General features: G+C 38.2%; 1 protein-coding gene and 1 pseudogene across 1 annotated transcript; one reads left to right on the top strand and one right to left on the bottom strand.

Moving 5' to 3' along the window:
* The first annotated feature begins 48,001 nt into the window (after positions 1-48,001).
* On the top strand, positions 48,002-139,145 carry Ca8 (carbonic anhydrase 8). The gene is made up of 9 exons (XM_071602312.1): positions 48,002-48,357; positions 49,444-49,635; positions 63,733-63,857; positions 98,575-98,670; positions 102,013-102,075; positions 104,224-104,272; positions 106,009-106,121; positions 117,669-117,836; positions 138,707-139,145. Exons 1-8 carry the CDS (start codon positions 48,258-48,260, stop codon positions 117,801-117,803), a joined length of 873 nt encoding a protein of 290 aa, XP_071458413.1. The 5' UTR covers positions 48,002-48,257; the 3' UTR covers positions 117,804-117,836; positions 138,707-139,145.
* On the bottom strand, positions 58,206-60,605 carry LOC114090588 (mitochondrial inner membrane protease subunit 1 pseudogene; annotated as a pseudogene).
* Positions 139,146-144,179: the final 5,034 nt, after the last annotated feature.

Below are 144,179 nucleotides of genomic sequence, written 5' to 3'. Positions count from 1 at the left end.
GGTTGTTGAGAAAATCATATATAATCTGCCATATATAATCAAAGTGACATTGGAGAAAGTTAATCTTTTCTCTTTGATTCTCAGCATTTTTTCAAAAAAGTCAAAATTATTTTGCCAATGTTCTATGGACTTTTGACTTCTTAGGGAATCTCAGGGTTACCTTCCAGTTTTTTTCTGTAGGTCACGATTCCCATATGAAGGGGGGAGACTGTATATTCATTAACTTAACCGAAGGTAAATGTTTCAGCTGGTACAATTAATAAGCAACATTGATATTTATTTATTAGAGGTTCATAGATCTGATTATGGTATTAACTCTTGACCTTTGGTGATTTATTTTGTTTCTTGAAGTTTCATTTTCAAAATGGAGATAATTACACCTACTTGACGATGCTATTGTACGAATAGATGAACTAGTATCTGGAAAGAACCTAAGACAGTTCCAGATGAATACTAATGACTAATAAATGGCAATATTATTCCCATTACTGTTATTACACATTAAAAGAGCTGAAGAATTGCTGAGTTATTACGTGGAAGAAAATGAGCAGTCTGATGAATGTAAATGATAAAAAGAAATCACATAAGCTCCCTACATGCATAGGTCAGAAACACTCATTGAACAATTTCCAAATCCAGGCTAAGGGTCCACCTACTGGAAGCAATTTTGGGGGATTCAGAATTTTGAGTAAAAAAAAGAACCTCATAGAACTCTTTAGATTTTATCATAGCATTTGGATCTTTAGCATCAAAAAAGAAGAGGCATTTTTTTTTTTTTTTGCTTAGTATTTCAACAACAGATTCTATCTTCTACGGAGTCACTAATTTGGGAAAAATTCCTTATCAGCTCAGGGCCTGAATTTTTCTTTTCTGTAGTATTTACTATAAAGATGGGCTCTCTCCTCCATCTTGTTAAGCACATTTTCTCCTTTTATTCCATCCTTCATCTCATTGGATCATTAGTACCAATTGTGTCAGTTCCCCTGAAATATCTCTTTATTTCCCTCCTCATTTTCATTCAGGTTCTACCTTCATTAAATCTATTCAATAGAAAATCTGCCAAGTGAACAAGGGAACCAGTACAGGGGTCAGGGAGTGGTGATTTCACCTGGATATTTGCTGGATAACTGAAATGGGCACTATTATTAGTAGTACCCAAGAAAACAATTATATTCTTTTACCTCGAAGTTACTTTTTTGTTAAATAAGCAACACATATTTATGAGAAGTCAAGATCTGGCTGTGGCTATGATAAATGGTATTTGATTGAAGAACACAAATTCCTGAGTTCTTTGCTTTGACCCATTGACCTCCTTCCCTTCTGAGGTTACTAAAAGAAAATTTATCTTAGGGACTAAAAGCCTTATCAGGTTGGAAAGAAATGCCTTTTCTTTAGTTGAAGCTGTTTCAAGTACTAATGCAGAGAGTGGGAAGCTGGGCTGGACTTGGTGGGCACTGCCTCCCTCGGGTGGTTACTCTGATCCGCCTGGACACAGGCACACTGTTTGACTTGTGCCACTGCATGTGCAGAAGTCTGAGAAGTTGTACTTCAGTGGGACAAACACACATCTTTCTAACCAGAGAAAAAGGAATAGGGAGAATATTGTTCTTTTTGAGCTTATTTAAGCTCTTCTGACTCCATCTTTAGAATCTGAGCAATCTTCCTTCTTAGGACAGAATAAAGTTGGGAAGAAAAACCACTTGTAGGACAGGGGCCTCAACCCAGCCTACTCATTGGAGGAACTTTAAAAATATCGACATCGGAGCCCTTCCCACAGACTAACCAGAATCCCAGGGGTTGGGGCCTAGGTAGTTTTAAGAAAGCTTCCAATGTTCACATGTATGAGGCACTGGGTTCAATTCTCAGCACCACATATAAATAAATGAATCAAATAAAGGTTCATCAACAACTCAAAAAATATATAAAAATAAAACTTAAAAAAACAGAGTGTGGGTATTATTTTGCAGTTCCCTTAAAGAAAGGGGCTGCCTGATTGCAGCCAGGATTGAATGTAACTGTCCTAAAAGTTAATATTATTGTTATGAAAAACTACAGACAGAAATAAACACAAAGTGATCCCACTACTCAAAAATAATGACATTGCCACTATAGTCTTCTACATAATTGTATCTTCATTTCTAAATCTAAGAGATATTTTAAAACAATCTGAGGAATTAATTTCTGTAACCTAATAAAAGGTACATTTTAAAAGTTTCCCTTTTTATAATTTGTTCTATTTCTGAACATGAATATTTCCTGAAGCCATTAGCCCAAAATGGAAAAACACCTCTCAAACATGTTGTTCCCTCTTTAAATCCTTTCTCCCTCTTGCCCTTTGCTGTAGTCTGTGTTGTTTCCCAGGTACCCTTCAGCTTCAGGTCTTCCATGCGCACAGGACCACCCTTGCTTGAGTTCTCCAGCCACTTGACAGTTCCCTCCTGGAGTGGAGACAGTCTTCTTACCACATTGTGAACTTATCTCTGAACCCTTTCTGCAGTAAAGGCTGAAGTTTGGTAACTGTGATATTTTTAAATATTCTCCTCCTATAGGTAAATGAAATCCCTTTTAAAAGGGTGTGGGTATTGGGCTGGGGTTGTGGCTCAGTGGTAGAGTGCTTGCCTCACATGTGTGAGGCACTGGGTTCAATTCTCAGCACTACATATAAATAAATGAATCAAATAAAGGTTCGTCAACAACTCAAAAAATATTTTAAAAAGACTTAAAAAAAAAAGAGTGTGGGTATTATTTTGCAGTTCCCTTAAAGAAAGGGGCTGCCAGAAGAAAACAAGGACTGGAAGGTGATTCTTCAGGGAAAGACCCACTCTTTTCTCTCCCAAGAATACTCTCGGGATATATTTGGAATCCCTCCACTTCGTGTTTCATTCATTTTGAATGTTTCAGTTCCCATGTTCCTTCCACAATGCAGGCAAAAATCTTCATTCATTCATCTCATTGAAGAACTAAAATACCTATATTACGAATTATGCTGCTATAAAAAACATTGATGTGGCTGTGTCCCTGTAGTATGCTGTTTTTAAATCCTTTGGGTATACACCGAGGACAATAGCTAAACTGTGGAACCAATCTAGATGCCCTTCAATAGATGAATGGATTAAAAAATGTGGCATATATACACAATGGAATATTACTCAGCAATAAAAGAGAATAAAATCATGGCATTTGCAGGTAAATGGATGGCGTTGGAGAAGATAATACTAAGTGAAGTAAGCCAATCTCAAAAAACTAAATGCCAATGTATTCTTTGATATAAGGAGGCTGATTCATAGTGGGTTAGGGAGAGGGAGCATGGGAGAAGTAGATGAACTCTAGATAGGGCAGAGGGGTTGGAGGGGAAGGGAGGAGGCATGGGGTAATTAATGATGGTGGAATGTGATGATCATTATCATCCAAAGTACTTTTATGAAGACACGAATTGGTGTGAATATACTATGTATACAACCAGAGATATGAAAAATTGTGCTCTATATGTGTAATAAGAATTGTAGTGCATTCTGCTGTCATACATAAATTAAAAATAAAAATTAAAAAAAGAAAAAAGTACCTAAGTACCTATACTACAACAAAGTGAGGGTATGGAGCATGGTTCTGAGTGTGCCTAGTGACCTTGGGAAGAAAGCTTACTGTGGGAACCTGATGTTCAAAAGGCATGGGGAGGAAGTGACATCAAAGTCGGGTCTGAAATGAACGATAACAGAGGAGCACCCAAGAGTTAGTGAAAAGGAAAATGTAGGCAGAAGAAATGTAGCAGAAGAGGAATAAGGTCAGCATTTCAACCAAGAGGTTGTTCTGGCATGGTCTAGGTTGTGTGGAAGGCAATTGTGAGAGATGTAGGTATAAAGGAAGGTAGTAGAAGGGCCCTGGAAGGGTCTCACAGTCAAGCAGAGGAGAGGTAGCACTTCCTTCTGTGCTCACTGGGGAACACTGAAGAATCTTGAGCAGGAGTGTGATAATAGAATTGACCTCTATAAAAATGAGTAGGAATAATTTGGAGGAGGATATGAGGAAGAAATGGTTGCAAAGCTAGTGCCTTGACAGAGTTGATAGGAATTGAGGACCTCAAATGGGATAAGGGTAATGGATATAATGAACACTGAAAATGTATTCATTCTAATTATTCATTAGGATAAAGTAATTAGATAAGTTTTCCATATAGCATTTAAGGGGAAAGAAGGAAAATGTGAATCCAGGGTTATAAGTCTGGACAACTGTAAGAATGATTTCCTATAATGGAAACCAGCAATGTAGGAAGAGTCAGTTGGGGAGTTGAGACAATTAAGAAGATATGATAGATACTACAGAGAGTATTTCGGAGCCAGGCGTGGTGGTGCATGCCTATAATCCCAGCAGTTCTGGAGGCTGAGACAGGAGGATTGTGAGTTCAAAGCCAGCCTCAGCAATTTAGTGAGGTCCTAAGCAACTCAGCAAGACCCTGTCTCTAAATAAAATACAAAAAAGGCCTGGGATGTGGCTTAGTGGTGAAGTGTCCTGGGTTCAATCCCTAGTACCAAAAAAAAAAAAAAAAATACCCCAGTACAAAATTTAGCCTCACTAAATTGCCAAGGCTGGCTTTGAAGCTTGCAATTCTCCTGCTTCAGCCTCCCAAGTTGCTAGAACTATAGGTGGGCACCACTGCGCCTGGCATATTTCCCTAACTCTTGGGTGCTCCTATGGCATATTTTAGATAGCTTCAATACATATATAAATGCATAAATGGCCAACAAAGTTTTGAATTTCAAACCCTAAAGGAAAAAAATTTTCAAATGTTGTAAAAGACTGTAAAAAATGAATTAGAAAAAAAAAATGACCTCCTCTCCTTTGTAAGGAAGTTTAGATTTTAAATTATCTCAATCCATTTGGGTCAGGCAGGTAAACTTCTTCCTAGAAAATCTCTCCGGAAATTGTGTTTATAGCTCCTTACATAATCATCAAATATTTACCTTCTACCAAGGAGATTCTAGTACAAATAAAGAGGATCCCTTGTGTGTAGTATTACAACAAAGTAAAAATAAAAGCCAAACAAGGTGGTTGAGTAAAAAAATAAAAATAAAAACTACACGGAAAGATCCTTTACTGAGTCCTATTAAGATTTTATAGAGGAAACAGCACTAATTACTTCTGAGTAGGGGTTAATTGTCTCTGTTGAGGATTAGAGGATGAGGGGGCAGTTTCCTAGCAAAACAATTAATGTTTCTCCTCCCCGACCTCCTTCCAGCCCTCCCAGAGGTCTTAATTTTAACTCAACTAACCTGCTATAGAAAACATATTAAGTTGCTTCATTTTTAAGCCTATATGAAAGTTCAATTGAAAAAAAAAAGTCATGAGAGAAAATCACACGTGTTTATCAAGTAATTTTATTATTAGGCTGCTTTGTAGTCCTCTTTCTATATTGCAATTTACAGTGTATAGGAATGTGCACAGTTATGTACTTCATACTTAAATAGGTCTGCAGATATTTTGCAAAAACAATGACTTGTGCAGCACCTACAAACCAAATTCCACGTGAATGACTTCATTTATCCCCATAATGACTTGCTAAGGTAGATTCCATTATTATAGTCAGTCTTTGTCATGTCTTCTGCATTTGCAAATGCACCTATTTCCTAAAATCTGTTTGTAAATTGGTGGCACTTTGCAGTCATGTGTGGATGTGCACAAGGCAGGGAAAGAATTTGAGGTGCCTGACTTGCATGTTCCCAGCTAGGGTGGCATAAAAGGATGGTCACTCTCTGCCTTCTTGTTTCATCTCTTGTACTGTAAACAAGTGTCTGATTTGCAATCTATTTATTGCCATGTTTTCCTGCTTTATGTAAGTGAGTTTGCAGTTTAAAATGGCCCCACAAGTAGAGCTGAAGTACTGTCTAGTGTTCTTAACTGGAAAAGACTGTGATGTGTCTTGGGGAGGAAATAAGAGTGTGAGGTTAGCTCTGTGCAGGCATGAGTTACAATGCCAGTGGTGGTGAGGTCAATGTTAATGAAATTTAAACAGAAACACACATAGAACAAGGCTATGCATTGATTGGTAACTAAAAGGTGCAATCAAAGGCTCACAGGAACCAAGCCCCAGGTTTCCCCTAGGAGCAATGTCTCAGTCTTCACTAATCCAGTTTGCCACAACTTTGGAACAAGATCCAACTGGTATCTCCATTTTGTGGATGAGAAAGCTGAGACCCAGGATCAGATGCCCCAAAGCTTCCTGTATCTAAAGTGGGATCCACTTTATTCAGATGACTGACCTCAATGCTCAGCTGCCTCTAAAATCCTAGTCTAAAATTGTCCTTCTGCTCCTTTCCATAGTCGCTCTGGTTGTTTATATTGGCTATGTCACCCTTTTGAATTCTGAGAAACATTTCTTCCACTTAGAGTTTGGAATGTGTCCTTTCCTGGATGCCACTGGAGCATAGCAATTGGGGCTATCCTTTGAGGACAGACTAGGGCTGGGCATTTGCACTTCTCTGATGTCTGTCCCCTACTCGCTCCAGCTGACAGGGCACGAGTAGCTGTAGAGTGGCTATTTCACATGGAGGAGGCATGAGAGTGTGATGGAGGGGACAGAGGAAATGTCAGTCCTTACACAGGGTCAAAGGAATTGGCAACCGTTTTTCTTATTCCTAAGAATTCTGAACATAGCACTCCATGAAACCTGGCATCATTGCCTACATTTTATTCCTCAGTCAACAACTGATTGCTTAGCTCTTCGTTTCAACCCACCAGCAATATTAAATATTCATCCAGAACTTACTGAAAAATCTTACCTGTTTTCAGTCACTTAAAGAAACCAGAGCATTTACAGATTGCTAGCAGTACAACCATGTTACAAACAGCACGTGCTTCTGCTTAACACAAAGTGCACACACACCCACCTTAATTGGCAAGCCTTTGTTTTCCCAGAACTCTGTGCTTCCAGAGACTAACACTTGGACTTCATGTTTAAGAAATCATTTTTTTTCCTGAATACAAAATTAGTATGCATTAACTGTGGACTATTTGAGAAATTGAGAAAAACAAAGAGAAGACTGTAAAAGGTATTTGTTATTCTATCACTCATATGTAAATCTTCTTAGTATGTTGCTATGCCCCTTCAGTATTTTTCTCATCTGTGGTTGATACAGTAATATTGCATTCTAAACTTTTAAACTTAATGCTACACATTTCCCCTTATTTTTTAAAAGATACAGTTAATACTCTTTAAATCACAGCAAAATATTTTAGGATATGTGTTCATCAAAAATTATTTATGAATTTCAGGTAGATTTACACTCAGGTAGTTTGCTTGTTTTGATATTATACAACAACTCTAAAAGAATCCTTGGAGTAAAAACTTGGACACATTTCTGATTATTTTGTTTGGAAAAAACATTCAAAATGAAATTGGTACATCAACAGTATGCACATTTTTGAGATTTTTGAAGGACTTACACCCAGTTGCAGTGTAAATATGTGTTAGCATCCCAACATCTTTTGCTTTCTAACTGAATTTCCTGTATGTCAGCAAATATATTAGTGATGTGGTGGATAGGCAAGGTAAGGCCTAGAGAAATGTATTCAAGAAGAGAAATTTCTACCTCTTAAATCTCAGAAGTGTTGGTAATAGACAAGGGAAAGTTAGAACCTGATTTGGGGTGAAGAAGTTCTGTGCATTTGGCTAGCTGTACTAAGGGACCCATTTTTTTCCCCCCACAGAAAGTTCCAGATCATCTTGGGACAGGACGTATACTTGAACTTGCCTGGAATAACTGCTGTAATGGCACAGTGAGTATTGAATGCCCTAGACTGATTCTCTACTCAAAACCAGCCATTTCTCCTGTATCTGGCCAAATTCCCAAACAATATTCAATCTGGAGCTCAGAACACTCATAAAAATCAGCAATTTTTGCAGGTGTGGTGCTTCAGGGTAGAGTTCCATTGGGTAAATTCCTTTTAGTGATGAAATAGAATCATTCAGTGCAATGAGTCTGTATCTGCAGCTGCAAGTATCTATTTTCATCTCCTGAAAGATTACAATTTTTTCATCAGTGACCAATGTCATTGATTTAGTTGTGACTATTATGCCTAGAGAAAAACAACTACTACCAGGACATCAATTTTCCTGCTTATGGAGAAATTAATGATCAATTCTTAGCAGGAAATATGTACTGCTTACACCTAGCAATAAAGAAACAGCCAGGCCTATTCACTTGCCCCTTCCAAAGTATGAGAGTGAAATGAATCAGATCCAATAAAGTATTACACATGATTTATATGACAGATCAAACATTCTTTTTGGGATCTGAACAAATCAGATGACACAGAGTGATAGTATTCCTCCTCTTCACCAAGCAAATTTGTATTGGGCTCATTTTTACTTTATGCATGCCCAAATTCGTCAAAAGGATAAAAAAATTTGATCCTTCTTTGGTTTTTCTGAGTAGTAGTGGTGGCAACAAATGATATTTACTCTGGGAACTGTGCTTGTGTTAAAACTCACTTATTCATTAACAAGCAATTTCAATGCTGGTTGTCACGGCTGGCAAAAATTGTTCAGCAGACTGTTTGTCTTTGAGGCCAATACTTCCTCTTCTTGTACACTTTCTTCATTTTCTGTTGCTCCCACTTCCTGTCTTGCAACCTGATCAGAGAAGAATCTGATAAATTTTCAGTAAGAAGATAATAATGCATTTGATCCCTCCTAGAAATATTTTAATTTAAAAGTAGGACCCCAAGAAAGGAGACACTCTTTTAACAAAAAAGTAATTAATTTCTAGTGTGGGCTTCTATGCCATTGTGTATGTATGTTTAAAAAGATGCATGTTTATTTTGGTGGTAAGAGGCATGTGGGAAATATTGAAATCCAGACTAGAAGAATATTTCCCTGTAATTCAGTTATTTTTATTTGGCCAAAGGGATTGTTGATTAAACTGACAAATTGTCAATGTAAACAGCCAGGTGGTTGGTGAAACCCTCATTCCTTTTTCATTTAGAGTTTTGTAGACTTTATTCACGTTCCTGCTATTGCATGAGCAGAATTTAGAAGATGTAAAGATTTGATTACTATTAAAATCACTGACTATGTTCTTCTATTGTTAAAAACTTCTTCATGGGTCATTTAAGCAAATTTATTCTTGATGGGATTAGAAATGTTTCCATAGCTCGTTGTTATTTTATTTTTTGAACTAGGAAAAAAATATATGTGCTTAAATTTAACTTATTACAATTCCTAGTCAGTAGTGAAACATAGGATTTTAGAAGTGATAAGCAAGATAAATTTGTCTGGTCCTTGGTGTACTCTCCAGCAGTTATTATTCTTTTAGAATTCAGATTTATTATTATTTTTTTAGATAAAAATATCCACTCTACATGGCAAGGAAAGAATGAAGAGTCTGTGTACAAGTGGATGGGAGATTTTCTGGTGTGATTTCATGGTACATACCTTTTAAATTATTTTACATGTTTTTTATTAAGAGGAAAATTGTGATTTATCCTTTTGATCATAAGCCGCATACATCTGAGTCTACCAGGAAGCATTTTAAATATTTTTGTTTTTAATTTCGGTTAGATGAGTAAACTCTCAGAAACAGTTTGAAATCATTTCTTCATTCTTTTAGGAGAGTTGCCAGTACATAGTGTTAAGAAAAGGCTCCATCTATGTTTTGGTTTTATTACTCATATTTAATAATTATATGTCGATGTACCAGGAGCTTCTTGGATCAAGCTACCCAGGTTCTTTATCAAAATAAAGCAAAAGCCCAAAGCCACATAGAATGTGCCTTGTAGATTTTGTTATTGACCTTGCACAGTTCAGAAGCTGAAAGTCAGGTAAGATGATACACATTATACAATAAAACTTTGACTCTGGTCAGAAAAATCTTAGGTTCTTAGGTTGTTTTGAAGAATTCTGCAGAAGGAATTTGATCAAATGTTGCTCTAATGTTTTAATTTCATGATTCGTTCTCTTCAAATATCACTCACTGGTTTTCACCTTAGAAAGTTCCATTGACTTGCTAGCATTTTGGTGTTTTCTAAAATGGATCATAGCATTTAGAAAGAGCATTCACCACGACCACTGCCACCACCAACAATGACAACTTGATTCTCACTTGGTTGAAATCAATTTATCTTGGTGGGATTTCACAGTGTAAAAGTGACAGGTGGAGTGTAGATATACCATCCAATTATGCTGTGGTTTATTTAAGGCAGTATCCACAGAGGACTGAACTTAGCAGAACTCAAAAATGGGGGTGGGGAACAGGTTAAGCAAATGACTGATTAGCAAAAGAAATTGATTATTGAAACGGACAGGAAACTCATAGGAAATTGTTCTTAGATATCCAGGTTAAAAGTCAGGCTGTATTTACGGGGGGAAAAAAAGACTTCAAGTGCTGATCAAATGCCAATCCTTGAGGGATTAAGGCCTTATCTTACACCTCCATAAAGGAATTAAGGAAAGTATATGATGAGATTTCTGAAGAAATACATACACTGTTCATTTAGTGAGAAATGAAAGGAATGAATGTTGCTATAAAACTTTTTATAATGCAGACCTGAACCAATTCACAGGATTTTTCAGGCAAATGTCACTAGAATTCATGCACCTGTCAATCCAACAAGTTATGGTGAGTGCCTACCAAGTTCTTGGCATTAGAATAACTGCTGAAGATTAAAAAAAAAAAAAAAAAAAGAAAGAAAGAAAGAAAAAGAAAATCCCTGTACCAAAGAAGTTTACAGCCTTGTGGGGAAACAAGTCTTTACATAAATAACTATGGAAATTAAAGAGGCATGAAAATCATTATGGAATCACAATGGACTGATGCTAGCCCAGGAGAAGCTTTGCATAAGAGGCTTCATTTGTTGGAGCTGAGTCTTGAAGCCTGAGCAGTAGTTGATCAGGTGGGAAGAGGGGAAAGCATTCAGGCATAATGAACATAGGCATAGGTAAAAAGAAGGGCTTCTTGAAGTTCATCAGAAGCAATAGGGTGCCTTCTCAAAACACAAATTTCTGGGCCTAATCAGATACTTGGAATCAGAATCTCTATGGGCAGGGTCTTAGAATTTACATTTCTACAAACATTCAAATGTATTCTTATGTATCAGTTTGAAAACCATTGGTATGAAGGAAATATAAGAATTTTTGGATTTTCTCCCAAAGAAGTTAATCTTGCAATGGAATCTAGAGATCTGCAGGCACTTTGGGGACATGGTAGATGGAGCAGTTGACAGATTTGTAAATTATTTAGGGGTCCAAATGTTCAGGGATGTGACCTCATGACCCTTCCAAAGTACTGTATTCTTCCTTTTCTACCACAAAGAAGGAATCACAAGCTCTGTTTGGCCTCTTTGGGCTGTAAAAGCATACTCCAGAGCTGCCCTGCCCCAACACTGAGAGGTACAACAGGCTACCTTCTGACTTTGAATGTGGCCAGAGTAGCAGGTTCTAGAAGTATTGGTGATGGGAAAAGAGACGTGGATTTGTGGCAAGCCCCAATGGGAGAATCACAAAGCAGGCCCTGGATTTCTGAAGAAATGCCATTTTATAATTAGTGTAAAATTATATGTCTTTTGAAAATCAACTTGTGGGGTTCTACTGGCCCCTGGTAGAGACACAGTGACTGATCACGGAATACCTAGTGACTACACAGTGGATCTGTTCAAAATGAGTTGGGCAGATCCAATAAGTCATGAGATCAGGCTGGTCTAGCAATGATCTACTGTATGATGAAGTGGGTGCACACAGAATTGAACATGAGCAGCACTTGTAGGCGCAATCAAATAGAATGAGCTGGCAGTCCATCCAGAGCCCAAGGCATTTACAGCTATTATGTAGTTCTCATGATGACAGCTATGGAGTTCAATAGGGGGAAGAAAAAGGCCTGTGGCAAGGTAGCACACTGTGGTGGAGAACATGTGGCCAAGCAAAGCTGTTCATTTTATGGTTTTGAAGTAAAAAAGGAGAAGAGGAAAGGGCTGGGGTTCCATCATCTCCTTCAAGGGTATGACCCCAGTGATCTGAAGACCTCCTGCTAGGTCCCGCTTTCCAATAGTACCACACCGGGGAACAAGCCTTTTAAGACGTGGGCCATTGGGGGACATATCCAAACTATAGCAAGGAATGGGCCTGAATGTGAAGATCTTTGTACCACATGTTTACTGTCATGGGAGAGTGCCCCTGGAAGAGGCATTAGGCAACTGTGCAGACAGAATGACATAGCCAGTTGACATTGGCCAGTTTCTATCATTAACCACATGGTACTAGTAACCACATGAACTAGTCCATTTTGTATTTCTATAACATAATACTTGAGGTATTTTATAAAGGAAACAGTTTTATTTAGCTCATGGTTCTGGAGGTCCAAGAACACAGTGCTGGCATCTGCTCAGCTTCCGGTGAGGGTCATGTGGTGCTCCATACATGGTGGAAAAGCAAAAGGACAAGTGGGCACAAGTGGAAGAGATCACAACACAGGAGAGAAGCAAGAGAAAAGGCTGGGTAAGTTGAACACACTTATACTACAACCCACTTTTGAGATAACAAACCCACTTCCATGGGAACTGCATTAATCCTTTCATGAGAGTGGAGCCTCCATGATTGAATTACTTCATAAGGCCCCATCAATTCTCAATACTGTTACATTGGGAATCAAATTTCAACATGAATTTTGGTGGGAACAAACCATATCCAAACTGTAGCATTATTCTAGTGCTGACAAGATGAGCCCATGAATATAGGGGCCATGGTGGCTATAAGTGCCCCAGGAGCATAGACTCCCACTTTCAAAGGCTATTTAGCTATTGCTACTATCTGAACTGTTGTCTTCAGAGAACACTATGAGAGCTCCCATCATCTATAGGATATGACCTACTGCACTCCATTTCTCATTCTCTAGCTCCCATACCTGCTTCACTGTTGGCTTCTGTGTACTGCACTGTGGAGTGAATTGCAAAATTTAAAAACTTTATATTTTCATGATGCCTCAATATGCCGCACACCAGGTGCACATCCCACCCTGGTGATCTGGTGTAGCAGTGTGATAAAGTTGGTCTCTACCACAAATTCCCTTGACTATGAACTAGTGACTAGTGACTACCAGTAAAATCCCCTCAAGACTTCTGCTTATGTCATCTACCAGGATCCCCAAGAAAGGCATTTGCACGTGGCTCTCAACTCTCTCAGCTCCCAGTGTGCTCAATCGAGCTGTGGGCTTGTTGCTTCTCCCATATGGGCCCCTGTGTGGTATGTCCTGCACCCCTCTCTAGGACCTGTGAATGTAACAAACTCTTAATTTCACATGCTCTTCAAGTATAATTTTCAATGTTATGTTAGACAGATCCTTAAAGACCCTGAATAAGAATCTTGATCCTTCATTTACAACACAGGGTCTCAGATTCACTCTTAGAATAGATTCTTGAAAAATGTGAGATTATTTATTCACTTTGCAAATATTATAACAATGCTTAGAGTTCTAAAATAAAACTTTTCACTTGCTGAGCTGCACAAACTCAGTTGTAATCTTAGTAGAAATATGGCTTGACTTAGAATTGTTTTGGTTGTCTTTAGACAGCTCACAAGCTGACATTTAATGGAGAGGCCAAGTTTTCATGGCACTAAAAAAGCATCACAGAAGTCTCACCTTAGCAAAACAGAGGGTGGAAAATGCTATAGGTGAGAAGTTGATGTTTGCCGCAGTCCGGCTGCAGCAAAATAACCGGGGGGTGACAAAGAACTTGTGTAGATTGATACAGCAGGAGTAGGAGCCGTTTATTGCAGGACAGGAGCAGTATTTATACATTCCACACAGCTTATCTAATTAACATAAACTAGATACAGCAGTCAACCAATCAGGAATCTCCACACTTAATGGCTCGTTTTTGTTACTTCTCAAACCACTCCCTCTGGCATTTTGCCAGGCACCATCCAGACTTGTTTACAGAGTAACATTTTCCAGGCGCCATCCTGACTTGTTTACAGACTCTAACATTTCCCCCTTTTGTTTAATTTAAATAACGACCATAGTGGTTTTTACACAAACACCATAAATAATCTGCTACAAGCAGAAGGGGAGGATACAAAATGTCACAATACCAAGCCAATTGATGGCTCCATGGAAGAAGCCCTTGGAAAAATTATACCAGCAATGACACCCTTAGCAAAGATACCGAGTTACAATTTGTTGTAGATTACAGTTTGTTGTCTCAGTCCAGGTAAAGCAGTGTCTCAATAGATTAACTCACAGTCCAGGTAAATCACAGTCCAGGTAAGTTCTGCAGGCAGTTAGCTTAAATCACAGTCCAGGTAAGTTCGGCAGGCAGCTAGCTTGATCTGAAGTCTCGTCTGGTTCTCAGCAACATTGGAAATTCTTCCACCTTCCTCTTCACCGGCACTGGGACGAAGGCAGGAACTCCGGATGGCTAAAGAAAATCCTGTAGCATTCAACTAAGAAAACAACCTTCTGAACAATTTAATACATTATCTCAAGGTTTTTTTGCATTTGAAATAAGCATTAATAGTGCTCATTACTCATCAGCTTCCAGGTGTGGGAGAACTATTGTAGCTTAGTTATTGGCATTGAAAATGACCAAACATCAGGGACACCGGTATTGTCTTCTGCTGGCTGTAGCGCCTGGGCAGCCCCAGATGGCCCTTGGGAGTGTCCCGGACTCAAACTGCTTCCGGGCACAGGGAGCAAGAGCCTGCAAGACTGTGCCTCCAGGTCAGGTCTAGATTTGGGCTTGTGGCAGTGGAAGAGCCAGCTGTCGCCACTTGGAAAATTCTTTTTTTTTTTTTTTATTGTTGGTTGTTCAAAACATTACATAGTTCTTGATATATCATCTTTCACACTTTGCTTCAAGTGGGTTATGAACTCCCATTTTTAGCCCATATACAGATTGCAGAATCACATCAATTACACATCCATTGATTTACATATTGCCATACTAGTGACTGTCATGTTCTGCAAAATTCTTGCTGCGCCATGACCAGCTTGCACAATCGGCAGCCGCCTCTCCGCTTCACGCACCCTCCAGTAACGAAAAGTATTTAGTAGTAGCCTTTTACTGCAACTTTTTTCCTGATAATCTTTCTTCTTCTGAACTTTCTTTTTCTTTCTGACTAGAGTTCCTGGGCTCTTATCAACACATGCCCTAACTATTCTTGGTTCCACTAGGGTGCCTTCTTCCCTTTTCAATTTACTTAATACCCCTTCCATATTTTCATCACAAAGACAATACAACATTTCAAGACAAAACAAGACACAAACATACTGTATCAATCTTCTCCATTTTCTTGAAATGGTCATTTTTCCTCTCGCCCTATCTGCCTAGGGACGAGCAGATTGCTCCCGTCCTATCTATGGACAGGCAGCTTTTTTTTTTTTTCATCACTTACCCCCCAGTGTCCCGGGGCTCCCGGTACAGGCCACCATCTGCCGCAGTCCCGCTGCAGCAAAATAACTGGGGGGGTGACAAAGAACTTGTGTAGATTGATACAGCAGGAGTAGGAGCCATTTATTGCAGGACAGGAGCAGTATTTATACATTCCACACAGCTTATCTAATTAGCATAAACTAGATACAGCAGTCAACCAATCAGGAATCTCCACACTTAATGGCTCGCTTTTGTTACTTCTCAAACCACTCCTTCTGGCATTTTGCCAGGCACCATCCAGACTTGTTTACGAACTCTAACATTTTCCAGGTGCCATCCTGACTTGTTTACAGACTCTAACAGATGTTCTTTAAACTTTCATATGCCCCATCTCCTAAATCAGATGCAACTCAAATATTGTAGGAAAACTCAAAAAGCATTAATATGGCCTTTTATCAATTCACAGTATATCAAGAAAATAGGTTAAAGTTTTAAGGATGTACTTTTATTTTTTAGTTTTTGGTGGACACAACATCTTTATTTTATTTTTATGTGGTGCTGAGGATCGAACCCAGCGCCTCACGCATGCCAGGCAAGCGCGTTACCGCTTGAGTCACATCCCCAGCCCTGGGGTGTACTTTTTAAAGACCAATGTATTTGAGAGGAGAATATAAAATGACCTTACACAGAAGCTATTGGTCATACAAAAAAGTATAGCGAGGAAAGTGTAAGAACATACATTTGTAAAGTATGCAACCTGTCAAATGATAAATATATAAAAGTCTAGCCTTGGACAAATCTGTTCTTTGCAGCAAAGTAATTTCAACTGGGAAAAGCAATCTTTGAACCAGTTAAGGGATTAGCTGGAGTCTCAGCATCCAGATAAAGCCTGCTTACTCGGGATAAACCTGCTCTGGGGTTTTAAGATTTGTAAAACTTCACCCTGTCTTGGACTTTAAACTTTATTAAAGTGACCTGCAACCAAAAAAGTCCCTGTAGGTTTGCCCCAGAACAGTATCTTCTATAGCCCCCTTGAGTGTCGTGTGGCTACAACACATATATCAAAGGCTTCTCTGTTTCCTATGTTGGAAAAGGCTTGTCTTGTAACATTGCAGGTAATGAAGAGCAGTCTACATTCCTTTACCCCAGGCAACTAGAATAGAACTACTGAACTTGCCGAATGCCTAATTTATCATCTAGTGGCAAATGGAACACGAAAGAGAACAGGAATAGCTTCTGGCATTTTCCAGATACTAACTGTGCCTTTGGGAGATTTCAGATGTTAGAGATGTTGGAAGCAAAATAATCAATTTTTCTCATTTTGAAGTAATGCTTTAAAATTGAGCTAAGTCATATTAGGAGCTAAATTATATCAGGAACATCTTGCTTGAGGGAGAATTCAGCTTTGTATATCCTGCAGTTCCATCTGGTATCCTTCTGAATATCGTGCCTTGGTGGCCTGATTTCTAGCTTCCTCTCTGCCCTTGAACCATACCTTCTGTGCCCTAAATACTTCCTCCTGGCAGTCCATCCAGACCCCAAGGCATCCACAGCTATTATACAGTTCTCATGATAACAGCTATGGGGTACAGCAGGAGGAAGAAAGTCTCATCTCTGCTGGAGATCTTCCATTGTCATCTCTGTCTCCTGAAATCCTGCCCATTCCTTAAGGTCTAGTTCAAATGCCACTTCTCTGACCCCCCACAACTGTGGTCCTTAGTAAGCTCTCCTATAACATTGAATCTCACATCTGGTTGTGTTAACAGGACCTGTTTGGTACCTATGCATCTCCTTCTCCAGGTCACAAGCTAGGACAGGGACTGCCTCCCCAGATCTCTGGATCCCCCATATGGGAGTTCCCTTTTCCTCCACTACACAGAGCCTGTGTGTGTGGGGTAACAGCTCTTGCTCCTTCTCTTTCCTACAAACTTCATTTAAAAGATTTTGCTTTGATAAATAAAAATGATTATATATTTAAGTGGTAAAACATGTGAAGTGATTATCACAAATAAGCTAATTAACATGTCCCTAATTTTACCTTTCTGTGTGGGCCTTAAGATCTACTTTCACAGCAAATGTCACGTATATGGTGTGTTATTATTGGTGTCAGTCAGCATGTTGTACCTTAGGCCTCCAGAACCTATTTGTCTTTTGTATGGTTGGTATCTTGATTGTCCCCCAGAAGCCCATGTAATGAAGACTTGATCCCCAGCTTGGGGCACTATTGGGAGATGGTGGGACCTTTAGGATGTGGGACCTACTGGAAGGAAGTTAGGGAATTTGGAGTGGGCCCTTGAAGGGGATCCCTTGGACCTCCTCTTTCTCTCTGCTTTCTTTGTCTTCCCTCTTTGCCACCATGAGGTGAATAGGCCTCTTCTGCCACACACTCCTTCCATGAAGTTCTGTGTCTCCACAGGCCCAAAGCAACAGGGAAAAGTGAGCACAAAGTAAAACTTCTAAAACTATGAGTCTAAAGAAAGCCTTACTCCTTAAAAGTTGATTTATCTCAGTTACTTTGTCACAGTGACGAAAAGCTGACTAATCCAATCTTATAACTGAAACTTTGTACCCTTTGACCAACAGCTTACCATTTTCCTACCCTCAGTCTCTGGTAACCACCATTCTACTCTCTGCTTCCATGAGTTCCACAAGTAAGTGAAATCATGCAGTATTTGTGTTTCTGTGGCTGGCTTATTGTAGTTAGCATAAAGTCCTTCAGATTCTAGACTGACAATACTTAACACAGAGCTTAACCACCGAGGGCTTAGTTGTCCTTCTCCTCACCTTGGTCATCTGCATTATAAACTGGGAGAGGTGATTGTTCTAGGAATATTTTGAAAGCCACTATATCTAGTAAACAAATAATTCAAAGTGTGTCTTATACACAGAATGAATCTAACAAAATGTATTTGTTGCTTTTTTCTTCTTCTATAGTTTGTATGCTAAAATAAAAAGTATATTTTCCATTAAGGTCAAACTATATATATATGTGTATATATATATTTTCAATCTGTCAAGGGCTCTTAGAAATAATATAATATTGTCATCTAAGCCCTGTTTTGTTCCCCTAAAGCATAGTCCAGTTACTGTTATTTTAAGAAATGCTCTGGAAGATTACTCGATGGCTTAGGTAGCAGAGATTAAACTTTGTAGACAAGTGGCCTCTCTTCATTAGGCAAGGCCAAACATGTGATTAAAGGAAGATACACAGGACACATTTGCAGTATTGTAACTTCCACTTAAAAGGGATCCCTGCAAAGTACCTTGTAACCCAACACATATTTCTACTTGTCAACATGTAACAATAAGGGACTGTTGCAAACTGAAAATGATTGAATGCTAAACTAAATAAATTAGAAATGTGTCAAGTCTACACCTGTGGTTTTCTAATTTTCTAATTTGTTAAAACTGTCAAGATTTGGTATAAATGCTGGCAAATGTTTTAGTCCAAACACTGCTGCACAAACTAAATAGCTGTTCTGCAGAGAAAACTGGGACTCCAGAATGTTTCAAACATGTGGTGAGTTCTGCATTCCTGGGTACAGTGAGCCCCTGTTACCCAAGTTTAGAAACTGCTTGCATGAAATGACACTAAATCTTAGAACTTCTCAGATGTGCAAACCCAAGATTAAACAACCTCACAAATGACAGATGGTGGGAAAGACTCTTATCCTTTTCTAAAACAGGCCTTTCTACTTAAATAAAATGGCCGATGTATTTCCTAAGTTAATATTTGACTCATTCTAATTTAAAGCTGATACTTGTTCCTAATATTTGTTCACCGTTTTCCTAGCTACCCCATGTCTTCAGAACTTTCTTAGAAACTATCAGGACTCCTTCACTCTAGTGAGAAGACAGAAACCCACATTGAGGATTTTCCATGCCCAAGTGCATATTTTGAATTCTAGAAGGAGAGCCCCACGGACTTCTCTTTTCCAATTTCTTCTTAATTACATCTTGAATTTTCCAAGACCAGAGCAATGAGGATGATGAAGAGCATAGAAAGCTGGTTATATGGATTTATTTAGGATGACTGACTTGCCTGGAATTAGGACCATATGGGGAAATATAAATTTCACTCTAGGCTACCTCTGATAATGAAAGAACACAGAGTATTGTACTTGCTTGTTTCTCTTCTAAACTCTCTGACAATATCATTCTTTTTTGTGAAGGCTTTTCTGCTTTCATATCTTAGGCCAAAAAATGGAGACAGACATCTTTCCAACTCTGAAGCCATTAGAACTGCTGGGTCTTTAATGGTCTTGTGCCTATGATAAGCCCTGAAGCATATCATGCTTCATAAGTGTCTTTTTAATCTTAGTACAAAATAGCAATTAAAAGTGCAGGTTCTGGGCTCAGACTGCAGAGTGTCAAAACCTGATTCTACTGTTTATCAGCTGTGTGACCTGTGGTGAATTACTTCACCTCTCCAAACTTCCATCTCACCATTTCTAACATGGAGATAATAATTGAGGGTGCAGGAGATCATGTTTGTACATAGCTTAGCCCAGTGTTTGCCAGACAGCTAGCGTTCAACAAATGTTAGCTATTATTTATATGTGGGTTACCATTACTACACAGTCTTCTGATTTTAAGAATTCTGTGGGGAACATCACTATTCAGCTCTTCATTATAATCATAACTGGGTCATCCTAAGTTAACTCTGCCACAGAGGTGCTTCAGGCCTCACCTCACAGCGCACTGATATCAATTCATTTCTTTTTAATTTATCAAGGGACTTCCACTAGCTACTAATTTAGCCAAGCTCTGAGTCTCCCTGTATGTCCTTGAGCTGAGATGTATAAGATCAAGTACAAAGAGGGGGAAAAAAATACTAATTGCGTTCCAGCTGTTCATTTTCTTGTTTTTCAAAATGGCTCTCAGCCACAAGCAGGAGACAGGAACAAGGTGGTTCTAAACTGGAGCTTGATTTAACATGTTCTGGATATTCAACTTTCACTTTCTGTCCTCTTCAAGCCCGTGATACATGAAATGCAGCCTGCAAGGTGTTTAGTAAGTGGTGAGGGGCCTGGGTGGTCCAAGACAGTGTGGCATTAGGGGAAGATTCTGATCTTGTTCAGAAGCTGGTTTTGTGGGCTGGCTTTTGACTGGATGGGCTTAATGGTCCCCTCAGTGCTGGGGAGGCAGTGTAAGATGGACATAGGCCCCTTGGGAACAGAGAGGGGACAGCTTTTCCACATTCCTTTTTCATCTCTTTACTTTGAGCAGGTAGAAGTGGCCGTAGCTGGGGTAGGTTTCCCATTGAGTTCACAGAGGGAGATGATTACAGTGCAGCCTGATGGTTGAGGTCCTCTCTCTGGGCAACACAGGATGCCCCGACATTCATCCTGGGACGGGGCATGGTCCTAGGTCACTGCAGTGTACAGGCCCTGTTTGCAGAAAAGGGCAGCTTTTGTCTTGGTGCAAAGATTTTCTCTTTCAAATCATTGACTTTTATTTTCTTTAAGACTCACCACGGGGTAAAGTCTATAAAATCTTAAAAGATATTAATTACAGAAAAGAAATTTTGGGGGTAAATACTCTTTCTTCTACACCCTAGCTTTATTCAGCAAAAAAAAAAAAAAAAAAAAAAAAAATGGTATGACATGTATAAGTTGAAGCAGGAAATTTTAAGTGAACTCATAACTCTGATACTAAATAATTGTTGTATTTTGGTCCCTTAATATTTCTGGATGTCTGCTTCCTCACATCAAAAACAAGGGGCTTGGAATAAATGAGGCTTTATAGCTCCTGTCAGATTTTAAAAACTTTATGGCTTTCCTAGAGGCTTAATTTATAAAGAAATATATCCCCCTCCCCAGGCAGTTCTAGATAATGTGCTATTTTTCACAAACATAGCTGATATAGCATCTATTTTCAGTTTCCCACGAAATGGAGAACAATGTGACCCATTTAAAAGCTGGCTCGTAAGGGAGTATTAGCCACTGGTTATCAATCCTTCTATTTAATTTTCTTGATAAGAACCATATGATAGAAACATTTCTTTGCTGCAAAACTAATAGCAGTCTAGACTGTATTTGATAATACTGTACATGTACTCTGTAATAGCGCTGAAAAATGGATTTCATATTTGTTGCCAATTCAATTTGGATGAGTTGAGAAAATTCACTTCTGTGCTCATCTGTCCCGAATGACTAAACAGTTAAAAAGACATATGGTTCCTTCAGATCATTAGAAAACTCTAGCTACTGCCTTCCATGTGGATGGCTCCCATGTTTAGGATCAGAAATGACTGCTGTTAAGATAACGAGAAATTTCCTTTTCAGTTTTAGGGAAATATGCTTCTGTTCATAGACCACGCTTTCTGAGGATGAGCTAAAGTATAGTTACTAAAAAAGATGGGAGAATAACAGTAAATGGAAAGCAGTGTTATTATAATAAGGGAGCAGCATTATTTTAGGGAATAAGTCAGTTGATAGACGTAGTTTCCTTCATTACACTGATCTAAAAGCAGTATGGATAATGTTTGTCTATGGTAGTTGAAAGAGATTATAAATATCAGTTTCTCCGGAGACAGATTAGACTTGGATATCCTGGGTAAGTGATGTCAATTGTTCCTCATCTTGATATTCAATTTAAAACAAAGGTTTTACTCCTAAGTTGGGGAAAAGCACCAGAGGATATAACATTTTTTGTGATGTGTTTTAAATTTCTAAATTCACAATTTATAAAATATCACAATATGATGGCCATCGAACAGAACATATTCTGTATACAAGAGATGCTTAAGAATTGCTTAATTCTTAATTCCCTCAATTCTGACACTACGATTCTGAATCCTTTCCAGTTCTCTATACCCTGGGACTGGGATTGTTCCATAAGACACAGACACAGAGACATAGACACACATATCGTGCAGAGACGCATACGCACATGTGCATACAGTCATATACACATGTCATCAGATATACACACACATGCATACACCACAGACAGGAATGCACACATTACACACTCATGCAGATATACAAACACACACGTACATAGCACATTCAGAAATACACAGAGACGTATATACACACACATATACAAGTCACACATAGACACAGGCACATACCACTTACACATACACACACAGAGCACAAAGACATATACACAGGTGTGCACATATAAACACCATACAAGAGGCACACACACAGGTGCACACATTGCACACTTGCACACACACAGACTCATGGAATGGGTGATGTGGGGAGGAGGACACAGTGGCAGAACCGCCCGGTAAACAGGAGGAGAGCAGCACAGGGCACAAATCAGAGAAGCATTGTCATCAGGCTGCTGTGTCTTTGGCTCACTTCTGCAAAGGGTGGTGTGGAGAGAGAGGGGAGAGCAAATGAAGGAAGAAGAGCACAGAAGTGGGGCGGAGGGTGGAGGGGAGAGAAAGATGGAGGGCGGGGAGAAGGGGCATCCTTGAAGATGGACTCGGCCTTGGAGGAAGATGACTTTACATCCTGGTTTGCTTATTGTCTGGGCATAATTGAAAATATACCCCATTTACTCTAAAAGCATCCCAATAATGATTATGGTCACCCTCTATCCACAGTGTCTGAAAAGGACTCAATGACAGGACACCAGTTTGGGGATTCTGAAGGGTTGGAATTATACAACCAGGAAGGAAAATGACAAGGATTTGTGGAACACTTAGGCAAGAAGTGGTATCTATAGGAAGAAAATGTGACAGCACTCTCTTGCGTATTTGTGTAATTTGACTTTATACTTCTTAGGACTTAGATTTATCTAGAGAAGGGATTTTATATCCAGAACCATAATCTTAAGGTTGGATGAGATTTTTTCCTTGTTGGATTTCTGCCACTTCCCATCTTCTCTTTCCTCTGAGAGGCCCCAACAGTATCCATATCCTGTGTCATCTCTTCCCTGAATCTAGGCTGGCTTTTGTGACTTCCTCCTGGCCCGTGGAATGCAGCAGAGATGAGGGGATACCTCTTCCAAGATTAAGTCATGGAAGACTCACGAGCATCTTGATGCTCACAACCCCTCCCTTTCCCTAGAGAAGCTAGTGCCATTTTGTAAGCTGCCTTATGGGGGACCCACATGCAAAGAAGCTGATGTCTCTGGCCAAAGTCACTAAGGACTGAGGCTGCCAATAGCCAGGTGAACAAACTTGAAAGCAGATCCCCTCCTAGTCAAGCCTAGAGATGATGCAACCCTAGCCCACACCTTTTATGCAGCCTCTGAAGAGACCATGAGACAGAGATATGCATCCCAGCCATGCCCAGACTTCTGAACTAGAAAACCTGTGAGATGATCAATGTTTTGATGCTCCTACATTTCGGAGTAATTTATTATGCAGAAATAGATAGTGAAGACAAGAGTCTTTTTTTTTTTTTTTTTTTTTTGTCTTCTTGTGCTGCTCATATACTGGTTTTCCTACCTCCCACTGACCAAACCTGGCTAAAGCAAAATCTTACAAATAGCTGTCTCTGAACAATTAATTGAATGTTTACTGTTTACCAGCATGGCGTGATTTCAAAAGATTTTATAAGGGAAAAGGAAATATTGAAAGTGAGGATTTATATGCAGAGGAGGCTTAATCTTGTCAAATTTACCCAGGGCAGAGCTTGCCTTATTCATTGTCTAAATTCTCTACCGTAGTTTGGTTCTGGTATATTCTCCAAAGTCCCATGCATTGGAGGCTTGATCTCCAGGGTGGCCCTATTGGAAAAAGGTGTAAGCTTAAAGAGGTGGGACCTAGTGGAAGGAAGTTAGATCACTGGCAGGTACCCTACTGGAACATCAGATCCTGGCTCTTCTATCTCTCTGTTTCTTTGCTGCCATGAGATGAGGTAAGCAGTTTTGCTCTAGCATACGCTTCCTGCCATGATGTTCTGCCTCACCAAAAAATAATGGAGCCAATCAACCATGGACTAAAGTCTCTGGAATCATAAGCCAAAATAAATCTTTCCTTCTTATAAAACTGTCACAGCAATAGAAAATGATTAACATGCTCTCCAACTTACAGTCTTAAAAACTGAAACTCTATTAGACTATCAAAAGTATCCACTTCCATTTCTCATGGAACTGTTCCAAAGACACCTTAACCAGTTTTCCACTTGAGAACACAGGACATAGGCTAAGGACAGGGATGTGCTGCATTTGTTGAAAACAAAACAAAAAACACTGACTGCATTTTCTGCAGCAGACCAGTAAAACTTTTGGCTGACTCATTAAACATTGTACTTTTGTTGGTTTTAAAGCATAGCTTACCTCTTAATGAGTCCATCATTTATTTTTGATAAAGGCACTTTTAGTTTCATGGCACTTTTTAGCTCACTTTTTTAAAAAGAAAATTTATACCTTTATTTTATTTTATTTTATTTTTAATGTGATGCTGAGGATCGAACCCAGTGTCTTCCTTGTACTAGGCAAGTGTGTTAACACTGAGCCACAACCCCAACCCCATAATTCACTTTTGAAAGGCAATAAAGCCTGGTAGTCTAGTCGAGAGATTGGTTCAGCATCCCTACTTCTTGCCTCAGGCTCTTGCTCTCAAGTTTACCAACTGTGTGACCCTGGTCAATTTGCTCCAGCTCTCGGTGGCTCCATTTACACTTCCAACTTGGATGACAATAGTTGTAGTTGAATCAAGAAACATGTGTTTTTATTTAGAAGGACTAGAAGCTGAACAACTATTTTAGGATGCCCAACAATCAGGGTCTGTGGATCACATTCCTATAGGTACTTGGGCACAAGGAAGTTAATAGATGCAAAGTGACAGACTCTAAATCTTAGCTACTATTACCACATTAATTGTTTGATACAAAAAATTTCTTGAGCTGTGACTATGTATTTATTTAAAATTGGGGGAGTTGCCATGAATTGAGAAACAATTCACCAGCATAGAATGGATTCTTAGATCCATACACTCAGATTCCTCAAAAAAAAAAAAAAAAAAAAAAAAAAAAAAAAAAAAAAGACTTTTCTCTGCAAAGCCTTTAGGACTCTTTTGAATTTGTTGAGTGGAGGTAAGTCTTGCATTACTCCAGGAAAAGAGAAACTGCCTAGGTGAGATGAGGACACTATACAATCGTTTATCCAACTTGCAAAGAACTGCAATTTGTAAAGTAAATGAGGCATTGTGGAAAAGCCATTCTGTTAGTCAAAGAAGGATGCAATTTAAGTTTCATTATTTCACAAAAGGGAGATGAATATATGCCCAGTGATGATGCATAGATATTCACATCCTCCTCATAAATGTTATTAATAACAGTAGTTTTCAGTAGACCAAAAAAAATGTGTACCTATGTAATGTTTTATTTATAAAGACTGGAAATTAATATCTGTTTTGGAATCAAAATTCAACACACACACACACACACACACACACACACACACACGACTTTCCTTGGGGGTATCTGCTCCCAGACTTTCTTTCTTCCTGTTCCCTGGTTCTGTCTCCATTCCTTTGAATCTTTGCTTAGTGCATTTGCTGACCCTAACCAAAGCCAGTCAACCTCCTTGTTCACTGACATGGCAGACACACAGATTTGCAGGTATTAGAGGTTATTGGTTGGAGCCATAAGTACCCATGGTGGTCATGAGAGTATGTCATCTGCTTCCACTTTCCCACAAAGGAGCAGAAGATATGGAGAAATAAAATCTATGAATAAGCATATTATATTTTTTAAAAAGTGAAAATATATAGTTGATCCTAGATTCCTGAAACTTAGAGTACTGTCCTTGAACCACCAGCACTGGTATCACATGGGAGTTTGTTAGAAATGCAGAATCGCAGATCTAAAACCAAACTACTGAACCTGAATCTGTGTGCACATTAATGTTCTAGAATTATTTCTCTAGAACCATGTTTGATTAAAACTCCAGTGCTTATGACAGCGTGAGACAGAAGTGAAAGCTAGAACACCTTAGTTCGCATCCTGTCTTTACTACCTACCCATCATCTGAGCTATTCTTTCTTAACATAACCTCCTAGAGACTCAGTGTTCTTGTCTATAAAATGGGAATGGAAACAATACTATTCCAATAGACTGTTAATTGAATAAATGCAGTTTTCAGCTCTGCAATGCAAAACCTAGGGCCTCATGCTTACTAGGCAAATACTCTACCACTGAACTATATCCCCAGCCCTTGCTAATCAAAATAATAATTATAGAATGCTGAGAACAGTGGCTGGTATGCAGCAGTAAAGTGCCATAGAAGTGTTGGTTAAATAAATGTTTATAAAACTTAGCATAACATAATAAAAAAGTTTTAGATTTTTTTATGGAGTAAATTTGTGGAAAACATTTCTATGGTTCATTTGACCAATTTCTCCACATTCTCACTCGCCACTTTCCTACACCCACTCTGGCCTGCCTCTGAGCCTTGCATATTTCTTCACTTTGTGCTTCACCATGTAATGTGATTATTTGTTTATCGCTCTGCCTTCTACACTAGACCTTGACCTTCAGGGATGAGGATGAAAGCTTAGTATTTTGGTTCCCTTCCAATCTGGCCACAAGAAAATGATCAACAAATGCTTATAATCCCTGGAAACACCCCTGCCCCCTCCAATAAAATAATAATGAGCAGACCTGGCATGGTGGTGTAAACCCAGCACCCCAGAAGACTGAGCCAGGAGGATCTCAAGTTCAAAGTAAGGGCAGACATTTGGTTTATCACTGTTTCCTCATCTTTCTTAAGGCCCAGACATTTCTTTGTTTTTCTTATGCATTCTTCACTTTATATTGTTAGAGACCAGAATATGTCATGTGACTGTAAAGGAATTTAAGACACACCATCCCAAACCATAGCACTTGGTATGTTGATCATTTTAAGCAGAAGACACTTGAGAAATAGCAAATGCACCGAGAAGCTTTCTCTGAACTCCCATCTGCTTAAAGACACTGTCCCAAATAAAATCAATTGTCTATAAGCAACCCTGGGGAGTTTTGTGAACCAGGGATCAACTCCGTTCACAGGAGAGGACACCAGAGGTCAACACCTCACTAAAAAAAAGGTTAGTCACAAACTATTCTATCTCCTATCTTCAAAAGGTCCACTCATTCTTTCCTAAAAATCATATGCTTCTTCTAAGTGGGTTACATCCCCTCTCCTTTCCTCTATTAATATAGCACATAAGCTCTCAAATCTCATTTTTTTTGAGGGGGGGGTATTCACTTTTTTTTTCCACCTGGAATCTCCCATGCATGTAATGTCAAAAATTAAGTGGGTGTGCCTTTTCTCTCATTAAACCTGCCCATTGCCAGTCTGTCTCATAGACCTAGCTCTCAAACTTAGGAGGGCAGAGGGAAAACTTTTCTTCCCATATGATATCATTTCATCATCATCGATCAATATTTATGAAGAGCCCACATATGTTTCTGTATATATTTCTTGGTTTACCAAATATGTCTTTATATTATTTATATCATGTTTGAAAGTAGTACTTAGTAGTCTTCAGAATAAAAACACAGCAGATTTCTACAAGATAATAAGTCCAGGGAGGACTCTTTGCTATAAGTTAGTTTGGCTTCTGCATGCTTCACTGAGAGCAGGATGTGAATTCCCTCAGCTGTAGCCTCTTCGACATATATTACAGCCTGTGTTAGATCCTGGGTATTTGGACCTAATTAAGGCATACAATCTTGTCTTTAAATTATCAACAAACTATTAATAAACTAGCTGTAGGAAAAGATTGGTTTAATATCAGAAAATCAATTAATATATAACATATTACATTAAAAAGAAAAACTATATGTTCATCTAATAGATACAGAAATTTTTAAAATAAAATCTACTACCCTTTCATGATAAAAAAAAAAACCCACTAAAAACACTAGGAATAGAAGGGAACTTCTTCAAATTGATAAAGAGGATCTATGAAAAAGCATCAGCCAAGATCACATTGAATGTTAAAAGACCGAGAAAAATGTTCTAAAATTAGCAGGGCACAGTGGCACAAGCCCATAACCCCAGCAACTGGGGAGGCTGAGGCAGGAGGATTGCTGAGTTCAAGGCCAGCCTCAGCAACTTAGTGAGGCCCTAAACAACTTTGTAAGACCCTGTATCAAAATAAAAAATAAAAAGGGCTGGAGATGTAGCTCAGTAGTAAAGCACACCTAGGTTCAATCCCCAGTACAAAAAACAAAAATCCAAAATTAAATTATAGTGATGATTGCAAAACTCTGTAAATATAGAAAATCATTGAATTGTACACATTCAAACATGTAAAATTTTGTGTTAAATAAATTATACTTCAATGTTACTATTAAAAAGGCATTGTAATTTTTAAAAAATGACATGTTATAAATGGTAGCTAACCTTCTTCTGAGCACTGAGGGTATGCTGGGTAGTGTACTAAACTTTTTAAATATGTTATTTCCATAATCACACATAAGGTAATGCAACGTTGTTCCTATCCTTATCTTATCGATGAGAAAAATGTGTGCTTAGAAAGCTTAAGTAATCACCAAGGTTACATAGCTAGCAAGTGCTAAAGCTGGGATTTGGTCTTAAATATCATCTGACTACAAGCTACAGTGGGAGCAAAGGGGAGAGATTTTCCAAATTACTGCTATTGAACACGTGTTCATATTATTAAGTGTTTATGACATTAAATTCTGTGAACTTTTATAGGATTGCTTCCCTTGTCATTGGGTGGGGGGAGTTGAACTTGTAAGAAAATGCTTACCTGAGTCATAAAATGTTCCAGAAATAGGCTGAGCTGAAAAATGGACTCAGGCATGGGGAGGTCGCAGACTTGTTCACTCACCTTGCAGCAACGATAACAATATTCTATCAAGTCATCATCAACACACATATCCTAAGCAGGGAGGGTGAATCAGTAGATTGACAATTACTAAAAGGAAACATGAGTGACAAAGGGAGATTTTGACTAAACTGTCTTTTCAGGATTCTTGTTGAACACAGGCCAGGGTGATCACCTGGTGGTCAGGGGAGGATGAGGAAACCAATCCGCTATCAAAGATAGGAAATTCTTGCTGAATCATCTTATCAGATTTTTCACTAAAACTGAATTTTATAAGGAAATACATAGATAGCCTAGGAGAAGTTTTAGAAGCCTGGTCAAAAAAAAGAATCTTCATCACTATCTATGAGACATTTCAAAGGGAAAATAGAATAAGCTCAGAATAATTTTAAAGTGATTCTAAAAAAAAATTAGGTGCATGGGAAGTACATTTTTATTTGAGTCAACAGTTTTTGTAAACTTTATTTTTGTTAGAATCGTGATTGTTAAATTCTCCAAATGACTTCTAAAATGATATAGTAAGTCACAGACTGTTTCACAACAACAATAATAGGTGCTTATAAAAAGGATATGGAGCCTTGTACATATCTTTTGTAAAAATGTAGGGGGTCACAGAAATGAATTACATCAAGTTTTGAGATGTGCACGAAATCAGCACTAGTAGGTACTGAGGATCTTCTCTGTCCTTCAGGACAGACTTAGAAGGAAGCTAAAGAAACCCGGGCTCAGGGCCCATCGTTTTCAATGTGTCCTTTGCAAGAAATTTGAAGGGGCTCTGGTAATATTATGTTATTAATTTTATATTCTTCTTTTTTGAAGAGAGTAATTTTATTGAAATATAACATTACATTTTTAAAAGTCGATAATTTTGCATTATTCTTCTCCACCTCCCTAATTGTTTCAAACTGCACAGTATGTACATTGCCTTCTCTCCACCTGCCTCCCACTTGTGATCCAGTCCCTCCCATCTCAACTGTGGAGGCAGATGCAGTTTACTGAACATCTCCTTGAGGCCTGAGTGGTTTGAGCATCTTGTTTGCACTTTGATAAAGACATAAATGTGAACTCCCTCACTGTAGCCCCTTTGGACATGTGTTTCAGCCTGTGTTAGGTCCTGGGTGTTTGGACCTTATTAAGGCATACAGTCTTGTCTTTAAATTATCAACAAACTATTAATAAACTAGCTGTAGGAAAAGATTGGTTTATATCAGAAAATCAATTAATATAATATGACATATTACATTAAATGACATGATTAGGGCTTCTTCAGGCTGACATAATGAGCTCAAATTCTCAACACTAAATTTAAAAGGCAGATAGATATAAAGCCATTATTTGTACTTTTAATAAAAAGGTACATGATGGAGATGTTGACACAAAACAACAACTCTGCTTTAAAAGAAAATAGTTTATTCTGAGCCAAATATGAATTATGAATGACCCATTCCACCATGGAAGAAGTTATATGTACTTTTATAGGCATAGGGAAACAAAGGAAGTCATAAATCAAAATACAAATGGTGGAGACATTAGGTAAGTGGGTTACAGCAAAGGGTGGAAACATTTTCCATAATTTTCAGATATAATAGGATTCTTAGGCTTAGGGTTGGTGGAAGCTAGAAGTCTGCTAAGGTTAGTGATACTTTCCACAAGTTTTACGTAATAGTCATGGAGATGCTAGGGCCGATACAGAGGTTGAAAGTAAATGATTATTCAAGGAACTAAGACAGCTCAAGATAATTTTGGTTCTTGATCTTCAACATTCCATCTCTCCACAATCACCAAGGTCTGGTTGTCCAAGTTCAGTCTGCGGAATCTTTAATATAGATGTGGCTTCTTCAGAGAACCTCAGTTCACAGGGGAAACTGGGCTACAGTATCATCTATGAAGAAAGGAGCTAAGTCTTTGGTTTCACCACAGACTCAAAATATCAGTAGTGCTCATGTGGTTATTCAAAAGCTGTAGAGTTAGGGTGTGTGCAGTCAACGGGCAGCATGGAGGGTTTACAGAGCTTAAACTATATCTTGTGCATTAAACTGTATTCTGGGAACACTGTTTTGTTAGTGGTAGAGCATCATTTTCAAAAAGGTAAAATTACAAAAATAAGTTGGACTTGTGTCCAATATTTGATTTGATTCACTATTTTAAATCCACTTAAAATGAGACTTTTGACTTACTGAGGTTTTATTCTCTGCCACATAAAATTCATTTGAATTGTCACCAATAGAAATCCTTTTACATAGCTACAGGCAGAAAACATTTGCACTCTTTTCCATTTTCTATAACTTAAACCCTATTTCTATAGTTTTAGCATTGCCTAGTCTGTCAAAAGCAATCTAGAAAGTCATACCCTATAGAATTAGATAACCCCCAGAGGGGCTGCTAACAATGTCCTGAAATTCCCTGAAAGGGAAACAGGAATTACTTTGGCCCACTTCCAAATGTTAGACCAATTTTTCTTTAGGAAGGATGTTACTGAAGAAGACAAGGTTCAGCAGAGGGTAACTAGGTCAGCAGAAGCTCTTGAAATCATGTGTGATATAGGCACATTATAGGACTGGTGGGGTTATTTTCAGTCTGGCAAAGACAAAACACATTGATGACATTGGTTCAAAAGTTATAAAATATCAAAGAATTATCATGAAGCAAAGAGCTATCCTTATTCTGGGTATTTCTAAATGTTAGAACCAGGTTAAAGGTAGGTAGGGTGGGGTCCGGTGGGAGTGGGGGGGGGTGAAAGTTAACCAAAACAGATTTTAACAAGTGAAAGTCTTGTTCAGAAATGAAAGTGCTGATTTGTGGGTCCCCTCTCACACACACACAAAAAAAAAAAATCCGAGAAAAAATTATGAAATTTTCTGTAGAAATGTTGAGGAGGTGATTTTTATATTTTTATGAAGTTTGGAGTAGGGAAACATTGTCCTATAGAAATATAATGTAACTTACAACTTTATAAGCTGATCATAACGTGTAACTTTACTGTTGTAACTTTAAATGTTCTTGTAGACAGATTAATAAAGTAAAAAGAAACCAATTAAATTGATGTTAATAATATACATTGTTTAGCCTCATTTATCCAAATCACCATTTCAACATGTAATCAATAAAAAAATGAACTTTTCTATATTCTTTTTGTTTGTACTGCTAAACAAAAATTGCAGGACACTGTTATTTTGGACTAAGCCTCTGTGTAGGACCCAAACAGACCAGACTAAAAATCAAAATGGAGTTAACCATGCTAAAGTGCTAAAATTCTGCATTGTCATCTGACCTCCTTAGAATCTAGGGAGAGAAGGAGAGAGAAAGAGAGAAGAGGCGGGGTGGGGGAAGAGAGAAAGGAGAAAATAGTCAAATTTCCCAGACAGGTCAGTTTTAACTGGCATAATAATAAAGTTCCCTCTGCTTTATTGCTTTCAAAAACCAAAACCAAAACCAAACAAACAAAAACCAACCAACCAACCAACAAACAAAAAACAAACCTGAAATAACCTGATGTTAAGGAACCAATGATTTTGCTATTCCTTTGTTTCTCTGACCCCACCTTAAATGGAAACAATCTGATTTTTCTTTCTTTATTTCTTCCTTCTGTAGTTCTTTTCTTTCTATAATACCAACTTTTTCTGCTCACTCTATTGTAGCACTTACAATAGAGTCAAGTGTTGAGCAATTCTAGAATCAAATCACACCAATGGAGATCTTTAAACTAAATTTGTTGTAATTTTGTCTTTGACAATACTAAGTTTCTGAGATCCACTGTATATCTTATACTTGCCAGCATGGCTCAATTTGGACTGGCCACATTGCAAATGCCTCGTATGACATGTGGCCACTGGTGGCTCAGTACTGGACAGCACAGGTCTAGATCACTTGTTCTCAAATTGAGATTGCTAAACTGCTGGATTCAGAAGCTGATTTCCTGAGTCTGGGATGGTGCCCAAGAATTTGCATTTCTAACAATTTTTTTTTTTTTAGCTGATGTTGACTCTGCTGGTCTAGGCACCATAATTTAAAAACCATTGGTTTAGACAAACCTAAAGTACTTACCCATGAGGGGAGAACTGCTTCTTTGTAAAATGGATGTATAATTTTGGCTTTTGTCACTCAGTTGTTTTGCTTTTTTTTAAACCAGGGATTGAATTCATGGGCACTAAGCCACATCCCCAGCCCTATTTTTTGTATTTTTATTTAGAGACAGAGTCTCACTGACTTGTTTAGTGCCTCACTGTTGCTGAGGCTGGCTATGAACTCGCAATCCTCTGCCTCAGCCTCTAGAGCCGCTGGGATTGCTGGCATATGCCACGGAGCCCAGCTTGTCACTCAGTTTGTGAGATAATAGTCCTCACACAGTGAATTGAGACTTCTGGGGTTGTCTCCAAAGGATCCTGCCCTTCTCAGTCTTTAATGAATGTTTCCTCCATATCATGATCTTATTCCTGATCTCCCATATTTTATTTGCATTTGACTTTCAACAGAGGCAGGCCTATATGTTTCACTGAGCATATATGAAAATTAATGTAAGAATAAATCAAAGGAGGTATTTAAGATCTTGTGTTCTTATAAAGAGCATTTGGTGGTGGCACACACACTTTCTCCTGTGTTAAACACAGAGGTATAAATAGTCCCATGTTTTCCTTTTGTAACATTTCCGTCAGCTACTGAACTCATGAATTTATTTACACTGTTCCTTATAAATTTGTCAACCTGTGTCATAATCTCTTTAAAGTTTACTAATTGCATAAAATACTTTTCATTTTTCTTAAAACTATACCTTTTAATCTCCAAGAGGAGCTTTCATAAATTTGTTATTTCAGGACTTGGCAAGCCTGATTAATATCCAATGTACCGACACCACATTATTTTCCAAATAGAAATGTGAACACATATCTCCTTGTATTATATTAGGACCTTAAGTGCCCCACAAACATCCATGTATTAAAAACCTTGGCACTGTGGCACTATTGAGAGGTTTCTAATGAAAGTCGGTTAGGTCATTGGAGGTGTGCCCTTGAAGAGGATACTGGGACCTCAGCCCTATCTGGTCTCTGTTTTACTTCTTGATTGTCCTGAGATGAACAGTTTTCCTTTGCCACAGTTCCTGTGATGATATATGGTGCCACCCTGGTCCTAAAGCAACTGTGCCAACTGACCATGAATTGAAACTTCTGAAATTGTGAGACAAAATCAACCTTTTCTCCTTTTAAATTGATTTAGCTCAGGTATTTATTATGCTAGTAGAAAGCTGACACATGTCTGCAGCTGGCAAGGATGTAGGAGTGGGGCTGCCCAATTCCTTTGAGGCCAAAATTCCATCAGCTTGTGTCCTGTATGCCAGACATGAAGTTACAGTGTCATGTTTGCTCTGCTGGGTTTTGATCTTGCCTGGATCTGATTCCTTCTTGCTATTTTTCAATTCCTCCCTTTTGGCACTGGGATACTCACCCTGAATTTTTCTTGGAAGTATATAACATATTGACTGATTTTTAAAGTGGTTTACAGCTAAGAATCTGTATTGCATCTCAGAGGAGACTTCAGGCTTGGACAAAATTGTTCAGCAATGCTGGGACAATTCAGCCTTTGGGGACTCTCAGAGATGGACTGAATGCATTTGCACTGTGAGATGGATGTGTGCCTTTGGGGGACAGTGGCAGAATGTTATAGTTTGAATCTGGAGTGTTCCCCAAAGTTGCACATGTTAAAGGCTCGGTCCTCAGCCCGTGGCACTATTGGGAAGTGGTGGAAATGTGAGGAAGTGGAGTCTAAGGGGAGGAAGTGAGGTCACTGAGGGTGTACCCTTGAAGGGGATATTAGAACCCTGGCCCCTCCCTCACTCTTTCTTTGTGCTTTCTGGCCACCACAAAGTGGACATCTTTGCTTCACCACACACTCCCCACCATGATGTTCTGCCTCACTGGAGATCCAATGCAATGCGACCAAGAGACAGTGAACCTCTGAAACTATGAGCCAAAATAAGTTCTTTTCTCCTTTTAAGGTCGATTATCTCAGGGATTTTGTTGAAGCAACAGAAAGCTAACTAACACTGATTAGTTCACCTTGGGAATTTTAGTTAGGGTTTTGCATGTTGGTGTTTATCTATAGGATACACTACCAAAACCTACTTTCTTTGCACAAGTTATTTTGGTTTAGTTCCATAAAAAAATCATCTGTTAGTACCAAAGCAGTTACGGGGATATATATGTATATGTGTAGATATATAAAGAGATAGAAAGAGAGGGAATGGGTGGGAGAGGGAAGGAAGGGAGGGAAAGAAGGAGAGAGATTGGGGAGGGGGGAAGGGAGGGAAGGAAGGGAGGGGGAGGGAGGGGAGACAGTTGGAGAGAAAGATGGGGGTGGGGTGGGTGGAAGTGCATTTCAGTCTACGGGAAAAGGAGACAGGCCTGTATATTCTTCATAGCCAAGAGGACAAAAGGTTCTTTTCAGTTGATGCAAAGAAAGACAGATCTTTATTTTCATGTAACCAAGAAACAAAAGTTTCTTCTTTGCAGCACGTTCTGGAACACAGCAGGGGCCATTTCCCACAGTTATCAAAGGCACAAGGTTTCCATCAACTCCAAATATGGATGGGCTTGGATTCACATGTGAGCCAGGAGCACAAGGTCCTCATCAGGCTTCTGTTACAGGGAGGAAGGTGATTCAAGTTGGACAAATTCCCAAGTAAGACAAGAGTTAATGGTTTAAAAATAGAAAATATAGAAAGTTTCAAAATGTTAATTAAAAATTTCTTATGATTATACTTGCCATTAAAAAAAGGATGAATTCATATCCATCGTGAGCTAGAAACGCCATGTAAGAATGGGACTGTGTATTCTAAAATATATTGCATGCAAAACAATGTATTTCAGTTATTTTTGTTCAAATGCTATCTAAACAATTCTTAGGAAACCCAGAATTTTCATTCTAGAGAGTCAGATTATAGAGTTTCCAAAAGTTTTGTTACAGGGTCATTTTTTTAAGATTAAGATCTGGTTATGCAAATTCGTTGATAAACATTTATTGGGGGGTTGGGGACATAGCTCAATGGTAGAGTGCTTGCTTCACACATGCAAAGCCCTGAGTTCAGTTCCCAGCATCGCCAAAAACAAAACAAAACAAAACAAAAAACATTTATTGAATGTCAACAATGGGGATTTAAGGATGAATAAAATGTAATCATTTTCTTTAGGGAATTTATACTCAAGTGCTACAGAAAGTCATGTAAGCAATGATTATGATGGAACTTCTTCAAGTATAGCAAGCCACCTGCAGACTGTGGGAGTTTGGGAAGGCTTTGCAAGGAGAAATAATTTGAATTATTTTGTAGGCCGTGAGTGGCCAAGGTAGGCTGTGGAGGGGAAGAGGAGGATTAGAGTGACAAGAGTTCTGTCCATGGGCTCAAGGAACACTGTGTGCAATACACATAGCTGGAAATAATATGGTATGGGACCAACAAGCATTTGGTTTTGGAGTTATAGAGGAGGCAGGTTCAAGCCAATTGAGATCAATCGTGTGTGTGGAACATGGGAATTTTGAGAGTATGGGACTTTCAAAATGGAGAGAACTGAAGAGAGGGATATAAGTTAGTAGGTAATCATAGTAGTCAGAGCAAGAAATGATGAATTCTAATTTCTAGCATCCTGATTCTCTCTGTGTATCAAGAGGAACTTAATACATTTTGAATGTCAAATTTCTTTTTGAAAAACAGATTTTAGTTTGTTAATCATTGATAAGCAACAATTTATTTTTCAAGTTTCCTTTCTCCTCCTCCTCCTCCTCCTCCTCTTCCTCCTCCTCCTCCTCCTCCTCCTCCTTTTCTTTCTTTCTTTCTTTCTTTCTTTCTTTCTTTCTTTCTTCTTCTTCTTTTTTTTCTTCTTCTTCTTCTCCTTCTCCTTCTCCTTCTCCTTCTCTCTCTCTCTTTTCAGGGCTACAGATCAAACCAATGACCTTATATGTGCTAGGCATGTGCTCTATCACTGAACAACAAATACCCCTGCCATGCAGCTCTTTATGGATTGTCCATCATGCTCTGGAGTCACAGAACTCTATCACTGGAATAAAGGAAGTCCTGTGATCTTCCAAGCTAGCACACTTGTTTCTGTCATGTTGGGTAACTCACACACACTCTCTCGGAGCTTCATTTTTCTCATCTTTAAAATGGAGATAACACATCATCGAGTTGTGAGGATTTTGTAAATTAACCCAACAGTGCCTGAAACGTTTTCATCACTGCTTGGTCCATAACCCCTGCCTGGGTACGATGTGTGTTTTTTCCACTCAGTACATCTGAAATTCTTAAGTGGTGGACAATTCTTGTTTTGTACACTTTGAGCAATCTCACAAATGCACAAATAATGAAGACATTCCTGAATATGAGACAGTAATAACAACAACCCAGGAAGTATTCAAACTAATAATAATAAAGTTAACTCAAACATAATCATTTGAGAAAATACACAGGCCATATGTACAGTTAGTTTCTCATAATAATTACATTATATGCATGTTTATTAAATGCCAGATAGAGTCAGTTTTGCTATAACGTTACATATATACTTCTAAAAACCATTATGGTATGCAAAATTGGCAATAACTACTATCGGGTTTATGGGGAAAATAGATTTAGTGGTTCAGTAACTCAAAATTTTATCAGTAACACCCCCCGACACACAAACATACAGAGGAATCTAATAAAATTCCATCAGTATGGTACAGAATAGAGGACACAGAGACAAACCCACATAAATATGGTTGGGTTATATTAGACAAAAGTGACAAAAATATTCACTGGAGAAAAGAAGTGGTGCTGGTAAAACCAGAAATCCATATGTAGCAAAATGAATAAACCTCTTTCTCTCACCCTGTACAAAAATCAACTCAAAGTGGACCAAAGACTTAGGTACTATTTTTTCTTCTATTAGGCACAGAGACAGGCCCAAATCTTCACCATGTCAGCCTAGGATCTGACTTCCTTAACTAGACTTCTAAAGAACAAGAAGTAAATCAAGAATTAATAAATGGGATGGATTCAAATTAAAAAGCTCCTTCTCAGCAAAGGAAACAATTAATAAAATGAGGAGCAAGCCTACAGATTGGGAGAAAATCTTTACCACATGCACCTCCGACAAAGCATTAATCTCTAAGATACATAAAGAACTCAAAAAACTTAACACCAAAAAAAAAAAAAACCAACCTAAATAACCCAATAAATTAGCCCATCAATAAATGGACTAAGGAACTGAACACTTCACAGAAGAAGTACAATTGATCAACAAATATATGAAAAAGTGTTCAACATCTCTAGCAATTAGAGAAATGCAAATCAAAACTACTCTAAGATTTCATCTCACTCTTGTCAGAATGGCAAACATCAAGAATACAGGCATTAATATTGGCAAGGATGTGGTAAAAAAGGTACACTCATACATTGCTGGTGGAACTGCAAATTGGTGTAACCACTATGGAAAGCAGTATGGAGATTCCTCAGAAAATTGGGAATGGAACTACCATTTGATCCAGCTATCCCACTCCTTGGTTTATACCCAAAGGATTTAAAATCAGTGTACTATAGTGATGCAGCCACATTAATGTTTATAGTAGCTCAATTCACAATAGCTAGGCACAATAGCTAGACTCAATAGACAAATGGATAAAGAAAATGTGGTATATATACTCAGTGGAATAATACTCAGCTTTAAAGAAGAGTAAAATTATGGCATTTCCCAGTAAATGGTTGGAGTTGGAGAATATCATGCTAAGAGAAATAAGCCAATCCCACAAAACCAAAGGCTGAAATGTTTTCTCTAATATGTGGATGCTAATTCACAATAAGGCAGGGGCACTAGGGAAGAATAGCGTTACCTTAGATTAGGTAGAGGGAAGTGATGGGAGGGGAGGGGAGGGGAAATGGGGATAGGAAAGATAGTAGAACAAAACAGACATTATTACTGTATGTATATATGTGACTGCATGACCAATATGACTCTGCAACATGTACACTCAGAAAAAAGAGAAATTATTTCCCATCCATGTATGACATATCAAAGTGTGTAAATGTGTTCTACTGTCATGTATAACTAATTAAAACAAATTAAAAAAAAATAAAAAGGGGTGGGGATGTAGCTCAGTGGTAGAATACTGCTGTGTTCAATCCTGTACCAACATTTAAAAATGTTATTAGTAATAACTTAGTAGTAAAATTATTAAAATTTGCTATTCTGTATTATAAAAAATGCCATCAGTTTTTTTTACACACATTCAATGGTTAAAAGAATCATAAATGATCAGATAAATATGGCATTTTAACTTGGTGCTCACTTGTGAAAGAGGAGAGGTCCACAGCTTAGGCGTTGTGAAGGGATGGCAGGAGGGTTGCCTGCAACCTGATGGGAAGTGTAACACCAGGTGCGGACAGAGGGGACTTGCAGTACCTGAACTGAGGTAGTTGTGGCTATTTGAACTGGGCTCAGTTCAATTGGATGTGGTTTTCTATTTGTTTCCTTTGTATTTTTACATGTGAAAGTGGCATAAATAAACACAGAAGCCCTAATGTGCTCAAATTGTTCTCTAATATGTTAATTTCATGGGAACTAATTTGCATTTTCAAAACAAGCATTCTAATGAATCTGACTGTACTATTCCAGTTGCTTTATCTATTAATTTATTTAATCCTCCCAATAGTTTTTTGATTTGGTGCAATTACTGTCCTCATTTTATTAATGAGAAAAATGAGGAAAAAAAAGTTTTGATAAAGATCAGAACTTACTAAGCAACAAAGCTATTATACTCTTTCTAATGTATTATATTATGCTAATGATGATAATACATTTAATAAATGTTTCCACCAGATTTTAAAGTTGGATATATTTTGGAAAGTTCCACTTTAAATAATTCTTAATATGTGATAATCATTGTATTTTATTTAAAGTTTTCATGTTGTAGTTACAGTTTATTTTTCTGACATCTTCTCTAGCAAGGTGGGGAATATAAAGTTATTGTATTGTTTCTTACTGCTTCTTAAATAGAGGTCCAGTTGAAAATAGCATAGTTAGTTTTGCTTAGTGCTTAATATATTTAGCATCAAGCTCACCCTTCTCTTCCATCAGGGATAATGATGCTAAAAATAATGACCAGCAAAGTCTAATCAGGGGGTTCCAATCATTCTGTAAACATGCTGTGCTCCAGTAGCATTTAAAATGTTTATTGCTTTGTGTATTCCATTAGTATTCCTGGTTCCTTCTCATTACACAAACTCTTTATGGAATAGAAATATTTAACCTAAAACATCTTGAATGCTTTTCGTTTTTTAAGGAGTAGCCTTTTACGTTGCTAAATAGGTACTTTGCAATTCACATCCCACGGAGATTTGGTAACAAATGTGAGGAATGAATGAATAACCACTGACACCTTGAATGGACTTTTTGGTACAATGGAGACTAACACCTGCCTCTCAGGTGCAAGGTTTTTGGGGGGCCATGGAATGAGATCTGACTTTGGAGCTGGTCAGAGATACATTCAGGACTTACCTCCTCCCTTTATTAGCTGTGTGACCTTGGTCCATTAATTCTCTAAGTTTCAGTTTCTTTAGCCATAAAAATTTACCTTTACTCATGTTTTATGAATTAATGAGTTAAATCATGCTGCACACATAATATATAATAGTGATTTAATAAATTACTTGCCAATGTTAAAACACCTCAGCCTATTGTTATTGTTTGGATGTGACGTGTTCACCAAAAGCTCATGAGTGAGAAAGTACAAAAAGTTTCAGGGGAGAAATGATTGTGTTGTGAGAGTCTTAACCCAATTAGTAAATTAATTTCCTGATAAGGATTAACTGAATGGTAACTAAAGTGTTAGGGTGTGGCTGGAGGAGGTGGGACATTGGGGGGCATGGCTTTGGGGTATGTATTAGTATCTGGCTAGTGGAGTCTCTCTTTCTGCTTCTGGATAACCCTTCGAGCTGCTTCCCTCTGCCACACTTTGAGCCCCGGGGAATGGAGTTGGCCTTCTCTAGACCACTGAAACCGTGAATCCTCAAACTTTTCCTCCTTTAAAATTGTTCTGGTCAGATCCTTTAGTCGCAGCAGCAAAATAACTGACTAAAATATCTAACAAGAGATCAAATCCTGGGTTGCTGGTCTGAGCAGGACAAGCCTGAGACTGTAGATAAGGTGTGGACAAGTAACCTTGTGATGCTCAAATAAGCAGGGTCTGAAGGACTGAGGGGCAGAGGTCAGGCCATAGCATGCAGGGAGGGACTAGGGCATGCTTGCAGAGGAGGGTTGGTTTGGGAGCAAATCTCTTCAAAAGGGGCTTCTATTCCTAAGCAGAGACTTAAAGTTATACAACGGACAGTGACCCCTAATGTAAGCTATGGACTTTAGTTAACAATAATGTACCAATATTGGCTCATTAATTGTAACAAATGCATCACATTAATATTAATAACTGGGAAAACTGGAATGAGGAGAGAAGGTGTAGGAGAGCTCTCAGTGCTTTCTGCTTATTTTTTTCTGTAACAACAAATTGCTTTAAAAAATAGAAAAAAGAGAAAGTCTATTTTTTTTTAAAGTTTTGGTTGTGTTTTTTTCCCAACTTAGCCTCCTTTACTCTTTCTTTTTAGACCTCTCTGACTGCAGCTTTCAAAACTGGTCCAAAGAGGGTGGAATGAGATGGACACCATTACCCTAAGTAGAATGTATGAAGCCTCGAATGGTGTGAATATACTTTGTATTTAACCAGAGATATGAAAAATTGTGCTGTATATGTGTAATATGAAGTGTAATACATTTTTCTGTCATAGATAACAAATTAGAATAAAAAAACTGGCCCAATCTATCCCTGGGTTTGCTTGGAGGAAGGGTGCTGTAGGGCTGCAGTGTGCTTTTGGATTGATGGTTGGTTCCCCGCAGTGTTTCCATAAGCCACCCTCTCCTGGTGATAGAGTCCAGCACATTGGCTCATTTCACCCACCTGAGCTCAGAGCTCAGGGTTTGGTGGCTCAGAGCACAGACTACAGAGTCAGAACAACCTCAGATCACCCACTGCTTCTCTCTAAGGCAGTAGATAAGTCTGAGCCTTCATTTTCTCCTCTGAATATGGGATGCTATTACTGAGCCTCTTGTGAGAATTAAAGGAAATCATCTGTGGGAAGTATTTGTCATGGTATCTGGTACATAGTAAATAATTGTGCTGCATAACAAAACAAATTGGCTTAAAACACTGATTTGTTATTTCTCATGATTTTGTGGACTAGGAATTCAGGGATGACCCAGATGGGCATCTTTTTTCTCTTTCACAGAATGGTAGCTGGGCTCACTTGGCTGCATTCTGCTGGTGGTTAGACTGCTGGAAGGTCTTACATGGCTGTGTCTCCATGCCTCTCCATCGCCTTCTCTCTCCCTGTGGTTGGCCTGGGCTTTCTCACAGCATGGTGGTCTTGGGGTGGAAGGATTTCTTACATGATGACTGGTTTCTGAGGGAAAAGAAGTGACCAGCCCTCTCAAAGGCTCAGTCTGAAACTGGCATATGGTCACTCTTCTATATATGGTCTATTGGACAAAACATGTCATAAAACCAGCCCTGATTCAAGAAGAACAGCACATGCCTATTTGAAGAATTATGGCAGCCATCTTTGGAAGTGATCACAGTGCTCAAGTTATTATTTCCCTGGGATTTGGATTGTCATTTTGCACAACAGGACAGAGTGAAGAGTTCCAGTTCCTGTGGGAAATGAAGAATGGATGTGGCTAAAGGGCCATTCTAACTTGGCCATGGCATCTTCTCTTAAAGTCAAAAAAGCCTCTGCACATTTATTAGAGTATTGCTGTTTTGCCAACGATGTATATTCACTTAAGCAGATCATCTACTTTGTAATTTATTTCATGTCCTGAGATTATTTAGAGATGTTTTAAAAAATATTACTTAAACAAACTACAGATACTACTTACATCATTTCCCCCTTTTATTAACACCATAGGAAAAAAGAAAAGGAATTTGATTTCAAAAGTGAACCTACACTGGCTGCTGTATCCAAGTTTTTGTTGTTTGCTTTTCCTTGGGAGTGGAAGGTCCACTTCCTTACCTTCCTTCCTTTCCCCTCTGTGGGCAAAGGAGTACTTGCTTATCTTTTAAGATGGCTCACGTGTCACTTCCTTTATGAAGATCCTATTGACACGCCAGCCACCAGGTAAACTTGACCACTCCCTTTCTGAGGCCCCACTGCACCCTGAAAGCTTCCACCTAGTAACGATAACTTTCATTGCACTCATATTTTTAAAGGCTGATCAGGTCACTGAATGGCTGGTGACATAAGCAAACTAATTCCTAAGTGCCTACCTTGTGTTGCATGAAGGATACAAAGAGAAAAAAGATGAACCCCTTGCTCTTGGGGAGTTCATTGTCTATTAGATAAGATGGTAATCAGGAAATTTGTTTTTAAAATATAATCTGAATTTCAGGGCTAGAGATCTGTGTATTATGCAAGCATTAAGAAGAGGCACTTTAACCAGCAGGGTGGGGGTTTTGTTTAGCAAAAGGCTCCCAGAGAAAGTTTTGTTTGCGATAATCATATGTTTATCAGTCACTGGTGTTATGATCTCAAACATTCCAACTTCAGTACCAGTCATTTTGGCACTGAAGTGGGTGAGTACAGGCCTCAGGCATAACTTTTACTTCTCAGAGAAGTAGTGAGAACTGTGATCAATTTTCCCTTAGAGGTGACAGGGATTTTTTTATGGGTGAGGGCTTTCCCATTCTTTTAGGAAGCTATGATAATCCTAGTCACGATAAGGATTTCTAAGAAATTTTCAAGGTGAATATAAGGGCATTGTTTTAGACTGTTTAGTTTTAAAAAAGATAGACACACAAAAAAATCTGAGCAAATATAAATTACCTTCCAACTCATCTTTACCTGATGGGCTACTGTAATAGTCAGCTTTTACTAGGTTTTGCTGCTGTAACAAATGGCCCCCAAGTCTCAGTGGTTTACAAAAAAGGTTTATATCTCACTGACATTACACATCAACTTCTAGTTGGCTATGGCTTTTATCTATGATCATGTTCATTCCAGGGATTTAGATGAAAGAATAGTGCTTTTCTTGGACTGGGTATTTTAAGGGAGCACACAAAATGCTGAAAACACAATAATTCCTAAAGCTTTCTGCTAAAGAAAATGACATATGCTACTTCTACTCATATTTAGTTGGTCAAAGAAGGTCACATGACCAAGCAGCAAAGGGGCAGCAAATGTGAGGAATAACACCATAGCAATACAGCCCTAAGATTATAAGCTGATGTTTCTGAAGACAAAGAAAGACTAAGAAGTCGTCAAACAAAAGAAGGTTTATAACCGACTAAAGAAATTATCAGAATCAACACTTCTTTTCTTATGAACAAAGTTTGAAATCTTCAGGAATGGAAAGTATACCAAGGAAAATTTTGATGTCTTTCCTTACAAAACCAAACCAAACAAACAACAATAACAAAAAGAAAACCAGATGAATGAACAATGAGGGGAGTGTTTTGCATCGGGTGTAAACCTATAGAGGGACACATTTTTACTGTGTCTGAATTGGTTTTGGCAGATCACAGAAGGCATTTAATGGAGAACATGGATTCACATTGAGCACTTTCATGATCTAGCATCATTGTTCATGCCTGGAGTGTTCTGTACTCATTTATTGCCAACTCAAATTCTACTCATCTTTTTACATTTGCCTAAATGTCATCTTTTCTAGGAAACCCTTCTGGATCTTTCCCATCTTTCTTAGATTTAGTCGTACTTGCATCTCTATTTAACACATTTCATATATCTTATGTTGTAGTTAATTATTTACACCCACTTCCCACTCATCCAGAGAACTGAATTCTTCGAGGGTAGAAACAGTGTTTTATTCAGTTTGGGGTCTCTGCAGTGTCTAGTGCAGAGCAGTGCACAGGAAGGAATACAGCCATCCATTTATGGCTGAAGTTTGTGAATTACAATCTGGACAGAACGCATTTGATATGCACAGATTAGCTCTGCCCTCTAGGTGTTCCCAGAACATAAGGTGCAGACAGAGAGAGGAAGGTAATCATTGTTTATGATTATTTGAGGGCCAAACTTACCACTAGGAGAAGAAAGCCTTGGTAAGGTAGGATATGGTGAGAAAAGATTGGGAGGAGAGGGCCATGTAGGTTATCAGGTGCTGTGAATCACTCTTAGTACCTCTGTTCCTCTGATATCTAGATTAGTTTGTCCTTTTAGATATTTCTATTTATATTCTCTTAGTATAATGCTAATTAGTTATATAGGACTTAGTTCTAAGAAATTGTTCTACTGATGCAGTTTGACCTTAGTATATAAACACTAAAAGTGAGTCATACGAGAATAATTTAAAGGATCAAATATGATATTACATTGTAAGGGATTAAATATCATACAAGGGGATATGTAGAACACTTACATTCATAATATAGAGCATGAATATTTTTAGATTCTCTGATATTGGATTTAGATGTGCTTGTTCTATTTTGTAAATCCAAGAATTGGCCTATATCTTTGATCTGTGTGTTTAGGTTTTTATGGTGACAGACATTTTATAATAACTAGAAATAGAAATTCCATCTTTGGTGGTAATATAGTACAGGGACCTAAGGAGAGAAGGTCTTAAGGTGCTGTTAATTAGCAGAAATCTGAAGCACACAGTCTCAAAGCAATTAAGATTGTTAATTGAATATTTGGATGCAGAGTAGAGTGGCTCATATGTGGCTGGACAGGGTATCCTGTGCTTGCTTGTAGGAGCAACATTATGCAAACGATGCTAAAAAGTCCAGAAAGAACAAATATGTGCCAACAAATATTTGTCCAGTAGGCAACTGCAGTTTTGAATGGCAATGCATTGCCAGCTATATGCAAAATTGTCTATTAGCTGCAAAATTCAATATTAACAATTCAATCTTTCAGCCTATTCTTTGTAAATATGCACACAGACCCTTTACTTGAGGAAAACTCAGTTGTTTGATTAGGTGATTTTTCTGTCTCCTGGTTTGGTAAGCATCTTTATGTTTATGTGATACTTTCTTTAAATGTAATTGGTGGTTACACAATGGTTACAATATCACATTTATGTACACCTGAGGAAAAAAAGGAAATAATTATTGCTGTATAAGCTCAGATTGGTAAAGTAATTTTATTTCTGAAGTCCTCCTTTATATGGGGTTCATTAGCTGTAGGGTTTGATTAATGGGTGAACATATTTCTAAAAAGAAACTCGAAACAAGTTCAACATTGCAAAAAATGTTTCCAAGTAAAGAAAAATGAGTGAAATCTTTTAGAAGAACTTCCATGGAAAGTGGTTAATAGTTTTGGTAGTACTCACTAGTTTTAATAGCTATGTCTTTAGGGTAGACTTCGGCTAATCTCAGGCTTACTGACTTGCAAAAAAGAGAGAGAGTGTCCAATGAAGAAGCCCCAGAAGACAGTGAATGAAGATTGGATTTAGTCTCAGACTGGTTTGATCCTGTGAATGAGAACAGCTTTAGTGTTTGCAGTAAGGGGAAAGAGAAATTACACAAATGTTTGAAATCTTAAAATTAAGTTGGCAAGCAGTTTTCACTTACTTTACTGAACTTTCCAGAAAGTGGTAGAATTGATTGATTTGAGTTCTTCTCAGTTTCAGACCCAACCCACTTTCTGGAGAGGTTTGAAATAGGCTTGTGATGTGACTTTTTTTTTTTTTGTTTGTTTGACACTTAGGATTAAACCCAGGGGCACTCAACCTATGAGCCATATATATTCCCAGCCCCCCAGCTTTAAAAAAAAATTATTTAGACTTTTTTTTTTTTTTAAGTGAAGGTGCTGAGCAGGCATTGAAGGACAGGAGCACAGAATCCAAACATTCCCCAAATCAATCATCTCTATCCTTTTGAAAAATTAAGCATTCATAAGGATAGCATGATTTAGAACAAAGACTATTCAAATTACTAATAGACATTTTGGCGTGTGCATGGGGGCATATGAAAAACAAATTGTACTTAAGGCTAGAATCTGAGCTTACTAGGCATATAAATCTAAAAATGTGGAGTCAACTAGTTTAGGGTTTACCACCGAATAGGGCACTGGAAAAGGGGGCTGAAATCATTAAGCATGTTCAAAAGGTAACAATGTGACCGCTTTGGATCAGGAAAGTTCCTGTTATGCAATGTGTGCATTTCATTATTTACACGGTTTCACTAAGTGATTGGGAGCTGTGTACACAGCAAGGTGAGCCTGTAGCAGCCGAGACTCCGAAGCTACAAGCACTTCACTAGTTTTGCCTTTGAAATAATACTTTTACATGCACAATTTCCCTCCAAGAATATCTTCGTTTCGACATTAAAACTATCTTTTTTTTTTTCCCTGAAATGTTTTTAGGAATCCCAACTATCTCAGAAAAATTTCCACGTTCGTTTTCACTGTGTTCTAAGGATGAATTAAAAAGTAAATGCTGAGTAATAAAAAGATTCTGGGGGAGAAATCCTTTTTAAAAATTTTGTTAAGGGGTCTTTCAGTTGTCATTTCTTCCCTCCATCTTTCTCCTCTCCAAATCTCTTTTGGTATTTCCTGGAGTAAAGATGAAATAAATAAATGAAGAGAGCGTGTGTTCCAGCCCGGGGTATGGGGTCCCCGAGGGCTGACTTTAGGAGATTCGCGGGGGGCTTTGAAAAGAAGACTCGGGGGTGGTGGGGACCACCTCGCGGAGAGGACGTGGGGTGCCCATATTGCTTCTGTGCTTTCGTCCATAGTCCCAAAGCCCTGTTTCCTGCAGTTCGCTCTGTGGGTCCCCAGGCCGTTGAGCGAAGGGGGCGGATCCTCGCGTGCAGACACGCCTCAGCCGGGTTTATAAATCGCCGGTCGCTTGCTCCCAGTCCTGCCGCGGTTCCCCGTCTGCACCCAGAGTCCAGGCGCGCTGCGCGGCAGGTTGCTGCAAAGCTCCGGGCCGGCTGTACTACCGCCCGCCCCGCGCCCGCGGACACTCTCTCGCACGCGCTCCCACGCCCACGGCAGCGCGCACACACTCACACCACGCTGCGCCCCCGCGCGCGCACACACACACTCCCACGCGCACCTCGGGGCGCTGGTCCTGCCCAGGCGCAGTCACCTGTGGAGAGAGAGAGCTGAGACACCAGGGACTTTCTTATGGCTGACCTGAGCTTCATCGAAGATACCGTCGCCTTCCCAGAGAAGGAGGAGGATGAAGAGGAAGAGGAGGAGGGCGTGGAGTGGGGCTACGAGGAAGGTAACCCATTACGCGTCTGGGTGTCGGGCACTGGTCGGCGCGTTAGTGTCCCGCGGAGCGCGTGGCTCTGCGCCCTGCGGTTGTCGCGAGCGTCCACACTTTCTCACGGGGGCACTGCCGTCTTTCAAGGCTAGAGGCGCTTCAGGGAGGCGTGCCCGCCGCCTGCGTTCTCCCGCCGCCCGCCCAGGTTCGTGACCTGGGAGGGTGTAGGTGTTTGGCCTTCTTGCCCCGTGATGGTTCGCACCTGCTGCTGCGAGGCAGCGGGGACTTAAAAGAGTAGCCAAGAAGAGTCGCGGTACATATTAATATTTTGAGATGGCAGTGAAACTATTTATTGCTTTGTAGTCTTTTCATGACGGATAGTAACAACGCTCAAGTCTTTAGAAAACTTGTCCTAAGTTTCAAACTGGATCTGTGGGCTTGGGAGAAGGGGTTGACTTTTTATCAAAGAGAAATTTAGTTTCCCAAATTTATCCCCGAAGACGTAGGGTTCTCAATAGCTCACCTTTAGCGCTGATGTTTACTACATACACTGAAATATAGAATGCACAGTTTTAATTGTAAAATATTTGGAAGGAGTACATTTATGTATATCTAGTTATCCTTATGCACACTTCACTGAGTTTGCATTTCTGATAAGACAGTGGTAGTTCTTGGCTCTCACTAAGCATGTTGAAAGTTCCAGGTTATTTCCTAAGTCCTGAACATAATTGAACTAAAGAGTCCAGGAATTTTTTTTTGTGTGTGGTATTTTTTTGTATAGTCACTTAGAGATGACTTTAATTTTCTAGAGCCATTAATTATTATATCTATGTAGACATAATACAGATTGTCTTAACAAATTCATTAGTTAAGGATTTTGTATGTGTATTTGATAATATCAGCTCATTTATATAATGAGTGCAAAAATTCACATACACCATATTTCATTTGTAGAGCTGTGGTAGTCAAAACCCTCTTCATAACATCAAAAGTGATGAGACTTTAAACTCATTTTCACATGTTAAATTTTACTTTAACTTACTTTTTTTTTTTTCTTAACCTGTTCCTGATTTTTTTTTCTTTTTCTTTTCATTGTGTTCTTAGGTGTTGAGTGGGGCTTGGTGTTTCCTGATGCTAACGGGGAATACCAGTCTCCTATTAACCTAAATTCAAGAGAAGCTAGGTATGACCCCTCCCTGCTGGATGTCCGCCTCTCTCCAAATTATGTGGTCTGCCGGGACTGTGAAGTCACCAATGATGGACATACTATTCAGGTTATTCTGAAGTCCAAATCAGGTATTTTAGAAAACATGTTCTTGCCCTCTTGAAACTAGAAGTCATTAGGAAGCTGTAGACTCTGATTTAACTGTATGTTAAAGGTACAGCCAACAAAGCTCTATTTTCAGGAGATCTTTTTATATCATAAAATACATTTTTTTGGGGGGGTATTCTGAAATAATTCTGAAAGGCTAAAAGGGTGAAATTATGAAGATTTCACTTGTTAGTATTTTTCAATGTAATATAACTGGAACTTAGTTTTGTGAACTTTGTGAAATATAAGGGAAAGTGTACCAATTATATTTTGTTTTAAATTGTTAATTAGCTGAAATCATTTAGATAATTATAATTCTGTTTTGCAACTTTGTGAAACTGAAGATAGAACTCATTGACATAATCTGGCACTGGAGATAGACTTTGCAAATTAGTTGTCTCTATTAAACTAACATTAATTAATAGCACTAAAAATCCTCAAAAAACTAAAAACATTTAAATGGCAAATGAAGCTCTTGCTTTTATTTATTTTTTAAATTCCCTCTATACCTGAACCTCTTTGAGATGGATCTGAAATATTTTGTGGAAAAAGAGTAATTTTCAAGGAAATCAGTTTTGAGTATAAACAGATTTATTTAAAAATTAGCATTAATATCATGTTTTTTTGTAGTGAAAAAATAACTATCTTTCCCTCTTGGAAAGAATGTAAAATTAGAGTATTTTGAAATATTAGGATATGCGTGATAAACAGAAATTGTGTTTAAATTAGTTTCAAATCAACAAATTTGATACTTTAAGCCATAAAATGTTTAGATTTATTATTAGGTATGGCAGGTATTGATTTCCAACTATGGATTTTTTATTGATTATGAATGTCTCCGAGGTTTAAGTTAGAACCCATGAGAGAGCTGTAGATCCATGTAGTCTTCCCTGTTGTTTTGATAGTCAACATGGGGGCATCACCCTAAGAGATCCTTCGTTTTGTATATATTTCGTCATGAGACATAGAAAACTTAAGTCAGAATTTTTTTGGGGAAGGTTTATCTATGATGGGACAGTAGATATTATTTTTAAGTATATGGTAAAGTTATTGAATGCTGACTGTTCTGGCATATAAAAACACTTTAAGGTAGTACATGTGTATGATATGATGTGTTGACTGCCTACAGTCTGAATGGGATATCCATTTGTACTTCTGGAAATAAATGTTTATAGATTCATACAACAAAAAGTCATTTCATGTTAGGCACCATGATGAGTTTGGTTGTATACAAATGTATAAGAGCGTTCTTGAGGAATCATGGTGAAAACACATTGTTAACAGTTCTAGTGTAAACATGATATGAATCTTTTATAAAGTATTGAAGCATAGAAAATGATAATGTACAAATACCACATTGAATGAGTGTGAAAATCAAAAATCAAATTTACTCATCAAATTGGACTTATCTTTCTTTTTTTTTTTTTGTAATTGGGGATTGAACACAGAGGTGCTTCACCACTGAGCTATATTCCCACCCTGCTTTAAAAAAAATATTTATTTTTTAGTTGTAGTTGGACACAATACCTTTATTTTATTTATTTTTCTTTGTGGTACTGAGGATCGAACCCAGGGCCTCCCTTGCATGTGCTAGGCGAGTGCTCTACTGCTGAGCCACAACCCCAGCCCTTCTCCACCCCTTTTTAATGTTTTATTTTGAGACAGGGGACAGGGTTTTGCTAAGTTGCTGAGGCTGCCCTCAAACGTGGGTTTCTCTTAGCTTCCTGAGTTGCTAAGATCATAGATGTGCACCCCTACAACTGGCAGGACTTGCCATTTTCTTTCTTTTTTTTTTTTCCCAAAAAATATTTATATTTTAGTTGTAGTTGAATGCAATACCTTTATTTTATTTATTTTTATGTGGTGCTGAGGATCGAACCCAGGGCCTCCTATGTGCTAATCAGGTGCTTTGCCACTCAGTGCTCTACCACTGAGTGCTCTACCACTGAGTCCCAGCCTGTACTTGCCATTTTCTTAAGGTGCCTTCACGATCTTACTTCTTTACTTCATTCCCATGTAGAGACGTCAGGCTATGTCTCCACCATCTAGCCATGAGATGTTTCTTCCTCACCTACCTATTTTCCTTTCCTCCTTCCCGCGTCCTCTACCCTGTCCACTGAGGAAGAACTCTGTATTTCTGTCTAGGCTGATGTGGCTGCACTTATTCTCTTCCTCCTTGGAGACCTTCTTCCTTTCGATGCTCTGCCACCTTCCTGCTACTTTAATGATTTCTTCCTCATGGTTTCTTCCCTTTCAATATTTCTGCAAACTCAAAAAAAAATTAACTAAAAATATATTTCTTGACCAGTAGATTATTTTTTTTGCTAGAGTATTTATACTTCTTAAAGAAAACGTCTGTAAGCCCTTTCTCTTTACCTGTCATTCATTCATTTAATTTTTTTAATCAAAATGGAATACAGACATATTTAAATAGCCAAATATTATTATAGTTCTGTCTGCCTCTGCTAGTGCTCTAACCCTCCCCACTGCAATTTCTTTTCTCTAGTGACAACTGCTTTGAACCTTTTTAGCTGTTTCTCATGTAGTTACCTTTGTATTTCCTAATAATGTGGTTATCCTGTTGTGCTCTGGTGCTTAGGATATTTTCGAATGTCCTGCCATGGAAGATGAAACCAGTTCTCTTATTGTTCTTTCCTCTTGTAATTTCACTACCCCTATTGTCCTCATATACTTCAATTGTATTTATATTTAAATCAGTTCTCAGTGGTTTTATTATTATTTACAGCTAAGACTATATTCTGTTTCCTTTATCAAACAATGTATATTTTTTTTCGTGGAGTTAATGTGGTTTTGTTCCTTTATTTATTTAATTATTTATCATAAATTCATTTTCAAACTCTGACAGATCACAGATCTTCTCTCAGTACCTACAGAAGCATACAAGTCTGTCCTCCATCCACCTTGTCCTTTCTTCTGTTCCTTGTTGTTCTTCCTGTTTGAACTGCTGGCTTCTCAGGCTCCTTTAAGGCCATCACTTGCACTACTAGGACCTCGTACCTTTGAAGTCCCTTTCTTTCCTTTGTTGGATCCCATGTTTCCTGAAGGCTGTATCATCTGTCATCCTCTTTTGGGGTTGCTCTGTCATTTTAGGGGTTTCTTGGTCTGTTCCCGCCTATGTTCATCTTCCAGGAACTTCCTGAGAAAAAGGGCACATCAAGGGCAAATGATTGGATGCTTTGTGTATTTGCAAAGGTGTCATTATTATACCTCACACTCCATTGCATTTGCCTGGGATGGTGCTGGTTTGGGAAATATTTTTTGGTGTCATTTGATGTTGGACATCATCACTCCATTGCCTTCTAGCTTCCAGTCTTGCAGTGGAAAGATCTCGTGCCATCTGTTTTTCGACTTAAGTCATATGGTGTTTTTTTTTTTTTTTTTTTTAGTGTTTAGTGTGGTGTGGTTTTTTGATCCCCTCCCCCTGACTCTCTGCTGGGTTCCTTTTGAGTCCTTTCAACCAGAATAATTGTGTCTTTTATTTCTCAGAAATTTTCTTATATTTCTTGTATCATTTCATGAATATGTTTTAACTTTTTTCTTTTTCCATTTGTTTATTCCTGCCTTTCTCTTTACCTTTTTTGTCTGCTTTCTGCTAGATTTTCCCAATTTATACCTTTCAGTTTTTCTGTTAACTTTTATTTTTTTTTTTTTGGTTCTCATTTTTAATTTCTAAAAATAGGTGCTGATTTTAGGGAAAAAATATTTCGATTTTTTTTAAAATCCAGAATCCAGTATTTCATGAATGTGAGTTCTTTCTTCATCCTTTTCTGTATTGCTCCTTTCCTGAGTCCCAAGTATGTCTGTTTATTGTGGGTTCCTTCTTCTGTTTGTTTTTGGCCCTCTCTTTTATTTTGGAGGTGTTTATCAAACATCTAGTGATTTTGGTTCTTTGTTCCTATTTAAGAATGAGTTTAAAAAGTAATCTATAAGGGCTGGGGTTGTGGCTCAGTGGTAGAGCGCTCACTTCGCATATGCGGGGCCCTGAGTTTGATCTTCAGCACCATATAAAAATAAATACACAAAATAAAGGTATTGTGTCCAAATACAACTAAAAAATAAATATTAAAAAAAAGTGGTCTGTAAACTCTGCATATAAGCAGGGATTGAGGTGTGCGTTGACTTCTTGGTAATGCCATCAAGCAAGGACCTGCCCATGTGATGAAGGTTTTGTAGGTTCTGACACTTTCTAGGAATTTATCTGCCTTTTGGTAGTGTTTTGGGTTGGGGGATGACTCATACCTGACTGCCCACATTCTGACTGTTGGCCCAGACAGGAGAGTGGCACTGTTTGGCATGTTCACATTTGTTTCATCCTTTGTCAGGGAAGGTGAATGGTAGCTGCCTGGCCCTGGGGAATGAGATCTGGAGGCCTGACTGTTCTTTTTAAATAATTTAAATCTACCTTCTGTTTTTTTCTTTCCCATTCTGTACCTCCACATCCTGCAATCTCTAATGCCTGTACTTCTTAATTCTTTCCTGGTGTCTTACTCCATTTGGCTGCTATAACAAAAGACCTCAGACTTGTCTGGGAAGTTCAAGATCAAGGTGCAGATGAATTCGGTGTCTGGAGAGGGCCCACTCTTTGCTCCATAGATGACACTTCTTGGCTGTGTCTTCATGTGGCAGACAGACAAAAAGGGATGAATGGGCTCCCTGGAACCCCAGTAAGGCACTAATCCCATTCATGAGCACAGAACCCTCATGACCTGATTACCTCCTGATCACTTCTAGCTTTAATGCTGTTGTGTTCGGGAGAGGGCACAAGCATCTAACCATAGCAACCAGATTCTGTGATAGACTTGTCCACCTCTTGTGGGATTCCCCTTCTTATAGCTTTTGTTTTGCTCAATCATTTATCTTTTAGGACACTTAACAGCTCCCTGAAGTTTTTGTTTGTTTGTTTGTTCAGTTTTTGTTTTCTGCATTTGTGTGCTGTTCTCTCTACTCTTGTTCATTTTACTACTGCAAATTTTCACTCTTTTAGTTTAGTGAGGATGGAGAAGGGAGGGAAGATAAATGTTGGAGTACAGCCCTCCTTGTCTAACTGGAGGTGCCCCCTTCAAATGCAGTGCACTGTCTTTTTAAATTAAAAAAATGCATTTTGTATGCACAGTTTTTTTTTTTTTTTTAAATTAAGGCCAAATTTGTATACACCACTGTGCTGAAACCTGAGACTGTCAGTGGCCTGGGATCCTTAGATTTTCCTTTTCCTTCCTCCCTCTCACCTTAGCTCTTTTCCTCCTCTCTTCCCTCCCTCTTTCTCCTTCCATCCTCCTTTGGTCTTTGTGTTCATCTGAAAAAAATCATAGAGAATTACCCAAAAGGGTTACAACAATTGTAGCATATTTTAAATGCGTATACTTGCCAAAGTAAAGCTTGGTTTGGAGATATGGTCTTACTTTAAATTTGAGGCATTTCATGAGCATGTGCTTGCTGCTCCATCCAACTACCCATAGTTCTGCTGGAACTTCTCACACTAAGGTCACCAGTGATCTTAATGTCCCCTAAATCCAATGGACACCTCAATATTCTTCAGTGCATTCATTACCTCTGCTGCCTTTGAAATTTTTGGAACTCCTCTCATGTTGGTAGCTGTGAAACACACTGTTCTGACCTTTCTTAGTTTTGATTGCCTCTTTTCTGCCAGGTCTTCATCCTCTATGATCCTTAAATAATGGGGTTCCTCAGGATTTGCTCCTTGACCTTCTTCTCTTCTTATGTTGCATGCACTCCATAAGCAGCACTCCCATACAGAGTGTGTGCTACTTTATTCAGACAGCCAATGCATTTAGGAAAGGGTCTGCAGTCACAGATTCTCCATGTGAAACAGGTCCCAGGAGGGCAGTCAATCAGTCTCCCTTCTCAAACCATCTGGCAAGGTTTGGGAGCATCAGCTTGAACAGCTTAGGGACGGAAATTCATTTTGCATTTGAGCAATTCCAAAACTCAGAAAATTCTGTCATCTTTCCTGTTGCTTTCTATTTTAGGACTCTGGACCTACATAGAATAAATATAATTGTACTTCCACACAAAATTCATTAAAGTACTGACCATTGTCATGGTACCACACAGTTGCCACCTTTTCCCCTTGAAGACATGTATTTTGATCATTCAACTGATATGATGGTCCTTCATCCCTCAAAAATCATTAATAGTAGTTAAAAATGGACTTGTCTCTAAGAGCTAGACAGACACTATAAATGTCAGCAGCCAGGCAGGAGAAGATTGAAAATAGCTACTGACTTTCTGCTTCATCTGTGATGTTGGGAGTCAGTATGGCCAGGAGGAGACCGTGGGAAAAAGACAAGCTGCGGAGAGCATGCCTGGTTTTCCAGGTGTTTGATTGCCAGGAGAAGCTGGAGATGTGTACCTGTCTTGCATGTTTCTTGGTTTCCTATGGCCCTGAAGGTTGGAGCTTGCAATCTTTGTTTCACCATATGCAAGGAGTTATATTACTTTGGGTAAGGTAAACCTAAATCATACCCCATACCTATCCTCTGGGAGGTTACACTGGAAGGTCATGGAAGATAGGTATACAGGGAAAGATGATTTTGAGTGGGAAGGATCAGGGAATGGTTTGTGGAGAAGGTAATATTTTGAAATGATCCCAAATGGGTGAAGAGCATATGGACATGGTGGGAGGAAGAGACAGCATGCAGAAGAGACATGAACGTGGGAAGGGTCCAGATCTGGACCGTGTAAGGAAAGGAAGATCCTTTAGTACAGCTAGGAGGGAAGATTCATGGTAAAAGGAAATGGTAAAGGTAATGGGAAATGTAATAGAGAGGGTGTGTTGAAGCACATTTATGAGGGGCCCTGAACAGACTCTAAAGAGTACAATATATTTTTTTTTCCTGTAGAATAAACTCACAATTAACATGTTGTTTTAGGAAAATTAATGTGACAGTATGGAATGAAATGGTATCTGAGAGAGATTTGGGAGCTAGTTTCAAGTTCAGTGCAAGAGACTGAATTACCCAAGACCGAAACCATCACAGGATCAGTGGAAAAGGAGGGGTGACAGAGATTTCTGAGGTGCAATTCATAGAACTCCAGGAATTAGCCATGTGGAAAAGGGAGAGGGAAGAATCGTTAGAGGTGTCCGCCTGTTGGATCTTGCCACCTTGCCTTTACCTCCACACTGGGCATATTTTAAGGCAGCTGAGTTCCTCTCAATGTGGAGTTGAACCAAGCATTGTGTTCTGGGGGTGACCTGACCACACCATTGGTCCTGTTATCTCCTGGAATTTTATTAAGGTTTATTAAAGTTTATTAAGGCTGCCCTATGTGTCATTTTATTTCTCAGTAGGACAGGTGAATCATTGTATGTAGGAATCTTAACACTTAAGGTTCATAGACAAATTAAAATTGAACATATTTATGGTATGAACAGTAGCATAAATACAAAAATAGAGTTGTAAAAATATAAAAAATATAGTAATCCTTACTTATTGATGAGTGATATGTTCCAAGACCCTCAGTAGATGCCTGAAATGGATTATACCAAATTCTACGTATATTATTTATTTCTATCTTATATACCTGTGATAAAGTTTAATTGATAAATTAGGTATAGTAAGAAATTAACAGCTTTAAATTATAATAAAATAGGACTATTGCAAAAATATACTGTAATAATAGGTATGTGAATGTATCTCTCTTTCTAGAATTTTCCGTTCAGTATTTTCAAGTTGTGTTTGACCATGGGTAACTGATACCACAGAAAATGAAGCAGTTGATGATTGTTACTGGTATATATATTTCTAACCTGAGTGATTAGATACTTAGGTAGTGAGAAGGTGGGGGACTGCCCAGGCCTGTGCGGTAGCATGTGATTCCATCTGACTATTAGGAGTATGTTAAAGTAATGACATTTTTAATGGGCCATCAGTATGGGAGAATTTGCTGTTCAGGATAGGTCATTTGTTCCCTTTGTGGAAACTTATTATAGAAACTTTAATTAGGAAATTTTACTTCTGGGTCTTTTACAATTCTCAATACTAATTTTAGGCCAGATGATAATTATTAATCACACCCTTCCCCCAAAATGTGACACCTTTTTATGGTGTTTCTTAGCAACCTTGCTGATGCAAAGATGAAGTTGTCAAAGATATTTTGACATTGTTTTTGCTGAAGAGGTTCTAAATTTTTTATTTATATGAGAGGTCAGGGTTAAATTTCTTTGTGACTATCTTATTTATTTGGAGAACTTGAATTACCTGGACAGTTGCTTTAATCTGCTTCACTTTTCCCAGTGTGACCAACTGACCTACTATCCATGCTATTGCTATGATTTCTATTTTTTTTTTAATGCTGGGGAACAAATGGAAGGTCTCATGAATGCGACCTTATGAATGCAAGGAAAATACTCTTAACACTGAGCCACACCTTTAGCCCTGATCTCTGCCTTTAAGAGCTTGAATATATGTGTATGTATATATATACATGTATGTGTGTATGTGTGGATACACATACATAATTGCACAGCAAGTAGTTTGTTGGTAAGTACACGTTTTCAATAGCTGTCATCAATTTACTTGAATAGGTAAGTCATAAAAATAAATGCTTTCCAGTCATCAGAAAATCTGTGGCCACTTAGGCTGTCACATGGAAATCCAGAATTGCTCAGAGTTCAAATCTTAAAGAAGTTTCCTTCTCTTGTTCATCCAGGTAGAGTAGATTTGTAGAACCTGGATTTTTAGAATTCTGTAGATTATCACCTTCTAATTAAATATTGCCCGTTGGTGCATAATTATGGCTTTTAAAGAAATCTGATGGACTAGTAGTGAGGATTTTGTCTTCTTTCAAACAGATCATTCTTTTACCAATGTTTGATTTTGAGTCACTTGGGCTTTTTGCAATCACAGTAGCATCTCTTTGGATACCATAACAATGTTGGCTAAGATTTTCTGCAGGACAGTTTTTGGATTTTGAATTGAAAGCCCCACTGATGGTCTGGAGCACATTACAATACCACCAGCATATCCAATTATCATGGGCTCATAAAGCCATGTTAAATAGTACAGCCAACAAGTTGAAAGGTGTTGCCCACAATACTATGATGCACAGTTCTATGTCAGTTCTGCCATCATTTGGCAATAGGTCAGTTTTTAGGGTAGTTGCAGGGTTTACAGAAAAACAATCTAAAGCATGTTTCAAGCCTGTGTGGGTGATCCATGGTTTCTGGACTCCTCTGACCCCAAAGACTCCTGGGAGATCCTTACACAAGATTCAGACAGGCCTTTCTCTGAGAGCTGAAGATATTTATTCTTTATATGAAATAGAACTATATACTAAAAAATGAGAAGAGTAAAAAATATTGATCTTTGCTTTAAAGACTTAAAATGCTAAAAACAAATATTTCTTTTGGAATGTTTAAGAGCTTGAATATATGTGTGTGTATACATATACGTGTATGTGTGTGTGTGTGGATACACATACATATATTTTATCTGAGGTTATAAAATCTTTAGACCTATAAAGAATAAAGTGTTTGAGCCTTTGGGTCCTTCAGGGGGATGTGTCAGGGACCGGCTGGCGTTTCTCCTCTGGTTGGCGTCTGGCTCTAGCAGACTTTGTCTCCTGCCCTGCCGTCTTCACCTGGGCCAAGCAGCAGCTTTCTCACGGTGAGGCTTGCCCTTTGGTATTCTGATGTGTGTGCAGACCCTGGAGTCGTATTTCACCATGCAAAGACAGTCGTGTTAGTTCCCTGCACAGAAGCCCTCGATGGTTCCCTGCAGGATAAATTCTAGCTCCTAGGCTGCAAATCTCCTTCTGGGGCCCATGTTATGAACCTGCCTCTGACTGTTGGTTACCTCTCTTTTTATTTATTCTTGGAATAAAGTTATGCTGTTTCACAACCCTAAGCCTTTCTAAGCTTCTTCTCTTTGCTTTAGTTGCACTTTTTCACTTAGCATAGCTATTGTCGTCTTCAGAAAGTCTCCCCAACTTCCTGATCCCCATTTGTTTTTGACTTGGCTGGGCTCCCTCTTACTATCTGTCCACATTCCTTTCCTGTCCCTGATGCCTCCTACTTGGACTACTAAGTGTGATTTCTTTAGCAGTTTGAATGCTTGGCTAGTACTAAGACTGGATCCCTTTACTTTGTATATTAAGTGGTCAGCACAGGACCAGGATGGAGTTATCTTGTGTCAAATTCAAGTGAAATGAGCATCAGCCTTCAAATTATCTGGTAAATTTGTTTTTCACAAAAGATCATAGAAGCTTAGATTTAGGTAAATGTACATACACCAAGTCTCTTTGTGATTCTCAAATTTTGCAGGAGATTCTTCTGGGAAACTTCTCTTTTTAAGTCTCATAAGCTTAATAGCGATGCTATTAAAGAGCATTTAAGAAAATGAGGTAGTAGCAAAGACATCAATTTATTATGTAATTCTTTTCACAAATTTGTTATTTTAAGGATATTTAGCATGTTGTTTCATCGTACTTTTATTGAGTCTAATGTTAACATAACTAATAAGTAGCCATATAATAACCAAATATCATTCAGCAAAATTTGATATTCATTCATGTAGGAAAAGAGCACCCCTTTTGGGATGATTGGTTTCTTTATAAAAAAGATGTAAGCTATAAAGAGGGAGAATAATACTTTAAGAGTATGTTGCCAAATGGATAAAAGTGAGCTGCAATTTACTTTTAGTCTATAAACAATCACTCTTGGGGAATGAACAGGTAGTGCTTTTACCTGGCACCTCATAAAACTCTAAATTCCATATTTGTCCTTTTTTTAATGGCTTTGTACAGCCACATGATTTTAGTGTGGTTTAACTTTGGATTATTCATCTGTAGCAAATGAAAGATACCCAGAGCCTGATTCCGGGCTGAAAGCCACCTCATTGTCCCCTCTCTCTGGAGGACCAGGTCTGGGCAAAGAGCTTCCCTTCTCTTCAACCTCATAGAATGTAAGATCCATAAGGATCTGTTGTTTCGTTGAAATTTTATTGAACATAATAACTTTGCAACTAATAAACTTGTCATGTAGAGACCGAATAGTATGCAGGAAAATTTGATCTTCATAAATCGTTGAGTTTACATTTCAATAGAATGTAAGAACCATGAGGTCAGGGATTTTGTATGTGTATCATTGTATCATGTATCAGTGTGTGATTCATGCAGTGCTTGGCACAGGATAGTAGTTGATCAGAAAACATTTATAAATGACCCCTCTTGGGGCTTTGAATTTCTCCCTATCAAAACATGGATCTGTGTAGCCTGAATTTCTAGATATTTCAAATAAAAGGCTTATCTCCCTGCTTTAAACACCTTATGGCTTTCAAATAATTATTGGGCATTGGGAAGTCAGATGGGAAATATATTTTTGTAAGGTGGATCTCTTTTGGGTTCCCTGAAATCACTGTTAGGATTAGCTATAACTTCCATTTCCATAAGAAAGTACTGGGATAACGCTCTCTAACAGTTAGTTTCAGAGAGAGATTGAGAGCTAGAGAGAGAGCATGTGTTTGAGTGTATGGGGTGAAGATTTTTTTTAATCCTCTTTCCCATTTCATATGTGCATCATTTGATGCCACTTTTTTCTTTCTGTGCAACATGGAGCTGGACCTCCTCTAAGAGAGTTTTATTGCTGCCTTTTAAGAGTAGAGGGTTGCAGAACTCACTGGCTGAAGCCCCAGGTCGGGTCATTGCTGTCTGTGATGAAGGGTGTACTTGCTCCTTTTGCTGATGTGGGCTGGGATGCCTTGTGAGGCAGGAAAATCCTCTCCCTCTTTGTTTTTTTCTTTCTGGGTTGGGTTGTAATGTGTGGAGGGTAGACTTATGGTCTCCTTCCTGATTTTTCTTAAGACCAAGTTTGGACAGCTCTGGCAAAGGAGGAAGTGAGAAAATTGTTCAGAAACTGTGGCATTTATTTGAAGTAAAAACATTTCACACATTTTTAAGTCCCCATCATGTGATGTTTATTGAAGAGGAAGATGGAGTGAGCCTGCACCGTAGCTATGAATGTGTAAACCTTTTTGATCCATGTATTTAGATATTTTTGGGGTTGTCTTGGAAAATAAGATGAAATGTAGTTCTCAAAGTAGGAGCTGCAGTTCAGAAATCTAGGCTTCCAGGATTCATTTATAGTTCACACTTCCAGATACTGTCTCTATGTCACCCCAGGACGCAGGCCAGGGGATTCCAGCTTGGGTCTTGGTCCTGGGCTTGCTAGCTGGATGAATATGACAGGTCACACTTTGCCCCTCTTAGCCAATCTTTCTCTTTTGTCCATGGGGATGATAACACTGACCCCTATGGCTTGTCATGTGACCTAAAGCAGGTAAAACATGAGCAAGAACATTGAAATCCTGTGAGGTGATCTGATGCTAATGGCCATACACCTTGCCTTTGTCTACTTGAAAAATCAAAATCAATTTTTCTTATAGATACTGTTTTCATTTCTTGTTCCAGCTGCTAGAAAGCTAAGAACCAGAAAGGGTCTTGTTAATAAGGAGTTCATGTCCTTCATTTTCTTTCTTTCTTTTTCTTTTTTGTGGTGGTGGGGGTACCGGGCGTTGGATCAAGGGCATTTGACTACTGAGCCACATCTGTAGCCCTATTTTGTATTTTATTCAGAGACAGGGTCTCACTGAGTTGCTTAGCACCTCACTTTTGCTGAGGCTGGTTTTGAACCTGCCATCTTCCTGTGTCCACCTCCTGAGCCACTGGGATTACAGGTGCATGCGGCATGCCTGGCATGTTCTTCATTTTCTATGATAGATTTCTCCATCTATTCTCAGTTTGCCTTGTTGTTTCCCTCTGTTTTTTTCTATATAACTTACACTCTGGCTCTGTTTTATGTATATGGATATAATCAGCCTTAAATCCTATTTAGAATAAGTCATAAACTAAGAACCAACCAAACAAATAAATATCTCTTCATCAGTTTGCTTTCTCATCCATTGAATTTGGGGATGAACAGCTGTTCCTCAAGGTCAAGGCTCTTTTTTTTTCCTTCTCAGAGGCAACTCAAGTGTCAATAATAATCTGTTTCAAAGATCCTACTTCTAGGGTGGTGGTGGTGAAGTTTGTCAGCTCTTTGACCAAAAATAACCTAAAATTCTTAGCTATGACTGTTTAGAATTGGGACTAGCTAGAGGAAACTTGCCCGGAATTAAACCACCTTTATTTGTGTTGAAATTTTGTGTTTGTAATAAACTTTATTTCAAGATTTTACATATGATATTAGGGAGTGTTTAGCTAAAATATGTTTTCAAAACATGTTGTCATGCAAATGTGCTTTTCATTATCATTTGATGTGCCTTTTTTGGGATAAAATTCTGAAACATATCCAGAAATGAGAAATAGGGACAGGGCCCCATAGAACTGTTGTTAATATTTTGCATATTTTTTTATGGTTTATCAAGATTTAATTTGCATTTGTTGTCTATATGATAATGAATGGTTATCTGTTTTATAAATATGATTTCATTATCAATTGACTTAATGCTTATTCTCTTCATGAATCTTTTTTTTTTATTTGTGTGTGGTGCTGAGGATCGAACCTAGTGCATGCCAGGCGAGCATGCTACTGCTTGAGCCACATCCCCAGCCCTCTTCATGAATCATTTTGTTAACCTATACCTATTCTCTAAATAAACGCCTGCCAGTGCTGATCAGTGATGTGCAAGTGTGGTTTAATTTATTGATAGGTCTATAGCAAATTACTGGAGACTCAGACCATCTTCTTGTCTCCTGACCAGAGCTAAGCTTAAGTTTCGGGAGGTTTGGCTTTCCTTCTCTGCACCTGGACTGAAAACAGATGAGAAGTTAAAATGTTACATATTATTACCAAGTTTTTTAGGAATTCTGTATTTCTACTATATCTGAATGAGCATTGCGAGAATTTTGGACCAACCCAAATATGGTAAATGTGCTTCAGAGTTGTGATGTATTTCTCATTTTTGCTTTGTAAATTTAATCTGTAGAGCTCATAAGAGCTTTTTGGCCAAACAAACACTGACAACACAACCTGAAAAACCTCTAGTGATTATAATGCCGTGCTAAAAAATTTGTGGTGTAATTCAATAAAATTTATTTTTCAGTTCTCTCAGGAGGACCTTTGCCTCAAGGGCATGAATTTGAACTGTATGAAGTTAGATTTCACTGGGGGAGAGAAAACCAGCGTGGTTCCGAGCACACGGTTAATTTCAAGGCTTTTCCCATGGAGGTAAGAACGATGATCATTGTGTAAAAGTCTTGTTCAGAAAAGTATTCAGTGATCGGCTGAGAATGGTTAAGTATAAATGTAGATGCATAGCTCTTGAATTTTGTCAGTTTATATTAAGAAAAAAAACACTTAACAAGATATAAGCTTGGGGCAGCAATTGAAGCTTCTTATCTGCTTTACTGGGCTTGGAGTGTGCAGGTGAGCAGCTGGCCATAACAGTGATCTGTGCTAGAATTCTTACTGTTGTAGACATTCTGTGGTCTCCGCAAATTCATTTGGTCACTTTTGTAGCTCTGGGAAGGTAATGAGCTAGAAACAAGTAACTGTTGGAAGAAACTCAAGAATAATTAAAACTCTAGTTTAGCTTATTTAAAATTGCTCCCCAAGCTTTTGGGGACAGGGAGATGTAAAGAGAGTGATTCTTTTGTCTAGTCTTCCCTCCCCCACATAATCTTCTTAGTTGACTCTTGCGCTGTCTTAGTACCCAGTATCATGTTCCTTCTTCCCTAGGCAGAATTTACCTCCCACTCTTGTGTACTAGATAGATCATGGTAGGTCAGTGCCATGTGCTGATCCCGTGGACTGGCACCTGTCATGTCCTCTGTGTCTTTCTTGTTGACTGAGGACTTCTGAGGAGGATCATTTCCTTCTCATTCCCCTGTTGACTCTGTCATTTAGGCCACTGTAGGCATATCATAAATAAGTAGTCCGTGTTGGTAAGGTTGAGAGGATGTCCCTGTTGGTCCAAGCCTCATTGATGTTTCTTCTTATAAGGAACCTCAGTTTCTCCCAGGAAATTGCCCTTCAGTGGTATGCACAAGTGTGTTTTCCTTTCTTCCCATCTACCTGCCTTCCTTACCTTCCTTACTCCTCTCTTTCCTCTTCCCTCCCTTTTTCCCTCCTCTTTTGCTCTTTCCTGTGTGATCTATTCTATTTCTAAGGCTTTGATTCTCAACTATATCAGCTCCAGATTTTATCTTGATCCAGAGTCCTATAGACAACCATCTAGTGGGTTTTCTGACTTGGGTGCCTAGTAGAGATGATAGATTAAAAACGATATAACTCTTAATAATAATAAAAAAGAGTATATTGTGGGGGCTGCGGGAATGCCAGTCTTCTGTTATTCCCATCTGTACATATGCTTAATATTAAATATGGAAGTGCTCACGACCAGATAGCAGGTGCAGTATTACCTCTGTGACCGGAAATCACTAATGTACAATTTTGTATAAATGATATGTGTATATTAAAGGATTAGATTGGAGTGTTTCTGAGCATTAGTGTAATGATAATTTTTCCAAATCCTTTTGAAGCTTAGGATATCCATTTTATTAAAGAGGCCCAAGTCTTAAAAGTGAAATGTGAGATGTTTTAAGGATGGAGGGGAAGAAAACTGCATTGACATCTGTTGAAGATGAAGACAGAGTGAGGACCCTGAGAGGGGACAGCTCCTTGGGGGCCTGAGTGCTGAAGGTATTGATGGTCTTGTAGGGAGCTGCCCTCTTGGTTGCCAAGAAATGTTCTCTCATTTCTGCTGTCTTAAAACAACTCTTGTGTCACCTCTTCCTACTGCCCTGTCCTCAGCCAACCTCAGAAGGAAATGCTTACACCAGAACACATCAGAGGAAAGGGTTCATTTGAACCTCCTGGGTGGTGGAGGGCCAGGGGGCTGGCCAGACAAGCCCTGTCCTCTTCTTTGGGTTTCAAAGGACATTTCATGATTTTGTACCAGTCAGTCCTCAAATAATCCATGAGTTTAGGGAGAGATGGGCATGATGGGGTAGGTAGGAACTTCTGGATGAGGATTCAGTGCCTTTGCTTGTGACACAGTTTCCAGCCTTGAGAAAGTTTAATTAGATTAGGGGAGTCAGTGACCTGTGCTCTTGGCTGTGTTGTGAGAGAGAATTTCCGGACCAAATGTTCAGACTGGTCTGGCTACTGGGTGGCATTTTAACTGCTCCAGACCATTAAGCACAGGTAATGGATTGTTTTGAGTGAAGATTAAATTCTGGTAGTGAGGCTTTGTGTAGAAATATTTATATTTAGGATAATGGAATTCTGACTGTAATTTTTCCCAAATAGGTAATGAGTAATATTTATATTCTTTGTTATCCCAGATAATCCTTGATATAATCCCAGAATATTTTTTTCAGTCATCTGACATTTGTTTTAGGGTCGTAACTGATTGAATACATAAATGTTGTGAGGGTGCAGAATTAGAGGGAGATTCCTGCAAACCAGCTTTTTTTTTTTTTTGAGGCTATGAATACTGAGCTGGGTTTTAAGGCAAATAGAGCTCTCATGTTGTAATGACAGAGAAGGGGACTCCAGGTGCAAGAACATTCCAGGATTGATAATGAATTAGCAAATACAAAGTTGTTTAGATAGCTGACTGCTGGTCACCTGGTCCTGAACAGCCACCCAGGGTCACCTTAAACACAAGAATGTGGTCAACAGAATCGTGAAGAGTGAGATTTGGACTGGGTATCTTTTTGAACTCATGAGATTTTTCAGTTTTTTTTTTTTGAAATACTTTTTAGTTGTTAATGGAACTTTATTTTATTTATTTATATATGGTGCTGAGAATCCAACCCAGTGCCTCACACATGCTAGGCAAGTGCTCTACCACTGAGCCATAACCCCAGCCCAGGTTTTTTTTTTTAGTAGAGTGTCCATATTTTATTTACATTTTTTTTAAAGAGAGAGAGAAGAGAGAGAGAGAATTTTTTAATATTTATTTTTCAGTTTTCAGTGGACACAACATCTTTATTTTATTTTTATGTGGTGCTGAGGATCGAACCCAGAGCCCCGCGCATGCCAGGCAAGCAAGTTACCGCTTGAGCCACATCCCCAGCCTTTTTTTTTTTTTTTTAATTTTTTATTGTTGGTTGTTCAAAACATTACATAGTTCTTGATATATCATATTTCACACTTTGATTCAAGTGGGTTATGAGCTCCCATTTTTACCCCATATACAGATTGCAGAATCACATCAGTTACACATCCATTGATTTACATATTGCCATACTAGTGTCTGTTGTGTTCTGCTGCCTTTCCTATCCTCTACTATCCCCCCTCCCCTCCCCTCCCCTCCCCTCTTCTCTCTCTGCCCGCTCTACTGTCATTCATTTGTCCCCCTTGTATTATTTTTCCCTTTCCCCTCATTTCCTCTTGTATGTACTTTTGTATAACCCTGAGGGTCTCCTTCCATTTCCATGCAATTTCCCTTCTCTCTCCCTTTCCCTCCCACCTCTCATCCCTGTTTAATGTTAATCTTCTTCTCATGCTCTTCGACCCTACTCTGTTCTTAGTTACTCTCCTTATATCAAAGAAGACATTTGGCATTTGTTTTTTAGGGATTGGCTAGCTTCACTTAGCATAATCTGTTCTAATGCCATCCATTTCCCTGCAAATTCTATGATTTTGTCATTTTTTAATGCAGAGTAATACTCCATTGTGTATAAATGCCACATTTTTTTTTTATCCATTCGTCTATTGAAGGGCATCTAGGTTGGTTCCACAGTCTAGCTATTGTGAATTGTGCTGCTATGAACATCGATGTAGCAGTGTCCCTGTAGCATGCTCTTTTTAGGTCTTTAGGGAATAGACCGAGAAGGGGAATAGCTGGGTCAAATGGTGGCTCCATTCCCAGCTTTCCAAGAAATCTCCATACTGCTTTCCAAATTGGCTGCACCAATTTGCAGTCCCACCAGCAATGTACAAGTGTACCCTTTTCCCCACATCCTCGCCAGCACTTGTTGTTGTTTGACTTCATAATGGCTGCCAATCTTACTGGAGTGAGATGGTATCTTAGGGTGGTTTTGATTTGCATTTCTCTGACTGCTAGAGATGGTGAGCATTTTTTCATGTACTTGTTGATTGATTGTATGTCCTCCTCTGAGAAGTGTCTGTTCAGGTCCTTGGCCCATTTGTTGACCCAGCCTTTTAATTTACATTTTAAAACCAACTTTAATGCCAGAACCACATACACATTTGCTTATTTCCCTTTTTGTTGATTTCACTTATAATTGAATGGCTGTTTTGTAAAACAAATAGTATAAACAAATAATTTATCATGCCTGTGACCTGTAACATATAGAACAGCTTTTAACAGAAATCTATCAACCTCTTTCCCCTTGACTTTTTAAAATTACTAGCTGAATGTATAATAACAACTCTGAATGCATTTTCCGCTACCTGGAGTCAGCACCAACATTGCTTCAAAAGTTAGCGCAGTTTGTGACTTCTGACCCTTTCAGTGCAGCTCTTCCAAGAACAAGATGGACAAAGCCCACGTGTGTGCTTCACTTTCTAGAGATTTATGGTTTTCAGCAACACACATGCTTCTACAGCCCTCTGACACTTCTCATTAGGCTCTCATCTTAAGCCTGAATTCTGTTATGGATTCCTTAGGTTTATGCCTAACTGACAGTCCCTTAACAAGAGAAAAAAAAAAAAACATACCATGTTTTCTATCCTGGTACCTGAAAACATGGTGGACATACACATGTTAAATATTTTCTTACAAATGTCTGGGTTGTATTTACCAGCTGGAATTTTTTTTCCTTAATGTGTGTGTATTTTGCCTTTTGCTTGTTGATTTAAGACAAGTTTGAGAGCAACTAAAACTGATTCTTGTCTGTTTTGCTGGCCATGGGTAATTATTTTTTTTGGACATCATTAGATATCTTAGCTTGTGAGGTTCGACTTCAGTATTATGAATTTGGCCATTTCCCCTCACTGGTGTGCTCTGTGCATCTACTTTTCCACTGGAGTTATTTATTCCATTCACATAAATTTTTATTCTACATCTGGACCTTCAGGGTATTCACATCCTGCATTCAGACCGTATTTCTGTACTTTGTGGACACTGTCATTTCTTTGCTGCTTCAAAGTAGCCCAGCTCTGTGGTTTGCATAATTCTTCATAAATGATGACCCGTCTTTTTTTTCAATTAAACTATTTAATATAGAAACATATTGCATTTAGTTTGCATTAACATTATTTTCCTTCACATGTTTATTTCATATATGCATGTGGGAAAATAAAGTTCATCTTTAATGAACAAACCAAAAAAATAAAAACCTCCTCTATTCAAAAAAAATCAGGCTGCAAAACTGATTTGGTTGAGGTGATGTAGTTTGTCAATCATGATGACCATTCTGTATACTTAAAGAGCAACTCTCATAACTTTAGGGGAGAGTGCATTCCACATATTTTGATTTTATAATGGGTCAATACATTTTTTTTAAACTTGGGGAAAGACCAGTGGTATGGCTAGATTTTAATTTTTCTCAATAAGAATATTGCTTACCCTCTGCTGTTCCCATTATTTGATAAAAGGAGGATCTTTAATAGCCAAATGTAGGAAGGGCATGGTCTCAGAATAAATCATCAACTGGATATTGGATAAGTTAAGCTTTTGAAAAAGTCATGATATTTCTGTTTTGCTCCTTTTACTACAATGCATAATGGTTTATTAGGGACAGAAAAGTAATCCTGGCCACACTAGATCATGTGTGGGAAGTGACTTTCTTGCTCTATGGGCCCAAAAGTCTGGGTTTAAGAGTGACTCACCCAGCAAGAGATTCAGCTCTGTTGCAGGATACTGGCTTATCTTTATTTATATTGTATTGAGAGAGTTGCTATTGCTCTTTGTCCTCTGAAAGCCCTCAGAGATAAACAAGCCACATACCAGCTGTTTGTGGGAGATTGAGTGCATTAGGTAAATAGAAAAAAAAAAGAAGAAGAAGAAGGTCTCCTTGTGCAGAGCAGGGTCTTTTGATTGTGAAGAGTCCAAGCCTTGGTTGCAAATTAGGTAAAAAAAATGATGAAGACCATATTTCATATGAGAGTTCATCATAAACATTCCATTGCCTCTCCCCACTCTGCACTCTCCCCTAAGTGTGCCAGCTTCCCACATGTTCTACATTTCTTTTCTTCTTCTCAGGCAAGTGGGAGTGTCTACCTTAAAAGTGTTCTTTTGGTACAAATGACCTGGTCTTTAGGGTTGCTGCCTCACAGGTCATTTGCATATTCACCAGAAAGAGACACATTTTTTTTTCTTTTTTGCTTATTTTACTGCCCTGAGGAGATTCCAGAAATAGTTTACCTGGTTAATACTAAAATTCGGACCTTTTCAAAGTTATTCTACTTCTAGTAACGTCTCAAGTAGAACTTCTGGTTTATGAATCTTTTCTAAAAGAGATCCTTCCATTGACTTTCCAAGGAAATGTCATAGGAAAACTTTATGAGATAGAATATGATGAGAATGAGACATATAAGATAACATGATATAAGCATTTTAGATTTAAAAGGAACTTTCCAGATCGCCTTGTACAAGTACCTATTTAGCACAGGAGAAAACTGAGGATAAAAACTTCAGGCCTCCTAGAACAACTTGTAGAAAACCAGGATGTATGGTCTGATTGAAGAGGAGTGCAGGATGGTTAATTATGTATTCCATTTAAGGAAGAAGTATCTCTACTAGTGCTCTTTTTTGCTAATGGATCAGATGAACACAAACAACACAACAGGCTCCATCCCCAGCCCACTGCCCCTGTGAGGGGCTATTATGTCTGCAGGTACCCCAGATGCAGAGGGGGCTTAACCTTGCACAGAAGGGCAATAGTGACACGGACTTTGTGGAGGAACCCCAGGGTATGATGTCACTAAGGTGGGCGCCCTGCTGCTCCCTGAGAACTGGTTGTCTAGTCTCGCCTGCTTTACCCAAGTACTTACCCAGGTCTGGAGAGGGAGGCTATTAGCTCGGAGTCACACCCCTCAGAAATAGAGGTCCATGAACTGACTTCTGTTCCAAGAACATTTTCTTTTTAAATTTTCTAGTGCCAATTTTTACTGGGAAACTCGATTCTAGTTTGAGTTTTTATTTGTACCTGTAGTTATTATTTTGGAATACTTTAGGAGCAAAAAGTGATTGCCATTCAGAGGAAGTAAGATTGATGCTAAAGGAAACAATTTGCAATTTGAACATTCAACTTCTCTGGGCAGTTTTATTATTTTCACCCAAAAGAGGAACATCAGTTTTTAAATATAATAATAATTATGATTATTTTTGTTGGTACCCTGGAATATCCTACTAGGCTGTGGGATTGAACCTCGTGGCTAAGCAGAGGAAGGAATTAGAACCTTGGGCTGTGACCTCTCCAGTGGCCATAGTTGCGGAAACTCTCTCTCTCCTCTTGGCAGGAAAAAGAAAATGAAGAACAAAAAACAAATTTTATGTTTCCTGAATTCTAATGAACACTTGCATTTTTACTACATAAAAATCATGGTTCCTGCTTTGATTCAGCATGTTTACTTTTTAATTTATTAAAATGAATTTTGTGCAGAAACCTAACAGTTTACTGAATAGAAAATAAATTATGATGTTAAACAAACAAAAATGTTCTTTTAGCTATACCACGTGACAGGGCAGTCTGCCATCCCTACTCAGAGAGACATGGGGATGAGGCCTGTTTGACCTTTGCACAAAGGTCACTTTGCAGTCACCTTTGATTTTTAAAAATAATTTTTTTGTAGTTGTAGATGGACAGAATGCCTTTATTTTGTTTATTTTTATGTGGTGCTGAGGATCGAACCCAGTGCCTCATGCATTAGGCAAGTGCTCTGTCTCTGAGCTTCAGCCCCAGTCCCTCACCTTTGAGTTTTGCATTTGTTGGTATTTCCTGGGTAGATCATTCTTTGTCATCACTTAAAGATACACAAAAGGTTATTTTGACAAACTAAATTTGAAAGAAGTGTTTTTATTACAATTGGTTTTATAACATAAGGCAAAATCGTACTAAAATTAAAAATTAGGTACTACAGGTGAATATGATATTAATTAATGCATGGGTAATTATATACTTGGGTTCTAACAGATCTAAATTCTACCATAAAATATCTAATCTCCCAATATACTTTCAGGTCATAAGCATACACTGATTGGAATATACAGTCTGTACCTTGTGGCTGTCTCCGAACTCAAACCCATCTGTTCATCCTTTTGTCTGTCTATCCAATCTGTTCATCCCTCCTTCCCTCCTTCTCTTCCTCCCTTCATCCCTCCATTCATCCAGTAGACAGTATGTCATTACAGCCTACTGTTCAGGCCCTTGACTAGGGAGACGGTGATGTGATTTGTCCCCTCTTCCCCTTTTTCCTAAATAGGTGTCTTGAGAAGATGTATTTGAGTGATTCTGTGTTCTAACCTGTCGATGGAATATGCAAATTGTGGTCACCAGAAGTTAATAACAGGGAGATTTGAAGAGATTTATTAGAACATAAATGTGTCATTAGAGATGCAAATGATTGTCAACCACATGAAATATTTGTCAGCTGGGATGTCAAAGGCGCTGTGCAAGGTGTAACCCACTCCTGGGTCCTTGTTGGCTAGATTAACTTCAAGTAACCTAATGGTCAGAACCAGTGAGACAGAGGATAGGAACAGCATGATAACAGGGAAGTATTAAGAAAGATGCAGTTCTGGAATGCCCCTAGGAAATGCCAGATCAGTGTAAGTATCTCAGTGAGAACAGCATGGTAGCGAGTTAGAAAACCTGGATTTGATCCAGGCTCTGCAGTCTTGGGCAATCTAATAACTCTCTCTGATTTCTACATTCCTTCCTAAATAAAGGGCTAGAATTTAGCTAAGGTGGGTGGAGTCAACCCTTCTGTTTCTTATGACGAGGAAGAGATGGGGAGCATCAAAGGGGAGATTATGGTTGGGATGATTAAAAAAAACATGGGAAGACGTTCTGAATGGGGATACAAAAGCTTTTTTTTTTTTTTTTTGCTACAAATAAGAAATGTGGAGAATTTGAATGGAGAAAACAGTGTGAAGTTTTTTTTTTCTTTTCCTCCCCCTTTAGTTAAATATATTATCTTTTAAAAACTGATATATGGTATTTCCTGATTATGTTTCCTGACATCTTTTCATTATAATTATTATGTATGCATATGCAATAGAAGTTTTATTACCAGCTTATTACATAGTGAAAGTAAAGTATATGCTGCTTTGAGAAAGATAATTGAATAACTGTATAAAACTTCTAATGGAATCAAATGATGTTGGGATATTTTTAACTCTGTAAGATCTTAGCCACTATAACAGCCATGTGAGTTTTGTGTTTTTGTTCTTAGTGTTTAAGAAGGACATCTTACACCTGTGACTTACGGCAGGGTGACGCAGTGGTAGAGTGCCTGCCCAGCCTGCACAAGGCCCTGGGTTTTGACCTTAGCCCTATGGGATGGGAGTTGGTTCAGGGATGTAGGTGTTCCTTCTTGTTAGTGCTTTGATGTTCTCGAATACACCTTTTCTTTGAGCTTTGTAGGGCTCCACACAACAAAACTGCATTGGAGAATTCTAGAGCAACATACCATACGTTCTCAGGGGAGATGCTGGACTTTGCTGGGACCCATAGGCATCAGCCTGGGCTGGGAGATAAATTGTTAGATCTGCCTCCTGATTCCCCTTGTCTATGATATTTGCCATCTGACTTATCTTCAGATCTTAGTGGCTTAACTTCAATTTCTTCATTGATACATAAGGATAATAAAATTGTTCCTATCCTTATGAAACCTAGGGAGAGGCTATAAAATTAATAATGTAACATTGGGAATACCATATACCACATTTCTCATATGGTGGTGGAAAATGTTGTTTTAAACAAAATCCAGTATGCACTAAACAGTGCTTTCTAAAAGCATTTTATGGGCATATTTAGGTATATTGGGTATGTTATACAAAATTACATATAAGAGGTTGTGAGGGGAATGGGAAAAAAACAAGGAGAGAAATGAATTACAGTAGATGGGGTAGAGAGAGAAGATGGGAGGGGAGGGGGGGTAGTAGAGGATAGGAAAGGTAGCAGAATACAACAGTTACTAGTATGGCATTATGTAAAAATGTGGATGTGTAACCGATGTGATTCTACAATCTGTATTTGGGGTAAAAATGGGAGTTCATAACCAACTTGAATCTAATGTATGAAATATGATGTCAAGAGCTTTGTAATGTTTTGAACAACCAATAAAAAAATGTATAACAGGGTAATAGGGTTATTTTATTTTATTTTTTTAGAAGCCTTGAAAGAAATAGAAAAAAAGAAATTGGGATTTTTAAATTGTTAAATATAAAGACATTATTAAGCATAGAAGGAAGACATTTATTCTAAGACTTGACAAACGAAGGGCAGGCCTCTTTTATCCATTAATGCCTGTTCTTGAGGACCCAAAGGCAAATAAATTCTCTGAACCCAGCTTAACGAATCACTTGCCCTCTGGATGAATGAACTTATTCAGTGGAACTGATTTATTTGGCTCCAGCATAATGTATTGCCCGTGGATATTCCTTGGGAACTGTACGTTGGTGAGTTCTCTGAGGAGACTCAATAAAGAAACCCCTTCTCCTTAGCCCGCATTCTGAACAAATTGGGAAATAAGCCATAACTAGAGTCCTCAGATGGAGAACAGAACACCACCTTTGTTGTGGGTAGGACTGTGTGGGAGACAGCTCTGTGCGAGAGAGGACAGGGTCTCCCCAGCACCCGATGGTTGCGCCCATAGTCATAGTCCATGGGGTGGGTGGTATCCCAAGTAGGATTTATGAGTCTTCTCCCTAGGAGTAGCTTGGATTTCACAAGAGTTAGAAATAAAAGGAAAAGAGGGAGGGGTTGTTTGAAGGAGGGGAGAGAAAGGGCTACTTTGTTTAGGGGAAATCCCTCTTTATAGAAACCTGGAATGGGGAAGAGGCATTTCCTGTTAATGACACTCTTTTTTAAAAATTTCCCCCTTACCCTTTTGTTTTGGGTACTAGGGATTGAACCCAGGAGTGCTTTCCCACTGAGCTACATCCCCAGCCCTTTTTACTTTTTTATTTTGAGACAGGGTCTCTCTAAATTGCTTAGGGCCTCACTAAGTTGCTGAGGCCAGTTAGAACTGCCATCCTCCTGTCTCAGTCTTCTGAGTTTCAGGGCTCACAGGCATGCACCACTGTGCACAAGACACTAGCAAGAGGACAATGAATCAGGAAATGAAATACCATTTCTTTTTATTATAGTTGGGGTCATCTCAATTACTGAGACCATGCACATCCCTTCTTACTTTGCACTGTTGTACCTAAGAGTCACACGGTTTTCCACTTTCCAAAAAGATTTGGGGGTGGGAAGATTGAGCAGGGATTTTGAATCATGAAAAGTGTTTAGATCCTTTATTTCTCATTTCTTAAGTGGGATTTTTGCTCAATTTGTCACCTCAGCTGGGGCCAATCCCTGTTTGAACCAGGGACATACCTAAGGGTAGTTTATAGACGACTTACTTTTCAACTGCTGTAACTCTACTTCAGCACTTAAATCACTAATCCTCTTCTAAATTTGGGTTGCACAGCACTGGAAATATTCAGCAATGATTTCAAAAAACAAATATCAGCTTGTCCACCTTGTTATGGAGAACAAATATTACAGATTTTAATCAGTGGTCATTGTTCCTAATTAACTTCATCAGCCCTGACGTGCCTTGTTTAATGGTGTTCCTGCCCCTGCTTTTTTTCTCGCTAATCTAGGGCTCTCTGCATTAAAGGGTCCTGTGAATAGCGACAGCATGGGGCATAGTGGAGTAAGGGCCACACCACTGACAATGGTGCCTTGCCTTCCTCAGCTGAGCTCTATCCAGCGGCTGCTTCCCTCATAGCTCTTTCTTTCCAGAGACTGTTTGCCCCACGATCAAGTGAGAAGAAAAATATTGCTGAATTTTTAGTCTATTAGAGAAGGCAGATGGTGGAGGGGAACACACCATTCAGTTACAAATGTTTAGGTTTCTTTGTTTAAAGCCACACCTTAGGAGAAACATGAAGTGTAAGAAAACAGCATTTGTTTTTGATGACTCCAAAGTCTGTTTGGAGAGATGGAAGTAAGAAACATGTGGAAAAACCTGGACTGAGTGGTTAAATGAAAGTGTGAATCAGTTCAACGCCTGTTTAGCAGACAGCTACTGTGTATTTGCCATCATGCCTCATGGTGAGGGTGGGTGTGACATGGAATGAGAAGTTCATACTCCCTACAGGGAGACAGACCTATGAACAGACCTGAAAAAGGCCTCAGGGGATAGGATTATCAAGGGGAACAGAGATTATGGAATGGAGGATTACTGTCAGGTTCAGAAAGCAATAGAGTTGGGGGCTGAGCATTGATTCTGGAGCAGGAGTTCGCTGGATAAACTAGGCTGGGGAGGCCATTCCACAATGAGAGAGAAGCATGAGCCAGGGCAGAAATTCTGCACTCCTCACAGTGTGTGGGAAGGGGCACTGGGGTCTTGTGGAGCTTGGCTGGGGAGATCTTACTCCTGCCTGAGGGTTAGACTTCATCTTCTGAAGGCAACACCAGGAAGTGCTAGCACTTTTTTTTTTTTTCAGTACTAGTGATTGAACCCAGGGTGCTTAACCACTGAGCCACATCTCCAGCTGCTAGCACTTTTAAGCAAGTAGATTGTCAAGGGCTAAAATCCAGTGTGGTAGAATTGGAATGGGGGGAAAAAAGCATACAAAAAAGAAGAGGTAGATATGAGAGACATGGTAGAGGATAGATGCATAGGGCTGGATAAGGGAGAAGTGGAACTTGTATAATAGAATATCACCAGAATGGAATTTTTAGAATAATGATGGAATTACAAGCGAGTATCCCTTATCCAGAGTGCTTGGGACCAGAAGTATTTCAGGTTTTTTAAAAAACACAATAATATTTGTATATGCATAGAGTGATATGTTGGAGATGGTACCCAAGTTTAAACACGAAATTCATTTATGTTTCATAAACACCTTATGCGTATAACCCGAAGGTGTTTTGTATAATAATTTAAATAATGTGCATGAAACAAAGGCTCATGGTGTGGAATTTTCCACTTGAGTCATGCTGTTGCTCACAAAGTTTTGGATTTTGGAGTATATTTTGATTTCACAGTTTTTAATTAGGGATATTCAACTTATAGTAGGAAAAAAACGAAAAGGAATCAGAATGCATATAGGTGCCATGATGTCCACAGAGTGGACAGGGGTGTCATTTCACCCTGTTACAGTCCACATTTTGCTTCCCCACACTTTCATATTACATAAAGAACAATTATAGTTGGGTAAATTTGTAAAGCTGCCCTCAGCTGAAAGTCAGGTGGAGAGATAAGAATGTGTGAAGCTATATTGAGCCTTAAATAATTTGAGTCTTAATCAGAACAGTGCTAATCTCTCTCCATCCCACAGAAGAGTGAATTAAACTAATGATTACTAGATTCCAGCTTTTATTTATTGTTAATTGGAGTTGATTTGAATTCTTAGGGGGAAAAAAATTCAGCTTTGGAATTACCATTCCCTTTTTAGTCCAGTGGTCTTAATTTTACTGATTTTCACAGGGTAATATGTATTTCTGCTCAGGTTTCCTAGGCAACATGCAGCAGAAACTCTCTTATCTGGTGGTGTTTTCTGAAGACCTTTGTGTTGAGATCCACGCTCCCTGAAATTGCCTCAGCTTGCCATTGTCAGTTGCTGTTCCTACAATCTCTTTTTTTTGTCATCCTCTCCCGTTGCCTATGATATTTTTCAACATATACGTTCCTATCCTGTCAGTATGCCCTGTGCTCTCATAGCTTTCTGTATTTTTATAAATTAAAAAAAGATTTTAGATAATAGGTCTCAAGTATATTGACTCTGAAAGCAACAAATGAAGATGTATCCGATTGCATGGATAATCTGCATTTACATATATCTAAATTTTTATAAAGACTTAATTTTGAATTTGATGTGAAAACCAGTTTTGTGTCAAATAATACAGATTTTTTTTTTAAGATTATTAGAATTTGGGCTGGGGTTGTGGCTCAGTGGTAGAGTGCTCACTTGGCACGTGTGAGACTCTGGATTTGATCCTCAGACTCACATAAAAATAAATGAATAAAGGTATTGTGTTCAACTACAACTAAAAAATAAATATTAAAAAAAGATTATTAGAATTTGTTTTACTGGCATTATTGATGTGGGGTGAGCTGAAAGCTTTTGGAGTACTAAACTTTTGCTTCTTGATTTCAGTTAAATTTGAATTCTCCTTACAGGAATAATTATACTTGTGGAGTCTAGTTTCTGAAGCATCTAGATTGTGTCTGTTATTGAATGAACATTGTCTTCTGCGAGGCAAAGATTTGAGAGAATTTCAGATGAATACTCTTCCAACTTTCTTTTCTTGGAGGATCTGGGAGAAGACAATGGGTGTAAAATTGGGATGACCAAATACTCTACGCTGTTTTCAGAATGGATTTCAGTGAGCATGTGTGTAGTGTTAGGCGTTAGTTGAGATTTTCGAGTGTGAAGCTTGGGAGCATTGTGTGTTGTTGAATGACATGGATATTCTAGGAGGTAGAGGGAATTGGAGGAAAGTTAGTCAAACACAGTCATGCTGAAGTTGAGATTGATAGCGATTTTATGAAATTAACCTCAGATGTAAATTCTAGTGATTTTTAAATTCAGGAGTTTGCTTTGACTTCTATTAGAATTTTAGTTCCTGGCATGTCGTGAGCTCTAATGAAATACAAGCAAGTGGGTAAAAGAAAGGATGAGAACACTTTTTACATAGTGCCGGGTACTGAGGATGCAAAGAAGACAGAAGTGTCCTTCTCTCAACTAAAGGATTTTTTGCTTGTTATCTTCTGTATCTGGAATGTTTTCTCCCCAGTAGTCACAGGGTTTGCTCCTTCAGCATCATTAGTTCTCTGTTCAAAAGTTGCATAATCAGTGAGGCAAACCTTAATTTCCCTAAACCTTCTTGGAGTCTGTATCCTCTCTCTCTGTTGTATTTTTCTCCATAATCTTTTATAGTAATTTAATGGTACATAAATAGAGATATAACCACAGATAAGTATATACAGTTACATAGTTGCTTATATGTATGCTACGTAGTATAAACCTAACAGCTGTTTTATAGTAGTCTATTGTAACTGGAGTTTAGGGCATCTGGAAACTAAGTAGCTGGAGATAAAATGGAAGAATAGCAGGTTGAGGACAAATAGTGGAAGCTTCTGAATGTCAGGTTTTCATTGAGAAGCTGTGCTGTGGTCAGATGTAGGTTATGTAGGTGGGGTTTGACCAAGAGCTGTGGGGTATTGCTGCTCAGCATTTCACAGGATAGACTTTCTCATACATTAAATATTTATTGAGTCCCTATATTCTAGGGAATTTAGGAACTGGGAACACATCAATAAAAAAAGAGGTAAAAAATGCTTCTCTTGTATCACTTTCTTCTGGTAAATTGCAGTGAATTTCTGTGATCAGAAGAGGTGATGCCCTTTAGGAAATCGTTGCTAAAGGCCAGGTGTGATGGTTCATATGGCCTCGGTTGGGATGATGGCTTTGACAAGGAAGAGAAGGGAGCATGAGAAGCAATGTGAAGAGAGAAGCTGTGTAGCTTTCAGAGGGTCTTGGTAGTTCAGAGATCAGGTAAAGAGGAGCTCTTCTAAGATGAGATCCTTGGGAGATAGAAGAATCTTGGTGCTCTTAAGGAATGCCAGAAGGGGGTCTATTTTGATGGGAAATGATTGTAGCATATAATTTGAGATGTTTTGGATTTGATGGTTGCCATTCATCCCGTGGAAATGCCCAGGAACAGACTGGAATTGTAGATTTGTAACTCAGAAGAGAGGTCAGAGACTGGGATTTATTGTAGCAACTAATATTTACTCATTTATCTATTTAAATATGGCTCTAGGTAATACACAACATCTTTTCTTCATCCAGTGTCATGAGGTAACAGTTGAAACTTTAATTTGGTGTCATATCATCAGTGCTTATCAGTCTCAAAGGAATATGTACTGTTCCCATGGTAGGTTAATCATGTGGTCAATACTTTATCAAAGGGAAATTATATTTCTGATCCTGCATAATGTCTATTTTATGTCCTTAGTTTCCATATTATGATTGTGGCTGTAATAGTAGCATATGTTGTCCTTATCCATATCAACAATCAATCCATTTTTGAAACTTATGAAGCTACTCCCAATAATAAACTACTGCTAATAAAATTTACTGCTTGATTATTAGGAAATGTTGATACAAGTGAAAGAAGTTTGTATTAGATTTACACTCTTAAAAATATCCTTAGTTGATGATATATTTTATGGTTTTCAATAACTGACTTAACATTCCTGATGTCTTTTCTTTAAATATTTTGAAGTAATGGTAGAAAATGGTAGTAAAGTAGAAAAATGCCTTTATATCTTTGAGAAAAGCTCTAAATCAGAGCAAAACGAGCTGGATCTCCTTGTCTATTCTTAGATACCACTTTGTTTTCAATAGATCCTACCTTTTGTCTATCAGAAGACCTTGTTTAGATTGTAATGAAATTTTTTCTTTTATTTATGAAGTTATTAATGCTATGGATGCATATAAGATTTGGTATAAGTAATTTAGACATGGAGTGCTTTTGCTCATCATTTTATATCTCTTGCAGGAGTATGTTATTCTCAGGTAAGTAAGAACTAACTGGAAAATAATTAGGACTACTTCTCTCTACATCAGAACTCCTGAAGGGCAGTTCAAGGTTGGTTAATTCAAGTTGCTCAGTCATATTTCCAAAAGCCCAGTTTTTTTTTTTTTTTTTTTTCTGTTTTTCTGCTAAGCCACTTCTGCGCTTTGGCTTTTCCCATTTGATTTGTTTACTTGTGGTTGCAAGATGGCTCCATCACCTGTAAGCATCAAATCCTGACAAATTAGTGATTAAAGATTATGAGAGGAAGGACTTTCTTCTCTTGCATTTTTGTAGTAGGTAGCTTTGTTGAGATATCATTTATACGCTATGGTTTTAGTGTATTTCCAGCATTTTGCTTCCATTACCATACTTTCATTACCCCCAAAAGAAATAGCCCATTTCCATTCCCTCTCTTTCAGCCCGAGGTAATTACTAACCTGCTTTCTGTCTCTCTGGATTTGCCTGTTCTAGACACTTCCTATAAATGGAATCATGTGTTATATGGTCTTTTATGACCGCATCCTTTCACTTAGTGTAAAGCTTTCAAGGATCTTTCCTCCATGTTGGGACCTGTATTAGCACTCGGTTCCTTTGTATTCTTGGAGAGCATTGTGTCACATGAGTACATCATGTTTTACTGATTCATCCATCAATTTTTGGATATTTGATTTATTTCTGCCTTTTGACTTTGATGAATAATGTAGCTGTGAACATTGAGCACACGTTTTTGGGTGGATGGATGCTTTCATTTCTCCTAGATGTGCACTCTCAGAAATGAAATTTCTGGGTCATATGATAATGTATATTTAATATTTTAGAAATTGTTAATCTGTTTTCCATGGTGACTGTGCCAGTTTTCAATCCCAGCAGCAGTGTATGAAGGCTCCAGTTTTTCCAAGTCTTAATTGCTTGTCTTTTTTGGTTGTAGCCATTCTAGTAGCTCTGCAGTGATATCTCATGTTGGTTTTGACTTGCATTTCTCTAATAAGTAACTATGTTGAGCATCTTTTCATGTGTTTATTGGCCATTTATATATATTTCTATTAAAAAACTTTGCTTATTTTGAAAAAACAGTTGGGATGGTAATGTAGCTCAGTGGAAGAGTGCTTAAATGAGGCCCTGGATTCAATCTCCAGCACCCCATACATAAATAAATAGAAATAAAAAATTGAGTTATTTGTCTTATGATTGAGTTATAAGAATTCTTTATTCTGGATACAAGTCTTTTATCAGACATACAGTGTGCAAACATTTTATCTTATTCTGTCCACTACCTTTTCACTTTCTTGATGGTATTAACTTAAAATGTGAAAGTTTTTATTTTGATAACTTCCAAATTACTCAATTTTGGAACCATCTTTATTTAATTCTTTTAAATAGACACAACATTTTTTATACCTTTATTTTATTCATTTTTATGTGGTGCTAAGGATCAAAACCAGTGCCTCGCACATGCTAGGCAAATGTTCTACCACTCAGCCACAACCACAGCCCCATCTTTATTTTTTAAAGTTAAATTTTTATAAATTTTAAATTTGAGTTAAATTTTTGATTATAAATAAATTTGGGCACAGAAAATTCCCTAAATTAAAAACATTCAATTCCTTGAAATTTTACAAAGTAAATATACTTCTGAAACCACTATTCAGCCTGAACACAGTCTATATCCCAGCCACTCCCTCCCAGCTCCTTCAAGGTCAATTACAATCTTGAGTTCTAGTATCATTGATAAGTTTTGCTTCTTTGAAGGTTTTATGTGAATTGAATCACACAGTACACATTATTTTGTGTCTGGCCTTTTGTCATTTAGTATTGTGTTTATAGATTCATTTATGTTGTGATATGTGCTTTTCATTTGTTAATTTTCATGTGTAATTATTTTTAGTATGTGAATTTTACACAGTATATTTTTTCTTTAGTTGATAACATTTAGACTGCCTTCAGGTCCTATCTACTAGAATAGAGTTTCTCTGAATATTCAGGTCTTTTAATGAATATATATCTCAAACTGGAGCCTAGGTTATGAAATATTTCAGTGCAAATAGTTAACCCAAGAGTTTGCACTGAAACACATTACTAATAGTGTTACGAACCTTCTTAAGAATTAAGAATCATTTCCCCCAAAGTCCTTATTACTCCATTTCCCACAGAATTTCCCTTATATGTCATTAGCCAGAATTTCTGTACTTGCAGATTCTTTACACAGTCATTTCAAGGAAAATGATGAGGCTGTAATAGTGTGGCTTCATCAGGACCCACCCTACAGGGCTGAGAAGGGGTCTAGCATTCTGTACACACTTTGCTTCTAGTTGTATCAAATGCAGTTGGGGTTCTGGTAGCATGAAGGTCAGAGGAGAGGAGGAGACAGTGGGTAGAAGAGTGTGCTGGAAGAAGGAATATCCAGATTAGATATTTATCTGCAAATTAGATGCATTTCTGCAAAAGTGACTTTACCAGATAGAGCTTCTGGAATTATTTTGAAAACTACCTGAACTTTTGGTTTCAGGTTAGTAAACAAGAGTAAGTGCTCAATCAATATTTTCTATAATAATTACTTTTATTTATTTATTTATTTTTTGGTATTAAAGATTGAAACCGGGGTGGTTAACCACTGAACCACTTCCCCAGCCCTTTTTATTTTTTATTTTGAATCAGGGTCTCACTAAGTTGCTAGGGCTTCATTAATTTGCTGAGGCTGACTTTGAACTTGTGATCCTCTGGCTTCAGCCTCCAGAGCCACTGGGATTACAGGTGTGCACCACCATGCCTGGCTACGTTTTTCTTATTTTAATTTTTCTAACATTCTATTTCTTTTGAAGCCTGCCATTATAAGTTGGATATCTGCCTATGTACAGTAGAGTAGTCCTCATTTTTATCTTCTTAACTTATGAAAATGTACCATGTAGTGGTTGACATACAGTGGTTATCATTTTCCTCTAGAAATAATGCTTTTTAAAAGACTTTCATTCTTGGAGCTGAGGTTGTGGCTCAGTGGTAGAGCACTCGCCTAGCACGTGTGAGGCCCTGGGTTTGATCCTCAGCACCACATAAAAATAAGTAAATAAAATAAAGGCATTGTGTTCAACTACACCTAAAAATAAATAAATAAATAAATAAATAAAAGACTTTCATTCTTTTAAAAATCTTAACCACATATTTATATACAGAGTTATGAAAAATTGTGCATTCCACTATTGTCATGTATTTACAAAAATAATAAATAATAAAAAGTGAGAAAAAATCTTAACCACATATTAGTTAAAAATTTCTAATACTACATTACATAAAAGCAAAGATAAAGTCACTCAGAATTATCTTCTGAGTTACGTTACTGTAAAGCAAGGATGGTCTTTGCTTTTCTAAGGGCTCATCTCTATGACTATATATGTCAAGATATTGCATTGCTCATTGATATATTTCATTTGTCTAAAGCCAAGGTGCAATATATAATAAAAACTTTTGGAAAACAATACATTCATGCACTGCTTAATGATGGGAACACATTCTGAGAAATACATGGGCATGTGGGCCATTTTGTTATTATGTGAGCTTGATAGCGTGTGCTTGCACATACCCAAGTGGAAGGTCTAGGCCAGTCACTAGACATGGCCTCTCCCTGCAGTCAGGAGACACAGCAGACGTGGGATGTGTGAAGCTGTTGCTGGTGTAACACAGCATATACTTTTATGGTGAACTTTGTCTTTTAAATATACGTAGGTGGAATGCGCGGTAACACAATGAGAACTATAGCATAGAAAATGCATGCATTCGTAACAGTTGTTTGTTGTCATCATCAAGTATTATGGGCTGCACACAACTGTATGTGCCACACCTTTATGTCTGGCTGGTGGGTTTGTTTACACCAGCACCACCACAAAGGTGTGAGCAGTGCATCGTGCTGTAATATTATGAGGGCCATGACATCACTAAACAATAGGAACTTTCAGTGCTGCAGTCACACATGCTGTCCATTGTTGATGAAAATGTCATTCTGGGGTGCACAACCGTAATTTTGTTATTTAAATTTATGTAGGGTTTATGAGAATGGTTTGGATGGCTAAGATAACAAAGGGATCCACTAGGGCAGCATATGTACTAGGTAGGCAGCCAGGACTGCAAAGACCAGGGCAATGGAGAAGTGCAGTGAAGACCCAGCCCAACCGGAGGAAGCAGGCCTGGGGCAGGCAGGATCGGGTGTGCGTGCAGAACGCTTCCTGACCCCTGTTCCCATATCTGCCCTCTGAACATTTAAAGCACTTGTGTTGATGATGATGACGATTCATTTTGGATTATGTACAAGATGCAGTCATCTTGTTTTAGAAGTGTTCCTGTCCAGCCCTCCACATCAGTATGAACTGTACAAAATTGAAAGGTACCACCACATAAACGTAGGTAAAATTTCCTATCTGAATTGTGCCTTTTCTGGTTCACGCCCATTGATGCCTTTCCTGTTCCTAGTTGACCTCGATTTTACCCGAGCTGTTTGGGTACAGGTTCCTGCTCAATCAAGGAAAGTGCTGCTTTGGCTAGTCATTACATTGAACAGGAACTGGGCTGTGTTTTAGGTCAGTAGTATGTTAAAGTACAGTTTCTTAGAATGTCCATTAAATAACTTGATTAGTTTGGGGTTGCCTAAAGCACTGTAGGAGCAGGAGAGTCTTAGCAAATCTCAGGGAAGCACAGTCCCCTTTAATTAACACTGGGAGTACCCGTAAGTGTGGTTTATGGTGAGTTTACTTGAAGAATGATTCTTTGTGCAACTCTTGAGCAACAAGTAAGGTGGATTAGTTTGTTGTGATTTTAAAGTAGTTACCAAACTTACATAAATAAGGAAGTACTTTGTGGGAAACGCATAGGTATAGATTTCTACAGAGCTTTTTGTCTTTAAGATCAGGGTAGCCCTCCTCAGTTTCATGTAGTTGTAGGGAGAGAGAAAAAAAATCCCTATTCCAGGGGAAATTTTTTTTTTTTTTGGTAAAATTCAACTACATATGTTGCTTTATACACCTTTATTTGTTCAGCCGGTCAGAGTTCACTCTTCTTACAATATTTTTGAAGATAAAAGGGTTTATATTATTGGAAAGTTTCATATTCCTTGTATTCTCTCATGGCCATGGGGTTAGTGCAAGATGAATTCCCCAGGGAACAGTGGGAACAGCATTAATGCTTATGTGCCAGGCACATGCCACATCTTATTTAATCTCTTCTCGGTAGATATTTTAATGTCTGTTTTTCAGTTGGATAACCAGGTCAAGAGGCATTAAATAAGTTGCCCAAGGTTACTTAGGTAATGGCTGAGACCTGGACCAAGTATTATTCTATTTCCTCTACACTCTTCTCATATTTCTGATAAAATGGTTCTGAGCTTTGCTTTAGATAATTGCAGTTCAAAAAGTGAAAGCCCCTGAGTATGCTATGTTAATGGACAAATACCTTTCCAGGTACAATGAGAACTAAATTAAAATGAAATGTTTTCTGTTTTTCAACATTTTTGAGATAAGTGCACTTTATTGTAAGTTGTAATATTTTGACTGTTGCAATTTGGTTTTGAAAATACTGCTTCAGTATTTAAAAATACCTGAAAATCAGGTTATTAGGAATTGTATGAGGTCTAAAACCTTACTTTTTGGAGTGTAAAAACTGATGATGGTATTTCATAAAGAAATGGAGTATTGTTGGATTTTAAATTCCAATTAAAATTGCTTTATATGTATTCTTATTACTAAAAAGAGCTTATTACTGTAATTATGGTCCACATACCTGAAACAGTATAAAATAAACCATATTTGACCCACCTAAAGACCACAGAGAGACATTGTTTGGTGTATAGCATGTTGAGGGATTAGACTGTACCATGCAGGCAGGAATCTGAGGAGCAGATTTGCACTGTGTAACTGCAAGGTAGAGAATGAATATAAGAAACAACTTTGGAAGAAGGAGACTAGCTAAGAGACTTAGGCAGCAAGTCTAGTTATAGATTGTGGATATCTAAGCTAGTGGGTGAATTTGGGACTAAGCCAAGTGGGTGAATTTGGGAGATTTTATGGAGGTAGACACAGCTCTTGGTTGATTGTAAGGGAGGATGATGAAAAAGATTTCTGATTTGGGTTCCATCACTGAACCAAGCAAAGGAGGAGACAGGCTGGGAGGGGTAATGGAGAGAATTCAGCTGTGGAATGCCAAATATAAAATATCTCTCTGGAGATATATATCTGTCTGTATCTATCTATCTATCTATCTATCTATCTATCTATCTATCTATCTATCTGTTTGTTTAGATATAGATATATTTGGGTGGAGTACCAGGGAATTGAACTCAGGGGCACTCAACCACTGAGCCACATCCCCAGCCCTATTTTGTATTTTATTTAGAGACAGGATCTCACTGAGTTGCCTAGCTCCTCGCTTTTGCTGAGGTTGGCTTTGAACCTGCGATCCTCCTATCTCAGCCTCCCCAGTTGCTGGGATTATAGGTGTGCACCTATAATATTTTATTAAGGAGATATTTTATTAAGCAGTTTAATTAAGGGAGTTAGATCAAAGCAGGGATTTTGGTAAAAGGTGTTGATTTTGGAATCATGGGCATCTTGGTGACAATTGAAGACACGCAAAGAGAGAAGATCACACAACAAGAATATGCTCAGTGAGAAGGGAAGAGAAGCACAACTGAGGGTGGGGGAAGGGAGCCATGGAGGAGTCCAAGACTGGAGAGGGAAACCAGGGGGTGGACACCTTGGAGCCCAGAGGAAGGGTAGTGTGAGATGGACACCAGGGAGTGTAGATACTACAAAGGAGGCAAGTGTGCTGGGCTGGCACTGTGACTTTGCAGGAAGAAGGCCCTGGTGAACATGGTGAGTGGCAATGAGAGAGCAATTGCAGTGGATCCAGTCTGTCCAATTTCCAGGAGGAAATGGACATGGAGGAGGTGGGTGATGGGGAATACAAGAAGTTCTTGATGTCTGCTGTGCAGAGAAGTTAGTAGGAGGGTATATGAGGTCAAGGCAGTATTTTTTTTTTAAGGGTAAGAAACATCTATTCATGTTTAAATGGTGATCAGAAGACACTTTCAGAGAGAGCGACATCAGGCCGAAGACTCAGGAGAGAAAAGAACTGATGGACCAAAGACTCTGAAGTGTGCAGCAGCAGAATGGAGCAGAGAGCAGAGGCAGGTGTTGGGAGGAAAGGATGGCAGGAGGTTCTGGTGGGAAGCAGAGATATATCATTTTGGTGGCTTAGTTTTCTCTGAGCTATAAGTGGCCTAGGCATTAGAGTATTAGTGATGAACATGAGCCTACCTGGTGGTAGGTTTGGGGTGCTAGGTTTTAAGATGGCTTCAGCTGGCACTGGGTTTTATGATTGTTGGAAATCCACACCTGAGGGCAGGGCTCCATCCTTGAAGTTTTTAAAGCTCTCCCCATCACCGCTTCCTGGAGGCATTTGAAGTTTTGATTCTGAGGAAGGTGGCAAGCATCGTTAGTTATCTCCACATTTTAAGAAAGTAAGTTAGTTGACACAGCCTCATGAGAAAATACCTGAGGAAGATAAGTGAGTGCACCTCTGTCTTCAAGGACCAAGCTCTGGATGATACGACCCTGCCTGCCCGTTATGGTTTGAATCTGGAATTCCCCAAGAGCTCATGTATTGGACGCATGGTCCCCCATGTAGCAATGTTCAGAGGTGAAAAGATTTAATGAATAGCTGTTACCTCATCAGTGGATTAATCCATTTGATGAATTAATAATTTGCACGAACCACTGTGTGCTACCTGTAGACAGGTGGGCATGGCTGGAGGGTGTGCTCTTGAACTATATCTGTCCTTGGTTCCCCCTCCTCCTCCTCCTCCTCTTCCTCTTCTTCTTTCTCCCTCCCCACCCCTCCTTCCTGGCTGCCGTGAGCTGAGCAGTTTTCCTATGTCACTCCTTCTGCAATGATATTCTGCCACATCTTGGCCCAGAGCAATGAAGTCAGCTGTCTGAACCTCTGAAACCCTGAGCCAAAATAAACTTTACCTCCCCCTAGTTGTTCTTGCCAGGTATTTTAGTCACTGTGGCGAAAAACGGATTAACACACTAACCTTTCTGCTGTCATTTCCTGCTTTCTCCACTCCAATTAAGTTCTGTCCAGCACACATTCTGTATAACCCACTATATCCTCTGTATTTCCAGAGAATATTCCTTGCCCTTGCAATGCCTTACGTGATACTCTGGTCTGTCTTTTGTGGCTGAGTCTCAAAGAGATCCCACGTAGATTTCCTAGGAACTGGTAACCAGAGTGTCTGCTCACCCTGGGCATGCCCTTGGCGTCTGGCACAGTCTTTCTGGATTTCTGGTCTTCCTTTTGTTGCACAATCTCCAGTCCTTCTCCTAGTTTATCTTGTCTCTACAGAGAACTTTGTTTGTCATTCAGCTATGCTTTGAGTAAACATTCATTCTGTGAATTCCACTCTGCTCACTTTTCCTTGATGCTCTTTGTTGGGGATGAAGTAGCATAGAGGAAGTGTTCAAATCCCAACTCTTGTCACTTCATAGCTTTTTGACCCTGAGAAGGTTATTTTATCTTTTGTGCCTTTATTACCTTCTGTCTTGTTAAAGAAATGACTGTCTTAGGTTATTTTCTGTTGCTGTAACAGAATGCCTGAGACTGAGTAATTTATAAAGAAAAGAGTTTATGTAGCTCACATTTCTGGATGCTGGAAAGTCTAAGAACATGGCATTGGCATCTGCTCAGCTTTCTGTAAGTCCTTTGTGACAGGTTACAACATAACAGGGGTCAAAAGGCCAAGTGGATATTTGTGAAGAGGCAAAGTACAAGGTGTGCCCTGCCTTTGTAACAACCTGCTCTTGCAGTAGCTCACCCAATCTTAGCAGAAGGAGAGCTCACTACTGAAAGAGTTAACCTAATCCACGAGCAAGTCATTAATCCCTCTTGTAGACCTGGTCATCTTTTATCGGCCCCACCTCCTAACCACCTCCACTGTAGCGATCAGATTTCAAAATGCATTTCAGAGCAGACAAACCATGAGAGTGATATTCATAGATGCTACCATTAGAGAGATGTTAATGAGGATTGAATGAAGTCATAATTGTAAAGAACGGTGCCTGGCAGAGAATGCAGTATCAGTGCTCATTAAATCAGTACAAATACCCACAGCATCCTCCCTCATTTTTACTGCATACTCACCCTTTTGCTCATCTTTTTCTTCCACTGTGCTATAATACTTATCTTTGCTTACGCATACCCTGGATCCTTTTTCAAAAATTATTTGAGGTCTCTGAATTTCTGATGTTGAAAGGAATAATCATTAAAATCCTAGATACCGTTGGTGCTCAATAAATGCATAGAGGAATGCTGCCGTTATTTCAGAACTCTTGTCAAATGTGATTCTCATTTGGAGTGGGAAGAGAGGAATCGCAGCCATTATTCACTGATTCACTACACAAAACAAGCAGGTCCAATCCTATAAATGGCTTACTATCTACAACCCCAAGACCCTAAAGTTACCACCCAGTTAGTCCATTCAAGCAAGGGTAAATGGATTAGGTTACAGCTCTCACGATCGAATCATTTCACCTTTGAACATTCCCACATTAACACAGGAGCTTTAGGGGGATACCTCATAGCCAAACCATAACACTGATCTTATATTAAATATAAAATATTTGAAAATGATGCAGTTTTACCTTTATTTGACTCATACCACTCCTCCAACAAGGCTTTCTGAATCTTTCATAGTGAATTTCCTAAAGGAAGATTCATTTTCGGGAGAAGAGCCTTCTAGTTAATGATGCCCTCAGAAGGCACAATATTAAAGTAAACAAAAGGAAATTAATCAGCATACAGAGAGGACATGATTCTGCTTTGAAAGAAAATTTTTCATTATCTAGAACTAGTGCCTATTTAATTGAAAAGTCTACACCCTAAGAATACTACAGATACCCTTTTTTAAACTAATATATTAATGGATGAAGTTGTTCTGAAACACTCTAACACATTCTCCCATTTCTCTTTTGCCTAGGTAAGATGATACATAATTAAGTTTAGGCAAACATAACAAGTAGGTGACAGCTAGAGATAGAATTTCAAATAATTCATTTTCCATTCCATGCTTTAGAGCACTTTGTCACTGTTCTATCTGTCTACACCTTGAATGTCCTTCTCTGAATAATAGCTGCATAATATATTGACAATGACATCTTAAAGTGCAGCAGCACCTGGAGATAATATGCACTAAATCTCGATTTATCTCCAGATGAATGGGCTGCTTCACATAATTAAGAGTGAATTGGAGAAAAATGTCACTTTCTTTGTTAACTATTTTCCAGTTATTTAATGCTCCAATTTGTTATTCAAACATTTCACTTCCAATTTCCTTTTCTTTTTTATTTCAATGCTTAATATCTTCTTTCTTTCTCTCTCCAGTATCAGAGGGATGAGATGTAATATTTTTTTTCTTTGTAAAAAAAGCTTCTATAGCTCTCCATGCCTAGCAGGTGTGCAGCCCTGGGTTTGATCCACCCTCCAAACTAATTGTACATATCTTCCTGAGTGCACTAAGATTGCATGTTTTGGATGTGGTAGAGCATGGGTGAGTGAGATGACTTGGCTTCTGAAACTCACGATCTGTTGGACACCAGCTACCACTCTCCATAGTTGAATTTCTTTGACTCTGAGGAAGGCAGGCAAATCAGGACACAGAAATCATAACCTAGCTTTGATGGCTCCTTTTCCTCTTTGAATTTCTTCTGCATAGTGGCCTAGCTCAGAGGAAAGTTTTTAATGACTGCAGATTGTGAGTAAAAGTGGCATTTCCGGTTTAATTATTTCAGAGTTCATAGGTTGCCTCGAATGCTTATGATTTATCTAAATTTACAGCAGCATGTGATTCGGGGTTTAATTTTGGTCCATTTAAAGAATAGATGAAAACAATAGTAAAAGTCAAAAGTGCACTTGGCTTAAGCTTAGGCATTTTGATTTTTCTTATTTTTGAAAAAGTCAATTAGCGCTCATTCAACTGCCTTCTGGTTTCTGATAATCTGGTCCACCTTCTAGGATGAGTGGCCTTGCCCCACTTTTATGCGGATGCCCTTGCGTTCTGCCCCTGTGCTTTCCATTGCATTGAAACTGTCTTCTCAGTAGTCTTAAAAATAATACTTGCAAAGTCTTTTTCTGTCCTTGGTTTCCTCTGCCGCTTTGCAGCTATTGTAGCTTTATTCTAGAAAGTCTCTTCTTGGTTGTCCCTTTAGCACTCTGGAATTTGAGTTTCCTCTTGTGCATTTGTTATTTCCCTTTCCTTCATCTCACCATGTTCCATGTTCAGACGTTCATGGCTCATGGCACGTCTCACAAAGGGGCCCACAGGTGGACTGATGCTATAAGCTGCATCTCTCTGGGGACATTTGCAACCTGCACCTTTAGCCTCTCCTTCTAGTTCTAGTTCTGTCCCTCTCTTGAGTGGGTGTTTTAGTCAGCCTTTTTGCTGCTGTGACTAAAGGACCTGGTCAGAACGACTGTAGAGGAGGAAAAGTTTATTTGGGGGCTCACAGTTCAGAAGTCTCAGTCCACAGACAGAGAGGCTCCATTTCCCAGGGTTTGAGGTGAGGCAGGACATCATGGTGGAAGAGTGTGGGGGAGGAAGCCAGCTCATATGATGATCAGAAGGGAGAGAGAGAGAGACAGACAGACAGACACTGACTCCACTCTTCAGATGCAAAAACCTCACAGCAATGCCCCCACTGAACCACTTCCTCTAGCCACACCCCACCTGCCTCTAGTTACCACCCAGTTAATCCCATCAGGTATTAATTCACTCAAATCATTTCTCCTCCAAACCTTGCTTTGTCTCACCTATGAGATTTTTGGGGTACAACACATCTAAACCTTAACAGTGGGGGCTGCAGGTTTAAACTCTTATCTAAAACTGAACTCGCCTTACTTTTGATGTGATTTTGGTAGAAATTCAAGTTATCCCATTTTTCCTCTTCTGTTTCCCTCATGGATATCTATTCTGTATCTCCCATCACCCTCCGTCCCCCACTCCTCATAGCTAATGTCCACTTTGCAACCTTTCTGTCCCCTGTGAAGGCCTAGGGGGCATTTGCACAGGTGTTAGGACAGGGTGGGGAATGGTATTCCCAACTGAATGGGGGAAGTTGTGGTGAGCATTTGGGACCAACTCAGGAAGGGAAGGATGGGGTTAGAGACAGTCAAGCCTGTATGGTAGGAAATAAAGGGAAGTAGAGATTTTTGAACAGAGGAAATGTGGTGAAAGCTGGGTTCAAGAGAGATTAGTTGGGCTTTATAATGCAAATGACCAGAGGGCCTGGGAAGGCCTTGGTGAGTGGGAGATAAAGGGTGGGGGAGGTCTCAAGCCTGGGAGGTCTTCTAAGAGTCAGGGAGAGGGCACCTTTGAAGGGAATTGATGTCAGTTCTAGAAATATTTAGCTTGAGGTGACAAGAAGACATCTGAAAGGAAATGTCATTAAGCATTTGCAGATAGGCGATTTCACCAAACTTGTATGAGTGCATAGTGCTGGGGAAAGAAATTCGTGAGTCATAATTGCCTTTTCAGTTTTTACTACTTTTTCCATTCCTCATGATTCATTCTTTTGTACTTTAATGCTGTCATGTTATTTATGTTAATAATAAACCTCATTTATCTTGAAGATAGCTTTCTGTTAAGCTGCCACAAAATCTTCAAACTTATTTTTCTCAGTGACAAATAAATGATTATAAGGCTATGGCTTGTCACAGTTTCATAACTTTGGACAAATTTATCTATTGCTGTGAGTTAAGTATATTAAGATGAACGTTTCCCAGGTACTAATGGTAAAGCCACATAATCAATGGCAGGAAATTTGAATTTGTGAGCCTCACAGCAAAAGCTCAGCCAAAGATTTTCTTGAAAACTGTCAAGAGGCACTTTGCAATAGTTATTCTGTGGTATTATTGTTGTTGTTATTATTATTATAGTAGTAGTAGTACTATGGATTGAACCCAGGGGCTTACATGCTAAGCAAGTGCTCTACCACTGAACTATATTCCCAGCCTTTTTTATTTCTGAGGCTGGAACTTGTGATCCTCCTGCCTCAGTCTCCCAAGTCCCTGGAATTACAAGAGTGCACATCGCGCCTGTCTGGTCTGATTTTTAATAGAAAGGCACTGTGACTGGTTATCCCAGTCAATGCTAGCAACATCATTGCTTCTTTGTAACGCGTTCCTCATGGTGAAGCTGGGGTTAGATGAGGAGGGTGGGGAGAGAGGTGGTAAGGAGTGAGGAAAGGCGTGGCTAATTTAGAGAAAACCCCCTTTTTCTTTGACAGGCCCATTTTGGAAGGAAGCCAAAATGTCTGCCTTTTGAGAGAGAGTCACTGGGGAGTATGGGCCCTGCTGATGGTTCAGTTGTAGAAATCTCACCCCGCATTTCTCAACCACTGCTATTGCAGGACTCAGCAGCCCTTCGGTACCTGCTATACTCTGTTCACAGGGCAAAGATGGTCCAGGCTCCTGATGGCCTTGGTGAAGCTGAGTCCTGTCTGGGGGTATCTTTGGTTCTGTGGCCCCTCAAGCAGTTAGGTGGCCCTGCACAGTGGGCTGTGTCTGGAGACAGTGATAACACCATCCAACCCTTGGACTCCTTAGCAACAGCAAGCAGCGTGGGCATGCTTGGCTAGCCCCTCTCCCTCCTCACGTTGCATTCCCCAGCTTGCATTTCTTGGCTGGCTACAGACAGCTAATGCTATTGTGAGCAAAATGTGATAGGAATATAGGGATAAAGAGAGTACCAGAGGAAGACAAGCAGGGCGTGAACAGTCTGAGCTTATGAGATGCTGCTCTCCTTGTGCTCCAGAGATGGATGTTCAAAGGAGGTAGTGACTCTGAAGTTCACAGAGCTAAAGAGTTGTGGAAGTGAAATGAGAATCAGGGACCCGTGACTCCTAGCTTGGAGGTCTTCTGTGAGCACGCAGTGCCTCTGAGAATCATCAGTGGATCTGCGAAGGTGTGCAGTGTGGCCGCCTCTGCACTCAGCTTGCCCTAGCTCAGCCACGCCCCAGAGCCAGTCTGCACTGTTGGGCTTTGAAGCCGGTCCTCTGAGGCCCCTTGGCTGGTAATAGCCATCTGCTTGGAGACGGCTGGGAAGACTGCTTCCCTCCCTTGGACTTTGCTTCATTGTTTTCTGAACCATATCCTTAGTATCATATGCTTTTCCGTTCCCATGAATTTGTCTCCATGTGTCCTTGTTTAACCATTTCCATTAGAATAAACTTTGGAGCAGATATCCTTACTATGACTATATTTCAAAATAATATGTCCCTGCATTAATATGTATAGAGCAATCCCCTATTTCAAAAGGGGATATTTTTCATGACTTCCAGTAAATGTCTGAAGCTACAGATGGTACCAAACCCTGTCTGTATTATGTTTTTTTCTATACATGCATACCTGTGATAAAGTTTAATTTATGAATTAGGCAGAGTTAGAGATTAATAAAAGCTAATAAAAGAACAACTATAATAATATACTATTTATTTAAAACTCTTATGAGTTTTTTTCCTTTGACTTATCCATTGAATATTTTGACTGCAGGTATCTAACTGAGGGAAGTGACAATATTGGTGGCGGGAGGTGGGGGGGCCACTCTTATACATATTATGTGTTTTGTGAAGCAAAGGAAAATTGAAATAAAAGGCATCTCATAGAAATAAAGTAGAAGGTCTGACATGTTCCTTCTGATCATTTGAGGGATTTTTGTCCCCTGATTCTTCAGTCTAGTCTTAGGGAAATAATGACCAAATGTTCACTTTAATTGTTAGGGGCCTTTGTCTCCCTTCCTGTATATTTAGCCTTCTTCAGGATTGGACCTGCATTTGCCACCAAATTCAGGGTCTGAAGCAGCCCCAAAGAGGGGACCTCTGCTCAGGATGGCCAGGCCCTTGACATAGATTATAGAAGATAATTTCAGGTGGAGGCACAAACAGATTTATTATGAAAGAAAGGAGGATGCATCCACAGGAGAACATGGGCCATCTCTAGAGAGCAGTGCTGTGGGGTCTTGGGCTCTTCTTTGAAAGGAATCTTGGGGAGGCGTGTGCATGGGAAGTATCCAGGATGAGCTGCATCAAAGACCTGCCATCCTGAGATAAGAATGTCATCAGTCTGGTGATCATAGATGGTTTATAGTGACCTGGAAATTCTCAGGATCCTTAGGTTGACATCCTCTCCATTATCTGATCAATAGATGCATTGGGTAAGAACCCTGGGTTTGTATCTGTTCGTTCAGTCTATCCTAAAAACACATGTATTCATGGGCTTATTACAGTGCACAGGAAAGTGACGATATTGGTGGCGGGAGGTGGGGGGCGGCCAGTCTCTTGTCAGGGACAGGCTTAGACATGTGCTCAGAGTTCTTTGTATGCCCTTGTGATTTTCCTATCTCAGTGGCTCTACTTTATGGAACAGAACCAATACTAACAAAAGGCAAAATGGGATAAGATTATAGGAACAAGGAAGGGGCAACAGGAGAACAGAAGTAGATTTGGATAATCCAAGGTTTTGTAAGTGGGTCAATTACTAGTAACTTTAAGATTGTGAGTGAAGATTTGTGGACTTCCCAGCAATTTGGAAGTGACAGGTCTGGGGAAAAACTAGGTTTGGCAGTGAAGATATGAAGAACTTCAGCACAAGGCTTTCAGATTAAAGTTATAGTCTCCTCCTCATTCCTTTTTCCTTCTTTCTACCTATATTTATTTTCTTTTATCCTACTTCACATGGGTCTTCATACATTTTTATTTACACAAGCTTTATTAGTCAGGGTGCTTCAGCGAAACAGGAGGGTTGGGGGAGGAATAAAAAAGATTGGGATTTAAATTAAGGAGCTGGTCCATTTGATTTTATGGCTGAGGCTGGAAATCCATGCAAAAGTTGTTGCAGTTTGAAGGCTGGAGAGTCTGGGGGGAATTTTGATCTTGTATTCTGGAGACAGAATTCTCTCTTCTTTGAGGGACCTCAGTCTTTGCTGCTAAGGCCTTCAACTGGATGAGGTTTACCCATAAAATGGATTACAGTCAACTTTACTCAGTCTGTTGACTTACATGCTAATCATATCTAAAAACGAACTTCGCAGCAACATCTAGACTGGTGTTCTATAGCCTAGCCAAGTTAACACATAACATTTATCATCCCATATCCCTATCTTAGTTTTTCAACTGATACTCTCTGGCAGCTTCCTAGCTTATATTCTGACCTCTAATCCATCCCCCATTCTCCAAAAAGAAACTGTGAAAGGAAGGAGGTTATCATGGGGAAGCTTGACTAATACTAAGCAGCATAAGTAATAATACTCACTGCAATCGTATATTGCTTTAGTGTTTTCCAAAATCGAATGATGACAGAATTAAAGCTTTGAGCACTCTGACCTTTCTACTTTTGAAGCGTCATCTCTTGTCAGGGACAGGCTTAGACATGTGCTCAGAGTTCTTTGTATGCCCTTGTGATTTTCCTACCTCAGTGGCTCTACTTTATGGAACAGAACCAATACTAACAAAAGGCAAAACGGGATAAGATTATAGGAACAAGGAAGGGGCAACAGGAGAACAGAAGTAGATTTGGATAATCCAAGGTTTTGAGATTTGAGGAATGGTGTGTGTGGGGGAAAACACGCTTGCTCTATTTATTTATTTATTTGGTTTGTTAATGTGTTGTTTTAGAAAAAGAAAAAAAAAAAAAACCCATAATATTGCTATGAGAAGGAAGAAAAATGTCAGTTTGAATTTTGTCATCTGTTGGGGAAAAAACAAAACAAAACACAACAACTCAACCTTGGGCCTAGACCTTCTTTGTTGATTTAATGAAAGCAGTCAGTTCTTATCTGTACCACAAGGACTTCTGTGCTATTGTTGCTGCCAGAGAAGGAAATAATAAAGTTAGTCTTTTATTATTAATTGAGAAGTCATAGGACATTGTTATCTTGAAGGCGGTGCCTTGACAGTTAGCATTTACTGGCTGCTTCCAGACCCTGTGAGCTTTCCAGGCAGCCTGGTCTTGGTGTGTTCTTTTCCTGGGTTGCTGTTTCTATGCTGGACTTTCTTACCTCCCTCTAGTGGTCAGTTTTATAATCTCAGATTCTATTTGGACAAATTCAGCAGTGAAAAAAAAAATCAAAGTTTTGACAGTCTGTGTGTTAATTTTAAAAAAATTAGATTCTAAATACATAAATATTGAGTTTTATCTATGTCTTTTTAAATTAAGAACTAGTTTTTAAATGTGGGACAAAGTTTTAAGGTGGTAAGGAATTAGTTTGATGAAAAGGTATACTACTGAAGATGGTATTCTAGGCACAAGGTTTTTTTTTTTAAATTTTTTATTGTTGGTTGTTCAAAACATTACAAATTTCTTGATATATCATATTTCACACTTTGATTCAAGTGGGTGGGCACAAGGTTTTAGCTAGCTGCTGTCATACCAAGAATCTCTGTGGCCATTTGATTTTTTTAGTGTGGGAACTAGATGTGGCTTCTTGCAAGTATTTATCGCTGCTGTAGGAACAAGTGCATATTCTAGATCAGCTTGAAAGCTGCAAAGCTGTATGAGGTTAGGAGGAAGGGACCTTGAGCATTGATTGTCCTTTCTTCATAGATAAAATTTTATCCCAATTGTAGGAAATGAACTTCTGTTGGAGATTTACATCAGTATTATTTTACTATGGAATACTTGAACAGAGGGCAGTACTTAAATTTTTTTCTATCTTATGTTATCTTTGGATAGTCCTAGAGTTGAAATAATTTACCAGAACTTGAGAGTGGCTTTGCACATTTCCTGATGGAAGTACTGTGGGTTGGTGATGCTGTGTTTGATTATGTGGGTACCCATCCTTCGAGTGAGTAGTGTTTGTGTCCAGACCTGGAGTTTTGTTTCTTTGAGCTCCAGAGGGAATGTCATTTAAGGAAAGACACTAACTCTATGTGAAATCGGTGAGTCTCCCTCACTGAGCTTCTCCTAAGTTAGGACTAAAACTGAGAACTCAAGAGGCGGTGACCTGTTGCTTCTGTTCAGAGAGGTAAAGGAGGGAATTCCTCCAGAGACCTCCTATGGAGTCAGTAGCCTGTGTATATTGGTGACCCCCTTGTTGTATAGAAGACCATGTAGATGTAGTGAAGTCGGTGATGTGGCTTTATTTTTCTGAAGAGAAGGACATTAGAAGTAACCTGTGCATTGTTGCCCACCAGCTCCATCTGATCCACTGGAACTCCACTCTGTTTGGCAGCATTGACGAGGCTGTGGGGAAGCCGCACGGAATCGCCATCATCGCCTTGTTCGTTCAGGTAAATGGTCTGCAGTGGTTATTGTGCTGTTCAGAGCTGCTGCTTTCTAAGTCATTTTGCAAGATGGTTTTCCATTCTCTCCCAGTTTTATTACTTCGAGGTGAAATTAAACACCTTTACAGAGAACACCAATAATGTAAAAATAGAAAACTTGATCTTTGGAGTTCATGAGAGTTCAGCCATATTCCTTGATAGAAAAGAGTTCATTTATTTATTAGAAATTTTCTACAGGGTGGCATTCAGCATCTTTGGAGAAATGATTTTGAAAATGTCTCCTGAAGGCAGAATTCATTTTATTTATGAAAAAGCATTTCAGAAAATGTTTTTAGACTCCAGCTTACTGCAAACTCTAAGAAAAATCAATAATATAATCATGTAGTGGATTACTTTATCTCTTCATTATTAATAATTTTCACTTGAAGATGATTTGAAATTCTTTATAGAAAACACTGATAAAATAAGACTGCAAATGATGGAAGATTTAGCTAACATAAATTTTAGATTTGAGCTGTGTGGTGGGCAAAGAATTGTGTATAAATTTAGCCAAACATACAAAAATGGACCATATGTTCACATAGATAAAATTTTAATCCAGTTTTTACCGAGGTGAATCTTTTTAATTTTCTCTTATCATCTATGATAAAAGATTTAGAGGTAAAAGACATCATGGAAATTTTAGACATCCCTTGACCACCAGTCTTAAGAGACATCAAGGCTCAGAGAGGTCAAATAATTATTTAGTCACACAACAATGTATTCTGCCAATCTGCACCAAAACTCAGAGAGCCAACTCTGCATGGTTGTAGGTTGCCTCTTGTATAAACTGGATTACAGTCGTAATATTAATGCTATGGTTTTAGTTACTTAATTTTCCAAAAAGAGTTGAGCATCGAGTCCTTTCAAATATGCTTTCTTGTAGCATATATACCATCAGAAGAGGACAGTCCACTCAGAGAAGGACAGCCTTGTGCATGCAGGTCAGAGATACTAAACTGAAGGGCACTGACCATAGTCTCCATCCTGGGAGGCTGCCCAGTTTTTACTGGAAAGGCCTGAGAGCTGCACCTTGGACACACCCAAGGGGTTCTCATAGACCAGGAGGTGGTAGGAGAGCTTGTCAAAGACAGCCATCCTGAGTCCAGGGAGCACAGTGAGAAATAAGGCAAGAGTGAGGCAGAAATGGAAAAAAAAAAAAAAAAAAAAAAGATGAAACAGGGCTTCAATTCCAGGAGAAGAGGCTCACGAGAGTGGTTTGTATTTTTGGTGGTGGTGAAAGATGGCAAAGGGGAGAGGTAAGAAAGTGACAGATCTCACGGTCCTGGAGGACTCACCGGATTGTGTTGGCACAGGAGCTGCTGCAGGATTTTAGCAGTTGGGTGTGGAGACTGTCATGTGTACTTGGATTTTGGTGGTTATGACTTTTTCACATATGAATTTATTTGGTAAAGAAGAAAGGTGATTGAGCAACAGCTGGAGTTTGTTGCAGGATATAAAGTTTTGCTTGTAAAGTGAAGAATCTTCATGAATAGAAAGAGCCACGAATAGTTATGAAGTGCCACTATATGTAAAATCTATTTGATGCTCTACAACACCATGCAGGTTAAACAGGATAATGAGTGACATTAACTGAATGATAGTGCACTAAGCACTGTTCCAAGTTGTTTGATTTGATCTGACCTTCAACCCTATCACTTTATCCTCCCCACTTATGAGTGACAAAGGATATACAAGTTAAGTACATGTACACACACGTTTCTTTCTTTTTTGTTTTGGTACTGGGGATTGAACCCAGTGGTACTTAACCACTGAACCACATGTGCCCCAACCCATTTTTTTTTTTTTTTTTTTTTTTTTTATTTAGAGAGAGGGTCTCACTGAGTTGCTTTGGGCCTCGCTAAGTTGCTCAGGTTGGCTTTTAACTCATGATCCTCCTGTCTCCGCCTCCCCAGCTGCTGGGATTACAGGCATGCACCACTGTGCCTGGTGAGGCTAAGCACATTTGCCCAAAGTCACATAGCCAAAAAGTGGCAGGGTCGTGATAAGAATCCAGGTAGTCCGACACAAGGGAGCTCACTCCTGACAAACTGTTATGTGGCCTTACAGTACTCAGATTGGAATCTTCTCAAAGAGTTCATGGTCTGGCAGGAGCTGCATGAAATGAAAATAGACCACGGCCAGAGGTGCAGGCATCCAAATGTTGCCTACGAGTTAAACCAGTTAGACGAGGAGGGTCCATTTCTTCTGAAGACGGGGTGAAGGCTTTTGCCTAAGATCCAGCCTCCTACACTCATGGGGACATTTTTCTTTTCTTTTTCTTCTTCTTTTGTTAACTTCATGAAATTTATTTTCTGTTTTTAGAACCTATTTCAGGAATTGCAAACACTTCAAAAATAATGGGAATCTGATTACACTGAACAGATTGACCTATCTTATGTTAGGCTTTTCTTGTCTTTTTTTTTTCCCCCCTAGCATATTTTACAGTCGGTTGATATTGAGAAAAATAGAAAATGTGTGCATGTTGAAAGTTAGTCCAGCTTCTCATAGGTCATTCTTCAAAAATGTATGTGGAAGAGAAGAAGCTGAGGGATAGCAGTGATTGTTTCCTGAGGTGATAAGTGATCTCTGCTCTTACTTTCTCCATTGTCATGGACCACTGAAAGCTTTGGAAGTGTGAATCAGCTGGCACTTCAGATTTGCAAAGTTAGCATCAAGGACACTAAATATCAAAAAAAAAAATAGTTCAAATCTCAAATTTCTTTGGAGTACTTTGTATACCAAGGATATGTGCTATTTCATAATAGAAAGCTATTGAAAGCATATTCTTAAGATTAAATAAAATGATGGCTATAACAATTATGATCAGTGGTAATCAAGAAAAGTCTTGATTTTGGTAACTTTAATATAGAACATCACATACCTACTCTTCAAAAAAAATTTCAACTTTGAGAAATATTTATAATAATGATCTATAAACACCAGAGGCAAGAATGCAAGAGTTTGGATATGTACTGAGTGGTTTTAATTAAAATATAGGCTTGACACTTTTATATAATAGTCTTGTTTAATTTAGTATTTGAATTATGGCACAGTGAGTGACACCTGTGCATAGAAATATGAAGCCAAACGGGTTCTTGGGTATCATAGCTAGTTTACTTTCTTGTACTAGCTGTTACAACTTCAAATACCTTAAGTAGATGTTGACCTGGCCATAAAAGGAAAGGTCATTTAATTCCCCAGAAAGGACATGCAGGTGGATTGGAACCTCACTTTTGGTTACTATTTTGAATAAAAGTAAAGGATTTTAAAATATTGTGTTTGTGGTTTATGCTTTATACATTTCAGATAGGGAAGGAACATGTTGGGCTCAAGGCTGTGACTGAGATTCTCCAGGATATTCAGTATAAGGTAAGTTGTTCTTTAAAACAGAAACTCTTGTGTCTAAGAGGCCCCTGGACCAACTCTTGATAATTCTCTAGAATCCCCAGGACTCAGAAAAGCTGTTCTATTTATGGGATATAAAAGTGCAAAGTTACAGTTCAAATCTAAGTAAAGGGCAGAGGCACAGGTGGGCTAAAGTTCAGGGGAAACCTGAAGAAGCTTCCAGGTATCCCCTCCCAAGAAGGTCTCATGGGGATGCCCCAGTTCTCCCAGCAACCATGCGTCAGGTGCATATTATGTTGCCAAACTGGGAAGCCCACCTGAGTCCTGGCATCTAGAGCTTTTATTAGGGGTTGGTCAGGTAAGCATGAAGGGCTTACCTAACCACTTCAGCTCATCAAACTCCAGGCTTCCTCCCCACACCCTAGGAAAACCAGGCATCCATAAATTATATGGGCAGGACAAACCTGTCTATTCACACTGGTGCAACTTGGCCCAAGGCTCCAGGCATCATTAGGAGTTCACCATAAATACAGCAAGACCCAGGCTCTCCAGGTCTCTTATGGGGTGGAATGTCCCAAGGGCCCAGGAGTTTTCTACTAAGAGCTAACCAAGGGCTAATACTAAAGACAGGATGTGCAGGGTTTGGGCAGCCTTGGCCTACTGAGTTAACCCTTACTGTTACGTATTATAGGAAAGCATTATAAATGATTGGAACCAGACTTCAAAGTATGTATGTTAAGTAATAACAACAACAATAATAATAGTAGTAATAGAAGGACACATAATCCATATGATAATATACCAGAGAAGGTGATTTAGATCAATATGACCCTGTAATGTCATGACACAGCATTGCTGGGAAGTTAAGCTCTGTTTTAAACAGGACCTTCAATGCCTGTGCTGAGTTGAATGTCAGTAATCTTGTGCCAGGTAGTAGTTTAGTCCTGTTTGGCCACTGGAGATATAGAGCAGGCATTGAGCTTGCTTGACTTAGGGGTTCCAAGTACCCAATGCCAATTATGAGATCAGTCTGAGAATCAAGTGTGACTGTGGTTCTCCACTAGCATAGGGAAGGAACAGGTCATTCTGAAGGCTGTGATAAAGAGCCTCCGAGACATTCAAAATGAGGTAAGGTGATATGTGAAAGAAAATAGAAAGACTGGTTGTATAAGAGATCTCTCAGACCACCTCCAGGGCCTCTTGAATCAGGGAGAATCTCCCTTAAGTTCTGCTGGGTGGGCTCTTAAGGAACCCAGCTACTGATGGAGTCCACACTAGTCAAAAGAAAACAAGTATAAAGAGGGTGAGGACACTTTGTGAACTGATATTTTCCAGTAGAAATGCACTGAGGAAATCTCCCTCATTTATTTAGCTTACAGGACATCAGTCATTATGGAATACAGAATCTGGGGTAGGACAAAGAGGGCTAGATTCCTTAAAGTATAAAATAATCCCATGAAGGAGGGAAGAAACTTCTACAATGTTGTTTGTGTATTAATAGACAGAAATCCAACTGTCCTCCTGCCTCTGAGGCCTGAGCATTTGAATGACACAATTTAAAATAAGGATCATAAGTGTCAACTGTTGAATAAGGGTGCAGATATTTCCCTTAAAATTTAAATCTTGCTTTGAAAAAAGTTGACTGGAATAGAACATTCATATCTGAATTTCATCTCTCCCATTCTGGATGAGAAGATCACCCAGAATAGTTCTTAGAGTTGAATTTTCAAATGCACATGGGACAAAATGACAAGTTGGGTGTCAGATTGTAATGCCCAAGAGGTTAGGAACTGTGTTCCAAACAGGCAAGAGGAAAGTTTCTGAGCCAGGGCTCTGTGTTTTATACCAAGTCTTGGGTATGAGTGCGATAGAAGCAGAAAAAGTAGTTAATATGGGACAGATGGACACCAATTGTAAACTCCACATGAGGAATCAAAGGGCAATCGGAACTGCAATAGCGAAGAAAATAGCCATAGACACAGAGTAGAAATGTCTTGTTTGCATCTCAATCTTGTTCTGATGAGAAAGCAGAATGATACACCTACAAATCTAGGGGACCCAATGAGGCCATTCAGAAAAGACTTCAATCTAGAATTTTAGTTCGAATAATATTTTTATTTTTTAAAAATTAGAAATTTTATATTGACATGGAGTAAATTTTTTTCCCCCCAGGGGAAGTCCAAGACAATACCCTGCTTTAATCCTAACACTTTATTACCAGGTAAGCAATTTTTTTTTTGGTACTGCTCATTGAACCAAAGAGTGCCTTACCACTGAGCCACATCCCCAGTCCTTTTTATTTTGGCATAGGGTCTCACAGAGTTGCGTAGGGCCTTGCTACATTGCTGAGGCTGGCCTTGAATTTGTGATCCTCCTGCGTTAGCCTCCTGAGTTGCTGGGATTATAGGCATTGTCACCATGCCTAGCCATAAAATGAATTTTAATTATGAATATAACCATACTATTTTTCTCAGAATATATATATATATATATATATATATATATATATATATATGTGTGTGTGTGTGTGTGTGTGTGTGTGTGTGTATGTAGTTATATATATGGTTATATATATGTATAATTATATCTTATTAGTTAATAAAGTTTATTTGCAATTGATATTCTCTGTAGTAAATACTAGTTTCAGATTTCTCCAAATATAGGAGTAGAGACTTGAAACAATAAAAAAAAAACAACATTGCTACTAGTTCCATTAATCCATGAAGAACTTCCTTATGTCTGTCATCTGTAAAAATTGATACCTTTTGTGTAAAGTGCCTGCATGATAAAAGAACCTTGATGAACCTTGATATTCTTCTAAGATTGGTCAGTAAAGTACTTATTAATCTCTAGAGTGAAATAAACTTTGTATCTAATTTCATAAGGTTACTTTATTGTAGTAATACTTTTATCTAGACATTATTCCAATTGTGCTTATGCACACAGGTAATAATTATGCACAAAATATGCACAATGAAACTTGGATTTCAAGGTGGTTTTATATTAAATTTCAGTCTTCACATTTCTCTGCCTAAATTATATTCTGTTTCATAGTGTTTCAAACAAAACCAGATAATTTATTTTGTCCTGCTTTCTACATTTAATTGCTCTACAACCAGCCAATTTCTGTCAAATCTTAACATTTTTCCCATTATATTTAATCATGAATTCCTCTAATGCAAAGCTAAATAATTTAATGAGAATGAAATATTTCCTTCTATATTATGGTTTTAATATTTTGCTGTTGAAGAAACAATATAGACAAGGCTAGAACCACGGTTAGAAGCACAGGCTGCAGCCAGACTGCATGGGTTCCAGTCTGGTTCTGTCGGTTATTAGCTGAGTGACCCTTGGAAAATTCCTAACCTGTGGTTCAGTTTCCCCATCTGAGAAATTGGACTAATAGAAGCATCTGGAGTATTAATTTGATGTGAAGATTAAGTGAATTAATGTTACAATGCTCAGAATAATACCTGCCATGTAGTTCAATAAGTATTAGGTACGAGGGCTGGGGCTGTAGCTCAGTGGCAAAGCACTTGTCTAGCATGTGTGAGGCACTGGGTTTGATCCTCAGCACCACATACAAATATTATAAAGGCATTCTGTCCATCTATAAGTACAAAAAAAATAAAAAGTATTAGATGTGAGTCTATGAAGTAAATCCTCTAAAATGAAAATAGAAACATGGATGTTTTCTTCCTAGATTAGTTAAACCTGATAGACACATATAGTAATTTGCTGATAAAAATCACTATAAACATTCATCATGTTTTTCATTAGTTATTTTCTTGATGATGATTAGTTTAAGAACACGTATGTGAGGCTCCGACTTACAATTGTTATGCCCTTCTGAGAAGCATCATGGGGAGATTTGTATTTCTGAACACTGCTGTTGGAGTCTTCCAGATCATTGTCAATTAACCTGCCTTTTCCTGACACGTCCACGTGGTCACACAGACCCTCTGCTGCGGGACTACTGGGTGTACGAAGGCTCTCTCACCATCCCGCCTTGCAGCGAAGGTGTTACCTGGATATTATTCCGATACCCTTTAACTATATCCCAGCTACAGGTGAGCACACTCTTAAATCTCTCAGAGTGAAGTTCTGCGTTAAAGGTTAAATATTGTTTCTGTAAAAGGAAAATGTCTGTTTTATGTTTTAGCTCCCTTTAGATCAGTCATACCTTTTCAGATGAAAGTTAAATGTCTCAAGCCAGTGAAAGCAGTGGAAAGGTCAAAGAAGAACAAAAATCCAGCACTCATTTATAGATAATAAAGTTTTTTAAAAGTTAGTTTTTACAGAGTAAACAGAAGTCACTGAAAGAGCCAAACTTTTGATTAGTCTAGTTATTCCTTTATGATGTTTTCTCAGGTGTGGAGAGGAGAAAGGTCTGGAATAAAGTGAGAATGCTGATTATTTTTGTCAGCTCCTTTTCACTCCTTCCCTGGCAGTAACAGGAGCCTTCTATGTGTGGAGAGGCCAAGAAGCCAAAAGAATGCCTTGGAATGTTCTAGATTGTTCTATGACTTTACTTTGGGTCATCCACTGAGGCCTTGAAACTCTATAAAGGTTCTCTAAATGCTAATGCATACTGGTGCAGTGTGGCACACCTGTAATCCTGCTATGTGGGAGGCTGAGATGGAAGGATCCTTTGAACCAGAAGTTCAAGACCAGCATGGGCAACACTGCAAGATGTTATCTCTAAATAAATAAATACATACATAAATGCCAGTGGATGTATTTATTTATTTATTTATAGTGGATGGGAACACCCAAGTGAATTGCCACTGGAATGTTAGCTGGTTGAACATGAGGCAACATCATTATAAGGAATTTGAACAATGATTTTGAAGGGACTGGCAATATATCTTAGTGGTAAAACAATGCCTAGCCTGGGTTCGTTCCTCAGTACCAAAAAACAAAACAAACAACAAAAACCAACGATTGTGATATTATTACAAGAAAGTTGCTTTAAATATGTTATGGTTTAGATGTGAAGTGTCCCCCCAAAGCTCAAATGTGAGACAATGCAAGAAGGTTCAGAGGAGAAATGATTGGGTTATTAGAGTCTTAACCCAATCAGTGAATTAATCCCCCTGATAGGGATTAACTGAGTGGTAATTGAAGTGGTAGGGTGTCGCTGGAGGAGGTGGGTATTAGGGCATGGCTTTGGAGTGTATATATTTGTATCTGGCAAGTGGAGACTCTTTCTCTGCTTCCTGATCACCAAGTGAGCTCCTTCCCTCTGCCACACTCTTCTGCCATATATCCTGCCTCACCTTGAACCCTGGGGAATGGAGCCAGCGTCTTATGGATGGAGACCTCTGAAACCATGAGCCTCTAATAAACTTTTCCTCCTCTAAAATTGTTCTGGTAAGTCACAGCGGTAAAAAAGCTGACAAAAACAAAATATCTCATGTCCTCCAGAGATGCATCCAATGGACATATTCTAGAAAGCTATTTTCTCTTTATGATCAAGCTCAAAAAGGCAATACTCAGAACAAACTAAGTTTTCTTTAGTAACATTTTACAAATTTTTTGATATCTTCCTTCATTTTTAGAAGTTAAGAAGCTCAAGTTTCCTGCCAACACATTCAGGTCTCTTTTTATTTGTCCTTAAATCTTTAAAATTCTTTTTTGAGCATTTAATATTTTTTCTTCTTTTCTAGGGATTAATTTTAAAAGTTCCCCATCCAGCCTTTCCTCTCCATACTCATCATTATCTTATGGACTTTTATCAAATCACTTCTGAGTCTTCATATTTTCCACATGACAAATCCTGATTCCTTTATTTATTTATTCATCTTTGTTATTATATGAAACGTATTCCTCAGTGCCAGCTTGGCATAGAGGGTACAGAGATTAAAACAGATTAAAGTTTTCACTTTCAAAAACTTTACCACAGAGTTGGGGAGGAAAATGGTCATATAGGTAATCATAATTATAGTAAGTAAGGTGGAAGAAACCCAACCCAGACTGAGAGGTTTAGGGAATAATTCCTGAAAAATATTAGAAAGTTAGTCTGGCGAAGGAGAGTGAAGAAGTTAGAAATTTGAGTTTAATAGTAAGAATAGAGGGTTGCGCTAATGATGTCTAGATTTGAGATTACAAAGCAAAGATGGTAGCTGTTAAAACAGATAAAACTCAAAATTTCAGTGATGTACTGTGGATATCTATTTCACATGAACATTTCAACATATATGTTACTGATTCACATAGAAGAGTCCTTTTTTTGTGCAGCCATTCAGGAATCCAGGGTGAAGGAAGTTCGTCCGCATTCAGTGCCTTCCTCTCAGAGTTGCTCTTGGAAGGGGCTCTTAGCCAGCAGGAAGAGTGTGAAGATCTCAAGAGAGAATTTTCAAGGGCTGGTCCTAAAAAATGGTGAACTCCCCTATGCTTACTTTCTGTTGGCTACAACTAGTTACATGATCACACCTACCTGGGGGAAGGCTGGGAATTGCATTTTTATGTCATGTTCAGAAGAATGAACTCAGTGATCAAATCAGCTACTGATTGCTGCCACCATGGCTGGGGTTGAGTATTAGTGGACATTGCCAGCTGGTGAAAAGCATCTGCAAAGACTTGGAGCCAACAGAAAGCAGAGGGCATCTGGGGAGTGCCCATAGTTAGCCTGAGGGCCTGTTCTTTAGAGGAGGTTGGAGAAGAGAGCAGGGGCCTGACTTTTGTTATCCTGCCTGGTGCTGTATTGTGGAGGTGAACTTCATCCTGAAGGTACTCCAGAATCCCTGGAATGCAGCAAGGAGGAGACATGACCAAGTGTCAGTTTGATAAACATTTCTGTAGCTGCAGGATGATGGTGTGAATCTGAGTTACCATGGTGGCAGTGAAATGAAGGGAAGGGAATCGCTTTAGAAATAATAAGGAAGTAGAATCAAAACTTGGTGGCTGAAGACATAGGAAGGATTTGTGGGGAGGAGAGATCCCTCTGTTATTCTCTGGATGTGGCTTGGTGAATATTAGGTGTCACTTTTCAGCATAACATGGAATCAAAGAGCAGGTTCTATGGAGAACTGTGAGCTCATGGTTGTAGACATCTATACATGGTGGGTGAAGCGCTAAGTATGGAAGAGGAGACCCTTCAGGAAGAGAAAAGAGGTGATTCTGGGAACTGCAGACTGGCAGGGTACCAGGGGTCTTCTTTGTAAGAGGTATCCCAGGGAATGGCTTGTGAAGCAGGAAAGTCAGGAGGCAGATGGGACATCTGGAGGGAGTAAAAAGATCATGAGTAGCAGATTCTGCACACACAGCAGTTAAGGGCTGAAATGCGTGAATTGGGCTTAGCCCCAGGGAGAAGTGTTAGACCTAGAAATGATATAGGTCAGCTGAGTTTCTATAGTGACATTTGTTCAGCTTTACTTTGTTGAGGGATAATTCTATAATACTAGATCAAATCTTTTAGTGAGAAATAAATACTTTTTCTCTGTAACTACAAGTTTCATTTTATTGAAAGTTGGTTGGGTTTAACCTTGTTAAGCCACAGAAATTCTTTGTTCCTCTTAGACCTCTGTGAAGGATTCCTTGCTGGTATAGCACTGGGGATGTTCATGCTGAACTCCTGAGAATGCTAACTGAAGTCCCGTGGACAGGATATAATATTTTACTACCTTGTTGACCCATGGGCTATTCTGAGATCAGGAATAAACCATTGCTTCTTTAGGTCTCTGGCTTCAAAGAGAACATCGGTTTGTTATGCTTTTGAATAAAGGCAATGACCTAAGTCTAACCATATCTTCCTTAAGGGGAGCCAAAGTCAAAGGAATGTGTATTAGAGAGAAAAATCTCTACTGCCTTTGAAAATGGATGACTTTCCAATTAGCTGTAATCATTCAAGAAAAATGATTTAGGTGCTCTTAGCACATGGCACCATTGCAGCATCTCTTCAGAGGGCCAGAGTGTTAAATATAGACAGTGTGCACACACAGAGAGACACAGGTTGATGTATATTAAAATGCAATTTAGAGTGATTTAGAAAAACAGTGTGATCTCGGGAGAGTGTAAATCAGTCTGTCCTTGACTCAAAGGCTTCCCTTGGTGCTGCTCCTCATATCATTTCAGAAAAAGCAGGGCAAAAACTCAAGAGGTCCAGAGACGGCAATGAAAATGAGAGGAACTAAAGGGAGAGGGTGTGATTTTAGAGTCTAGATCAAGAAAAGTTGAGATGCCTTATAATATTGTACTTAAAGGGAGGAGAGGCAGGAGGCAGACAAGGAATGTGTGTGAGAGAGAAAAAGAGCTAGCAAGAGTGAGAGTGAGAGAAAGAGAGGGAGGGAGGGAGAGAAAGGGAGGGAGGGAGAGAAAGGGAGGAGAATATATGGAGTATGTGTGTGAGAGAGAATATATGAAATATTATAAAATAATATATATATATACATATATATAATAACAAAAAGAATAGTAAATGGTAGGTAGAGTCTCTACCTAGTTGAATAAACTGAGAAAAAAATAAAACCTTGCATTGAATTAGAGGAAAATGTCTCCTATATCATGGGTTAATGTGTAATTAAGCTGCTGAATGTTGTTACGGAGGCAGTTGGTGTCTTGAAATGCATCATCTGCTGTAACATAATAGTTTGTGCACTAATGACACTGAAGAGGGTGCTCTGGGTCATGATACTTCCTATTAAATGTGCAGCAGCTAAGATTCAAGGAGGAGGAGACTTCTGCTGAAGTACAGTGTTGATAATTAAGCCCCGAGTTAAGGGTTTACATTGTCCTGAGCACCCTGAGTCTAGAATCCAGGACTAGAAGACCTTGCTTAGTTGAATTTTTCATTATTCCTGATTTGCATTCAATATACTCGGGTGGGAAAACATGATTTGATGGATTTGAATGAATGTAATTTTCTTCTTTCTAGGATCTATAACCATTAAATAAATTTAAGATAAATAATGGTCTAAGGATGAGGAAATCAAAGTAGAAATAAACAAACATTTTCTTTTACAAATGGATTGTTGCTTGGAAATGAGATTCCATGATTAAAATAAAAATACCCAAACTTCATCAAATCTGACAACAGAAATTGTAAGACACATCCTTATTTCCCAGCCATTGAAATGTGCACCAATATTCATCTCAGAATTGATAGAACATCATTACGGTTTACTCTCCTTTTCCTGCATTTCCCTCCTACTTATCCATTTCAATTTCTTAGCTTATCTGTATTCTCCTATTAGCTATTTGTCTCTGATTTTTCTCTTTCATTCTAAAGTAATACCAGTGCAATGAAGGAACATGAATGTGTTTACTGTTTTTTCACAACATGGGCATATGTCTCTTGGAACTTTGTAAACAACTGTTTTTTTTTCTTTTCAGTCTTGCCTTCTCTTTATCCCTTCCCCATTCCATAATTCTATAGGTTGAAACATGGGTCTTTTCATGGCCTTGAGAGTCCAAGTTAGGACACTTAAGTTCCTGGTCTGTGGGTTGGGCTCTAAGCCTCTTCTTTTTTTCTTTCCTTTTTTAAATTTTTATTTTATTTTTTGGTGTTGGGGATCAAGCCAGGCCTTGCATATGCTGAGCACACACTCCACCACTGAGCCATGCACCCAGCACTGTGCAGTGAAAATGTCTTGTCAGCCACCACCAGCACCTTCAAGGTCCTGCTCCCAGTGACCTAAAACTTTCCACTAAGCCTCATCTCTTAAATTTTCCTCCACCCTCCAATAGTGCCAAGCTGGAGACCAAGCCTTTAACATGTGGGTCTTTCAGGAATATTCCAGAACTGAACTATAGCAAACACAGACTGGGTAATTTTTAATGAATTTGTTTGACTTGTAATTCTGGAGGTTGTGAAGACCAGGAAGGAGTATGGCACACACATCTGGTGAAGGTCTTTGTGTAGAGCAGAAGACCAACGGAGGGTGGGAGCAAGAGAGAGCTGAGCTTACTTTTGTAAGAAACCGACTCTCACAATTACTAACTCTTTCCCATAATAACAGCATTAATCCATTTGTGGGGGAGAGTTCTCATGGCCTGATCACTTCTTATTAGGCCCTACCTCCTGCACAACATAACATATTATTCTAGCTCATTTGTTTTCATTATTAATAAAGAAAAATGGGAATACTGACATTTTTGTTAAAGTATTTTATTAGTATGATTGACATACAAAAAGCTATACGTATTAAATATAAATCATACACAAATATATGCATTAGGTGAATTTGGAAATAAGTAAATATACCCATGAAACCATTGCCACCATCAAGGCCATAGACGTATCTGTTAGCTTCCTTCCATATTATGTATAATGGTGGTGGGGGTGGTGGTGGTGATGATGATGATGATGTGTTTATTTGGTAAGATCACTTAATGTAATATCTATTCCCTTAGCACTTTTCAAGTATATAATACAGTATTGTTAGCTGGAGGCATTATGTTATATAGTATATCTCCAGAATTTGCTTATTTTGCATACCTGAAACTTTGTACCTTTAACTATCTCCTCCCCATTTCTACCTCCTTATATCTCTGGAAACCTCCATTCTTCTTTCTGCTTTCATGAGTTTGACTGTTTTAGATTCCACATATAAGTGATATCATAAGTATCTGTCTTCCTGTGTTTGGCTTATTTCTCCTTCTGGAAATAAAATCCAGAACCAAAGGAACTGAAGTCATATCTTAAAGAGGCATCTGCACTCCCCTGTTTATTGCAGCCAAGACATGGAAATAACCAAATGCCCATAGAGAGAAGAATGCCTGGAGGATACTGATTTTCTGTATTTCCTTTTTAATATGATGACACATAAAATATAGTCATAACAACTTGGGACCTCTTATAAGTTAATTTGTGCCAAACTATGAACCCTGGGAATTAACCCATTGAATGCATTCATAAAGAAAGCAGTTTTAAAGCTGAACATGAGCGAGTAATCTGATTTGTTAGTGAAGGTTGAACAAATGTCTTAGATCTGCTAGAGTGCCTGCCTCTCTGATTCAGACAATAGTAATTGTTCAATCTAATACCTTTAGAAGACTTCTTCCTGTAGTGTTGGCCCGCTGTCCAATCTCTCTTTCAAATTGGTTAAAAACAAATACTGTATTGTAATAGAGACACCTTAAAAGTGTAAGGTGTCTCTATTGTAATAGAGACACCTTAAAAGTCGATGCAATTGCATGTTCAAATAGATATAATACTGATGTTTTCTGCAGTGCCCTGACAGTTGAGTTTGTTGGAGACTCTTATCCTGAGATATGATCCTCTTCATTTGGCTCAGTCCCTCCTTTCTTAGTGGGCTAATGCAGCATGCACTTGAAACCATTTGAAGGGACTAAAGGGGTTTTGAAGGGTGGTTACTTCAGAAAAATTGCCATTTCAGAAAGATGCGTTTTTGCCACCATCCCTGTTGACATTTGAATCCTTCAAAGCATGGCTGTGATCAGAGAACTGCATTTCTTGTGGAATCGTTTTCTTAGCAAGCAATGATTTGAGGCTGACTGTTGATTTAGATCTGCTTTTCCTGAAGTAGTTTTCACAGAGTGTGCCTCAGGTCGAGCCCTGGGGCTTGAAGAATGTGACTTCTGTTAAAAATACGTAAATATAAAACTCACCTAACTTTAAAGTAAGCTTCAAAGTAAATGAAAATGGAGTCTTTCATATAGCACATTAGGGAGTTAGGTGTCTAGTCCACATTGTTCATCAGTGACCGTGTCTATGGTCCGCTTCATTGATTCTGGCTACAGGTGTAACTTATGATTATGTATAAAGTGAATGCTAGAAGAGATGACTTTACATTTTCTCAGTGAATTGGTTTATTATCAATTGTAGCTAACTATTTATCTCAAAATGCTAACGGTTAGACTTCAAAAGAAGTTGTTGTGGTAAGAGGGCTAATATTTATCAAATATTTTCTTTTTTTTCTTTAATTTTTATTGTTGGTTGTTCAAAACATTACATAGTTCTTGACAAATCATATTTCACACTTTGATTCAAGTGGGTTATGAACTCCCATTTTTACCCCAGATACAGATTGCAGCATCACATCGGTTACACATCCACTGTTTTACATATTGCTATACTAGTGTCTGTTGTATTCTGCTGCCTTTCCTATCCTCTACTATCCCCCATCCCCTCCCCTCCCATCTTCTCTCTCTACCCCATCTACTGTAATTCATTTCTCCCCCTTGTTTTTTTTCCCCTTTCCCCTCACTTCCTCTTGTATGTAATTTTGTATAACCATGAGGGTCTCCTTCCATTTCCATGCAATTTCCCTTCTCTTTCCTTTTCCCTCCCACCTCTCACCCCTGTTTAATGTTAATCTTCTTCTCATGCTCTTCCTCCCAACTCTGTTCTTAGTTACTCTCCTTATATCAAAGAAAACATTTGGCATTTGTTTTTCAGGGATTGGCTAGCTTCACTTAGCATAATCTGTTCTAATGCCATCCATTTCCCTGCAAATTCTATGATTTTGTCATTTTTTAATGCAGAGTAATACTCCATTGTGTATAACTGCCACATTTTTTTTTATCCATTCATCTATTGAAGGGCATCTAGGTTGGTTCCACAGTCTTGCTATTGTGAATTGTGCTGCTATGAACATCGATGTAGCAGTGTCCCTGTAGCATGCTCTTTTTAGGTCTTTAGGGAATAGACCGAGAAGGGGAATAGCTGGGTCAAATGGTGGTTCCATTCCCAACTTTCCAAGAAATCTCCATACTGCTTTCCAAATTGGCTGCACCAATTTGCAGTCCCACCAGCAATGTACAAGTGTACCCTTTTCCCCACATCCTCACCAGCACTTGTTGTTGTTTGACTTCATAATGGCTGCCAATCTTACTGGAGTGAGATGGTATCTTAGGGTGGTTTTGATTTGCATTTCTCTGACTGCTAGAGATGGTGAGCATGTTTTCATGTACTTATTGATTGATTATATGTCCTCCTCTGAGAAGTGTCTGTTCAGGTCCTTGGCCCATTTGTTGATTGGGTTATTCGTTTTCTTATTGTTTAGTTTTTTGAGTTCTTTGTGTACTCTGAATATTAGGGCTCTATCTGAAGTGTGAGGAGTAAAGATTTGTTCCCAGGATGTAGGCTCCCTATTTACCTCTCTTATTGTTTCTTTTGCTGAGAAAAAACTTTTTAGTTTGAGTAAGTCCCATTTGTTGATTCTAGTTATTAACTGTTGTGCTATGGGTGTCCTATTGAGGAATTTGGAGCCCAACCCCACAGTATGTAGATCGTAGCCAACTTTTTCTTCTATCAGACACCATGTCTCTGATTTGATATCAAGCTCCTTGATCCATTTTGAGTTAACTTTTGTGCGTGGCGAGAGAAAGGGATTCAGTTTCATTTTGTTGCATATGGATTTTCAGTTTTCCCAGCACCATTTGTTGAAGATGCTATCCTTCCTCCATTTCATGCTTTTAGCCCCTTTATCAAATATAAGATAGTTGTAGTTTTGTGGATTGGTTTCTGTGTCCTCTATTCTGTACCATTGGTCCACCCGCCTGTTTTGGTACCAGTACCATGCTGTTTTTGTTACTATTTCTCTGTAGTATAGTTTGAGGTCTGGTATCGCTATACCGCCTGATTCACACTTCCTGCTTAGAGTTGTTTTTGCTATTCTGGGTCTTTTATTTTTCCATATGAATTTCATAATTGCTTTATCTATTTCTACAATTATCAAATATTTTCTATGTCTTTGAAACTATTCCAATGATTTTCATGAATTTTCTTACTTCTTATGCTATCTTTGTGAATTTTTAAAATTTTCATTACCATTGCACATATGTGAAAACTGAGGCTTGAAGAGGTAATGTCATGTGGTCATTTGGGTCACAAGTGGCAGAATGAGGACAGGAACCAGCCTGTGAATATAAAACCCATACAGGATTCCCTGACTGAAGAGGTTCCTTTCTACTCCACACTTAGGAAAACTTTTAAGGTGAATGCATAAAATTACAGGGGATTCTCATGAAGATCAGTTCTAGAAATTACCCAGCTGTCACATGCAGTGGGTGCTACCTACATTCCTACTTGAAGACCCTAAGAAGATCTAGTGAAAGCATATTATGTAGATGAAATAGCAACTGACACTGTTGTGTAAATACAGCCCATAGGCATTATAGAAAAATTAAACAGGACAATCCCAGTTGGGTCACACTTATTTATCCTACCTTGGGAAATCAATCAGTATTTGGAGACATGGAAAAAGGAAACATCAGAACTCAGCTTTGTAACTTGGTGTCTGATCTAACAATTTTGTTCCACATCTCTGTGTCCCAACATGTATTTGAATAGGTGGCATTAGAATCTTGTGGAATTCAACTTTTTTGGAGTCATGGAGCCTCACCTTTAGAAAATGCACATATGCAATTTTTCTTATCATTTAGGGGTTTCATGGTCTCCCTGAAGTCTAGACTTCTTTTTAGATCCCCTGAATTAGTTGATCTCATTCATTTCTTTTCTCTTTATGAAGGGAAGAATTCTTTGGGCTTTGTCATATTAAGGACTTTTATAGATACGATCTTGTGATACCCAGTTGGTGAACTTTTGGTGGATTGATGCTATTCAAATCACATTTGCTCAATACCTTGGGATGGTCATGTGTAACTAATAGAAAAATTAATAAAAATTAAGATCAAATAGAAAAATTAATACCTTGGGATGTGTGCAGGATACAGGTTATACAGATATGAGTAGAATTTCTAAAGAGGTTGGAGCTGGGATAAAAGCAGGTGGATTTGGAATTGTCTGATTTCTGCTACCAGCTGATTACGAGATCTTGTTAATCTCTATAGCCTCAGTTTCTCCATTCTGTGTAAAGAATGAAGAATGGCTGTTTTATGTGACATAAAGCAGTTCAATGAAGTAACGGATGCTGAGCCCTGCAGGTAACAAATGATTGGAAATGACCCTGGGGAATGCTCATCACATTTTTGTTGCTATAATACTTCTCAGAGAATTCTGTCTGGCAGGCTACAGGTTATTAGGAGGCTCAGACCTGGCAAGTCAAAGAAACTATAGTGCCTCTGATGGTTCCCTCAGGAATCTTCAAATCTCTTCACATATCACAGGTGAACCACAGGCCTCCGAGAGGCAATCAGAGGAAGGGAGTGAAGTTGGAGATTGCTATTGCTAAGAAAGGAAGTTGGGCTTAAACTTTTAGAAGATTGGAGTATTCTTTGGATCTGTGTCCTCTAAAGATCTAGATAAGCAGCAAAGTATTTTGATGAAGAAATCCTCTAATTCACTTAATAAATCTAATATGTAATCAGTGTTGACATGCAGTTACATCAGAATGTGTTAATTTAAAATACACTAAGGGGAGCATTTAAGACTGTTTACACATTTGCTCACCATTTTGTGTTGTGGACAGGCATAAATGCTTTTTTCACATTCACGAATGCAGTGTTTCCAGGGCTACTAGAGTTGTCTGAATACCTCTATCTTTAATTCTATTGTCTTCTCGTACAAGGACTTTTTTCCTAATGTCTGTTTTCAGGTCTGGAAGAATTAATTCTGTTTTTCTCTTTTTGAAGTTTAATTTTCTCTTTTATGTCATTGTAATTTATGCATATTTTAAAGTCATTTGTGAAACCCCAGTTTCGTTAATGTCTGATCAGTGATGAGCCTGTTTTGTTCTGCTTTTGGTTTTCAGATAGAAGAATTCCGCAGACTGAGGACACATGTTAAGGGTGCAGAACTTGTGGAAGGCTGCGATGGGATTTTGGGAGACAACTTTCGACCCACTCAACCACTTAGCGACAGAGTCATAAGAGCTGCATTTCAGTAACCAGAGAGCAGGAACAAGCCCATCTTCATCAAGGTATGTGCAGATTGAGAAGGAAAATGAGGTGCACAGTTACCTAAACCCAGCATCCCAAAGTCCCTCTTGCGGTTAACCTGCTAATTTAGTAATAAAACAAGTACACTTGATCTTAATAAAATTTAGGACATATTCTCATGCCTCATTAGCAACAAATCAGGTAGTTATTTTAATTTCATGCAATGTGCATGAAACCTATGAGTCTCATATTTTCCCACCAGAGCAGCCATTAATTCCATTTTACTTTAAATATTGGTTTTCACAGGAAAAGCACATGAGAAAAAGAACAGGGCTATGCCAGGAGCTCTTCAGTAACTCACTATGTTGCCTCCTCCTGAAACCATAGCCATCTCCCTGTACTCTCCATGATGGAGGAGCACAAAGGAATGGACTAGAAAAGCATGCGAGCCTCTACATTGATCCTCTTGTCAAAGGCAGATCTGACTGTCTTATTTGTTGGGTTATATGGGGCAGATGTAGCATGAACTGAAATACTGTCCTATTTAAGTCCTTTTTATCTGCTCAAGAAGCATGTGTTAATCTTCTGGAGAGGTAAATGTTTTATAATCTACATACGTTAATATATTGAATTGCCAGTATATATATTCCTTACCCATTAGTAGCTAACAAAACAACATCACAAACATGGAAAGGAAAATACACAAAGATACCTATGTGCTGGACTATTTCTTTACCTTGTGTGTTGCCTTAGCATCTGAAGCAGGCCCCTGCTTCCCCTGAGAGGAGGTATCTGCTGGAATGATGCCTAGGGAGGCAGGACAGGGCCTAGACAGTGTGGTGAACTGTTGAAGGTGTGGACTTCTGAAACCATGTCCAGAGGAACTTTGGGCTGGGGAGTCATGCATGAGTAGAAATCTCTCTCCTCAAGGAGCTGAAAGTTTCATGAACTGGACAAAGCACATGGGAATTTTCACGGGGGGTCATTTCGTCCATGTGTTGCCCAAGAATTTTTCTTGCCTCTCTATTATCCCTATACAGTACTCTATTCACCCTGCCTTTTATCTTTGGTGAGTGAGCTTTGCCAACTGACTTCCTCGCTACCCCAAGGCCTCGCTCCAATACCATTCTCACCAGATATCTCTGCTTCTCTCTTTGACCACGCCTCGCATTGCATATTCTTTCTTCCTTGCAGCTATTTGTGTCAATCTTATTATTCTCTCTTATTTCAAGCTTCTTAAGGGCTGAAATGCATTTATTTTACTATGAATCAGGCCAGTTAGAAGTTCCTTAGGACTCCGCAGGTTGTATCCAAGCTCACCTCCTTCCCATTCTGCATTTTCCTTTTCTGAGTTAGCTGGTACCATTTGTCTCCTCTTTCTAATTTTGGACTTGGTCAGGGTCGGGTAAATTTACCTTTGGTAAGAATGAAAAGAAATTTTCAGTAATACATATATGGTAATGAGAAAAATCTAAGGGTGCTTTAGGCTAAACCTTATAATGGAGGATAGTCAATCAGAAGTCATTATTGAGCACCTACTGTATGACTGGGTATTACAAAGCTGAGAAGGACAGACATGGTCTCTGCTCTCATGGTGCCCAGGATCATAAATTGTAAACTGTAATGAATTCCTTGAATGAGAATAACAAAGCAATGTGGGGAAAGAACTGCCAGATGGGGGAATAATTTTTTTTTTTTTTTTTTGACAAAGATCCCGAGGAAGTGCTCAGGGGAGAAGAAGTAAGAATTTGATGCATTGTGGTATCTGAAAGAAAGCCCTGTGAGTCTGGCATGTAGAAATCAAAGGTGTGAAACCAGCAAAGCCCAAATCTCCGACTGTCTTGTCAGCCACTTTAAGGCACCTTTATTTCATTATTGTTATATTTGAACTCAGGGGAGTGACCTGATCCCATATGTATTTTTAGAGGTTGATCCTACCTGGAAAATTGAATGAATTTGATTACAGTGGGCCAGGGCAGGAGTAGAAAGATATTTTACAAGTCCATTGAGTAGCCAAGGTGATAGACATGGAGGCTCAGACCCTAGAATAGAAGCAATAGAGGTGGAGGGATGTTAATTTATAGGAAATAGAAATTGTAGGTGGTATCTGATGATGTATTGGGAGAAGGTGCAAGGAAATGAAAATGCGAAAGAAAACTGAGGTTTGGGGCTTAAGGAAGTGAGTGAGTTAAGAATGCTATTGAGTGACAGTTGGAAACCCGGGGAAATAGTCCATCTTGGAGTTGGAAATATAGAGTTGAGTTAGAGCACATTGAGAGAGAGATGCCTGTCTTTCACAACAGTGAGCTTGTTGTGATTGTTAGAATTTCAAGAGTAGAGATCAGAAAAGTGGTCTGGGCTGAAATATAAATGTATTTAGCATAGAGATGATTTATCTCTCTATGTATGTGTATATATGATATTCTAATGGATCTGGTGGGATTAGCTCATTAAATGTTCATAAAAACTTACATGAGGCTTTTCAGAGGTGTTAATTTAACCAAGATGCAGAAGTTAGGTCATTGCCCAGAGTAATACAGTTCTTGAGCAGCAAAATCTGGAAGCCTGACCCATGTAGCTTGACTTGACAGGACAAGTTTTCTTAACCAGAACATGGGCAGAGGTCAAAGAGCCCCCCCCCCCCCACAGTGGTCAGAGCAGCATAACAATGAAGGATGCATGCTGCATCAGGCCGAAGGTGATAGGAGGGAGGTGTTGGAGGCACCACATCCTGGCCACACTTGACAATTTAGTGGAAGGCTGCAGCCAGGGAGGGCCTAAGATGGGGGGAGGGCTCTCTATTTCATTTTATTTTTGGAAAAACAAAAGAAATACCAGAACTTGTCTATCATGATGCAGAATAGCATGTAGATAGGGAAAGGCTATTAATCCTACCAGTGAAGCTACTGGAGGAGTCTCAGCATACGGGAAGACTTGTATTTATTGAGGGAATAGACACATTCTATGCTGGAACAGGAGGGAGGAAGGAAGTGGTGGTTTATTGATTGAATGTATTCATGAGTTGATGTTATTTTTTAATGAGAAATGAGATAGTGGCAGGGAGGTCTGAGCAGGCTGCGTGAACAGTGAACTTGTGAATTTCTCCAGTCCAGAGTTGATTTCTCTCTGTGAATGTCTGTAACTGTAAATGACTCTTTCAAATGGAATAAGATTATTGCCTTCAATGTTTGATCCATATCAGGTCCTACACCAGAGTTGTCTCTCTCTAAATATCTTAATAACCATCACCATTTAATTTCTCTTTCACAACACACATACACACTTAAATGTTGTTTATGAGATTATGTATGTTATAGATACTTCATTCTATGAGAAGGGACTATTGTATAATTTTTTCAAAAATTTAAATTAGTTACAGTTCACGTTTTTTAAAAGAAAGATGAATTTAAGTTCATATCTTAGTGACTGAGATTGATTAAAAGGGGTAATTCCTCCCCCCCAAACTTGCAAGAATGGCACAGGAATTCTTTCTAATGGGGCTCCAGTTCTGATTTCATCCTTTTATGAATACATTGTTTTTATCCTTTTATCTTGAAATGTGTAATACAAATCTAGTCATAGTTCTACATAAAATTTATACTGGGAAATCAGACTTATGGATATGTGCTTTTTATTTGATATTTAATAATGCCCTAAGGCAGGTAATTCAAATTTTTATTAAAGTGAAATGATTTGACAGTCAGACTTTGAATTTAATGCATGAATGTTTCATTTAAGCTCTTGGAACTAAAAAGGGAAAAAAATTCCATAGTAGTTAGCTCTTCTCTAAAATAATGTTTAAAACATTTCAGATTTATTTTAGCTATGTTTTACTGAAATAACTTTAGTTTTTGGACATAAAATGATGGGGCTTATTTTATTTTTTTGCATGAATGTCTGGACATCTGGAGAGCTTTGATAACCAAGATTTACGAACAATCTGAGACTTTTTAATATTACCATTTAAGAAGTATGAACTGTGGTTTTGTACCTGTTAAAAGACTTAGCAAGTAGTTGGCCAATGTGCTAGAAATTCTTTAGCTTAGTATTGGTAGTTTAGTATTTTGGGAGCCACTTGGTATTAAATTATTCTTTATTCAATGAATTTTTATACAATGCAGAAAAACCAAATCATAACAACAACCAACAAATAGTAACACCAAACTTTATGACTGGTTTACAAGTTATACTCGGTATCATAATATTGGTACTAATCTTGTGACAAAGTAGTTTCTATTGGCCTATTTATTTCATTAAGCATTGGCCCATTTAAAAGGCAATTCTGATGTTTAAAAAACTATTTCATCTATGACTCAAATATCATTAAACAATGCACATGCTCACAAGAACTCTATTGAATTATAATTTTTTACTTTAAAAAAAACAATGCTACAAGTCTAAATAGTTTGCTTTTCCCCCCTTAAAAGAGGAAAAATAAATTTGCTCCAAATAAATTAGGAGAAAAGAAGAAGAAGGAAAAGAAAGAAGGAAAGAAAGTGGCATGTGCAAATATCTTTGAATATCCCTTGGTCAAAATTGTCCTCTTTTTTCTTTCTTGGTCTTTGAAGTCTGGGTCTTGACTGTGTTGCATTCTTCCCTATAAATACTTTTGCAATTAGTACTACTGTCTTCTAAACTTGAATAAAGCTATACTTAGTGTCAATTTCATGTTCTCTTTTACAACCTAAAAGAGCTGTAGGTCAGAAAAGAAGAAAGCATTATAGGAAAGGAGGTGGCTGTGTGGGGAAAATGAAAATGTCAATTCTAAATAGTTGGTAAAAGCTGTTAACCTTCTGGGATAAATGAAAAGCCCAAAGCCACCTTTTCAGTCATTAGAACTTAGACTTTCCTCACTGTAATCATCTAATATGATGCACACCACATTAGGGTGAGAATCGAAAGCTCTACAGATATAGCTGCTTTTTATTTACGGAATTATATAGATGGATGCCCTCAAAATGGAATGGATTTCGTAAGTGATCACAAAATGATTTGAGTAAAATGCTAAAGCACCAAGGATACTCAAATGATCTAGAATGCTTTGATTATGTGATATAAAATTATTATTAACCCTGGAATGAAAAACATCAAAGCTGCCAAGGCTGTCTTCAGAATTACTGAACAAGGAAAATTATTTCTGCTTTGAAATATATCTCTTTTCCATTTTAGTTTTAGAAGTGTTTAATTTATTATGGATGAAAATTCCAAATTGATTTGGCTTTTTCTTGTGTGATGAATTCAAACAAAATTGTGTTTGAAAAGAAGAGGAGGACATTCTGCAGTCATGTACCAATGTGTAAAGTTGAGCATTAATATATCTTGATGCCTTAAATGTAGTAGATTTCATGATTTTCTTCCTAAAGAGTATATTTATATTTTCCATAAGAAAACCACTGTGGCCAGTTTATGTCATCTAAAAATATTCTATTATGCCTTTTACTCATGTAGACACTCAAGAGGTATTTATTGATGTAAAAAATGGCTTTTAAGTATCAACAAAGAGGATTTGGTGTAGCTAAAGAAAGAATTTAGTCTTAGAGGCTACATGGAAGACTTTTTAAAATAGAGAGATGGATTGAATCTCAGATTCAGCTTTCAAGGAATACTGTGACATTAAATGCTTCGAGTTCCTGGATAGTTTAGGTGGGAGCCTATGTGGACAGGAGGATGCTCTGAGAGGCCTCCCAAGGTGCCTTTGCTGGCTTGTGTGATGAATATGCTTCTCTCTGTCTCTGTTCACTTTATCATGGAAAAGAAATACGAGATAGAACAGGCAGCAGGTAAATGAGGAAGAAAATGAAATGAATGCTTTCTTATGAATAAGGTTGTCTTAGTCTCCAACTAGAAAAGATAAAGCTAAAAGATTGATTTGAAGACATTACCAAAAAAAAAAAAAAACCCAAAAAAACGCTTAAAACAAGTGCAGAAATCATTGGAAATGATGTACAATTATATGAGTGTAAGGAGATATTTCTTTTTAGATAATGAATCTGGTTTTAAAAAATATTTCTGAACCTTCTAAAATGTAGGATGTTATAGGAACAACAGTTATCATAAAGAACCTATATGACAGCATTCCATTAGGATCAAAAACCTTAAAAATGAAAGTAGAGGGAAAATGAAACCAAAGTAGGGTTAATACTTAGATTAATACTTTTTACAATTAGAAAAACTCAGAAGTACCTAGAAATCTAATTCAGATTAAGATAAGGAATTGACTATTAAAAATTAGATTGTTATTAGGCAGATATAAAGAGTTCATAGCAGACTATAAAAGATGAAACAGAAATCTCTGCTGTTTCTGTTATATAAGAATTATGACTATTAGGGGGAAATTACCATTTTCTTTAACTTTCAGTAACATTTTACCTGACCTACAACTTTCTGTTTGAAAGTTTCTCTTTCTTTTTTGTTTCTCTGATTTCTTAGTATTTGACAGAATTTGCCTAACTGTCTGCCTTATTAGATCACTCTAGGAATTTACCATTCTAATGTGCTCCTTTCTGTCTTTTGACTATTTAAATCCTGTTTAGATTTGAAGGACCAGATTTTATTTCCATGAAGTGTTTTCCAGGTTAACTGACCTTACTTCTTTTTACTTAGAGTTTATTTATTTATTTATACCATATTAGTTTGGTTCTTAATTCTTTTCGGTCTCCTAATAATGTACTTGACAATAAATGTTAGTCCCACTTACTCCACTACACTGTAAATTTCTAGGTGCTAGAGTCAAATTAGTTTATAAGTATGATTATCAAATTAGTTAGTAAAGTATGGTTATCAAGCTTTCTTCATGAAAGAATTCTTAGATCCTTTAATATGCCAGGTTCCCAGAGAGTCTGGTATTCAACTGTACAAATTTATTAGACTAGAGAGAGATACAAGGATGCAGGATGTTTTTCGGTAAATGAGTGGCTATCCATAGTGTCTGCTGTGATTTTGGAAGTCTTGACTTGGAGAGGTATAGGCAGAGCAGATGTGGGACCAGAGTCTCTAAGTACCCTTGCCTCTTCTTCACAGATCCTCGGTGAACAAAGGGCAGATACAGAATATGTTTTGAGATTTGGCTAAGCTAATTTGGACACAGTATAAAGTAAGGGTAAATTAAAAGATTAGTGATTATTCTACACTTTAGTTAAAGCCTAAAACCCTTCATGAAGACCTTCCAGTAGTAATAGTCATCTATTTTCAGTAGTGGGACTGTGCCAAGCTCAATGTGAGGTGGCTCAAGCATGTGTCATCTCACCTCCCAGCAACTCTTTAGGATGGGCATTTCTTTTCAAAAATCTTTTCAATAAAGAAATTAAGATCCAGAAAATTATCTTCAACCAATAAAATTAATAGAAATACTTACTGAAAAGTGATGTGCTTGAAAGTACACGCACCTGTTGTCCTTGTATCAGTGAACCCTGATCTGTCTAATCAGCTTCCAAGGAGGTGATTATATCTCCATTATAGACCAATGTGAAATTTCAAATTCCCAGCTTAGGAAATAATGAAGTAAACCTAACTGACCAATCTAGAACCTAACTGAGTATTTTACAAAGAGTAAATATTTGTTAATTAAATGAAAGTACTTACTTTCTTCTGTGAACTTTATATTTAACTTTGAATCATTTGGAGATGGTGAGTTGCATTGTGATTGTCTGTATATTGTTCCTTGCATATATTAGATATTATCATTTAATGACATGACAAAATAAGTGTCCGTGTTTTTCTTTGCTAATCAATGGTGAGCATCTTTTTAAAAATTGTTTTATTTGTTCTTTTTAGTTATACATGACAATAGAATGTATTTTGACATATCATACGTACATGAAATATAACTTCCCATTTTTGTGGTTGTACAGCATGTGGAGTTACACTGGTCATATATTTATATATGAACATAAGAAAGTTGTGTCTGGATTTATTCTGCTGTCTTTCCCATTTCAATCCCCTTTCCTTTTCCCCCAGTCCAGCCTTTCCAGTCCAGTGGACCTCCCGAGCACATTGTGAGTCACCATCTGCATATCAGAACATTTGGCATTTTGTTTTTTGGGATTGGCTTATTTCATTTAGCACGACAGCCTCCAGTTCCATCCATTTATTGGAAAATGACATAATTTCATTCTTCTTTATGGCTAATTTTCCATTGTGTATATATACCACATTTTCTTTATCCATCATCTGTTGAAGGGCACCTAGGTTGGTTCCATAACTTAGCTATTATGAATTGAACTGCTATAAACATTGATGTGGCTGCATCACTATAATATATGTTTTAATTCCTCTGGGTATGTGCTGAGGAGTAGGATACTTGGGTCAAATAGTGGTTCCATTCCAAGTTTCCTGAGGAATCTCTATATTGCTTTCCAGAGTGATTGCACCAATTTGCAGTCCCATTGGTGAACATCTAAAGGGCACTAAATATCAAGGACATTTTCAGATCTCATCTTACTGGATCTCTCAGCAGCCTCTAACATTGACTTCTTGTCATTCTTTGTCCATAACACCAGTTTTCTTTTTATTTTTCTACCTGGACCATCTTTGTATCCCCTACATGAATGTAGGAGGCCACTTAATATTGTGGTCCTCGGGGTTCTAATGTCTCTTTGGGCGAACTTGTTCTCACAGCTTCAGTCACTACTAAATGTATATGACTTACTCCTTTATATACCTAGCCGAGTTATCTCAGTTAAGTTCTAGAATTGACTCTCCAACTGTCTGTATAACTTTCTTTTTGGGTATGTCAAATGCACCTCAAACCTAACACATGAAAGATGGAATTTATGATCTTCTTTCACAGACCTGACCCTCTTCCAGTTTACTTTGAAATCTGAGTCATGCGTGACCCCTTGCTTGCTCACTTCTCCAGCATTCCCACTTTATCACCCATGTCTGCACATTTGCCTCCTGACATCTCCCAAAGCCATCTGTGGGTCTCCATTTTCACCATCAGGACCCATAAAGTTAGCATCATCTCATCTAGACGACTGCATGTCTTCTATATGAGACAATTAAAGAACAGTTTATAAAAAGACATGCATGAGGGCTGGGGTTGTGACTCAGTGATAGAGTGCTCACCTAGAATGCGTGAGGCACTGGGTTTGATCCTCAGCACCACATAAAAATGAAATAAAGGTATCGTGTGCCCACCTACAACTAGAAAATAAATATTAAAAAAAAAGACATGGATGACATAGAGCACTCAAATTTGTCTGCCAGCTCTGTTTAGTTGCTATTAGCTCTCTGGAGAGTGTTGTAAGGGATTCTGAATCCACACGTGAACACAGGGGGAAAGGGTGATGTGACCAAAAGGCATTCTCTTCCATGGGTGGGAATGGGTATTGCTATTGCCATCAATAACGTAAGATCGTCTTTTTGGCATCTGATTTAAATGTCTTAGGTATGAAGTATGAATGAGTTTTGGAAAATTGACCTATATTAGATCTAATGATATGTAGCCAGCCATTAGCAGTTACCCAAGGAATACAGAAACATGGCAAAAATGACTCAAGTTCCCCAACTACCCTTGTCAGTCTTTTCTTCTTCTTTGTGTACAGGTTATGATCCTAATGTTTATGTATAGCAAATTGCTTTCATACATCAAAGCTTAGAGAACCTGAAATCTCAGAATGGAAAAGAAATAGCATGAGGGTGAAGGAATTGACCCAGACCTCTTTGTTAGGGATGGAAGCCCTCTCCTGAAGAAGGAAAAGGGTGAAGTATCTGCCATTAAGGTTCTATAACAAAATAAACTGCCTGGCTTCTAAACAAGAAAAATGTGTTTCTCCAGCTTGGAGGCTGGGAGTCAACTACAAGATACGGTGCTACAATTCAGTGCCTGGCGAGGGCCCACTTCTTGGTTCATAGAATGGCCTTGTCACTGTGTCCTCATCTGGAGGAAGGAGCTAGCTCGTTCTCTGAGGTCTCTTTTATCAGGGAGCTAATGCTAATCATGAGGGTCCTACGAAAGATATCATCACCTCTCAAAGCTGTTACCTCCTGACTCTAACACCTGGGGATTAGAACTTCAGCATATGAATTTGAGATGAAATAAACATTCAGACCATACCAGTAAGTTAAAGAAGAAACCTCACATAACATGACCCTCAGATGAGTAAAGTGCTGGGAATCAAACCCAGGGCTTCGTACATGCTAGGCAAATGTGCTAGTATTGGGTTACATCTCCAGCTAAAAATATTTTGAACAAAATCATACCAAACTTTTTATTTAGCTGTAGGTTTTAATAATAAAACTATAGGTTTTATTATTATTATTTTTATATTAGTTACGTATAAGTCTGCTTCATTCTTTTGGCTACTTCAATTTTATTTAAACAATTTAGTTAAAACATGTTTTGATAATATACAAAGCTAAAATAATTTAGCTAATACCCAATTCTTTAGATAGAATCTGAAATATATGGAGGCTTCTTCAATCAGGAAATGTGCCATTAAGTAATACCTTCTCCAAATAATTTATTGTTAAAATGATTGTTAAAACCATTCTGGTTTTGTATGGGTCTGTTTTCCATTATAGTGCTTCTTAAAACAAACCTTTTCAACATTTCTGAATTTCTTATTGTTCTGAATTCCTGTTGTTCATTCTTTTATGAGTTTTATTTGAAACTCAGAAAGGTCTTTAGGGCTTTTCTACAGAAAGTATTTTCAGAGACATCTTAGAAGCATGGTGTTGAATTGGATTTCAAGAAATTCTTTAATCTAGTCTTTTGCCTGAAGAGGTCTTCAAATAAATTATTCTAGAGGTTTACTCCCCATACCTAGTGGTGGTGGGGGGAGAAGCAAATAAAATATCTTTTCTCTGAGAATACCTATTTCAGCATTTCCTTACTTCTGTATAATACAAAAATGATTTTAATAAAACCCTCATGAAATACTCTTACTATTCAGTGTTGGAAAGCTATTTTGATGGTAATATTCTTATTTTCTGTAGATAACTATTTTTGATGAATATAATTGGTTATATTTCAAGTAATAGTTTTTTTCCTTCTGTTAGCAGTATGTAGAAATTCCACCAACCTTTATGCAGCAGAGAAAGTCATGTAATTTTTTTGCAGATATGAATGTTCATTCTGATTTTAGTGTAAGTACAACTAATAGTTCTCTAATGGTATCTTTTCTTTCAAGAATGATTATATTCAGAGGGTCCCAGCAATAAAATTACTATAATGGGGGAATAAAGATTGTAAGTAAGAATAACAATGTTATTAATCATTGAAATTAGTCATTTATGGCACATTCCTGTACCTGAAATATTTCTGTAGGAAACAAGACTAAAACCCACATTTACTTATAATTAGACACAATACAAACCTTCTCTCATTATAATAGTTGCCCAAATCCCAATTCAACTTAATTTCATTGACTTTGATTTCTGGACTAAAGCATTAAGCTTGAACTAGTGAAAAATGTGTAATATGTGCATTCAATTAAGAAGTAATTAGATACTCAATCACCCTTACAACACACCAGGGATTAGGAAAGAAGGAAGAAAAATGTGACTCGCTGTAGTGTATAAAACAGTTTTGTTAATTAGTTTAGTGCTAATTGAGATTGAGAAAGTGTCAGAGTATCACATGAGCTTACTTCTGAATAACTTTAAAAGCTAAGTTTAGTGTTATATAATATGTTAGCACAGAATAATACACAAATTACTAAGTTACGTGATTTGGCCCTAAAGATTGGGCCACAGTTTATATACATGAGCTAGTGAACGATATGCATACAGAAGGAAGAGACACTGTACTGTACTTTATCTCATTTAATCCTCATAACAGTCCTATGAGGCTTCTGCTTTTATTTTCATTTTAGAAGGTCAAGTAACTTGCTCAAGGTCACAGCCAGTAAAGTGCAAATCAAGATCACAGACCTAGGTAGGTCTAACTCTAAACGCTGCATGCACCTTTTTTACTATATCACATTTCAAAATAACAGAGGGCAAAAAATATGCACTTCTTTGTATATCTCAGCTTCCTTATCTGGAAATAAGATTTCTGGGAACAAAAGACCATACATGCTTTCACTTTCCGATAATATGTTGCTGATACCTCTATGAGAGGTATGCTGATCTGTGTTTTCAGCATTGATTGAATACTTTACAAAAAGTATTTGAGCCAACACTTGTCAATCATTCAGGATACTTTCTACCTCTTTATCGTTTTCTTCTTACCCTTCCACTTACTGAAATGTATTCATGTCATCAATTGAAATTGCTGTGCTAAAAGTTTCCTTTGATTTTTCTTTGTTCTTTGTTCCCATGGCTTCAAATATAATACCAGTTCATGGTGGAAAATGCACATGGTACAGAACAAAATGAATCAGCAGCACACATCTCTGAAACACTCCCCTCAGGGAGAGCCGTCACCAGCACCCAGTGTTCTGGTGCACATGGAAGCCCTGGCAGGGATAGGTAAATGTCTCCACTTTCATTCTCAGTTATCATTCCACCATTCAAGAGCTGTGTGACTTTGGAGAAGTTAGTAATGTCTTTAAGTCTCTCTCTCTTTTTTTTAATCACTTATAAAAAAAGGTCATGATAGTGTCTATCTCAGAGAAGATACAATAATATAAAGCAAATAAAGTGCTTAATGTGATTTGGGTCTGCAGTGTAAGTACCCAATAAACATTACCTTTATCATTTTTTTGTGCATTTGATCTGCGTGTGTGTGTGTGTGTGTGTGTGTGTGTGTGTGTGTGAGAGAGAGAGAGACAGAGAGAGGGAGGGGAGGGGTGAGAGGAAGGGAGGAATGGCTGTGTATATATAATATATATAATGTTCCTTATGAGGTTATACTGTGCATGCTGTCTTTCTGTTGATGTGAGGATATATCCTTTAATGTCATGAAATAACTTTTAAGTAGTTACTCAGCATATGTGAAAGCATGCATAAAGATTTATTGAACTGTTCCTGTATTACTGTACGTTTTTAGGTCATTTCCAGTGTAATGCTATTATCAACAATACTTTAGTTAACTTACCCACTATTTCCTTAAAAAATTCTTAGTAATAAGATTACCAGATCCATGTTTTATTGTAACATGTATGCAAATTGCTCTCCTCACAAGTTGAATCAATTTATGTTCCCACTAACAGTGCACCAAACCCTTCTCTTCATTTCACTAGTGCTAGTATTTTGAATCTTTCCATCATTGCCAACCTTATTATGATTCCTTCACATGTAAGTCCTGACTTATTCCTGAAGTCTTTCTTTTCTTCCATTAATCTGTATGCTCATGATCATGAACCACAAGGTTGGTGGCATTAGTGTCTCTTTCAGTGCTGGGTAGGAAAAAACTCCTTACAATATTTTATGCATAATTTTCCCATATGTAATTTTCCCAGATAAAGTATAGAACATTTTATCAGAAGGAAAGAAGAACAAAAGAGAGGGTAAGAAAGAGAGAATGAAGGTAAAACAGAAGAAATAAAAAGAATCCTGCTAAAATTTGTCATTTACATTGCATATAATTTAAGGGAATTTGTATCTTTTTAATGTTGACTCAACGAAGTAACAATGCATATATCTTTGTTTACTAAAGGATTTTTAAAGTCATCTATACATTTAATCATTTTCTCTTCTCTCTGAATTTACTCTGGGTGGCCTGTTAGGCTCTGGTGTCAGCCTGGGGTATGGCATGGCAAGGAACACAGAACCTCAGCTTGCTGCTCCCCCAGTGGGAAACTAGTCTTTCAGCCTGTTTTCCTCACATATGAAGTGGAGACACTAAGAATCATAACTTCCTAGGGATGTTGTAAGGATTAAATGAGGTATGACAAAACGCACAGCACAGCTCTAAGCAGAGGGTTATCAGTCACTAACTGTGAACAATCACTATTATTAATGTTATCATTGACTAGTGTCCTTTTTCATTGTTTTTACATTGGTTAATATTTTTTTTAATTTTCTTTTTTATTGTGGTGCTGAAATTTGAACCCAGAGCCCTGTGCATACAAGGCAAACACTCTACCAACTGAGCTATATCCCCAACCCCTATTTTTTTAAATATATATTTTTAGTTGTAGATGGACACAATACATTTATTTTATTTTTATTTTTATGTGGTGCTAGGGATCAAACCCAGTGCCTCTCACATGCTAGGCAGTGTTCTACCACTGAGCCACAACCTCAGCACCCCAAGCCCCTATTTTAATTTATTTTCATTTTTGTCCCTGGCTTTCTTTTGAATCTTTCATATAGTTGCCAGTGGGTTTCTGTTGATTATTTTGAGTTTTCTATATAGACCATGATAGCACCTGTAAATAATGACAATTTTATCTCCTCCTTTCTAATTTGAATGACTTACTTCATTGCACCACTGAGTCCTTGCAGAATAATGTTGAATAAGTAACTGTGTTTTCTGGAACCCTTCTCCTGTTTCTGATAAGCTTTGATTTCTAGTTCCAATGGTTTGTTTTCTAGTCTCTTTCCTTTGTATCTTCAAAAGCATTTGGCACTATCCATCTCTTCCTTTCTCTTTCTTCTCTCTTTATTTTTCTTCTTATGTTTGGATGCTGTTATTAGTAGGTTCATTGAAAAAGGTGGCTACATGCCTTTGCTTTTAATAGAAGGGCATTTATTTTTAACCCTCTACGGGGTGTGTGATAGTATTCTAGGGGCTCTGAAAATATAGACAGAAGCAGACATAGACTTTCCCCTGAATGAGCTTCCAGCCTAGTGTTGGGTCTATAGATTCATAGTTAAATAGGTCCATAGCTGCTCAGGTTCACAGCTAAATCCAAACCTGAGCAGCATGTGCAGACTGCCCCCAAGGAATTGTCCATAGTTCAGGAGAAAGAGTACACTCTAAAAGAGAACCCTCATTTGGCATATTACTGTCCTAAAAGCTTCTTATTTTGGAAATGTGATCCTGAATTGTTGTACTTAAAGAGGGATGCTTTGAATGGGTTGTTTGTTAGCTGATCTGGACTTCCCAGACAACATGAGCCTGTGACCTGCAGCTGCCTCTGGGGGTAGGATGTGTGTGCACATGTGCTTTTTTATTTTTAGTAGCTTTTCAGGAAATTCCCCAGTAGGGGTTTGATTTGCACTCATTCCCTAGGGTCTCTTCATAGAAGATAATTTAAGGTTCAAAACAGTCATATGAAAGATGACATCTGTTATAATTGCACTGAAATAGCTGATGACTTAGAAGACTCCTTAGGATGTAGCCATCCTTTAAGGTCATCATTATGAACAATGATCATTGCATAATAGAAATTTTTATTTATATTTAAGCTTTCATGTTTAGATTTAGATAAATGGGGACTTGGAAGAATTTCCAAAGTGATGAATGTAAACCTTTGTTTTTCAAAATATCATTTTCTTTTTCTTCCTTCCCCCCTCCTCCTCCTCTTCCTCCCCTCCTCCTCCCCCTCCTCTTCCTCTTTCTTCTTTTCTTTTTCCAGTACTGGGCATCAAACCCAGGGCCTCATATGTGGTAGGCAGGTTCCCTACAATTGAGCTACATCCCTAGCCCCTAAAGTGTCATTTCTTTAGATGTTTTACCTAATACATTTATATTCTAGTTTCCATGTATTTCAATTATTGGAGAAACTTCAGAAAATACACAGAATTCATGAAAAGGAACTTCTGGCATAAATAATGGTCATCCATTTAATATAGACAGTTAATTTTGTTTCCACTAAAACCCGCATTAGAATAACAGGAAAGAGATTTTTAGGTACACAAACCCACAAGGATGGAGAAAGCAAGAGGGGAGACAAAAGTGTCCATATTTTGGAATCCGGAAGCAGATGGTTGTGTGGTAATGGATGTAGCAGATGTGAGGAACAAGCCTGTTACTCTGATAGGATCGCTCCAAGTCCTAGGAATTGGCAACAGGTATCTCTAGACGTTGGAATGAAAGGAGGCTCACATCCTCTGTGTTGGTTAAGAGCTGTTGCAGAAGTAGTTACCTCTTCAAATCCCCTCTCAGGGCCTGGCGGATGTCTGGAGATGCTCTTCCTCTGGGGAGAATGAAAAGAATCTCTGTATGAAAGGCACAACTGAAACTCGTAAGACCTCAACACCACCACCCCCGACAAAAACAAAAGGGTAAATTAGTAATTTCCTCAGAATTCATGCTCCCTTCCTCTCCACTTGGCCTTCAGTACTACTCCCCATACAGAAAACTGGATAGAACTTCTGTGCGGGGTCTGACCAGTCAAAGGGCCAAAAGAGCCCCATCAGATTCATCCTGTGGTGAGCTCACGACAGACAGGCCTTCCCAGTGCCCTTCATTGTTGCAGTTGTTCTTCTCTCTTAGATATGAGTAGTTAAGGATTGTTTGCAGAGTGTCTGTACTATGAAATACCCAAATTAGAAAAAAGGCAAGTTTAAAGAAATACATACTTAACAGGAAGCAAGACTTCAAAATGTCCTATTTTCAGAGAGGTGATGAAAGAAATAGCAACCATATAGAAAGAATAGGATGTTTTTTGGGGGGAAAAGGGAGGTAACAGAGATTGGACCCAGGGGTGCTTAACCACTGAGCCACATCCCCAGCCTTTCTTATTTTTTGAGACAGAGTCTCACTGAGTTGCTTAGGGCCTCACTAAGTTGCTGAGGCTGGCCTCAAACTTGTGATCCTTCTGAATTGCTGGGATTGCAGGCATGCACCTCTGTGTCTGGCAAGATGATTTTAAAAAAATATTCATGAATCAAAAAGCTTTTGGAAATTGAAAACATGGCAGCATATTTAAGCACTTTACTACAGACTCTTAAAAAATTTGTAATGTCTTAGTATACAGGGAAGGCTAAATGATGGAATATAGTAGAGAATAAGGAGAAGTAGAGGATTAATCAATGTGATTTATTATTAATAGGGGAACTAGAAAGAAAACACAAAATGAAGGAGAGGAACACAGCAACAGAATCAGTCAAAACATTTTTTTTTTCAGAACTTGGGGATGTAAATTTATAGATAAAATAGACCCAAAAGCTTTCTGGCACAGTATATCAAAATATACTCACATCAAGGCACCATCATTGTGATATTTCAGAACACTGAGAGAGAAATTAGGGGAAAAATAGGTAAATATCAAGGAACTAGAATTCGACTTTTGAGCAGAAAAGCTAAAGGAAAAAGTCAGTGATCATGACCCACAGAAATCTGCAGAAAAGTCTAAAGCACCTAAGGAATTCCTTACCCAAACTCCCCATCAAGGGTGTAAATAGCATAGTCATTTTCAGATATCAAGGTCATCAAAAATTTATTTCTCAAGAAGCTACTAGATGTGTCTCACCAAAGTGAAGAAATGAGCCAAGAAAAAAATTGTGATATCCAGAAAACAGGAAATCCAGCAAAGCAGAAAAGGCCAGGGGGAATGTTCAAGATGATGGTGGAGCAATCCATAGGCATGGAGGGCATTAAGGTGTGAACTAGGGAGAAGGCTCTAGATCAGCTTTCTGCCATGATACGATGCTGGGTTTGTCTTAACTTGAGAGTCTGGCACTTGGTAAGTAATTTTGGTTTGAATCAGAAAACTAGATATAAAAACCCAAGATACTTATTCGTTCTGACATAAACAAAATGTCATTCACGGAAGGGAATTTGAATGAAGACATGTAGTTCAGTTCTAATAATATTTATATTATTACAATAATAGAAATTGAATATTTTTTTCAAAACAAAAACAACCATATTTATTTCATGTGTCCATTTGTCACATAATTCTCAGATAAGGATTAGGTAAACAAGATTACAAACTAGACTTATTTATAAACATAACAAGTCTCAACAAAAATTACTGCATAACTGTTTGGAGGATGGGGTGACGGGAAGGGTTTATGTGTGTCTGGAGAGGAGTGTGTGTATGGGTGCATGCACACATGGTAAGTGAAGCTGACAGGGGGTAAGGAGGGCAGATCTTCAACCTCCACAGGGAAAGTCGGTATATAATATGAAAACAAATTGAATGGTAGTCAACAACCATGCCATTTGGCTCTAGAGTATCAATAAAATAATCAGAGAAAAGAGTAGAGGAATATGAAATTGGTTGACACATGGTATAGGGAAAAGATAGTTTTTATAGCAAACATGTTGGAACTGTTTAAACCTTTAAACTATGTATAATTTCGACACAAAAAAAGCAAAAGTTCAAGCAGGAGTACTTGCTACTGTGTTCTCCACTTTTCTACACACACACACACACACACACACACACACACATTTTCTTGGAGTGTTTGCTTTGGATAAGATGTTGTGCTGGGTCTTAACAACACAGATGAGACCACACATATTTCTATCACATGGAAACTGACTGTGGGAAGTAAATTTCAGACAAATGACATGGGAAATAATGAGCCATTCTTCACATATTATACTTAGCATATTATACCTACTGTCATATTCTCACACACTCCCTAGGTAGTAGCTATTATTATTTGGGGATCCGAAGGGTCATGGGTATTGCCTAAAATCTTACAGCAACTTGGTGGAGGATCTGAAATTTGAACATGGGTTTCCCTGGTTCCACATCCATACCCTAGAATGTGATCGATTGAAGTGTATTTCCAGGTAACCTATACCTGCAATAAATGACATCAAGTGTACATTTGGGAGGAGAACTAATATAAAGATCATTCTCAGAAAGCCTTGGCATTGGGGAATGTCATTTTCTCTGTTTAAACAATATCAGAGTATGAAAACTCAACATCATAGTGTATTATTTTTAGTTTTCTCTGTGAGAGAAATTTGAGGAGAGCAAGTATCCAAATTCACCAGCAGATTATACACCCAGGTAAATTAGAATTCCTTCAGCATACCCTGGGAACCCCATGAATCATGCCCTTGAGCTTCAAAAATGAAAGGGAACATAAGTGGGCATGTGTATCTTTTGCCCTGTAGGTATGTGCTAAGTGTTAAAATGTTGCCTCTTTGGGAAGACATGATCTGGTGGTTAGAGTAACTGCACATTTGCCTACCCATCTCTTCACTGATATGGTAGCTTAAGTTTTGAAAGTTTGTATATAGTCTTAAAATGAAATCATGTTTCATAACTTAGAAAATGTACCTCTAGACCAGCCATTCCCAGGCGAGCTCTGCAGTGCAGTGGCCCACCAGGGTTATGGGTTAAATCAGGAGGGACTGGCCATGTGTGTCTGCAGATTTCCAGATAGAATATCCTCCCTGTGGATATTTACAGTGCACATTAGCAGATTATAGACTGCAGTGGTTTTGAATTAACTCTATTTTACCAGAGTCTCCAGTTTTTGGGTGGGGTGGGGTGGGGGTAGCAGGGATTGAACTCAGGGGCACTCGACCACCTAGCCACAGCCCCAGCCCTATTTTGTATTTTATTTAGAGACAGGGTCTCACTGTGTGCTTAGCACCTCCCTTTTGCTGAGGCGGGCTTTCAACACACGATCTTCTTGCTTCAGCCTCCTGAGCTTCCTGAGCTGCTGGGATCACAGGTGCATGCTACTGCACCTGGTGACTCCATGGTACATGGATTTATTTTTTTCAGTCAACTTCTTTTGTTATATGGAACACATTTTGGGAAATACTGGGCTCAGGACTGTTTACTTTTGTAGAAGATTCATATAGTGTGACTTTCAGGCTCCATTTACCTCTGAAATGCAGTGATTTTACAATTTGATTATCATTTTTATATCATTTTATAATTTGGGACTTGTAAAAATATATACACAATGTCCTCTTTTACCTTTGAAAACCTCTCTTTGAGGCTCAATCTTACAGATCTGATTCCAGGAGATAAAGTTGGGAAGAGGTTAGTCAAAGTTTAGAAACTTTCATTTAGGAGGAGACAATATTATTGTCTATTCTTGAAAATGCTAAGAGAATAGATTTTAAGTGTTCTCACCACAAAATGACAACTATGTGAGGTAATACATTAATTTGGTTGATTTAGCCATTCCATTATGTACACAAACACATTCATACCTATATATTTCAAAATGTTGTATATGATAAATATATACAATTTTACTTTTTTATTAAAAATAAATTCTTAAATTTCATCAGGACTTGCTATCCTATTTGAAATGTGGTTTGGAAATATATACCCAAGATTATAAATATTTTCTGAGAGATTATTTCACATACACTTATGTACATGTGAACAAGCAAATCCACAGATACACATCCTAAAGTACTTCACTATATTGTGATTTATTAAGGAAGGAAGCCATTTTTTTCCACTTCTCTATTGTGAATATCTTTTCACATAAAATCTTTGTATGTTTGGATGATTTTATCTGTATTATAACTTGCCAGGCGTATAATCCTAGGTGAAAAAGTATATGCGTTTGGAATTTCAGTAGGTGCTTATTGTCTAAAAGATTGGACCAGTTTACATGAGGCATCTGTAGAAGTGTCATGTTGCCATTCTCTTTGCTGGTGTTGCAAGTAGAATGTTGTTGAACTAAAATATTAGCCAATGTCCTTTCCATAAGTAGAAAGCATGTTTTTCATCATCTCAAAAAGTGCTGTTGTCTCATATGTTAAGCAGTACTTATTATTTGTCAATGTATTCAATTGAATTTTAAAGTTTGTGAACCAAGAAGTGTTCTTTGTGCTCTTGGATTACCATTTATCTGTGATTCTTATACATGAATTTAATGGCAGTGATTTAAAACCTCATTTTTACTTAATAGATATGAAAAGCAATTTTTTTTGTTTATAAAACAGTTCAAACATTTATTTATTTTGGTAGAAAATATTAGTTTCTGTGAAATTTTGGACCCATTATCTGTCATAGAAATAAAATCATGGTGAACTTTGTGGAAAAAAAATGCAGAGATAATGAACTTGAACATCAAGATGTTTCTAAATTTCTTATAAATTTGTTAGCTTTTCCTCTCTGTGATTGGACTGTAGAAAGACTTTTCAGTCTGCTGTGGAGGAATGTCCCTAACATAATTGATTCATTCTTTTTGCCTACAGGAGGAAGACAATGGTCCTATGGTGCCCTTGGATGAGAAATGAAAACTTTTGAGCTGCAGCTTCAGTTTATCCTCAAAGCCTGCATTGTTTGTCTTCCTCTAATCCAGTTTTGATGGACATCTATGACAGTTTCCTGTACAATGCTGTAATGAAATATTAGAAATGGCTGTACATTCAAAAGAAATCCCATATTATATATCCACATCACTGCTGCTAGTATTCATATTTTTGCACATACTGTTTATTGCTAATGTGTAGAAGGAATGAAACTAGTTTTCAGAGTTGTTATTAATATGAATATATATTATGTATTAATATTGAGACAGGAAAAATACATTACCAGCGTTAGCAGTCATTCATTTCCGGTCTCCAACAGAAAATTCGCTCATTCAAAGATGAGTATAATTCTTGGTAATAAAATAAGAATTTTGATCAAGAACAGCCTAGAGCTGCAAAATGCATTGTAAAAAATTAGTACAAATCATGTCTCATGTTATTTTTCAATACTCATACCACAATGTCAGACTGGTTGTCATGGAAAATATTTTGGGAATTAGTTCAGCATCATACCTTATGCATTACATTCTTAAAGGATTTAATTGAACATGTGAATGCAGTCATATTTATTTGACATATCTGAAGCTGTGGTTTCTAAGAATTTGAGAAAAGTATAAGAATCATGATTTTAAAAAGGTGGGTACAGTGTACCAGGGTTAGCTTTCTTTTCCACAAACAGAAATATAAATTTAATAGTATCCAGTATTAATTTAGTGCTTTACACTTTGTAAAACTTCAGAGTGTTTTGTTCTATGGATTTCACCTCTTTGTTATGTTAAAAACATTTCTTTCAAAAATGAACAACAATGTTCTTATTTTAATTCATTTTAAGTACTACTGGTAAATTGAAGTATATACTTAGTTGCAGTTAAATGTGATAGAATTAGAGAATTTATGTAAAGAAGTAGAGTGCCTGATAAAAAGCAAGTACTCAATAAATATTTGTTGTTGTTATAATTGTTGTAAAACGAATGACTTCAATAACAGTTCCAACTTGAAGGCATTTTGTGATATAAAATGTCTAAGTTAGAAAGGTATAGAATAACTATGAGTTCAGAGGTTTGAGATGTGTTGGGTAGAGGTGGTATTAATAGGAGCATTAATACAAACAAAAATCATACCAGCTGGGTACCATGGCGCATGCCTGTAATCCCAGTGGCTCAGGAGGCTGAGGTACACTGATCAGAAGTTCAAAGTCAGCCTCAGCAACCTATCCAGGCCTGAGCAACTTAATGAGACCCTGTCTCAAAAAAAAAAAAGAAAAAAAAATGGGCTGGGTATCTGGTTCAGTGTGGTCAAGCAGCCCAGTGTTCAATCCCTGGTACAAAACGAACAAATAAAACCAGATTTCACTGAGAATGGAAGCAAGAAAGGTTCATCATGGAGTACTGGTCAGGAGCAGAAAGGACTAGAGCCACAGCAATGAGGAGAGCAGAACTTGCAAAGGGCTGGGATATCTCTGTAGCCCTAGACCACAGTAGGGCAGCAGTAGGAGAGCATGTGTAGATGGACAGAATATCTCAATTTATTTATTTTTGTGTGGTGTTGAGGATTGAACTCAGTGCCTCACACATGCAAGAAAAGCACTCTAGCACTGAGCTACAGTCTCAGTCCTAGATACTTGCTTTTTGTAATTCTTGATATTCACAAATGAGGAGTTAAACAAGCATTTTTGAAAAAAATTGTTGTACATACATCTTACAGCCAAGTACTGTAACCACATATGTGCAAACGTGGGCTGCAGAAGGTAGCCTCCTGTGTAATTAACTTCCGAAGACTAGATCTGAAGCCCTACTTGTATGACCAGTCATGTGGTGCTACTCTTTCTCCTTTGGTAGACCCTCTTCAAGACCAGGGAGAAAACAGTGCAGAGATGCTGGTCTCTGCTGCTCCTAGACAGCCAGGGTCTGTGCTTGGACTTAACTTCTCAGGCTTCCTACAGTCTCCTGCCATCTCTCTTTGAAATATACAATACAGACAAACATAACAACAAAAACTAATATAAATGACTTCCATGGCGATATCTAGTTTCCTATATTTCATTCTCCAAAATGTTTTTCTTTTCTTTTCCCTCCCTCCCTCCCTCCCTCCCTCCGTGTCTCTCTCTCTCTCTCTCTCTCTTTCTTTCTTTCTTCTTGAAACGAACTACTTGATTCAGACTGTGAGATTGTGTGGAGGGTTAGTATTGTTTAATATGGAAAACCTTTTACATCCCAATTGCATACCTCAGACTCAGAACACCAGTGTTTGTAGGAAGGGCTTTGAAAGGGCAATTTGTCTATCAACAAAACCATAAATACTGATTTCTCTTTTGTTTCGATCCTAGGTGGGCAAAGAAAAGTAAAAGCTATGCAATGGGACCTGAAACAGGAGAGGGAGCCTATCAGAGCAAAAGGGGAGGTAATTAGCTGGGGATAATTGACAAATTTCACACATCTTGAAATTTGACTTAGGGTGGGTTTTGTTTACAAAAACAGCAAAAGCTTTTCATACAGCTTGCAGATATCACCTGCATCTGCGTCTGTAAAGTAATATTGTTCTCAGAAGTTTTGTCAGGTCAGATAATTTGAGTCTTCTTATTTTTGTTGTTGATCAGCCTACCTAAAGGATTACCAATTTTGTTGACTTTTCCAAAGAACCAAAATTTGATTTGGTTGGCTTAATCTATTGCATGTCTATTCTCTGTTTTCTTAATCTTGGCTCTAATCTTTATTTTTTTCATTTTCTTACTTAATGTTTGCCTTGGATTTTATGTATTTTTCCAGTATCTTGAGGGGGAAGGTTAGATTATTGATTAGAGGTTTTCTTTTTTAATTAAGGTGTTTATAGTTATACATTTTCCTTAAGCATTTCTTTGTCTCCATCCTGTGAGTTTTGGTATGTTGTTTTGTTCATTATTTCTTTTTTTGCCCAGGGTCTTACCTATAGTTCAGCTATCTTTCTATTTTCATTCATTTCGAGTATTATCTAATTTGTTTTTGGCAGTAGGGAATAATTTGTCTTACGGTTTATTTTTGACCCCATGTTGGGAGTGTACTGTTTAATTTCTGCATATTTACAAATTCCCAAAGCTTTATTATTGATTTATTTTTTTTCTATTGTGATTCTGGTCTTGAATATCAGGATGGGGTCCTTTTCCCCTTGATACTGAAGATTAAACATTTGAGAAGTGCCAAGGCAAGAGTAGAAAGCAAATTTTATTTAAGAATGGAAGACAGAATGGGGAGGTGGGAGGGAGAGAGAGAGAACAGAGAGAGACTGGCTCCTGAGAGGAGCCTGGACCCAGAGGGGGTGACCGTGGGAATGGTGGTGTCTTGCCCCTTCATAGATTTTAGGTTTCCTTTCTTCTCATGACCCCTCCTCCTCTTATCTTGCCTACATGACCACAGGCAGGAAAAAAAGTAGCCCTAGGGGATAATCCCAGGTGTTGGAAAGTGTGATCCTTCCCCTCCCCTGGAGGTGTTAGCAACTGGTCAGTGGGGAAATGCTGTCTAACTTTTTCTTTTTCTTTGATAACCAGCTACCTGTCCTTTGCCCCTGTCTCAGTAGTCAGAGAACATACTTCATATAATCTTGATTTTGTTAAATTTATTAAAGCTTCTCGTGTACCCTAGCATGTGGTTTGTCCTAGAGAACACTAAGTGTGCACTTATGAAAACTGCATATTCTACTGTTGTGGGATCATATGTTCTATAGATGTCTGTTAGATCTAGCTGTTTGATAGTGTTGTTCAAGCCTTCTATTTCCTTGTTAATCTTCTGCCTATTTCTGTTTAATATTGAACGTAGAGAATTAAAGTCTCTATTATTGATGAATCATCTGTTTCTCCCTTCAGTTCTGTCATTTTTTTTCCTTCATGCATTTTGGGTTTTGGGTCTCTGATTTGGAAGTGTGTGTGTGTGTGTGTGTGTGTGTGTGTGGTTACAATTGTTACATCTTTTTGATGGAATTATCTTTTATCATTATTATAAAATATCCATCTTTTCTCTGATAACACTTTCACTTTAATATATACTTTGTCATATACTATTATAGCCACTCCCTTTCTTATAGTTGCTGTTCACAGGATACGTTTTTAAAATTCAGATTATTTATATTTTTGAATATAAATTGTGTCCACGTAGTCAGTTTACAGTTGGATCATTTTTTAAAAATTCAGTCTCACACTGTCTCTGCTTTTCGGTTTATTTAACCCATTTACATTTAATGTTAATTTCTTTGATAGTTGGATTTATGTCTATCATTTTGCCTTTTGTTTTTAACATGTCTTTTTTTTCTGTTATCGTTCCTCTGTTCCTCCTCTACTGATTTTTTACATTAAATGAATATTTTTCAAGCATAAGGATTCAATTACTTTTATGACATTTTTCACTTTTTGAGTTTATTTTCTTAGTGGTTGCTCTAGGGCTTTTCATAGATGTGCTAACTTATCAGAATCTACTTCCAATTTATATAAACTTGGTTACAGTGAGCTACTTAGTTACCTCTTAAACAGTTCTATTGTTTCTTCCTTTTTTGTGCTATATTGTTGTACATATATATTTACATATATATGTATGTGTGTATGTATATCAAATTCAATAATGGATTTTATGATTATTACTGTACATAATTATATGCATATTAAATAAGTTACACAAAGAAAGGAGACTAGGTATATGTGTATAGAGCTTCTTGTATTAGCCTTCTTGTTTATTGCTTCTGGTTTTCATTTGGTCCTGTGCATTGAGGTAACCCTCTGTAGTTGTTTCTTGCTCCAATACTGCTTTGCTCTCAGCTACCTTCTTTATGCTGATATTGTTAAATACATCTGTATATGTTCTAGGCCTAATGGTATAATTATATCATATTGCTTTATACAACTGTTTTTTTAAACAAGAAGCAAGAAATGTGAATTTACTCTTTTATAATTACCTAATTAGATTTACTTTTTTGTTGCTGTTGTTATTGAGAACTCAGATTAGTGTCTGGGATCACTTGGCTTCAGGCCAAAGTCTTCCTTTTGTATTTCTTAAAGGACAAGTCTGCTAGCAAGAGGCCCTCTTAGTTTCTGTTCACATGGAATGGCTCCATTTTACCTTTATTTGTGGAACTTGGTTTTGCTGGATGTAAGATTCTTGATTAACAACCTTTGGTTTTTGATATGACATCCCGCTGCCTTCTGGCCTCCATTGTGTCTGCTCAGATATCATCTTCTAAACTCAATGGAGCTCCCTTCCACATAACAAATAATTTTTCTTTTGCCTGCATCAGAATTTTCATTTTCCCCCAGCATTCTTACTATGATAGGTTGGTGTGTGAATCTGTGTGTATAGTACTTGGGGTTTTCTGAACTTCTTAGATGTGTATGCTAATGTTTTTCATCAAATTGGAAGAGTTTGGGCCATTGTTTCTTGGAATAACTTTCTTCTACATC

Source organism: Marmota flaviventris, chromosome 15 (assembly GCF_047511675.1).
Source record: "Marmota flaviventris isolate mMarFla1 chromosome 15, mMarFla1.hap1, whole genome shotgun sequence".
NCBI lineage: Eukaryota > Metazoa > Chordata > Mammalia > Rodentia > Sciuridae > Marmota > Marmota flaviventris.
Note: the sequence above shows the minus strand (reverse complement) of the source record. Positions and strands in the feature narration are given on the sequence as shown.

Excerpts from the sequence above, each read along its gene's own strand:
- Ca8 (XM_071602312.1), top strand. The coding sequence starts at position 48,258 with ATGGCTGACCTGAGCTTCATCGAAGATACCGTCGCCTTCCCAGAGAAG. Across the intron at positions 49,636-63,732 it reads TATTCTGAAGTCCAAATCAG|TTCTCTCAGGAGGACCTTTG; the intron begins GTATTTTAGAAA and ends TTTATTTTTCAG. Across the intron at positions 104,273-106,008 it reads TCCTAACACTTTATTACCAG|ACCCTCTGCTGCGGGACTAC; the intron begins GTAAGCAATTTT and ends GTGGTCACACAG.